A 144,179-nucleotide genomic window follows, 5' to 3' on the forward strand; every position below is an offset into this window, starting at 1 on the left:
ACTCAAGACCAGCAGCTTTGGGAAGTTCAGCGAGGGCTTGAGATTTCTGTTTGTTAGAATGTTGAAGAAAACAACAACACATCAACAAAGTGCTTTACTACTTACATGTTCCTTTCATGCCCCAGACTTGTGATTATTATTGTATTGCATTGCATTACTTTGAAAGGTAGGCTGCGCAGTGGCTAAAGTTCTGAGCCTGCAGTCAAGAAGAATCATCTTTATGAGTTCAAATCTGGCTCAGACATTCACAAGCTGTGTGACGTAAGTCAAGTCAGTTAATACTGTTTGCCTCAATTTTCTCATCTGTAAAATGAGCTGGAGAAGGAAATGGCAAACCACTCCAGTATTTTTGCAAAGAAAACCCCAGATGGTGTCATGAAGAGTCAAGCATGACTAAAAAAATGACTAAATTACAACATTGGATTATACTACTGTCCTACTTTTACAGGTGAAGAGACTATCAGAAATGTGAAAGGACTTGTCAGTAGTGACAAACGTAGTTACCACGAACACTAGGACTTGAACTCAACTTCTGACTTGAAGTCCATCATTGACTTGTCTTTTACATATTTATGGTTAGAGATATATAGATATAGATATATGTGTATATATATAAATATATGTGTGTATGTGTATATACATATTGTGTATATATGTGTGTGTGTACGTGCACATGTGCGTGTGTCTGGGTGTGGGGGGGTGTATAAACACTTTCTTTCTGCTAAGGGAATAATTCTGATTTCTGATGAAATCTTTAAAATTCTTCCCATAGATACTGAAAGTCTTGTCCAGGACAAAAGAAATGTTTCATGAATTTCTGAGATTTTCTAAGTTGAGGGAGGGGAGGGAGGGTAGAGTAGAAGTAGGGTGGGGAGAGAGAAAAACTTAATGGAGTATCTTAAAATGTTACATTTTCAGACTTGGCTGTTTCTGACAATGCTGACTCTTTGAACATTTATAATCATTCAAAATTTAAAAAGATAGGTGTTTAATATCTGATTAATCTGGCACAAGTGAGAGAGTTTCTAAATACATCCATGCATGAATGCTTTTCACTCTCATTTCTGGCAGTAGCCTGTGAATTGAGACACTGGGTACTTCAAAACAGAGAAAGCCTTAAAAAACAAAATTCAACTAGTTTAGACCTTAATCTTAAAGACTGAGCTATTCCACTCTTCTTCTTTTCTGACACAGAGCTATACTCACAGACCACCCTCATTCAGGGTTCTCTTACCATTAAACAATTTAATTCAACAAACACTCAGCAAGGGCCTGATATATGCAAAGCACTGATATTACAATCATGTAATATGATTGAGCATGGGGATCAAAGGTTCAAGTTCACTATTAAGTCCTTATTATTTTTATTTCCTTGAATACTGACACTTCTCTGAAGTTCATGAGGCATTTGTAAGAAATAGATTGGCAAACTTAGAGAGAAATATGAACTTTGACATACTGACAAAAGCCAGAAAATCATGCATTTAAAATGACACGCTATTTTTCCCCAGGTCCCAGCTTTGTTTTGCTCAGTGATATGACTGGCAGCCTGAATGGCCTGGCATTTGTCAGTTTATGTCACAACCTTAATATTTAAACATGGGCCTTTTTTGTAGTCGCTTTCTCTCTCATCTAAAGTCTTTTTGAAAACCTGCCAGCCCCACATTGACTCAAATAAATACAACTGGTCAAAAATTTCTTTAAAGCAAAAGCTGTTTTTCTCCATTTCAAGTGTTGGGTTTTTTAAAAAGCCCCTCACTTTAAATGCATTCTTTTTTTTCTTTTTTTGTTACTTATCATCACAGCAGAGGTAATATTATATTATTGAATAATGTGTTTTTATTTGTTCGGAATCTGTCCCAAGGCCCAATTTCTAATGGCTTTGTCTATAACCTTTTCATTTCTCCTATTATTCTTTTGTACCTTAAAGAACAAAACAGCAGTGAATGTGTTTTTTTTTCTCTTTTTATAATGGGAAAAATCCACATTTATGCTTGGAGGATTTTAAATTTTTTTCTTACATGTCTAATGTGTCTATTTGGAGGAGGGAAGCAAATATGGCAAGAAGAGAGGATTACTAATTTTAAGATAGTATATCAAATGCAACATAAAAATAATTGAAATAAGTTTCCCTAAAAGGAGAACATTATTATAATAAAAAAAAAATTTAGCCATAAGATCTTATGAGCTGTGAGGGTCTTTAGAAGCCATTGAGTTCAACCTCCTTATTTTACAGATAAGAAAACTAAAGCCCAGAGAGTTAAGTGACTTGACCAGATCCTACAGAGAGTAAATGTCTGAAGTGGAATTTGAATTTAGATTTGAAATACTGAATTTAAATCTGGTGCTCTATCCACTATAGCTCCTAAGCAGATTCATTAAAATGTTATACATTTTATACATTAAAATGTTATACATTATACATGTATAGTCAGATTCATGTTCATGTATAGTCAACTTCAAAAAATGGTATCAAAATTAGTAAATACCTAAAGAAAATATTATATTAATATTGCCTACTAATTCTTTTGTCTTAGAAGTCAGAATTTTTTTTCAGGGAAGGAACATTGTGTTCTTGACCCACCATAGAATATAGTTGCTATGGGCTCTTGACTAGAGGTAGAGTACATGTAATAAGAATTGGCAAAAATCTATTTTCCTGGAGTTTTGAAAATCTAATCAAAGGTGTTTAAAACGGAATAGAAAAAGAGAGCAAGAAAACTGTCTATGCAACCCTACCAAGCTTCCATAGAGAATAGCTACAATATAGAAAAGTGAATAAAGCAAGATACTCAGAAATAAACAGTAGAATCTGCGGGTGGGGGAGGGGAGGGGAAAGGCCAGTAATAAAACTCATGAGCATAGAAGTCTGAACACAAATATACAAAGCATTGATAATGAACAAAATGAACTAGAGATTTGAACACAAGGAAATAAATTGGACCTCATGGGTGTCTCTGAGATTTAGTGGCCTGGGCCCTGTGGCTGGTACATATATCTATCTGGAAGGGTATACTAAAGTCAGAAGGAAAATGATAGGTCAGAAGAACTTAGATCCTGGCTGTAAGGGATATCAGAAGCCATCTAGCCCAACCTCCATATTTTTTATAGCTGAGGAAACAGCCCCAGAGAAATGAAGTGACTTACCCAAGGTTACACAGGTAGCAAGTATCAGAGGCAGGATTGGAACTCAGGCCCTCCTGGCCAATTGGTTTTTTTCCACTATGCTGTGGTGAAGAAAATGGGGGTGGGGTGGAAATATGGGATGAGGAATTGGAGAAAGAAGCATTATATATTGCAGTATATACTTATACAAGGAATACAGAAACCAGAACCAGAAAGGGAAAACATTCAACTTTACAAAAATTTACTAAGCACTTACTGTGTGTAAGGCACTAGGAATACAAAGACAAAATTTTTTAGTTCCTGTTTTCAAAGATCTTACCTTCTGCTGGGGGATAAGTAACACTCACACAGTTAAGTAAATACTAAGTGATTTGCAGAGGAAACAAGTGTTAGCACCTGAAGGGATTGGGGACACTTCATGGAAGAGAAAATATCTGAGCTGAGCCATGAAGGAAGACAGAATTCTGAGTGATGAAGAGGAAGAAGGAGTGTTTTCCAGGAAGAGGAGCCACTATAGCTAGACAGACAGACATAAAGACAGATGAAAGAAAAAAACAAAAAAAGCACTAACCTCACAGATTCCCTGTACTCACCCACCATGTGCTTTTTTATGCCATGTAAAATGACACTCGTCTGCTCCCTAAGTGTGTCTCTAAAATGCCTTGATGCATCCTTAAGAAAGTAGACACCACTACAGAAAGAGGTGATAATCAATTTATAAAGTAATAATTCATAATGAAGATTATGACTGCACTCCAGATATTGGAAAACGAGCTATAGGCAATGGGCTTTATTTTCCCTTGAAACTAGGGCACAAATATTTCTTAAATGAAAATAAGTGAGATGCCTACAATTTCTGCACCTGGGGCAACTTAGTGGAGTAGACTTACCTAGACTATGGTGCCCAAAGACATTACAAAGTACATATGGGGGAAGGGAACAGAAGAGAAAGTATCCCAGGCTGCTGCTGTTGCTGCTTATCTTGTGGGGCAGAGCAGGAAGAAGAGGAATTTCCCCCTAGAAGAAGGTCACAGCTACTGCCCTTCAGGGTAGAGGTAAAAGGTAAAGGCAGGGAAGAAGAATGGAAGAAGAGAAAGAGTTGGGGCAGATCAAGGAGATAGGCTTGTGCTTCTTGGACATTCAGGGTAGTGCTGACACCGCTTTCAAATTTCTTGTCTTGTGGCAAAGCAATGATTGCCTCAGCCTAGTTATAGTTTTGTCCTTAGCCTCCTTCTCACTTTTTCCTTTTCACTAAGGAAAAGGAGACATTTACTGATAGCTGTATTCCTAGCTACACACTATGGGCCAGTAGTAGGCCTTCCCTGATTTGTTGAACAAGGAAAAATTTATATATGGGTAGGGAATAGGCAGGTGCACATTGTGTTCCCACAGGTACACAGGGAGACAAAGTATGAATAGATACTCAATTCATTAGGAATTGTTTTTATTCTGAGAAGAAGAAATTTAATGAAAAAGTGGAAGTGTGAGTTCAAATCCCACATTTGTCATTTAATAGTTACAATCAATAGAAAGTCATCTAATGTCTCTAAGGTTTTTCATCTATAAAATGGGTAAAATAACACTTGTAATAACTACTTCTCATTATTATTGTAAGAACTGCATGAGATAATGTATAGTTAGAGCTTTCAAAACAACAAAGTCCTAATTAAATAACTACTATGTGCTAGGAGGAAGTATTACATAGATAGATGATAGATAGATAGATAGATAGACAGATGATAGATAGATAGATAGATAGATAGATAGATAGATGGATGGATGGATGATAGATAGATACATAGATAGACAGATGGATTGACAGATAGACAAACAGATACACAAAGCATTTGTTAAGCACTTTCTCTGGGCAGCTAAGCGGTTCAGTGGATAGAGTTCCAGGCCTGGAATAAGCAAAATAAGGACTGTTCTGGCAGAAATACCACCTTTAGACATTGGTAGAACTAATGCCATGTAAGAACAAAGCTAAGTTTTGAGCCTACTCTCCCAAAGACTGAGGTTGTGTAAGGTGAACAAGACAGCTGGTCTAGAAATGGAGCAACCCAGAGAGTGAGCTAGAAGTAAAGATAATGGGGAGGGAGTAAGCCTTGAAAACAAGAAGACTTGGGTTCAGGTCCTGCCATTACACAATCTAGCTATGTAGCCCTGGGCAAATCACTTAACCTCTTAGTCTAGGCAACTCTAAAATTTTATGATTCAGAGAAGTTTCCAAACTTCATTAGTAGAAAGTTTCTTCACCAAGGAGTTCCTTATACCAATGAATCATTACCTGAACAAGATATTCCATCTCCCAAATCCAGACATTTTCACTGGCTGTCTCCCATGACTGGAATTCTCTCCCTCCTCATCTCTGTCTCCCTTCTTCCTTGATTTCTTTCTAGTCCTAGATAAAATCCCATATTCCATAAGAAGCCATTCCCAATCTTTCTTAAAGTGAGCACTTTTCTCTATTGATCATCTCTGATTTATCTTGGTTATATCTTATATGTACATAGTGGTTTGCATGTTATCTCCCCCCCCATTAAACTGAGAGCTTCTGGAGAGGAAAGACTGCCCTTTGCCCTTATGTGTATCCCCAGGGTTTAACATGGTGCCTAGCACATAGTAAGTACATAATAAGTGCTTACTAACTGATTAACTGAGGAGTTGGAAGGGATCTCAGAGATTATCCCATCCATTTCTTCCTGAAAATATGCTCTACATTACCTTCCACCATTGGTCATCTACCCTCTGCTTAAAACTCACACTATTAAGAAGCTTCCTTCTACCTCTCAAATCCCATGTCCAATCTAGGCAGTTAATCTGTGTTTCCTTTTAGCTAATGCTTACCTCTTGACCAAATCACTGCTCATTAGAGCCTCTAGAGGTTAAAAAATTAAAACAAGTCAGTATAATTTTTATCATTGTACAATTCTCCAAAGGAGATGTTAGATCAAGGGCTTTTATGGCACTTTAGAGATCATTTGCCCCTCATTTTATGGATGAGGAAACCAAGACCCACTCAGAGAGATAAAATCAATTGTTGATGCATACCCAGGAATGGAAGAAAAGCTGGGATTTGAACCAAGGTTCTGTACTTCATTGTTTCCAAGTTGTCTCTCAAATTAGAATGTGAGCTCCTTGAAGTAACTGGTTTTTGTCTTTCTTGTATCCCATGTATGTAATACAGTACCTAACAGAGAGTAAGGACTTAATAATTCTTTGCCGAATTTTGGGCTCCAGATCCTAGCTCACTAGGGGTGAAATGGCTTACCTAAAGTGAAACTTAAACTGCATCCATATGAATAGGTAGAATTCACAGGTGAAAGATGGCAAATGGTATCCCAACTAAAAGAAATAGCATCAGCAACCTTTTTGAATCATGTAGGAGCATAACAGATTAGGGGCATTATATTTATCCAGAGACTGACCTGGATGGAACAGTGATCATGTCTGGAGGGAAATAATAGGAGATAAGTTTGAATAGGTAAAGTAAAATCAGCTCATTAAGGAGTTTGAATATGAGGCAAATAGCTTTAATTTCATTCTGTAAGAAGGAGGAGCCTTTACAACACATTTAAAGTGATATTTTAGGAAGATTAGTCTAACATTTCTAAAGATGGTCTAGCAATGTACGAGCAAATAGGTATGTCTTCACATACTAAGATGGAGAAATTTTGATTGCAGGCCCAATAATGGCAAATATGTCTGATGTGAGGACCAATCTCTCAAAGCATGATAGTCTTCCCATGCACTCATCACATTGGAAGAATAAAATCGCAGAGAATGAAGAAACCTGGGCAGTTTTGAGCCAAACCAACCACCAAATTAAGGAATCCCACCTAAGACTTCCCTGACAGGTGGTCTTACAGCCCCTGTTTGCAAACCTTAAGCAATGGGGAACTAATGCTTTGATGAAAAGGAGCTTAAGATTTTAATTGCTTTTTAAAGTAACCACATCCCACTATTGGTGGTTATTAAGCATATAGTCTATGATATACCCCAGATCTTTCTTGCTTTTACCACTGCCAGGTCAGCTCTTTCCTCCAATTATACTTGTGCAATTGATTTTTTTTAATATAAATGCAAGATTTTACATTTATACCTATTAAATTTCTTCTTGTCAGTTTGACTCAGTTTTGTCAACCTTATTGTGAATCATAGTTCTGTTCACATTGTACTACCCAACTCTATAAAGCGTAACTGAATGCAGCAGAGAGTTAGAAAAAAGTAAGAGTGGAAAAGACTGCAGGAGTTAGTAGATAGCCTTGAAGCATGTGATTTCAGTGGGTAGTCAAGGGAAAATATAGACCTCTAGGTAGGAAACAAGGGATATATAACGGATAAATGGAAACAACTGGCATAAATCACTCATTTAAGGACTTCAGTTTTGAATAGGTAGGGAGAAATAGGATAGAAACAAGTTCAGCACAATGGAGTGTGGACAGCAACAGGCTGTGACTACAGATGATGGCTGTATAGATACAACTATCTAAAAGTTTTAAAAAAGTGGTCAGAGACCTCAAGAAGTGCCTGGAGTAGCAGTAGGAGGGACAGAAGCTTTGTAAGCATAATAACAAACAGCACACACCATTGACCCTGCTGCTGTCCGTAGGTTTGGAGTGCCTTCCAGCTGACCTGGTCTCAGCAGGCAGCACCTGGCTGAGAAACAAGGATAGCTACATTTGTAGACTACTCAGAAGTTCACAAAGTACTAATTGCGTGCATTGTTTCGTTTAAGCTTTATAACACTTTCTGAGCCAGGTACTCCAGATCTCATCCTCATTATATAGATAAGGAAAAGGAGCTATAGTTACTTGCCTATGGAGACATAGATAATAAAACACAAACAAAATTTGAACTCCAGTCTTCCTGAGTCCCTGGCTTCCTAACATAACATGATACAATGGAAAGAACATTGAATTTGGAATCAAAGGATATGAGCTCAAATCTTGTCTCTGATACTTATCATCTGTGTGACTTTGGACAAGTCACTTAACGTCTCTGGGACTCATTTTCCACCTTTATAAAATGAGGCGGTTAAACTAGATTGGCCTCTAGGTTTTTTTTTAAGGATGGAGGATATGTTTATAGAAAAGACAGATGGAGATAAGGACAAATTAAAGATGAAAGAGTGGTCATAACCAAAAGAGTAAGTCCACAAAGGAAAAAAGAAAAAATGGGCTAACAAACACATAGACAAGTTGAACATAGCAAATTGAACTTCTGAACTACCTTATTTATGTCAAGGTCACCACCATTCACCTAGCAGGTTTGCAACCTTTGTGTCATCCTAAAATTTTCACTATCACTCACCTTGTATCTAATCAATTCTCAAGTCTTTTTCATTAAATTTCTATGGCTTTTCTATTTATACATATGTGAAGACTGGTAGACAGGCAGACAAACAGACGGACAGATACATAGATAGGTAGGTAGATAGATATAGATAAACATCCTGCACTGTTTCCAACTACACCACAAAAGCCTGGTACCATCTCTGCTCTAGGTCTCTACTCTTACCGCTATAAGTCTCTAGGATCAATCCCAACTTGTCATAAGTACCTATTATGTACAAGGAACTAGAAGTAACAAAGATGTATTAAGACTCAATACCTGCTCCCCAAGGGAGATGGACATGGGTGGAAGTAAGGCAGCCCAGTGGATAGAGTTCTGGGACATGAATTAGGAAGACCTGAGTTCAAATCTGGCCTCAGACACTTATTAGCTTTGTGGTCCTGGGCAAGTCACATAACTTCTGCTTGCCTTAATCTATTGGAGAAGGAAATGGCAAACCACTTCAGTATCTTTGACAAGAAAACCACATGGACAGTATGGTCCACAAGGTCACAAAGAGTCAGATGAATGAATAACTGAACAACAACAACAACAACAATAACAACAACAACCTGCTCCCAAAGAGTCTTTTAATCTCATGGACAGATAGACATGGATGTGAATAAGCAAAATACGAATTAAAATATAATAAGCATGTAGAAGTACAAAGTGCTGGCTATATATGATATTAAAAGCATGTGAGGAATGAAGTAGAGACAGAAAGTGGTTCACTTCCATCCTACCAGTCACCCAGACTCACAATTTAGGTTTCACACTCTACTTCTCTCTCTCTCTCTCTCTCTCTCTCTCTCTCTCTCTCTCTCTCTCTCACCTCCCCCCATATCCAACTAGTTGCCAAATCCTGACAATTTTACCTTCCCAACATCTTTTATATGCACCCCTTTCTCTTCTCTTACTCTGTCACCCTAGTACAGACTCTCATCACCTAATGCCTAGGCTATTGCAATAGCCTGCTGATTTGGTCTCCCTGCCTCACTCCAATCCACCCTCCACTCAGCTATCAAATTCCTAGGCTTCCTAAAGCTCAGGTGTGACCATGTCTACACACACACATACACACACACACACACACACACACACACACACACACACACACACACTACTCAATAAACTCCAGTGTTTCCTATTATCTCCAGATTAAATATGAAATCTTCTGATCTTCCATCTTTTAAATCTCTTTATAACTTGGCTTCTTTTCATTTTTTCCAATCTTCTTAAATTTTGTTCCCTACCATATACTCTACGATCTGGGGACACTGGCCCCCTTGTTCTTCTTTGCACAAGACAACCCATCTCCTAATTCTCTGGGTTTTGCTGGCTATTTCTCAAGCCTGGAGCTCTCTAACTGCTCATCTCTTTTGCTGGCTTCTTTTCTCTTCTGCAAGAAGGCTTTCCTAGTCCTCCTTAATCTTAGTGACTTTCCTCTAAGGTTACTTTCAATTTATCCTACATATATCTTGCTTGTGCATAGGTTAGTATTGTCTTTTCCTCCCACCGCTATTAGATTGTGAGCTCCTTGAGAGCAAGAGATGGCTGGTTTGAAGAGGGGGAGGGGTTGGTCTTTCTTTGTATCCAGAAGTGTTGTGAGCCTCAAGTCACTTTGTACTCCATTAGAGCAGGAATTCTTTTTCCCCATTCTTTGTATCCCCCAGTGATTAACACAGTATCTGACACATATTTTGTTGACTTAACTTGATTTCCTGCTAAGAGTATATCATGAATCAGGGAAAACTTCATGGAGAAGATGGTGCCTGGAACATCTTGAAGGAAGAGAAAGATTTCCACAACTGGTAAAAGGGAATCTATTCCAGATCTGGGGGATGGCAGAAATGAGATTGGAATTGGTACAGTCTACCAGGAAGTGGTATGATTAGTCAGAAAAAGTGTGTTAGAGTCTTATATGCTAAGCAAAGAAGTTTCTGGGCTTAATTAAGGCAATGGAGAGCCATTGAAAGTTTTAGATTTGGGGAATTGTGTGATTAGAATTATGTCCTGACAAATGTATGTTATTTATGAAGCTTTCCTAATCCTCCCAATTGCTAGTTCCTTCCTTCCCAAATAACTTGTTTTCAAATACTTTATGTACATTCATACCTGTTAGCTTTGTATTTATTCTGTATATACTTTTATGTTTGCTCTCTTTCCTATTGAAACATAAGTCTTGTGAGTAGGGATAGTTTCATTCATTGTATTCAGTTACCTATTCCAATATCTAGTAGTGTCTAACATTGAGTAGGCATTTGATTGATCGGTTCTGGCATCAACATAAATATCCATAGAAAACTTTGAAGTAGGAAAAAAACAAGCAGAGAGATGATGTCTTACTTGTGTAGAAAGGTGTCAAAGAAAAAGCAGGTTTGCTGAAGATACTGACTTTGAAGTAAATACTAATTGTTCTTTTTTGTTTGTTGTTGTGAAACTCTTTATGACCCCATTTGGGATTTTCTTGGCAAAGATAATGGAGTAGCTTGCCATTTCCTTCTCCAGCTCATTTTACAGATGAGGAAACTGAGGCAAACAGGGTTAAGTGACTTGCCCAGGATAACACAGCTAGTAAGTGTCTGAGACCAGATTTTGAACTCAGGTCTTCCTGATTCCAGGTCCCGCACTCTATCCACGGCGCCACCTAGCTGCCCACTTTTGTAGTACTACTTACCATCAGATCATGTGGAAGCCCAGTTTCGAAACAAAATAGTGGACTTTGGCACTTTAAAAATCTCAAGTTGTGTTTCCACTATCTTTAGCATTTTCCTGAACATTTTTTAAAACTTGCTTTAATCCTACAGCTCTAAAATGTGCTCACCATTCCCCTTACAGAATGGGAAGAGTTCCCAAATGGAATTATCTTGTCTCCTCTAAATTCTTCAGCCCCACAGTTTTAATGTGCTCAAATGAGATAAGGATTTACAGTACATCCTGACTTACAATTTAATCACATTTGCACACATTTTAACATGTCTTCTGAGTATATTCAAGACTCAGTTTATGAAGCTAATTAGACATCCATGATTTATGACACATTTGGAGCCTCAAATTCCTACTGATCTTTATTTGAAACTTTAGTATCTAAGATATCTACATTTCTGTTGAACAGACAGTTAACAAAGCACAAGATTCCAGCCTCCAAGTCCCCTTTCAGGGTGAACAGCTGGGCTCCTGCATTATATCTACTGTTAGAAATTGTGGAGATTAAAAATGCATGCACTCACTTGCAGTGCAGATTGGTTTGAAGTACTTTGGGTTTGGCTCAGAGCTAAAAGATTTCTTGAGCATAATTCTGTGATATATGTTTCTTTAAAATTGCCAGTTCTAGAAAAAAAAATTGAAAGGTAGAGGAGTTAGAATGATGTATAAGTTTTATTTTGAAATGTATAGACTTTTTAAAATATATGTATAAATTTAACAAGCAATAAACCAGGATTTGTTTGTTGGTTTTAAACAAAAGTGCACTCAATCTCCAAGGTGAGGAGAAACTATCCCTAAGCAAGATTTAGCATATGGAAAATCAATCTGGATGTCTTCCTATGGGTTTGTGTCAGCAACATCTCTTCCATGCTGGTCAAAAGCTCCAGCTAAGAATTTTGGTGCCCAGGGCAAATTCACTTTAGGGGGTGGGTGGGAGGACACAGAGAATACTCTATCTTGGTCAGGTACAGTCGTGCCAGGAAACTCCCATGAAATGTAAATGGTGAGGGAAGGGGTGGGTGGGAAGTGATCTTTGTGAAATTTCCCATGGCATAGGGCCAACAGGAGGTTGGCACCCTGGAGCAAAACCTAAGTCACTCTACCCCAAAGTCCATTTCTGGACCTCATGGTTCTCTCTGATGGCAAGCATCTCTGACTATAGCTTTTTTTTTTCCCTCTCTCTACCTCCACATGCTTTTCCCAGGCAGTTCTCTATAATGTGGATCTTACCCTGCCCTTCCTCCCCTTCAAAATTAGCTTTTTTTCCTTTCATTTTGTCAGCAAATATGTCCCTATACATCACTGTGTAAGGTGGCAATACAAAAAAGAGTCCCCTCTATGGGGGGGGGGAGGTGCTGCTGGGAGAGCAATGGAAATCACCGGACTTACAGGGGACCAGAGCCTGATCCCTAACACTGATTCTTATTAACTGTATAACCATGGATTAGTCACTTTATCTCTCTGAGCCTCAGACTTCTCATCCATGAAAAGGGATATTAGTGATATCTGCACTAGATATAGTAACTCATCGAATTGTGAGGAAAGTCCTTTAAAAAACACAAAGCTCAGCATAAACATGAAATATTATTATTGTAACAGGTGTTCACAATGCCTCCTGGAAGTCAGATTTGGGAGAAACTATCAGCAAGACAATGGAAAAGTGGGAAATCTGAGATTATGTTTTCCAACATCCTCAATTTTCATCTTCTCTTTCCCTTGTCTGGTCTTCAAATTCCAGGCTATCCTTTCCATGCTGCCAACAGGAAAGACTCCTTCTCAACCACATCCTTCTAGCTACTTGTGGTTTGCTGTAATTATCAAGAACAGACTAAGACAAGTCCTGGAAAACTACAATGGTAAAATAGAGACCTGAAACAGATAAGAATCAGTAACATGGGACTAGGCATTGCAAAACAGAGCAATGTCATTGCCATCAATAAGACTGGGCCATGGGACCAATCCCCCAGAGCTTCCTCAGTTGTTTATGGAATCATCCCATTGGGCTCCAAAAATGCAGTTTTCTCACTTATTTTTTCCCTCACCTTCCAGCTAGGAAGTAGTTTAGGAGAATTAAGAAGACTCATAGGATCATAGAGCTAGAAGGTATATCACACACCATTCAACCCAACTTTCTCAGGAGGTTAATTGACTTGTCCATAGTAGTCAATTGGTCAGAGTTGGGATCTGAACCTAGCTGCTCTTATTCAAGAGTTAGGACTTTTTCCACTGTGTAATACTATCCTTTTGCAGTTATTTATTTTACTTTGTTTTAACAAACCATGTGCACTGAAAAGAAAATCATCTAAGTCTTATGGATAACATTGGTTGACTGAGAGAAAGAGCCTCCCAAAATTGGGTAGTGGGGAGAGAGAAGGGAACCAAGATCCAAATCAAGATATCTATAATTCTTATATTTCAGAGTGATGTTCATTTACTTATTTCCACATCTCTAGATCAATTTTGAATGTGGCCAGCACTATGCCATAAGCCCAGTGAGTTCATAATGATGGAAAGGAAAGTAGTCTAAGAGTTCATAGCCTGAGCACTCTCTGTTGACCAGTGATGATACTGTGGCTTTTGGGGAAGTCAGCTCATGTACACTTCAGTCCTTCCTGACAAAGCCACTTGGCTGTGGTTTGAAGGTAGTGTCACCTGGTGGCCAAATTTTATATTACACTTTCTTGCTAGTTAATTATTTAAGAGAGTAAGTGTAGGCTGCTTTTCTATAGATTACAGTATGGGAACAATAGGGACATCAATTAAATGTGTATATAGCCCAAACCACTTGTCACATAATCACAAAGTATACCGAGTTCCTTTCCCTCAAGTAAGTTGTGATATAATTAGGGGAGCTGAAAATATGAAATGCTAATACATGTAAAGTTAAATTACAAGACGAGATCAGGATAATTCCACAGGTGTTCAGAGATGGGAAAGGTTGCTATGCACCAGAGTGTCTAAGAGGCCCTTATGGAAAAGATGAGACTTGAGCTAGACATGGAGTCCTGGATGGGACTTGAGCAAAGTCTCATTAGTGAGGGTGAACAAATCTTATTTCAGAGAAGAAAGAAGTCAAGTCTGGCTAGAGCTGCTTGTTTTCAGGACAAAGAAAAATAAGATTAAGAAACTGAGTCATGCTAAATTATGAAAAGCTTTGAATGTTAGTCTCAGTAATGATTTTATCTTAAAAGCCTTGGGTGAGCTCTTCCCTTTCTCTCAAGATGACAGAGAAAAAAACCCAAAAAGGAAAGCAATGTCAGGGGTGGAAGGGTAGAAAGAACATAAAAGAAGATGTGGATGAAAATGTGGTGAAAAAATCTTAAAAGCATTGCAGCTAGAACCCTGTCCAGTCCCAAGGGATCAGTAGATACTTGTGGTCTGTAATGTACTCCTGGTGAGTCATGCACAAGCAGGGGCAAACAAGTGGTTTTCCTGAAGTAGCCAGCTAGTGGCTTCCTACTGGCAACTGGACCTTTGACCATCAACTACTTTCCTCTGAGAAGAACTCATCAGAAATCTGTTATTACCACCTCCAACACCTTCAGGTGTAAAAACTCCAAATCATCTTGCTGAAGAAAATTCCTCAGCTCTGTGGCTACCTGTGTTCTATATTCTCTCTTTCCAATGGATTTTTATCCTCACAAACTGATGTTTTAAATGCCTTGCAAAGAACTCTTATTAAAATATTTGGGAAAATTAAAAAAAAAAAGCTGGGGCAGCTAGGTGGTGCAGTGGACAGAGCACCGGCCCTGAATTCAGGAGTACCTGAGTTCAAATCCAGTCTCAGACACATAACACTTACTAGCTGTGTGACCCTGGGCAAGTCATTTAACCCCATTGCCTAGCCAAAAAAAAAAAGCCATGGGTAGGCAATCATCTAAAGTTTGGGATTGTGGATTGGTTTTATTTTTATTTTATTTCTTTCTTTGTTTTTTACCTAGGCTTGGTGTGTGGGGTAGAGCATGTTCTTAGAATATGACTTTTTGGAGAGACACCAATGCCTTGCCCCAAAGAAATTATATAATGTAATACATAACATATAACTATATCACATAATTATAAATTAAATATCTTTGTACTAACTAATCATATAAATATATAATAATATGCAAATAGAAATATAATTTTTTGGTATAAAATATTACTGTCTCTTCAAAAAGTATATATGTGCATGCATACACACATATATATATAGATGTTTGTATGTGTGCATACACCCATAAATATATATATGTATATATACATACACATGTACGTATATTTTTTTATATGCACATACACACTGTCCTCCTCTCTAAGAGCTAGGTTGCTACATCTGCCTATCAGGATTCAAGGAAACTGTGAGGGGCTGATGGAGTATCTTTTTCTCTATCACCGTTGGCTTCAGTCCCCATTAGCTGTGTTTTCCATATTGTTGTGACTGGCACTTCAGTTGCATTTAACCACTTATGTTTAGTTATTACAAAGAATTATTTTCTTCAAAGATATAACAAAAACAAAGTACAAGTATTTATCCCCAATACTCTGAGGGACATCCTTTCACTCATACCACCTCAATCTTAGCTTAGTTCCTAGATGGCTTTGGGCCTATCAAGTTCAAGTCCAAAGGTACTATCTCCACCAGAAAAGTCCTTGTCTAGGCTGGCACCCAAACTGGGCTCTTAAAGGTCATTTACAAAGGTCATTCCTTGCTTCTTTTGGTGTGTCAATGCTACGTGGACTCTGGACTCTGAAACTCCAGGATGCACCTTTTGGACTTTTTAAACTCATGAGGTCACGAAGGCTCCATTCCCTTTACCTAGAACAGAAAAGAACAAATACATAAGACAAGAACCAAGGCCTATTTCTTGTAGGCTATATGGTATGAGAGGATTAAAGCATAGGTTCTCTCTTCACTGCATAGTCTCTCACCATACACCGTGGTTGAAAGAATCATATCACCAAGAACAGAGAAGAGCAGAGATAGCAAAAGTAGTCTGGGCCTTTTGAATACATCCTTAATCATTCAGTGAGCCACCATATAGTTAGCCAACCAGAACCAGTTAAAGAACATCTGTATGCATTCCCCAATCCTTCCAAGGTACTTCCTTTACAAGTCATCACTGCTCTCCCAGAAGCAGACTCCCGGCCTCACCAAATGGAAGAGTTGTATCAGCCAAGCAAACTGATGGGATCTGTGCATTCACCCAACCCCAGTTAAATATATTTATTTGGTTGTTTTTGTTTATTTATTACTAGTGATATTTTACTCTGATCTCATCTGTATTGGCACATACATTATTATTTTATTCTGTTTATCTAAGTAAATATAATATATTAGAAAGACTAAATTGTAATTATTTTCTCCAGAAGCCATTGTGATAATGTACATTTGTGACAGAAACTACAAGAACCATGTGAAATTCCTTTTTCCAAACAAATCATCTATTTGTTCTTCTTTGGACACATTATTCCTTTTACTACCTCTGTGCCTTGGTATAAACTCTCTCCTTCCTCACCTCTGCCTCTTGAAATGCCTTAAATGTTCAGCTCAAGTGATTCCTTGGATATAACTGATTTCCTCAGTCATTAGTGCCTTCTACAAGCAATTGCTTTGTATTTACTTTTGTGGTTCTTCCATACTTACTCATCCGTGTATACCCTTTCCTCTCAATAGAAGAAATGGTGCAATAGAAAGCATGATGAACTTAACAAGATCATAATTTGAATCATTGTTTTACCATATACTACCTGTGTGACCCTGGGAGAGTCATTAAACAAACTATGAGCCTCTATTTTCCCATCTCTAAAATGAGAGATAAAGGTTAGATAACCTCTACAATCCATTATAGGACTGGTTCCTTAATCCTATGAATATAAGCCCTTTGAAGTCAGAAACTATTTTTTTCCTTTCTATCTCTAATACCTGAGAAGTCATAGGATTATAGATTTAGATATGAAAGGGACTTTAGATATCATCTAATTCAACTGCATCTTTTTTAAAGATAAGACATCTGAGATGCAGACATCCCCAAAGTTATGCAGGTAACATGTGGAGAGGCAAGATTTGAACTTATGTCTTATGACTCCAAATCCAAAGACTCTTCCCACTGTAGCACAACTGATAGCAGATGTTTAACAAATGTTCATTGAGTTGAAGTAAAGCCAGAGGAACTTGGAGAGTGATGATACCAAGGACAGAAGCAAGAAAGTACATGGGGGTAGAAATATGCAAGTGGAAATTTACATCAAGCAACTGAAGATAAAGCATGGGAAAAGGTCAGTTTTGTAAGTATAGATTTAGGAATTATTCACAAAGAACTTTTAGTTCAATCTGTGGTAACAAATTAGTTCTTGAGCTTATACACAAGAGAGGTCTAGCAAACTAGATACCTAATCTTCAACATTAGCAAATGATCTTTTTGTAACAGCAAACATTTGGAAAGGAAAATTAGAGAATGGATGGAGAAATTATGGCAAATGAATGCAATGAGATTCTATTGTGCCATAATAAATGATGAACAAAATGGGTTCAGAGAAATCTTAGTAAACTTGTATGAACTGATGCACGGGGAAGTAGAAGTGAGCAGAACCAGGAGAGCAATCTATACAATAACAACATTTTAAAGAAAATTGTTTTGAAAGACTTAACAATTCTAGTAAATGTGATAATCAACCACAATTCCAGAGGGCCAATCATCAATGTCACCCATTTTCTGAGAGAGATGGTGGACTCGAGATACAGAATGATACACATTCTTTGGATATGGCCAATATGGGAATGTGTTTTGTTTGGCTATGTATATTTGTTACAAGGGTTTTGTTTTTCTTTATCCCTCCTTTTTCCCCTAGGGAATGGAAGAAGTGAAAGGGAGAGGAGATAAATACTTATTTTTTTAAATAAAAGAAAAAAAAGAGACAATTGGGGTATTGGAATAGAAAGAGGAGCCAGCAAAGCAGACAATGATGGAATGATCATAGAGGTAGCAGGAGAATAGGATAGTTTCATGGAGACAAAGAAAATGAGAAGCTAGCCAAATGCTACAGAGGGGTTAAAAAATGGATAGTGCCAAAGATATCATTGACTTTGATGGTTAAGAGGTTATTGAAGACCTTCAAAGTTGCAGTAGTGGAGATGTAGACAAATTATAGGAAGGTAAAGATTGAATGGATTTTAAGAAAAAGATATGAAAGATATAGATTATCTGTTGTAGGAATTTGGCAGCAAAAGGGCAGGTGGATAAGGCACAGTAGCTTAAAGAAGCAAGCTGGCCCAAGGGAAAAACATTTTCCTTTTCGTAATAGTTAGAACCTATACATATTTAAAAGTAGAGAAGAAGCCCAAGCCCCATTCACTCAGGCTTCAAGCCCCCTCCTCTGCTTTTTAAACAGATATCTTAGCTAATTTAATGATTAAAAATAATCATTAAGTATGGAGTAGGTGTTAATGACTTCATTTGTTACCTTCCTTAGGCAACACGTTTGCATTTTAACAAGGGCTTTCTGGACATATAAAATGTTAGTACAGTGGTTTCCAATTTTTTGAGAATGAGAACCTTTTATTTAACATTAAAACAATTCCTGGACTTTATCCCTATCCCCACCATTTATTAAAGTTGTATTTCATTGAAAAACTAAATGTTTATTCACTGAAAAACTAAATGATGATTAAAGACTGCAATGACATCAGGGATATTTTCCATTGAATTTTTATTCATCACTATGTCATCTCCATGCTAAGTAGTGTGTAGTGTATAGATCACTGGACTTGGAATCAGGAAGACCCACGTATAAATCCTGCTCCAGCTACTGAAGTAGTTATGTGACCTGAGGCAAGTTATTTAGCCTTTCTTATCCTGAGTTTCATCACCTTTAAAATCTGGGTATTAATAATAATATCAACTTCACAGGGCTATTGCAGGATCAAATGAGATAATACGTATTAAGTGCTTTGTAAACCTTTAAGTGGTTAGGTAGATGGATAGATAGATTAGATAGATAGATAGATAGATAGATAGATAGATAGATAGATAGATAGATAGATAGAGGTGGATGGATGGATGGATGGATAGATAGACAGACAGATAGATGCTAGACATTATCTTTATTATTATTATTATTATAAAAATAATAATACATGTATGTGTTCAGTCCATAGAAGGTATTCTTGCTAATGAAATCTACTGAATTATGCAGCTTTTTGGAAGGGAGAAAGAGTTTCCAGGATATTTTATAATAACTATTGTATAGCTATGAGCATCCTCTTCCCAAGTGGTCCTCAGTCCATGGCTTGCCTTCCAAAATCTTAACTCAAAGGAATCATTGCAATAATGGGAAATTAAGCTTTTGTGACATTCTGGTAATTATGGGGAATACTATTTGGAAAGAAGCTTGATACTCGGTACTTTTCAATTCATACCAAACAAGATCCTGCCAAAGGTTCCCAGACCAAGGACCTGTCGTGGGTTTAAGTTATTTTAAAATAACTGAGACTCTGTTACATGGCAGATGTTTTAAAGTAACAAGGAAAATCCATAATAATAAAGTATCTCTCTGCTATATGTAAAGTTATACTGCAGATCAGAACACCTCCTTTATGTACATGGTATATAACAGTGCATGTCTTTCATATAGAAACCTCTTAGTATTATGATTATTATCTTTTGATATCAGTTCTACTGGGGGGAGGGGGACAGAAATTAGACTTGTGATTTCATTAATATGAGGGACTCTATCACCTGATATGCAACTTACAGTCTTAGAAAATTGACTGTAGCACTGAGATGAGGTGACTTTTATGATGACATACCCAATATATTCTGGAGACAGATTTTGAATTGAGGTGTTTCTGACATCAAGACTGGCTCTCTATTCATATCATATTTCCTCTCAATTTTATAATAGGGGTCTGTTGCAATCTACAGAACCAACTTTGAGTCTCCAAAGGGAGAACTGAAATCAAGCATATAGATGTTTTCCATTTTGAGCTATATATATATATATATATATATATATATATATATATATATATATATATTTACCTTTTCACCATATTTTATCATACTATAGGCAAACCTCTAAAACTATAACAGGCATTGTCATGAAATAAAGACAGAATACCCAATAAAAATGGATAACAGGAGTTCAGATACTTTAGAAATCCAGATGTTTTACTGTGCATTTTTTTCAGTTTATCTAGATATCAGACATCATGGTGACAGAGCCAGAGCATGAGTATCTTTGTGTAGTTTTTCCAGTGTAACCTATTTTTGTGATATTATTTTTGGCCAGAAACTTGGAACAGTTGGTTCTGTTGCCATTGGTAACAAAAAGGAGACATGGTTCGTGCAACACCAGCAGAAGAAATCACTAATAAAACGATAGATCATGTCTGTGTGATGACCAAGTTCAAATTCAGGCAACCCTTAAATTTCAGGGTACCTCATGATTGAGGCTCTAAATTTTACAGTATTTAACTACAGCAAGCTCCACCTAAAATCATCAATTAGTTCTATGAAAACACAACTTTAGATACAACAATTAATTATACAAGGGGCAGTTAGTTTCATAGGATCATTGATCTAGAGCTGGAAAAGACCTTTTAAACCCTTCAGTTTATAGGTAAGGAGACAGAGTCCCAGAGATTGTGATTTGCCACATAAGTTCTATAGAACCAATGGTGTTACTATAATTCTTGAAATTTACATAACTTTAAGCATTATAACACATTTTCCTCACATACTTTGTGAGGTAGGAAGTATAAGCATTACCATTTCCATTTTACCAGTGAGGAAACTAAGGGTCAGAACATTAAAATGACTTGCCTAGTGTCGCCCAACTGGTAAATGTTGTAATGTATGAAAAGTCAGAGATACATAATTTCTAGATAATTAATAATCACCTTTATTAATTATGGCTAACAGATAATTAATAAAATGATGGTCATTTGGCTTTTGCTCATAAACCAAAGATGAATCATGGAGGTCACTCAATCTTTATATGCCCTTGAAAAAATGGGTGTGGAAACCAACTCTGATTGGTTAACAATTAATGAGAGAATGAATATTATAATGAGAGGTTTACCTATTTTAATGAGGGCTGAGTAGGTGATTGATATGTCACTCATGGACAAAGAAAGACTCATCTCAAGCTAGACTACTCCCACCTCTGGCAATCTATACAAAAGGGTCTATCCTCCACTCAGCCAATAAACAATGAGCAATGTTGTAGGGTAAGAATTCCACCTAGATAAGATGGTCTGGGTATGGTGAATTTTTTGGGTAGGGTCAGAAATGCCCTTGAGAGGCTGGACTTTAAAAGAGGAAATTGAAAGGGAAAAAAAAAACCTTTGATTACCTGCCCCACCAATATTAATTGGTTATTCATATGAGAGAAATAATTGCTTCTCTCAATGTAAAGATTGAATCTAAACACAACCTGATAACAAAATGATTTTGGTTAGAGCAACATTGTTCAATGTTCATTTGTGAATTTTTTTTTAATTAGGTTGAGAATAGGATAGCATCATGGACCAAGGGCCAACTTCATAGTCAAGAAGACCTGGGTTCAAATACTGTCTCTGACTTACTAGCTCTGTAACCCTGGTCAGGTTAACTTCTATGAGTTAATAATACTTAATATTAATTTATTAATACTTAATATTAATTCTTAATACTCGAAGGCTATAATGAGCTGCATAGGTGCAGGTAATTTCCATAATGGGAGCTCCATATATCAATGAAATGAAAAGTCTGGAACTTCCCCTAACCCCAAAGGAAAAAAAATTGCATTAAAAAAAATTTAAATGTCAATATTCTTTTAGTCATACTATATAACTGAGAATAATAAAATACCACAATCTCTGAGCAATGAGAAGTGACCCAGAGAATAATGGGAATATGCATGGTGGATGTAAGCAGATATAGCCTGGAATGGTCTCCCTCCTCATATTCACCTATTAAAAATTTTGGTTTCCTTCAAGTCTCCTCTCTAGGGCCACTTAAACAAACAAAAAGGCTGGATCTCCTTATCTTGCCCAAGCTGGAAGTGCAGGTGCCCTATCCCAATGCTGTTCAGCAGAAGAACTTCCTCAGTTTCCAGCTTGCACCATTTTATCAGGCAACCTGATGGTCCCCCCTCCCAGGGGCTAACCATTTTGATGCTGGATTTAGTGTGGCCACCTGATCAGCTTAGCCCACTGCAGCTCAGAACTCCCAAAAGATCCATCTGCTTCAGCTTTTGCAGTAGCCAGTAGGCAGGATTACAGCAGTATGCCACTGCTCCTGGCTTTAAGTGTCATCTTCTGCAGAAGGCTTTCCCAGCCCCTTCCCACCCCACTCCAGCTGTTAGTTCTTCTCTAAATTACCTTGTATGTGCTTTTTTAAAAAACATATTTTGTATAAATACTTGATATGTATTTATACCTACTCACCTACTCATTTGAATGTAAGCTACTTAAGGGAAATGATTATTATTTTTCTCTTTCTATTCCCAGCACTTTGCACATAGTAAGCTCTTAACACATGCTTCTTGTTTGGTTGATTAAAAATCCATCCCCTTGCTTCGGGTAAGACACACTTTGCTTTGACGTTCCTTAAACATACACACACACACACACACACACACACACACACACACACACACGCACGCACATCTGAGATATTGTTTTGAATTCTATATTATTACCTTCTTCCTCAACCAAGGAAATGTAACCAGGTATGTGTATGTTAAACATTGCTTTGAAAGCCACCCAAAATTTGACACATGTAGAAGGACAGGCAACTCCCAGATAAGAAAATTCTCTCAGTCAGTTCAAGGTAGCAGCTCCTCTATAATATATATTCTTAGAGAATAGCACTGAAAAGGGTTACATCTCTGAAGCAGCATTTGAGGGGAGGTCTTCTTGGTTTCAAGGCCTGCTCCCTATCCACTAGGATAGGGAGCCTCTCAGAGGTATACATAATAAGAATACAGCACTTTTTAAGCAGGATATATTGAAATCAATAGAAAATACTGTTCAAAGAGGCTCAGACAATAGTATGAGCATTAATCATCCTATAATGCAAACTTACTGTAAGAATTATATTTTATTTTTTTCCAAATAACCTATAAGAGAAGATCTAGCAGTAACATATATTCTCTTCTGCACCCTCAGCCTCAACACCCTGTTAGGTTGCTTTGACCTTACTGACATTGTGACTTGAATGTATCTTTTCAGCAGGATGATGCCACTACTCTCCTGAAAGTTTTTTGTTTGTTTGCTTGTTTGTTTTCATTTGGAAACATCCATCAACACAATCTTTTTAGAAAACAAAAAAAATCATTCTGTGAATTAAAGGAAGCTACTTAGAAACACTGAGGGATAAGTAAAAATAATTGAAACAAGAAAGAGGTTAAGTACTCAGTGGATTAATCATAAGAAAATGATATCTTTTCAAAGAAAAACAATTTTCATAAAATGTCAGATGGAAGCCTGTTAGAGATCATCTTATGTAGTAGCTAGCTCTAATAAAGTACCTCAAGGTTTTAAAAGCACTTTATAAGAATCTCATTTGATCTTCGCAACAAGCCTATAATGTAGATGCTATTATTATCCCCATTTTACAGAAGAGGAAACTGAGTCTAGGAGCGATTAAGTGACTTGCTCAAGGTCACATACCTAGTAAATGTCTGAGGCTGGATTTGAACTCAGGTCTTCCTGACTCCAAGTCCATCCCTTTATCTGCTATACCATCTAAATATAGGGCTCCTTGAGGGCAGGGAATGTTTCATTTTTGTCTTTATACCTCCAGTGTCTAACACATTACCTAAGGGTACTTAGTAAAGGCTTGTGGAATGAATGAATGAATGTTCTAATGCAAGCCTTTCATTCTGTGCACTTTTGTTACAACTTCATTGTGAAGTGCCAGAATGAAAGCTTTCTAGTGGTGAATTATGACATCAATAGTCAGAGGAATGGAATTATTTACAGGTCCTGGACACGTCTGAAAGAACAAATAGCTTAAAAATCAACTTCAGAAGCATTTTTCCCTTTGGCAATAAATGTTAGATATATGGAATAAAATAATTTCATGATCTATACAAACTATTTAACATTTTAAATTGGTGCTTTATTTTCAACTATGGTTTGCAAAGCATAATGGATTTTCATCTCCTGGATAGGGAAAAAATGAGAAACTGGCTATTGTTCTGACTTCCATAGTAACAAAACTGGCCTTATTGAGATTCAGTCTCAATAGCCTATTGCCATTCATGGGGCTAAATAATTGCTGATAGCAAAAGAAATATTTTTAAACTACTCTCTTCTTTTTATTCACATCTGTTCTGCATTTGAATGGATTTTCATTTTGTTTTAGAAAATGTGCTTAACAATATATTAAGTAGCTAGGCTCTAGGCATGTGTGTGTGTGTGTGTGTGTGTGTGTGTGTGTGTAACACAGAGAGAGAGAGAGAGAGAGAGAGAGAGAGAGAGAGAGAGAGAGAGAGAGATGGAAACAGCTGGCATAGGACTTATGCACTGTAATACAATATGACCACAGTCACCCATCCTGGCCTTTCTCTCGGGGTTAAAATGAAATGGAACCCTTTATTAGTTTGCAGAATGTAAACAGTACACACACTTACGTGCCCAATGATTTTAGAATCATGATTTGCTATTCTTAGAAATATATGCAGGCATTAAAAATAGGCACTTAATTTCAAAGGCTCTTCCAAGAACTTGATTGTATTATAGCACAAAGTGCCTTTTGATTTTAATATTTATAAGAACCATATTTCCTAGGTAGAAAGAATGTAGCAATTGAGAAATAATCTGTTTCATCCCATTGTTATCTTCATAAAGCCAGCAGATAATCCATGTTCACAAACCCTAAATAAAAGTTACCATAAAGCAGAAAATTCTGTAAAGAGGAAGAGTCCCAGCATAATTATTAAGCTTCACACAGGTCTTTCTCTGAAAACCACTTCCATTGTTAGGTAATTCAGACTTAAGGTTGAGACTGATTCTCCCCCAAAGTGATGGTTTTTTCTGCTGCTTACTTTAGTGCATCTCATGTGGTAGCAAAAATATCTTGTCTTTAACTGGGATCCTTTCTAACAATTGATTCATTCATTGTTTCATTCATTTAATAAGCATTTATTAAACACCTACTATGTGCCAGGTACTATGCTAACACCTGGGGATACAATGACAAAAATTGCATAGGCTGAGCTCCCAAGGATCATTGGATCATATTTCTAGAGCTAAAAGGGACCTCAGAAGCTATTTAGTCTAACTTCTCAGTCATATAGGTAATAAGTGCTAAAGGTAACATTTGAACTGAGGTCCTCTGACTCCCTGGGCAGCTAGGTGGTGCAATGGATTGAGTTGCCAGGCCTGGAGTCAAGAAGACATCTCCCTGAGTTCAAATCTGGCCTCAGACACTTAGCAGCATAATCATTTACCTCTGTTTGCCTCAGTTTCTTCATCTGTAAAAATGATCTGGAGAAGGAAATGGCAAACCAGTCCAGTACCTTTGCCAAGAAAACCCCAAGTGGATTGGACATAACTGAACAACAACTTCTGATTCCAGAGGGGGCTCTTTCTTCACTGTATTCTACTGGGTTTTATATAATCTTATCATGTGGCCAGGTCAGTAAAGCTACATGGAGAGAGCTGTGCTTGCCTCTAGAGACTAAAGCATGGTGAAGTCAGAGAGCCTGCCTGTCATTTACTACCCGTATAACATCGGACAGCAATTTTACTTCTGAGGGTCTCAGTTTTCTCATCTGTAAAATGTGAGGATTTGACTAAATGGCCTAGAAAGTTCCTTCCAGCTCTAAGCCTATGATTCAGTGAGTAGTAGTTCTCATTTCTTAGGGGCAGTTCTCTCTTTTGGGTACTTGGCCTTAAGCAGCTTGAGTATGGGTGGGACTGAAGGTTGGAGAGGGGCCAGTATTTACACACAAACCACAATTCACTCAGCTCTGAAACAGTTGCTACCACTGGACATTGCCAGCTCAGCTGGCTTTTGAAGCAGTGTTGCCAACATCATGAGACATTGTCTTACTTGAGCACACTCTAGATTGAAGAGAGAATTCAAGGAAACAGCATGGAGTAGAAAAGCACTGGACTGGAAATGAGGAGAGCTAAGTTTGAGTTTTGCTTCAGGTCCTGACTGTGTGGCCTTAGGCAACTCACTAAAGCTCTCTGTCCCTCAGTTTTCTTCCTATGTAAAAGAAGAGAGTAGGACAAGATGACCTCAAAATCCCTTTGTGCTCTCTAATATTCTACGACAAGGGTTGTCGTTTATGTTCCCCCTCCCCTTAGGTCCCTTTCCTAAGAGGTAAAGGGAGGAAATTAGGTTAATTATAAGCAGCAACAGAAGCAGCCATTTTTAACTCCCTGAGGAAAGAGATTCGTTTTTGTATCTGTATCTCTACCGCTTAGCATAGTGCCAGCCACATGCTGTTCAGTTGTTTCGGTCATGTCCAACTCTTTGTGATTCCATTTGGGGTTTTCTTGGCAAAGATACTAGAATGGTTTCCCATTTCCTTCTCCAGCTCATTTTTATAGATGGGGAAACTAAGACAAACAAGATTAAACAGGGTTAAGTGATTTGCCCAAGGTCACACAACAAGTAAGTGTCTGAGGCCAGATTTGAACTCAGAAAGATCAGTCTTTTTGACTCCAGGGTCCATACTTTATCCACTGTGCCATCTGCAGCCCCTGATATGAAATAAGTGCTTAATAAATGTGTGTTCATTTATATATCATTCTTTAATAAAAAACACTTTAAGGTTTGGAAAAAAATGTATACATTACCTCATTTTAGCCACACAATAACCCTGGGTGGTAGGTACTAAAAAGATTATTATTATCTCCATTTTGCAGATAAGGAAACTGAAGCTCATAAAGATCTTCCCTTGGGTCATACATACAACTTGTAAGTGTCAGAGGCAATATTTGAAACCAGGCCTTTCTGGTGCAAACTCCAGGGTTCCATCCACTACATTATACAGCTTGTTGGTCTTCAGTTTTTTAACTGTGTCCAATTCTTTGTGATCCTGTGGACCAAATTGTCCATAGGGTTTTCTTGGCAAAGATATTGGGATGGTTTGCCATTTCCTTCTCAAGTGTATTAAAGCAAACAGAGGTTAAGTGACTTGTTCAAGGTCACATAGCTAGTAAATGTCTGAGGCTGGATTTGAACTAGATCCTCCCAACTCCAAGGCCAGATCTCTATCTACTGTACCACCTAGTTGCCTCATTTTTTGCTCTTTTTGTATCCCCAGGGCTTGGCACAGTACCTGGAATGTAGTAGGTACTTAATAAATGTTTATTAATTGATTGGAAGATCAGAATAATTATAGAGTGATAGAATTTTAAACCATGGTAATTGTCAAGAACCAACCCCTATGATATACAGGAGTTGCAATCTTCAACTTTGGAGGAAGTAACTATATTTATGAAATCACATATCCTTAAAGTATTGAAGCATGTAAAGAAGACCATTACTAATGAATTACTGTACTGTTGCAACCTTGGTGCCTTGGGGCAGATTTAATTATTTGCAGAATGAGGATTAGTCCAGGTAAGTCTCCTAGACTCCATAAGCTTATTATTATTATTATTATTATTAATATTATATTATTATTATTATTATTATTATTAGTCCAATGTAAGTTTGGAATTTAGCACAGTAGTAGGCATTAACTTAGCACAGTAGGCATTTAACAAATAAATTCTGATTGGGGCCACCTCCACTTTCTGGAGGAGAGGTTTGAGATGGTAGGGACTTCCTGTAGTACTGGTTGATTGGCTCCCACTGTTATTAGGCAGGTCACTGGAAATCACCATCTTTTGTGCTACCTGGTTAAAGGGAGTTTTCATCAAGAATTCTGCCTTTTCTCCTTTCCACCTTCTCCCATTAGAGGTCTTCCTGACTTGGATCGGACATAACTGAACAACAACTTCTGATTCCAGCTTCAGATACTTATAAGCTATGTGATCCTGGCCAAGTTACTTCTTCTTTGTATGCCTCAATTTCATCTATAAAATGGGGATAATAATATCACATACCTCCCAGGGTTGTTTCAAAGATAACATAATATAACTGTAAAGTACTTTGCAATCTTAAAGCACTACATAACTTCTCCTCCCACCCTCCTGTCCTGGCAGAAGGGTGGAATGGAGAGGAAGGTCATTATTCCCAAAGAGCCATTTTGTGACAGAGGCACATGACAGAGACACCAAGCGATGGCTAAGGTGGCCCAGGAACCTGAGCAATGCCATTGTGGAGCCTAGATGGATTCCAAAATAGAGGAAAGTGGCATGTCTTGGGCAGTATTGTCTCATGGTTTACTTTAAGTAGTTTGGGGTTTGAGACTTGAGAGATCGACTCTTCTCTTGGTGAGAGAAAAAAGATTATGCAAATGGCTACCAGTATTGAAGATGCAGCGGAAAGGGACTAAAGCCATGACATGAAGGAGCAAGAAACCCGAACTTCATATTCCAGTCTTGCCAGGAGTTGTTTCAGGTGGTAAGGATTTGATGCTTAAAAGTTCCAAGTATGTTTTCCTTCTGGAAGCATGCAGGTCCTCAGAGTAACACCACAACCAATCAACTGATCGAGCAACAAATACATCAGGAGTAGAAGAACTAACATTATTGTTCATGGATTATTGGGCCACCCCAACCTTGGTGCCTTTGGGGCCCATTTATCTATGAAGAAAAAGAGAGAGAGAGAGAGAGAGAGAGAGAGAGAGAGAGAGAGAGGAGGGAGGGAGAGGAGGAGGGAGGGAGGGAGGAAGGAGGAAGGAAGGATAGAAAAAAAGAAAAGAAAAGAAAAGAAAAGAAAAGAAAAGAAAAGAAAAGAAAAGAAAAGAAAAGAAAAGAAAAGAAAAGAAAAGAAAAGAAAAGAAAAGAAAAGAAAAGAAAAGAAAAGAAAAGAAAGAGAAAGAAAAAGAATGGAATGTTGGGATGTTATGCCTGGCAGCCTCAAGTGAATTTCCCTTTCAGGGTAGTACAAGCCCTCAGAGTAGTGTCATCTAGCTAAGTAGCACAGAGTATGAATCCTACATGGGCAGGCACTGTTTAATTTTAGCTTTGTATCCCCAGTACCTAGTACAATGCCTGACACATAGTAGACACTTAATGCTTACTGATTGATTGATCAGGATGAAGGAGACTCATTGGATATTTGGAAAACTTACCATTCCATAGCCCCAAAGGATATATTCATGCCCAAGGAAGTATAAAACATACAATCCTATAGGTCTGGGAGATGAATTTTATGCATACCTATGTGGAAAGTGGGATGAAGAAGGAGAAGAAGAAGAAAAAGAAGAAGGAGGATGAGGAGGAGGAAAAAGAGGAGGAGGAGAGGAAGGTGGGAGGAGAAGTTATGTAGTGCTTTAAGATTGTGAAGTACCTTAAAATTATATTATTTTATCTTTGAAACAACCTTGGGAGGTATGTGATATTATTATCCCCATTTTATAGATGAAATTGAGGCATACAAAGAAGAAGTAACTTGGCCAGGATCACATAGGTTATAAGTGTCTGAAGCTGGATTTGAATTCAGGTCTTCCTGACTCCATGTCCAAGAGTTGGAATAAATAGCTGGAAATACTTTGCTACTCTGTCTTAATTTAAAATTTCCTTTTTTGATTTATGACTCTTGCATGATAAATGAATAGAATATGTCCTAAGTTGGATACTTGATTCATACTTACAGGATTAGTATTGCAAAAACAACCCCACTGAACCTAGGGTTCCTAGAATTACTAAATAAGATTCAAAAACACTTTATTAAGTGCTTACTTTGTACAGAGTATTATGCTAGGCATGGGGAAGATAAAGAACTGAGATAAGATGTCCTCTATTCTTAGGGGGGTTTGCAATCCAGTAGAGGAATAAGAAACATATAGCTGTAATCTACAATATTGCATGAGAAACCCATTCAAAAGTTACAAAACAAAGTGTGTTGTGAGGTACAAAAAGAATATTCATTTCTTATCAGGAGGATCAGAGGTTTCCTGAGGGACGTCTCTTTTGAGTCACATTTTCAAGAATGGAGAGGAATTCAACAAAAAAAGAAAAGAAATTCTAGGTCTGAAGAAAGGCAAGGAGGCTGAATTTTTAAGCCAACAGATTTGTCAAGTTTGGTTCAGACATAGAGAACATCAACTAGATTAAACATAGGATAAACCTACCTTTTTGTAGGACAAGTCCAGGTCATGGATGGCCTTGAATGTCAGGCAGTGGAGTCCAAGTTTAACTCAGGAGATAATATGCAATCTTAGACAGATTTTGAGCACAGGACTAACACGTCCAAATTTCTGTGTAAATTATCTCCAGTTCATTCTCTGAAAGTATTGCAGTAGGGATGTTATGGTAGAGACAAAATTTACAAGTAAACTAATGCAGGCAGGCAATAATAAGGACCTACACTAGGGCTTTTATAGATGGAGTAGAGAGGAAGGGATGGCTACAAACTTAGTTTTAGAGATGGAATTCAGAGGCTATGGTTGGTCTGGCAAGTCTAAGGCTTGTTCCCTGCTCAGTGGTAACTGATCAGATGTGAGAGAGGTATGGAAGAAGGAAGGGCAATTGATAAGCAGGATTCAAACTGATTTCTTCTGACTCCAAATTGAGAGCTCTAGCCCTATACCATATAGCCATCTCTTTTGATAATGATAGAATGATCACTGAGCAGTGTTGAGGGCCAATTTGGATTTAGAGTGGCTAGTCCCATTGATTCCATAAAAACTTAGGGGAAACTTTCTTTATTCCTCAGGTAAAAGCAAGTCATTTTTGCAAAAGGTAAAGATTTTTGAAAATAGAGTCATCAAAACACTACATGTCAAAGTCTATGGATTGCTAGTCTGTCTCATGTTATACTCCCCAAATTCATTTTTAATTTGTTTATTTTTCTTTTAGTGCTAGCATATGATTTCATCAATATAATAAACTTCCAGTATGGAAATTCATTTTGCTGATGCAAATTAGCAAGTAATATGTACTTTGCAGACTGGGGGGGGGTTGTTTGTTTTTTTTTCTTTTAGATTGGTTCTCTCTTTTCCATGATGATTGGAACAATTGGAAGGATTACTTGGGGGCACTAAAGGGTTAAATGGCTTCCTATGGTCACACTATCATTATGTGTCAGATTTGAACTCTGGTCTTCCTGATTCCAAGGGTGGCTTTCTAGACACTGTACTGTACAATGTTTCTTGTCTATTATTAGGGCAGAGGTAATAGAAATGTCAACTGCTATCATACTCCTAGGAATCTTTTAGTGATGTTCATATTTTTAATATTATTTTGGATCTTGGGATTTGTGTGTCTGAGAAACAATTTCCTGCACTCTGCTTAATGCCAAGATTTGAAATTTCACATGGCTCCAGTGCAGATACTTGTGAAAGTTTTAGGCCTCTTGCCAATTATCTTCTAACTGAAAAGTAACAGTAATTTTTGTTTTGGCAACTCTAACCCACCCCCTTCCCACAGTGGATAAAACTATAAACAGCCAACGTTATGCTTTTATGAATTATATTGTGACAGAAAAGGAAATGCATCCAGGAATTAAAGTGTTTATATCATATAAGAAATACAACAGATTTAATACTTTTGAGAGCTGAGACCTGTCTTCATTGTGAGTTTAGTATTAAATTTGGGGTGTAAGATCCTGAATGGTGATGTAACCAGGATCTATTACAAAACATCTGGCAAAGCAGACAAAGTGTCATTGATTTGTTTGTGGAACTGATCCCATTAAAGTGGCCAGCAGATTGAAGAAGACTAAAGCAGTGTATCTGCTAGTGTCCCTGCCATTAAGCTTGTTTACAATCATTTCAAAACATCCATGCAGATCAGCATAGTCCTTTGAGGACAGGACATGGAAAAAGTCTGAAGACCTTAAAATAAAAGTTATAATAAAACTCAGCAATTAAACACAGAGAGAAAAATCCTGTACAGAACAAAATATTTATAGCAGATTTTTAGGTAGCAAATAACTACAAGGTGGGTGCCTATTATTTGGGAGATGGGTGAACAAATGACAATATATAAATGTCTTGGAATATTGCTGTGCTCTAATAAAGTACAAATATGAAAAATTTAGAGAAATATAGGAAGATTCATTCAAACAGATGCAGAAAACAGAAATGGGAGAACAATATACAGTGTAACTATTTTAAAAAGTAAATGAAAACAACACTAAAAGGCAACTGAAATGAAACTAAAGGTGATGACCAATATTTGTTTCCAAAGGACAGATGATGAAACATGCCTCCATTTTTTCAGAAGAGAGGTAGAGAACTCTGGGTGAGAAATGCCACATTCACGATCAGACAAAATCTCTGTTTTAGTTTTGCTGTGTTGTTTTTCTTTGTTGTAAGCTAGTATTCTAAGAGGAAGGAGACATAAGAAATGACTGTGGATAAAATCCAAAATAAATTTTGTAAAAAAAAATAGTTCTTAGTACATTCATGTAGCATATTCCTTGGACTTGCCTACTTCCAAGTCTCATTCTGCCTGACACATAGTAAGCACTTAATTAATGCTTGTTGAATGATACACCAACAACAAAGTCATGTAGTATTGTGTAGCACTCCAGAACCATGTAGTACCATAAGCTGATATTAATAAGACTTAGGAATGAGACATTCATTGAAACATTCAATGAGAATGACTTAGAGAAACAAAGAGTTTTCTGGAAAAATTGTAGACTGCCAGTGGCAGGCTTAGGGTTATATAGGATTTTGCTCTGGAAAGAACTTTAACAATAATCTAATCCAGCACACTAATTTTAAAGACAAGGAAACTGAGGCCCATAGAGGTGAATTGATTTTGCAAAGTTCGTGACAATACTAAAGAGTACCTCCATGGGACTTGTACCCAAGTCTTCTGGTACCATATATGGTATTCTTTCCACTATATCACTCTTTCTCTAGTAAATACAGACTAAAGACTATCAGAGTATCTTGGTTAAGAATTAAGTCAAAGACTAATGTTCATCAATGGAGGCAGGAAGGCTAGGAACCTTAAGGGGAAGTAACCTCTTCATTATATAGTTTATGATAGAAAACAGGAAAATCAGGCATGGTCTGACATACACCTTACATTTGGAGGGACTCTATGTCCTTTTCTAATGGCAGAGATGCATATATAATGGAGGGAGTGGGGGGAGGAGGAGGGACTAGCATGAGTGGACATTATCTGCCTGTTGCCAATCTAACATGTGAAACTTCATAAGCCAGTTTAGGTCATGACTCAGGTTCACCTTCTAATTGACTTCAGAGTAGGAAGGATTAATAACTCAGGTGGCCTAGAACCAGAACTTAGTTTGTACTTCTTCACCCCACTGGCATTTTCCTTCCGGTAAATGTGAGAGGTAAGAAATACAATGAGTGGCTAGATAAAAAAAAAGAATATTGGGTTCCCTTTCTCCCGGCCAGCCGCCATATGTCCATAAGTGTATGGTACCTCTGTTTCTCTTGGGTATAATCTCATCTGACCTTAGATGAGTGAGCATTTTGAGACGGGAATGCCCAGTCAAGTGGTAAAACTGGAAGATCCATCAAAGATGTGTGCCTGGACACCAGATCCCATAGCAGCAGCATCTGAATCTGGTGATCAGCCGGAGCAACAGCTGCAAAACCTGCTTAACCCTACCTAGGAAGGGATTGACTCATCAACCAAGACAAGATGAGAAGCCAGCCAATCAAGCAAGGAAGCAATACATCCATTGCTGGTGTATAATCCTAATGCAAACTCAGTGACCTCCTCAAAGGGAGAAAAGGTTTCCAGAATCAAGTCATCCCTCAGCCCCACATGCTCTCTACATGTCTGCCTCACTATCTTTATGATTTAAGTTTGCCTACTTCTCCAGAAATTATGTATGTGCAGAGGGGAGAGGTTACCCTGGTTTGGGGGATGTTTTGTAACTTCGGTCTTTGCTCTACCTTCTCAGTATATACTCTCTTGTAAAAGCTAATTGAAATCAACTGGTTGATCAATATTGTTGGTGGTTTATCCTTCGTTTTCAAAGAGGACCACTGGCATCATGGGATGAGGTTTTGACTTGCTTGTGAATTGGATTTAAGCAAGGAAGAGTTACACGAAATCATCAGCCTCATGCTCTCTTCCAGAGCCATTGAAGTCTAGTAGCAAGACAAAAGTCAGGACCACTAGCTATGGGCCAGGATGCATTGGATGACCTTGGTGTCTTCAATATCTGACCATACTCTAAGCTGGCTTCAGCCACCTTCATGGCTGCTGAAACAAATTGTTCTCAGCACCCTGGATGGTAGCTTATAAGCAAGAGTACTGCAAAACCCAGCTTCTCTTGGTTACCTCTAGAATCTTGAGGGGTGAAATAATTATTGACCTCTGAGAACCTAACTTGGCAGTACAGTGTGGGTTGGGACCGTGATCCCATAGAGGGTACTTGCACATAGCTTCATCATCAGGCATAAGATTCCTCCCTTTGTCCAGGGGAGGTCAGATGTTGGAAGATGAAGCTTATATAGCAAAATTCTTACATTAATGACTCTTGATAAGTTTGGAGATTTATTTATGTCTTCAGGAAAAATGGTTGTTCAGGATTTCTACTTTGTTTGCCTCCTTGTAATAAGGCTTTCTTTTGTAATGTTATGTATTGCATGTGCTTTCAAATGGGGAGTTACTTTTAATATACTGGGGAACAGCATGCCTATAATTTCCCTAGTTTCTTGGGCAGGGGCTTTGAGCCAATGGAAATTGACTCAAAGTATCCTCAAGTCTTTTGTATCATTAAAGTCTTTGACACAATTATATTCAGTCATCCATTAAATAATATTCCTTCTGCTTTTATAGTCACTGAGCACAAGCAGTATCCCTTACTAGCACTAAGGCAGGCGTAGGCCTAGTAATCATTCTACTGATAGGCTTTGTGGTGGGAGGGGGGGTCTGGAAGTTGATGTTCTTCCTAATTGGGACATGCCTCTGAATCTTATGTCCAGATTTGGAGGGAAATTTTGATTACTGGTTTTTTTTTCTTAACTTGCCCTCAGCTTAGTTGGATCTCTCCAGGCCTTTTTCAAGCTTGTACTCTCTCTAGTTACCAGCATTCCAGGCTTTTCAGGGTTCCTCTTACCTCCAGGACCTCTCAAATACCACTTTAATCTTAAATTTCTCCTGTTCCTGTTGGTCCCTTCATTGAAGAATGTTGCTCCAACTCCCTTCAACTTAACAACCAATTCAACTACAATTCAATTCATTTAACTACAGTGTGTTAGAAATCTACTATATTCAAGGCCCTGTGCTAGGTGTCCAAGATACAAAAACAAAAATAAAAGTCTCTGTCTTCAAGAAGCTTCTATTTGTAGATTTATAGCCCTGCTTTGCAGATTCCCTTACAAAAAGTTTAAGGTACAAAGAGGAGGAGTTTCAAGTTGTACAATTGAGTCAGATTTTAGAAACAAAAAAGGAAAAGATTTTAACATTTCATCACAGGCAGCAAAGAAAAGAATGTGAGAGGAAAAAAAACATGAGCTAGAAGAGTACAAAGGAAGAAGAGAGCAAATGGAAAATGGTCTGAGAAAGAGAGATCAAAGTGGAAACAAGCAGTCAGAAAATCTTTCATCAAAAGAATGAGAGATTTTTAATTGAGAGAGATCAGAACAAGAGTAAAGAGGTTACTTAAGGGGATAATTCATTTTGCCCTCTGTGATGAAACTTCAGTATATTTTCAGCTGGGAAAAATACTGGAAAAAAATTACTACTATGGTATCTTGAGAAGATAGACTCTTAAAATAAGATGAAACAATTCTTTAGAAGAAAAGTCATGGGAATTAGAGCAAGTAAAGGCCTTAATGCACTACCTAGTCTAGTCATTTATTTTTATAGAGGAGGAAAATAAGATACGAGAGGGTGAGTGATTTGCCCAATGTTACATAGATAATAAATAGCCAACCAGGATTCCAACCTAGGTTTTTTAATCCAAATTCAGCACTTTCAACACTGTACTATTTTACTTTCTCTCTGTGCCTCAGTTTCCTTATCAGCAAGGGAGTTGAATTGAGTGACCTCTAAGGATTTAAATATCCTATGATTTTCTGTGTTCCTCATATCACAATTTCCTAATACATAGAAGCTGCACTATATCTTCCAAGGGTGTTACTCCAGTGCTCTAACCAAGTTTATTCAACTATGCATAATACATTTAATGTTGACTATTTCCTGATGATAAACTAAAAAACATAATCTTTCCAACCTTGATCCAGCAGTGTATCTAGGTGGTGTAGTGGGTAAACACAGGGTCGGGAGTCAGGAAGACCTGAATTCAAATCTAGCCTCAGACCCTTGCTAGCTTTGACCATGGACAAATCATTTAACTTCTTTCCACCTCAGTTTCCTGAATTGTAAAATGAAGATATGAACAGTACTTACCTCCCAAGGTTGGTATGAGGATCAAATGAGTTAATATTTGTAAAGTACATGGCACACAGTAGACTAAGTTTAATAATAATTCGTGTTTCTTTCTTTCTTTCCTTAGTGGATGCAGTGATCTCAAAGTCTATACTATACTGAAAATATTATAAAGTTCCTAGGACTCCTTAAATTCTTAAAATTTGCTAAAGCTTGTAAATTGATATTCCTTTCCCTGGAAAAAAAATTCCTGGTGTTAATAATAAGCATTGCACTACACTTTTATTACTACCTACTGAGATTTTTTAACACTTCTTTTCATCTGAGTAGGTCTTGTTAGAACATTATACTATCAAACTACTCTTCTCTACCATTCCATTAATGAGTAGTTTTGAACTTCTGTATCATTGATAATTGATTTACATAATGTCTTCTCTGAGTTACTGCAACATCTCAAAGTACCTTCTGAATCAATTCTTCAATAAATCATTGAATCTGTGATCAATGTGGGCATAAGGATTCTAAAATCATAGGGGAATGTGGAAGGGACTTTAGAGGTTACCCAATTCAACACCTTTATGTTTTGCAGATGAGAAAACTCAGATATAGAGATGTGAAATGCTCTTTGTAACATCATGGAGGTAGTAACTGACAGAGCTAGACTAGAACCCAAATTCTCTGGCTCTAGATTTAGGGTTCTTTCCACTGTACCAATTGGCTTTCCAAAGATAAAACCAAATTTGTCTACATCTTTTCATCCTATGTGATTCTTGTCCATTCCCTTCCAGTAATTCTAATTAGGAGATTGACATAACATTCCAGAGGCCTTCCACTAGGGATTTTGATATTATGTGGACCAGTTTTTTCTTGCTCTTTCTACCTAACCAATCCTTTTCCTCAATGTATATGTCCTGGATTTAGCACAGAATTATAAAATCTGAGCATTAAATGGGACCTCTGCTACACACTAGTCCAATCTACACACAAAAGGGATTCCTACTATAACATGCCTAAAAAGTGGTTATGTATCTTGAAGACCATCATGAAGGAAATATCCACCACCTCTCTGGGAAGCCCATTTGACATAACAGCAATAATTCTTATGAAGCTTTTTTCCCCCTGAAATCAGTCCTAAATCTCCCTCTTTGTAACATCCACTCATAAGTCCTGGTTCTGCCACATGAGGACAAACAAAATAAATCAAATCTCTCCTCTACCTGACAGCCCTTCAAAAGATAGTTTTTCCTCTCTGAGTCTTCATCAGGCTAAATATTCCCAGTTCCATTGGCCAATTCTCTGGTTCCTAGATTCCTCACCATCAGTATCCTTTCCTGATATGTAATACTATTCCCTTCCTCCTTGTACCATTTTTTTGTATAAAGTATTCCAATCTAGAACCATAGTCTTTTCATGGGCTATATCCCATCAAGTCTCAGTGACACCAATGAGGCAAAATTCACCTCCATCTTAGAATGAAATACAGAATAGATTTCCACCTTCAAAAGGATAAAATTTTCACCGAGGCAAGTAAGTCTAAAAGTTGTTAGCTGCTCTATTTTAATCAGAGAAGGATTGAAAGAGATAGAGTGAGGTAGAATGGGAGAAAGAGAGACAGAGAGAGACAGAGAGAAGCAGAGACAGAGAGACAGAGAATGAATGGAAAGGAAGAGAAGGAGAGAGATGGGGAGAAGAGGAAAAGAGAGAGACAGAGAGACAGAAACAGTCTGGATAACACAATCCTACCCAACCCCCTGTCATTATGTCCTACCTCTGTACCAGGTTTATGATCTATTTCCCAAATTCCTCTTAATTATTCTCTTTCTGTCCAAGTTGTCTATAATATACTCCAATGACAAAAACATTTTTGTTTCTCCTCCCATTGACCTTCTCCCAAATATTTTGTCATTAATATACTTCCCTAATATGTAATGCTATTCCCACTATCCTTTTATCTATTTTTTGTATGAAGTATTCTCATTTCAAATCATAGTCCTTTCATGGGTTCTGTTGATGTTCAGCTGTTTTTAATCACAAACAACTCTTCATGACCTATCTGAGGTTTTCTTGGCTTGGTTTGGAGTGGTTTTGGTGTGGGTTTTGGGGTGGTTTGCCATTTCCTTCTCCAGATCATTTTATAGATGAGGAAATTGAGGCAAACAGGGTTAAGTGACTTGCCCAGGATCACATGGCTAGTAAATGTCTGAGGCTGGATTTGAACTCAAGCTGAGTCTTCCTGACTCCAGGCCCATTGTGCCACCTAGCTACCCAATGGGGTAAATCATAGGTTAACCCCTTCCCCCTCAATGACACCTATGAGGTCAAATTTACCATGTATTCCATGTGTCAGGAACTCTATTTTCTCTTATTTATTGACTTGTTTTGGAAATTTGTATGTTGACATTTGAGGCCATGGATTTTGTTGTTGTCTCCTTTCTTAAACGTTTACCTATCTGATCTCCTAGTCTTCCTTCATTTAAATTCCTCTCTAAACTGTCTAGGATAGTTGATATAAATAGGACCTCCCTCTCCCTTCTTTTTAGCGTAAAGCCAATTTGATAGATTTTCAAAATACCCAAAAAAAAAACATTCTTGCAAGCCTTTGTTAGGTGTATTCTATCATGGGCCCAAAAATCTGTCATCCCTATATTTTAAGCTATGGTCCAGAAAGTAAGAATCTTGTTCTTAAACATCACCATCTTAGCCAGTTGTTAACTTCCCAAATTTGTATTCCTCTTTTGAATCTCTTGCCTTCAATGACCAACTGAGGGAAATACAACATGTAACAATATTCAGTTGCTATTCAGTTTCTCACCCAAAACTTCACAGTCATTGACAATATGTTCTAGGTTCCTTCTGCCAATGTTATTGGTGCAGACATTGAAGTGGGGGGTTGTTATTCTTTTTTGTGCATCTTGGGAGATTCTCTCTTTTATGTCTTCAAGATACATGACCTGCGAAAACAGGAGACCTGTCCTTTGCTCTTATTGAGATAACAAATTGCTGCTTCAGTTTGGTCTGAGCAGGGAAATCACCATCTAGTACTTCTCTTTATTTCTTCCTCTGACCTTTACAGGATGACCTCTTGCCTGATCCCTTATGTGGCTCTACCACATCATTCTTTGGCAAATAAGTAATTTCTTCCTCCTCAGAGGATTCAGCTCTCTCTCTTCTTCAGAAAGAGCCTGAAGGCTATTTTTAAGCTCTAATTGTACAGCTGTCCTTTTGCTTTCCTTTCTCCTCTCAGCAAAACTCTTCCACTTTCTAAAGTTCTCACAAAGGTCAATTGTCCCCTCCTCCACCTCAGCTCCTACTTTTATTTCCTTTATAGTAACAGCTAACATTTATGTAGTGCTTGCTATGTGCCAGGCACAGGGCTAAGTACTTGACAATTACTATCTCATTTGATCCTTGCAACAACCCTGGGAGATGGGTGCTATTATTATCCTCATTTTACAGATGGGGAAACTAAGATAAATTAAGGCTAAGTGACTTGCCTAGGATCTCACAGCTAGGAAGTGTCTGAGGCCAGCCTTTCTGACTCCAGACCAAACACACTATCCACTGTGCCATCTACCTGTCCTTTAGAAACACTTCATTGTCCCTGACAATCAGGTGAAGTATTCTTCAAGACTCTTAACCTTCTCCTCCAGGAGACAAATTAGCCCTGAAACACAGACGACATTCAGCTGTGACAGAAATGTAAACATTGCACATGACATTTTCCTTACTCCTCCTTCTGGTGGCCATTTTTAACTTTGTGGGGCTTACTATGCTACTTGTTTTATGTAGATCTTCACTGGTAGTATGTGGCAGCAGATTTAATCTTACTATGCACCTCTTCATTGCCCTCTGTGTCACCCGCAACTTGGATTCATAGCTTAAGATTTTCCGTGTTTCCAGCCATATATTAATGCTTTTTGTATCATTAAAAAATAAATTATGTTAAGAACATTGTCATGTTATGATCTTATATTTTAATTATTTGAAAACTGATAATCCATGCATGGTGCATATAGCAGTAAGATCAAAATATTTAATTAACCAGAACACCTCATTCTCTGATCACGCTAGATAACAGAGAATTTGAATTATGATCTCCAGTGGGAGATTTCAAATTTGCATGAACATTTCTTTAAGTTGACTTTCAGTAACTTTGTTTTATGGGATATACAGACTTATATAGCTTCCCATAAAATATGCAGTGACTCTGCCTTAACACAGGCCACTGGATTTGGAGTCGGAAGCCTTAGGTGGTGGAAGTCTTAGATTTGTCACTCAGTAGCAGTGTGGCCATGGATAAATTACCTACTTTCTCTCATGTCTGAGCCTCAGTGTCCCATGAGGTGTTCACACCACATTCTGATGTAAGGGTTTGCTAAGCCCTTGCCAGGGCTGCTCATACACCTTTAGTGCCCACCTGTCACCTAACTCTCACCTGTGGCTCCAAGAAGCTGTCTCACATGCAGTGGCCACCCCCCAGTAAAACTGTTCTGGAAGATAGGCTAAACCAGCTTGAAGGTAACCAATAGGCCTCAAATCTGTCAGTGAGTTAAAGGGATGACTACCCCAAGTGTGGGAAGATTTCCCCTGGTGGAATGGGTGGATAAGAACAACTTGTTCCAATGGTCATGAAGGCATCTGAAGCAGGCAAAGTGGGATGCTCAGAGCTTGGTCAGTCACTGAAGATGACAAGGTCACCCACTGCATTCTGGGCCATTAGCAGTCATCCTGACTTTTGTCCTGCCATTGGACTTCAGTGACTCTAGAAAAGAGAATGAGACTGATGATTTTGTGAAACTCTGCCTCACTTAAATGCAATTTAAGCACAAGTGAAGGCATCAGCCCATGATGTCATTGATTCTCTTTGAAAATGAAGGACAAAGAATAGTACTTACCTCACAATCTTATGAATATCATAAAATGGAAAAAGGGATAATTTGTGAATCAAAAAACCCAGGTTTGAATTTTGGCTCTGTCACTTACTATCATTTTCTGAGTCATGTGCAATATTAAGGAGTGAGTGGAATTTTGAATAGCCCAATCTATATGGCAACAAGTATTTCAAGTAATTTTGCCTCCCTGGACCCCAATTTCCTCATCTATAAAATGAGGGGTCTGGGCTAAATGACTTCCAGTGTCTCTTCCAGCTCTAGAACTTTGATCTCATGAACTTATTTAAAGTGTTTTGAAAACTATGATCCACAGTAAACTAGTTCTGTAGACTAAAACCACAGTTATTTTTATAAGAATTTTATAGGAATGTGAAAACATCTCACAGGGCAGCTGAATGGCAGAGTACATAGAGTGCTAGGCCTGGAGTCAGGAAGACTCATCTTCCTGAGTTCAAATCTGACCTCAAGCACTTACTAGGTATGTGGTTCTGGGCAAGTCACTTAACCCCACTTGCCTCAGTTTCCTCATCATAAAATGAGCTGGAAAAAGAAATGGCAAACCACTCCAGTCTCTTTGCCAAGAAAACTCCAAATGGGGTCACAAAGAGTTGGACATAACTGAAACAACTGAACAACAGAGAAGTGAAATGATGTTCCCAAGGTCACACAGTTAATAATTGGTAATACTGGGCTTGAAACCCAGATCCTCTAACTCTCATTTATAAATTCAGTGACATAGCACAACATTGCTCCCTGAATAATCATTAAAAGGATGTAGGAAAAACTATCAAAGTTGTACGTGTAAAATATACTTAGCTGTAGGGAGGAAAAAGATAGAGGATGGGAAGAGGGAATCATAGATAACATACTGGGGAGTGAGGAGAAAATTAGGATCATTTGTTTCTATTCTTCTCTGAAACATGAAATATTGTGCCTGTTTTTTCCACATACTGAAGAGGAAAAACCCTTGGCATTCCTTCAAAGAAGTTGTATGCCCATTTTAAAGAAAGAACTACTCCCCCATGGCAGTGGCTCTTAGCTTCCAGACTTTCTAATCCCACTTTTATAATAGCATAAAAAAGGAACCAATCATTCCCAACCTAGAAAATGTCCTGTTACATATATATGTGTGGTGTGTGTGTGTGTGTGTGTGTGTGTGTGGTGCGTGTGTGTATATATATATACAAATATATATATGTATATATGTATGTATTATATATATACAGAGAGACCAGTATATGTATACACACATATATATGCATATACATATATCCCATGATATGTGTTTATATGGCTGTGTATATATGTAATATTTATATAGAACATATATAATAGGCTTATGTGTATGTACATATGTGTGTATATAAATGTGTGCATGTGTGTGTATATGTACGTGTGTATATGTATGTGTATATATATATATACATACATATGTATATATATATATATATGTGTGTGTATATATATATATATATATATATATATATATATATATATATAATATATATATATCTCCTGCCCCAAGGCATTCTCCCAGTTCCATCAAGCTCTCCCTCTACCAAGTACTGTATATAATGTCTTACAGATATGGTAAATGTTGAATTGTGGGTGGGAAGGAGCAGGGAATTCTGGATAGGAGGACGGGAACTACATCTATTGCTACCTCTTTGTACTCTGGAGCTTCCTTTCCCAGATCTGCAGGCATGGAGATCAGATAGCCAGTTTAGCCAAGAGTGACCCAGGGAAAAGTTACCTGATACAACTCAACTGACAGGAAGCTTATATGTAACAGAATGCCAACTCAGTCATTTATAGTGAGAAAACTATTGCCAAACAAGCTAATAGATGCTCAATGCATTCCCAGTAGAGAAACCTACTTGGAAAACCAAATTAAGAACAGAAAGCCACTTTGTGAACATAAGGAAAAAGAACAAGGAATGGTGCCTATGCTGCCAAATACATTTAAGGAAAATCCTAATGCTCCCCTTTCCTCCTTTCTTTTCTTCTTCCTCCTCTCATCCTTCTCCTTTGCCTTTCACCTGCTCCCTACCCTTTATTCCCCATCCTTTCTCCCTCTCCTTCCTCCCACTACCCCTCTTTTTTCTCCATCCTCCCTCTCTTCTCCTCCCTTTCTCTTCCTCTTCTTCTTCTTCCTCCCATTCCCCTCACCTTCCTCCTCTCCCCACTTCTCTATGCTTCTTCTCCCTTCTCCTCCCTTTCCTGCCTCTCCTCAGCTTCCCTCTGTAGCCCTCCCCTCCCCTCCCCTCTTTTCCTCCCCCCTCTTCTCCCTTTTCCACTGCATCTTCTATATGTATTCTTTTTCTTGGAGTCAGTTTTCATTAACTCCTCTCCAATACTGGTTAAACCTATTATACTCTCTGACTTACTGGTCCTGGTGAGGGAGCTAGAATATTCCTTATTCCCCATTACCAATTCGTTCAAGACTCAGTTCAAGTGCCATTTAATGGAAGAGTCCTTTCCCAATCCCCTCACCTACTGGTCCCTTTGCCTTGAATATCCACTTTGCATGCGTCTTGTTGCTGTTGTACAGTTACTTCTGATTTTTCATGGTCACATAGCTATTAAGTGTATGAGAACAGATTTAAACTTAAGAAGATGAGTCTTCCTGACTTCAAGTTCAGTATTTTATATGTACTTTATTGTGGACCTCTCTCTCTCTCTCTCTCTCTCTCTCTCTCTCTCTCTCTCTCTCTCTCTCTCTCTCTCTCTCTCTCTCTCTCTCTCTCTCTCTCCTTCCCTCCCTCTCTCCCCCAGCTCCAGTATGGCATTTCCAACTGCCCCTCCTACATGTTTCAACTCTGAGATGTTCACCATATCTCAAACTCTACTGGTCTAAACCTGAATTCATCTGCTTCCCTTTCAAACTTACATAGTATGTTTCTGAAGTACCCTGTAGTTTTCTTTCTTTTTTTTTTTTTTGAGACAATCAGGGTTAAGCAACTTGCTGAGGGTCACACAGCTAGTGTCAAGTGTCTGAGGCAGAATTTGAACTCAGATCCTCCTGACTCCAGGGCCCATTCTCTATCCACTGGACCACCTAACTGCCCCTACTCTATAGTTTTCAGAGTACAAATCAGTTCCTCTAAGCTTCCTGGCTTCTATTAGTTCTCTTAGTTTCCCAGATTCAAAACAATAGCCACTTTTAATTCTTCCTTCTCCTTGCCCCCACATCCAATTAGATTCATAAGTCTAAGGCTGGAAGGGACCTCAAAAAACATATAGTCCAACCTTTTCATTTTACAGATGAGACAATTTCAGCTCAGAAAGGTTGACTTGGTCACTTTCCTTCATGTTTGGAGGAGGTGGAATTTGAAGCCAAGTCTTTCTGACTCCAGATCTAGCACTCTAAACACTATACAATGCCACCTTATCTCTTCCTTTCCAATCCCATAGGCACAATTAACTAATTACAGTCTTTTCTCAACATTTATGTGTTTAACTTTTGAGACTTCAAGTATTCATAGGATTTTGTTAGTAACCTTATTTCCACTTTCACGCTGGCAACCACGCATATTCATGGCTATGCACAGTAAAGAAAAAAGTGAGAGGCCTGATGTGCATGCACTTGCTGCTGGGCTCCCAAGCACCCCTGCCACTCAGGCCTGGATTGGAGAAGCAGCACTGATTAGTAGGGTAAGCCTTTGCCTTGCCTGCCAGCAGAAAGCCATGCAGGGCTGGGCCAAACTGCCCCCCTGGGGAGTTCCAAGCTCAGAGTAGAGGCCAAGGATTTACCCTGAGGCATCTGCTTTTCACTGAGGAATAGTTCAACCACAAAGTGTACAGGGAAATTAGAAATGGCAGGTATTGCCCCTTTCCCTTTTTTACCTTAGGTTCTGACATCACCACCCCTGTCCCTTCCCATCTAGCCCAGTGTTGCTTCTCCTTTCCCCTGCATTTTGTGTGTTATTTGGTTAGGACAAGTGAATTGTTTTTCAGTTACGTCTGATGCTTTGTGACCCCATTTGGGATTTTCTTGGCAAAGATACTGGAGTGGTTTGCCATTTCCCTCTCTACCTCATTTTACAGATGAGGAAGCTGAGGGAAACAGGGTCAAATGACTTGCTCTGGGTCATACTGCTAGTAAATGTATGAGGACAAATTTGAATTCCCATCTTCCTGACTCTAGGGTTGGCCCTGCACGACCTAGGTGCCCAGGAAAAGTGTATATTATCAGGTTAATGTTTTGTTATAAAGAGTTGTGTGCAGAAAGATGTATTTTCAGCAATCTCTAGTGAAAGATCATTGCTTTTGGTGTTCATAGGAATCTAACCCACTATTTCCTATAAATTCAATGTATCAACATTTCCATTTTTTTTTACTTCCGTGCAGTTTTCTAGGAATGTTATCCTCGGGAAAATTGAGGATTGATTCGCCTCCCACCTGGACAAAGGTCTAGCCTTTCTAGTCTCCTTCCTTTCTCTATCTTCTTCAATGCAATCTATACTATATTTTAATGCCAGATTATTTTCCCATAAAGCATTTCTTTGAATCTGTCACTGCCCTACTTGGAAATCTCCCAAAACAACATGTTCAAAACTGAGAATATCATGTTTCCCCCAAATCTTGCTCTCCTTCCAAGACCCATGATGAAAATTTTGAGGTTATATTTGACTGTCTTTTCTCCCACATCTCATATCTGATGAAATACCAAGTCCTATCAGTTCCAATAATCCAAAATGTCTCATACTCATACCTTTCTCTCTCTTCCTGTTGCTACATGAAAGGCAGCATAATATCATGGAAACAACACTGGATTTGGAGCCAAAGGATTGAATAATTCAATTTAGCTAATATTTGTAAAGTTCCTGCTACATACAAACTCCAGGAGTTGGAATCTATGTTTGCATCCTTCCCTGTTGTTTACTAGCTCTATGAACTCAGTAAAAGCCCTTCACTTTTCTGAGCCTTAGAGCCCTTAGGGAATTGAAGTTGATCATCTCCCAGGTCCTTTCCATTTCCAAATCCTACAAGCTTATGAAATATCTTAATATAGTCCTTCATTACTACCGCTTGTAAAATCAAACCAATATCTCCCCCAATTCATGTTCCAAACTGCTGCTGCTAGAACAATATTCCTTATGTCAGGTCATGTCATCCCTCTGCTCAAAAAACTTCAGTAGCCTAACAAATGAAGTTCCAACTTCTTAGCAGAACATTCAATACTGTCTTTAATATGCATTCCCCTTTCTTTCCATTCTATCTATCTATATCTATCTATATATAGATATGTATGTATGTATGTATATCTGTCAATCTGCAAGTTGAGGGTAACTGAAATGCCTCAAACTGTCAATGAGTTAGAAGGATGTCTACACGGAGAATGTGAAGACTTCCCCTGGCAGAATAGGTGGATGAGAATAATTTGTTCCAACAGCCATGAATGTGGCTGAAGCCCAGGCACTGTGGAACACTCAGAGCTTGGGCAGACATTGGAGATGCCAAGGTTATCCTGTGTATCCACTGTCTTGCCACTGGACTTCAATGACCGTGGAAGAGAGAGTGACTTGGTGCAACTCTGCCTCACTTAAATCCAATTCACTCACAAATCAAGACATCACCCTGTGATGTCATTCATCCCTCTTTGAAAAGGAAGGATGAACAACGACAATAACAATCTAGTCTTTTGATATCTTTTGCACATGAGATACCTATATTGCTGTGTATTTGAATTTTAAAAATTATTATGCAAGTAATTATGGGAGACATAGCTAGAGAACAGTTCATAAGGGATAAAAAATAATCTAAGGATTTTAGCAGACTCTGAGTTCAATAGTGTTTAGTGAGGATGCTGAGAGTGTCACTATCTTCTGCCACAGTCAGATAACATCCAGACGCTTGTGTAGAGTTCTAGGTGTCACATGGACTTGCTGGAGGATATACAAAACAAGACAACTAAGATGGATAGGAGACTAGATACTATGCCATATAAAGAGTTGTTGAAGGAATTAAGGATGTTTATCTTAAGAATAGAGAAGACTCAGGAAGGGCATAATAACAGTTTTAAATTATCTGAAAGGTCATCATATAGAAGAGATTGTAGATTTATACTGCTTTTTACCCCAAGGGCAAGAAGGAGAAGCTAAAGGTGGATTTACATGGAGGACAGAACTAGAACCAACAGGCTGAAGTTTTAAAGAGATATGTTTTAGTTCCACAGAAAATACTGCTTTCCTAAGGATTACAGTTGCTATAATAATGAAAATTAAGATAATAGAGAAGCATGAGAAGACTATATGAACTGATGAAAAGTTAAATAAGCAAGACCAGGAATGAAATATACAAAGTGACTACAACAATGTTAATGAAAAGAAAAATAACTACAAAAAAAGATGAAATTGAAATCTATAATTAAAATGATTGAGCTTAGCTCCAAGGAGGAGCAGAGAAAATAGAGGTTATGCCTTTGCAGAATTGGAAAGCTATTCACGTGAAACATGATATATATTGCCAGACAGGGTTAATGTATTGCTTACTTTTAGAGAATTTCTTTTTCCCCTCTTTTTTATTCATTGTTATAAGAGGCAGCTCTCTAGGAAGGAAGGAGAAGGGAAGATGATTATATTTGGAAATGAAGATGATGTAAAACCAAAAGATAATTATACAAACATATGTATGCATGTATACATGTATCCTCTGTGTGTGTGTGTGTGTGTGTGTGTGTGTATGTGTCTTGTCCAGCCTGGAAGTACAATGGCTACTCACAGGCAGACCCTACTACCCTTAAAATTAATCCACATGAGAGCTATGACCTGCTTCATTTCCTGCCTGAAGGGAAAAAAAAGGAAGGAAAGAAAGAAGGAAGGAAGGAAGGAAATAAGCATTTATTATTCATTATATGCCAGGATCTGTGCTAAGCATTGGAGACAAAGATATAAGTAAAAAAGAAAAGATGGCCCCTCAAGGAGTTTGAATTCTAATTAAGGAAAACCATTCACAAAAGGGAGCTTAAATGTGGGAGGTGGGGTCTGAATGTATCCAGCCTGAAGTCCAGAGAAAGTCAGGAATATGCTGGGAGGGGAATGAAAGCATGAAGGAATCTTGGTCCCTCTCACAAAATGGAAGTTCCAAGATGAACTTGCCAAAGGGAGAAAAGAGATGGTTCTTGCTAAAGGATAACTCAAAGGTAATCAGGTTATAGGTATAGTTGGATATTCCATGAATAGGAGACCCAGGAGGACCCTGGCAAACTGCTATCTTTTCTTTGCCAAGAAAAACCCAAATGGAGTCATGAAGACTCAGACATCACTGAAATGACTAAACAACAGCAACAACATGTCATTACATAGATCTTGAATCATCACTTGTTGGAGATATTATAGATAAAGGATTCATGATTTGAGAAAGGGATAGACTAGATAACTACTAAGTCATGGCATATTATAGAATAACTTATAGATAACTTCTAAGTCAATGCATATTATAGAATGAAAGGCATAAAAGAAAATTGGAATCAGTCACTACATTAAAATACTCTAAGTAAGTCATTTTCTGAACCCATTCTAAAAATAGTAAAAGCCTGGACTTTCCATCAGAAGTCCTGGGTTCCAGTCTCAGTTACCATTAACTAGCTATGTGACCTTGGACAAGTCACAAATCTATCTAAGCTTCATTTTACCTCATCTTTAATGTGAAAGAGTTGGATTAGAGCCAAGGTTCTTAACCTGAGGGTTTGTGAATAGATGTCAAAGGGTCTATGAGCAATCATAACAAACAAAAAATTATTTATTTTCATTAAGCTCTAACTAAAATTTATTTCCTTAAATATTTAAAAACATGTGTCTGAAAAGGGATCCATAGTCTTCATCAGATTACCCAAGGGATTCAAGACACAAAAAATAGATAAAGAACATCTGGATATCATGGAAAGGCCTCCAAACCAGGATGGTTAGCCTGGAGAAGAGAAATATTTAAAGGACTATCATAGGAAAGAGTATCTGAGGAATCAGTCTTGTTTTGTTTAACCTCTCTCTAGGGTTCCTTCTTGTTTCTACTTCTATAATTCTCTGACTATAAATAGGCATAGGAGGTGGAGATACAAAAGGGTCTTGAATGTGACATAGTCTTTAAGGAGTTTACAATCATGGTGAGTGAAATGTTATGAGTTAAGGTAAGCACCTCCAAATTAGGGAGTGTTCCTGGTAGAGGTGGGAGGAAAAAGAAAGCTGTATAAGACAGTCTAGGAGGTCATAATTTTGCTGAGTGAGGTGCTATGGGATAAGGGAAAGCACTTCTAAAATAGACAATTGGCTATGTGTTGCTTTTCATGGATCAGACCCACAATTTCATGAATATGAGAAACCCCAGATAAAGGGTGACTTGCTGCATTGAGTTTTTGAGTTTAGCCTGGGCTTCTGAGAGGTTAAGGAACTTGATTTGGCCTTAGTTAGAATAGCCAATATATATCTTTTTTTTTAAGGCAATTGGGGTTAAGTGACTTGCCCAGGGTCACACAGCTAGTAAGTGTCAAGTGTTTGATCTGAGATGGATTTGAACTCAGGTCCTCCTGACTTCAAGGCCAGTGCTCTTTCCACTGCGCCACCTAGCTACCCCACAAAATAGCCAATATATATCAAAGGCTAAAATTGAACCTAGAGCTTCCTAACCTTAAGGGAACTCCCTAATCACTATGCATACCCTGCACACTCCCTCTCCCTCTTCCTACAAATGGTTTTAAATACATAACAATGTTTTTTTTTTTGAGGTAATCATAATTAAATGACTAGTCCCAGGGTCACATAGCTAGGAAGTATCTGAGGTCAGATTTTAATCCAGGCCCTGGGTACCTTATCCACTGTGCTACCCTCTGTTTTAATTTTTTTTTTGTATTTCCCAATAACTTTCCAAACCACTGTAAGTGCTCCAAATAAATCTCCATCTCATAAATACTGCCTCCAATTAACTTCATATTCTCCTGTTTCCCTTTTTCCATTTAGATTAATTCTCCATCCCAAAATTAAATGGGATAGCTTTTATCTGCAAAATGGAAATTAGTAAATACAGGTCCTCTTTCCCTTATCACACTCTTACTTGAGGTACAGGGAGATGGGATAGCAGTAGAACAAGAAGAATCATTGGACACTGATGCCCTGTTGTTGTTTTTTGTTTGTTTGTTTGTTTTGAGGAGGTACTAGTGGAGTGCAGAGTTACCTTTTGTTTCTATATCATCTAAATTTCTTCTTGTATACCTTCCTGTGCCCCCACCCAGGCACTTATCCCATTCTACAAGTGATTTTTAAATAGAGTGAGGATGGGGGAAGAAAGCTCTGTTTGAGTGTTTGGGTTGTTTTGGGTTTTTTTCTCAGTGCTCTTTACTGTCCTCTTCTGGGAAAAGAATCACAAAACTCAATCTAATTTGCCTCTGGCTTTTCTGGTATCAGTGGGTGTGTGGTTTGAAGGTGGAAGGACTCCTGGGAGCATTTAATGCAGTTCTCATTCTGCCATCCTAATGCTTTTATAATCAATAGATTTAGATCATTGGATGTTTTCTGTCACTGAAAAAGAAAAGTATATTGGAGGGAGACAGCTCTGTTCAGGTCTAATAACTTGGGCTCTTATTTCAGCATGCTTCATTGCCCAGGACAAAATTGGTCAGTAGATTGTGATGCTCTTAAAGGGACATACAGATGAGTTTCAATATACTTTTAGATTTGTTGATTGAGGTGTATGGTGGGGAGGACTTAGCTTTCCCAAGTAAAATACTTAAAGCAAGACCTACAAGAAATCCTAATCTTCCCCCTGTCCCCAGTGCTATCTTCATGGGATTATAGGCTTAGACACCATTTAGTCTAAGCTCCTAATTTTACAGATGAGGAAACTGAGGCTCAGAGACTCAGCTATGACACCTAATATTATTCAGCTAATAAGCATGACAGACAGTTTTTGAACCCAGGTCTTTCTGATTTCCATTAGAGCACATTTAAAGTTCTTAAATACTTGCTTTCAGTTTTGTTTTGTTATCACCAGGGCTCAAATAAAAAATAGGAGATAATGTAAATGTCAGAGGGAAAATGGGGCAATAGGATGGAGGGGGATGTTGGAGGTTCTTGGCCTTTCAGCATGAGTTTAATTTTATTGGTAGCCATCATGCTCTAGTATATAGCATTGAGAGAGCATCTCAATGGGAAAGTAGAAAATATAAAGCTAATGCCAAGAATTTGCTGAACTGGCCCCTTGTACCTGTTCAAGTTGTATAGCATTTGAACAAGCATATCACCTTCTAAATTGATTTTTTTTTCCCTAATGAGACTTCTAGGCTGCTTAATAAACATTTCCTGTTCACCCTGGCTCAATTCAGGCTCTGTAGAAACTTAAGCAGGCCAAGGCAATGAGAGAGAAGTACAGAGTTTTCTTTTTCACTTAGCAAATCAAATGCAGCCCAGGTGGGCCAGAGTCTGGGAAGTTAGCTAATAAAAAGGGATTTGAGAAGGTATGTTTATTACTATTGCAGCAAAGGAAGAAATCTGAGGTCTAGCAATCTTATTACTCAGTTCATGCTCATCATGTCTGAGTGGTATTGTGAAGCCTAAATGTGATAACATGAATAACTTTTGAAAACTTTCAAGCACTATACAAATGTTAGTTACCATTATTATCCCCCTCCATCCATCAGCTTTCTGATCTGGAGTCACCAATGGATTGGATAACAAAGGTAGATTCACTATACCCCAGAGGATGTTCAAAAACAGTATCTCCTGGATTCTCTTGCTCTCACAGTACATTAGTACTTAACTGATGGCATGAGATACAAGACTCAAATATTCAAATAGATCTGTGATTTCAGCAGTTCCTCCAGCAATGTAGTTTATTCATCCACATCTTCCCATTTTCCATGATTCTTGTCCATGCCCTTCCAAAAGTTTACTATAGGGAGTACACTCAGTGTCCTTAAGGCCTTCTTTGCTTAACATTTGGGGCATACCAATGAAACACTGTGGCTGTCCACCTGTCTTCCCTCATCCTTGATATATGGCCAGCCCATCTTCTCTTCCTTTCCTACAATCCCTTGATAATGTCTTCTACTTCTATTTTCTTCAAAGTTCCTCTTAGTTGTGTCTCACAGACTTCTCACACCCACCATGTGCCTCTCCATTTCCCTCTAGATAATATTAATTTTGAATTCTTCACAGACTGTTGGATTCCATATCTTGCTGATAAGCAGAAGCACCAATAGACTGTTGGCATTAAAAGCATGGACCTTTACTTTCATGGGAGGCTTGGGGACCATAAAGGAACTTTGCAATTTCCAAAAGCAATGCTGTTCATTCTCATCTTCCTCTTCATCTCTGGATCTGAGTCACTGTCCATCTGTCCTTCCTGACCCTGTTATACAAGAAAGGTTTCTTTAAATGAGCTGGGACCTAATAGCAATATTACTGGAAATATATGAAGCCTTTCATCTTTTAAAAACACTTTTGCATATATTATCCCACTGTTTTTCTTTTTTAAAATAACATTTAATTAATATCTTTTCTTGTTATATCTATATTAACACAGGAACACTGTGATATTCCTCTGATCACCTACCCTATTGATTTTTTACCAACCCCAGCAATTCAGTTGTTGTTGTTTCAGTCAAGCCCAACTCTTAGTAATATCATTTGGGGTTTTCTTGTCAAAGATACTGGAATGGCTTGCCATTTCCTTCTCTGGCTCATTTTACAGATAAGGTAACTAAGACAAACAGTGACTTGCCCAAAGTAATATAGCTAATAAGGGTCAGAGGCTGGATTTGAACTCAGGTCTTTTTGACTCCAGGCCTGGCACTCTATCCACTGTACCACCTAGCTGCCCTAGCATGTTGGTAGGAAAAGGATTATTATCTTCATTTTGCCAATTAAGAAACTATGACACAGGAAAATTAAGTTACTTACCTATGACCACCCTGTAAGTCAGCATCTGCCTACCAGAACAGAGCTGGGCAAGAGCTATGGCAAAGTCAGTGACTTAGCAATTAAAAGTTTCACATCTAAAGCAAAGTTGTCAGCAAAGAGGGTAACAGAGATTGAAGCACAGGTGGATCACGAAATAAACATAGATGCCAAGCACAATCAAGAAAAAAAGTAAGAAATGGGCATCACACAGTGGTACAAAAGGAAGACAGAGCAGAGCAGAGCTGATCCCCAAGCAGTAATGGATGAAGCAAAAGCATACAGGGATGAGGAGACAGTTTGACTTGCTCAATGCTTATCCCATGATGCTATCTTTTGTGCTGGGAGTGTCTGCTTTTTAGTATTGTTCAGATTTTCCATAACTTTCCTTTCCAGGAGCAAGCATCTTTTAATTTCATGGCTATATTCACCATCTGTAGTGACCTTTGAAACCAAGAACATAAAATCTGACACTGCTTCCACTTCTTCTTCCTCTTTTTGCTGGGGGACCAGTTGCCAGATCTTAGTTTTTGGTTGTTAAACTTCAAGCTGGCCTTTACACTCTCCTCTTTCACCCTCCTCAAGGGGCTTCTTAATTTTTCTTCACTTTCTACCATCAGAGTGGCATCATCTGCATAACTGAGATTGTTGCTCTTTCTCCCAGCAACCTTAATTTTGGTTTTTGATTCATCCAGCCTGGCATTTTGCAAGATGTACTCTGCATATAAGTTAAATAAATAAGGTGACAATATATAGCCTTGTCATACTCATTTTTCAATCTTCAATCAGTTGTTCGGTGTTTGGTTTTACCTGTTGCTTCTTGGCCTGCATACAGGTTCCTCTGGACACAAGTAAAATGATCAGATACTCCCATATCTTCGAGGACTTGCCCCATTTTGTTGTGATCCACACAGTCAAAGATTTCAGTGTGGCCAATGAAGCAAAAGCTTTCTTTTTTCTGTAACTCCCTTGTTTTCTCCATAATCTAGACAATTTTGGCAATTTGGTGTCTAGTTCCTCTGCCTCTTCAAAAACCAGCCTGTTCTTCTGGTAATTCTTGGTTCACATGTTGCTGAAACCTAGCTTGCAGAATCTTAAGCATAACCCTGCTGGCCTGTGAAATGAGTGCAGCTGTTAGATAATTTCAACATTCATTGCCTTTCTTTAGGATTGGGACATAAATTAATCTTTCCCAAACCAGTAGCCACTGTTGAGTTTTCCAAATTTGCTGGCATATTGAGTGCAGCACTTAAACAGCATCATCTTTTAGAGTTTTAAATAGCTCAGCTGGAATTTCATCACCTCCACCAGCCTTATTATTAGCAATGCTTCCTAAAGACCAAGTGAATTCATTCTCAACGATTTCTGGCTCTAGATCAGTAACCATGCCATCCTGGCTATCAGTGGTGTTAAGATCTTTCCTGTATAATTCTTTTGTCTATTTTTGACACCTCTTTTTAATTTCTTCTGCTTCTGTTAAATCCCAACCATTTTTGTCTTTTATCATGCTCATTTTTGCATTAAACTTCCCACTTATATTTCTAATCTTGAAGAGATCTTTTTTTCTTTCCCACTCTATTGTTTTCTTCTATTTCTTTGCATTGCTCCTTTAAGAAAACGTTATCTCTCCATGCTATTACCTGGAATTCTGCATCCAATTTGATATATATTTCCCTATCTCCTTCATTTTTCACTTTCTTTCTTTCCTCAGCTATTTGTAAACCTCAACGGAGAGACATTTGTTTTTGTTCTCTTTTTCTTTAGGATGTTTTTTAGTTGCTGCCTCCCGTGCAATATTGCAAACCTCTGTCCAAAGTTCTTCAGGCAGGGGCAGCTAGGTGGTGTAGTGGATAGAGCACCGGGCCTGGATTCAGGAGGACCTGAGTTCAAAGCCAGCCTCAGACACATAACACTTACCAGCTGTGTGACCCTGGGCAAGTCACTTAACCCCATTGCCTAGCCAAAAAAAAAAAAAAACCCAAACAAAGATCTTCAGGCACTGTATCTACCAGATCTAATTCCTTAAACCTATTCATCACCTCCACTTGACTTTCATAAGGGATGTTATTCAGGTGATACCTATATGACTTGATAGTTTTCCCTACTTTCTTCAATGTAAGTCTGAATTTTGTAATAAGAAGCTCATGATCAGATCACATTCTGCTCCAGGGCTTGTTTTAAATGACTGTAGAACTTCTCCACCTTTGGCTGCAAAGTCTATAATAAATCTCATTTCTATATTGACCATCTGCTGATGTCTATGTGTACAGTCATCTTTTGGGTTGTTGAAAAAGTGTATGTTATGACCAACAAGTTATTTTGACAAAACTCTATTAGTCTCTGACCAGCTTTATTTTGTAGTCCAAGGCTGAACTTGCCTGTTATTCTAATTATCTTTTGATTTCCTACATTAGCATTCCAATCCCCTATGATGAATGTGACATCCTTTTTTGGTGTTATTTCTAGATTTTGTAAGTCTTCATAGAACTGATCAACTTTGGCACATCAGTGGCTGGAGCATAGACTTGTATTACTGTGATGTTGAGTAGTTTGCCTTGGAATAGAATATCATTCTGTCATTTTTGAGATCATGCCCCAGGACTGTTTTTCTCACCCTTGTCTATGAGGGCTACTCCATTTCTTCTAAAGGATTCTTGCCCATAGTAGCATATGTACTGATCATCTGAATTAAATTCACACATTCCCATCCATTTAAGTTCACTAATACCCAAGATGTCAGTGTTTAATCTTTCCATCTCTTGCTTGACCACCTCCAGCTTACCTTGGTTCATATATTTTACATTCTAGGCTCCTATGCAATATTAATCTTTACAGCATTGGACTATCCCTCTGTCATCAGACATATCTGCAGCTGAGCTTCCTTGCAGCTTTGGCACAACCTCTTCATTAATATCAATACTTGTAGTTGCCCTCCACTAGCACATTGGACATCATCTGACCTGAGGAGCTCACCCTCCAATGTCATTTCTTTTATCATTTTAATACCGTCCATGGTGTTTTCTTGGCAAAGATACTGGAGTGGATTGCTATTTCCTTCTCTGGTGAATCACACTTTGTCAGAATTCTTTACTATGACCTGGGCATTTTGAGCAACTCTGCGTGGCATGGCTCATAGTTTCATTGAGTTATACAAATCCCTCTGCCACAACAAGGCAGTGATGGGGGGAGGGGAGAGACAATGAGGGAATGGGGTACTAACTAAAAAGTGGGAAGAGTTCAATGGAGTAAAATGTAGCCTAAGATGTGATTGGTAAGGGAAGTGTCCAATCAGGATGTAAAAGAAACAAGATGGGTAGAGGTTTTTTTGTTTGTTTTTAGCTAAATTTAAAAGAAAGCAAGAGATATTTAAGGAAGTTAGAAGAGGAAATGAGTAGAAAGTTAAAGAAAATTGTGTGGTCTAAGTACAGGATTTTGGAGACATGGAAAGAGAGAAGTAAGACAGGGTTTTGATTTCATACAGAAAATGATATGGGAAACTTTATTTTTATGATATGCAGCTTGGAATTCCTAAACCTGGGAATGAGAATGAGAAGCTGCTGCTTATCCTAATTTGGAAAGCCTAAGGACAATGGAAAGGGGGAGGCTGGGATAGATAGCTGGAGACTAAGAACTAATCTAGCTCTTGGAGGAAATAGGGGAAAATGTTATAGGGAGCTGGGAATTGCTACCACATGTCTTTAATGATGTTTAAAATAAGTTTATTGATAATTATGGGCTCACTTTTTTGATGTGCCAACAGTAAATAGGCCTTAGATAAATAGAGATTTAAATGTTACCATTAGTGATTATAAATCTGGATTTGATTTGATTTGGTCAAAATCTGTCCTGAAAGTAAATCAAAATGTGGTCTAAATGTGCTCCCCTGTTAGAATAATTGTGGTAAATCAAAACTCAAGGCAGAAATATATTTGCTATTTGGCATTAAAGCATGAAACTTCTGGGAAATGCATGGATCAGGGAAACTGGAGTTAAAAAATTTAGTCTGAGAAATTTATTAACTGTGTGACTTCACTTCTGTTTAAAGAGGAAAACTGAAATAATAGCACCCACCTCCCAGTGTTGTTGTGAGTATCATATGACCATAAAGTGTCTAAAACACAGTGCCTGCCTGGCATATGGCAAGTGCTATATAAATATTAACTGTTATTATTATTTTTTCTTTAATTAGATATAATTGCTTCATACCAGATGACTTTATATGAGGCTTTTGATGTAATCAGTATACTATGCCAATGGTGATAAGATGAATGATTCTCTGTGTAAGGTAATTTGGAAATGCATTCAACTGATCTGAGGTATCTGACTCTTAAAGGGTTTTGTTTCATGTTTCAAATCCATGATATCATTTACGATATTGTGAAATTTGTATCAGATTATGCTATAGTATCAGATATGCTGTTAGAAAAGCAACTTCTCTTATAATATAGATGGTGTTAGATTATGAACTGAGCTGTTAAAAGAAGGTAAAAGAAAACTTGAAAACTATTGTTATTTTATCAGCCCTTCTAACCATGTGTTATAATATTCTGAAGTACTGTAATTTAAGAAACTAGAAACTTCAAAATTTGCTTAGAGTACAGAAGAAGTTTCAGCTAAAACTATTTGGCTATTGTTTATAAAAATTTGTTGTTCAGTTGTTTTTCAGTTACATCTGACTCTGTGACCCATTTGGGGTTTTCTTGGCAAAGATACAGGAATGATTTGCCATTCCTTCTCCAGCTCACTTTACAGAGGAGGAAACAGAGGTAAACCAGGTAGAAAGACTTGCCCAGGGCCATATAACTAAGCTAGCAAGTGTCTGAGACCAGATTTGAATGCATGAAGATGAGGCTTCCTGACTCCAAGCTTGGCACGCTATCCACTGTGCTACCTAACTGCCCTATGAAAATTATGAGATTGTTAATTAAGTTATTAGGGGTTATTGTCATAATGTTAAAACCTATTAAGTATTTACATGGGTATATTTTAAAAGGAAAAAGTTGATAATTGATTACTGTGGAAAAGGTACAAAGAAAAGACCTTGTCAAATCCATTTCATGGGACCATCTGGTTATAAACTCTTATCAATCCTGTGCAAGTGCTTGCTGTGTTGTGGAATTCCTACTGAGTAAATGGGATGCAAATGTTCCTTGCACAAAAGGAGGGCAGAATTTTCAAGCCAGCTTATAATGTAGAATGAATTTCATCTAAGGTTATTTGCCTGTCACTTATGGAGCTTATGAAGTTATACCTGGAATAGTATGTTGAAATTATGTCTTGAACCAATTTAGTCTTAATGAACTCCAGTCTTAAAGACTTATTTTTCTTTTAAGGAGCAAATATACAGTATTTTAAGTGATGGATATATCTGTTAGTCTGGAGATTTACACATTTGGCCAGGTTTCTAGGTTTTTGAGTAAACTATCATATATTCACTACCCATGTGGGATTCCAGAATGTAATTATTTTCTTGATTTCTAATGGTAAATGTTTAAACCAGGATGAGTTTAGACTCTAGGAAAAGGAAAAGAAGAAAAGGATGAGTAAATTTTTAAAGGACTGGTAAACTTTTATTATTACAACACCATAAAAGTAATAATAATAATTTAGCCCTAACTGTGTTTAGTGAAACTTGCTATTTAAGGTAAAATCCAATGGGATTGTAATCTGATAATATTATGAGTTTTGATTTCAAGCATGATTGTCTGCATTGTCATGAGACCAATAGTTCACCATTTAAGGTGGATGTTATGTGCTGCCAGAGGGAGTGCATTCTGAGAACTATTGCAGATGGGATGTTTATGTCTGGGAAAATTGAGAGAACTACTTTGACATGGCTGAAGGTAAGATCTTCTTGATTCAGTTTTCCCCACTGTTACTTCTTTTTAATTTAAATAGTGTTTTATTTTTTCCAATTATATGTAAAGACAGTTTTCAATATTCTTTTTTTATAAAATTTTGAGTTCCAAACTTTCTCCCTCCCTTCTTCTCCTCTCCCCTCCCCAAGACAGCAAGCAATCTGATATAGGTTATACATGTGCAATTATGTTAAACATATTGTGTTACTTCCTTTTGAATAGAAATGTTTCCCACTTGAGTATATCCTGAGTCTGGCTTTGGCACCCTGTAAATGAAGTGGAACTTTGCCAGAAACTTAACTATGTCTCTTACCTGAACTCAAACAGAGCTAAGGATGCTTTGTCCTTCTATCCCCATGTTGAGTCATTCTGTGCCCTTGGGCTTAGGCCTAGAGGACCAGTTTTAATGCTGTTATAACCATGTCTATGTTTCTTCCTCTTATAGCAAATTTCTATTACCAAGGCAGGCAAACATTGGAAGTTTGTCATTGAAGCAAGAGGTAAATTAGTGTTTGTATTTGTCGTACATATAAAATTAAGGCCCCGAAATAGTTCATTCTTTCAATATGATATGGTAATAATTATACAAAAGCAAAAGAGATTTTGAAACAAAGATATGTCTATTAATTTGTGAGGTTAAAATCAGGAACTTCTATTTTTCTTTTAAGGATTAGAAGTTCATTGGGGTGGGGGAGGGGAGAGCTTGGGATGGGAGGAGAGGAGAGATGCGGAGAAAATTTGGAACTCAAAATCTAATGGAAGTGAATGTTGAGAACTAAAAATAAAAAAATAAGTAAATAAAAGTTCAGCGCAGTCTGTTATCTTAGTGGAGAATAACTTTTGAGGTATCTTGTGTTACCTTAATAGTAAATCTGATTTAATTTAGGATTGTTATTTAATCTGGGATTAGAACCTGTGTGTAGAGCATGTCCTGAAATACATGCAAACTACTCAAGAGTTACTTTAAAGATGTTCCCATTGTTTAAAGGGCTTCTGAGAACAATAGTCTATGTTTGTGTTCATTTGAACATGGTTAATGACTGAACATGTTTTACTATAGATAACATTTCATATAAACCATTCTCTGTATACAAATTGGGATTATTATATTTACACATCCCATCCCAAGTCTTTTGTTGTTTGTTATTAAGCATCTTAAAGCAAATTACTTTGCATAATGTTGAATGTAGGGATGAAAAGCAACTACTTACCATGAGCACTGGTAACTATGTATTCATGCATGGGATTAGATCTTTAAAGTATATCCTACTTCTAAAGGGAAATTAGCAAAAGTGGAAAATGTTTAGAAAGCAACAAGATCAGATGATTATATATGTCAGCTGTAAGTGATTCTATATTTAGGCCTTGAGCATGTATGGCCTTAAGCATGTTATGATAAGAAATTCTAGAAATTGGGTTCAAGATTTTACATATAAAATTGCCTTGATAATTATAAAGGAGAGAGAGAAATAGCAAGTGGTATGTGGTAACTGGAATTTTATGAAGTTTCAAGTGAACAGTGGGTTCCTAAATTGACATTTTTCTTTTATTTCTGTTGTCAATCTCAAAAGATCCAGGTTGGAAATCACAATATAGGAACCTATGTTTAAAAGCATCGGTTTCTTCCTTACCATTTGTTTTAAGTCAAATAGACATGTCTTTATAAGCTAGGAAAAAAAGAAAAAAGAAAATTTCCCATTTCCTCCTCTGAGCTATATGTGCTTTTATTTAATTTCATGTCATACGTATATGCCTACACATGAGTAGCACTGGAGGGTGGGTGGAAATTTTGGTGCTTTTGTAGTAACTGTTATTCTTGGCATAAGGTTGAAAGCAAAAGAAGCTAAGTCAATATACTACAAATCAATAACTATTTTTTCCACACTACACTCTCTACCTGGTTTAAAACACTTTTAACCTAAACTTGAGAGTAAATATAACCCAGAAACATATATATATATATATATATATATATATATATATATATATATATATATATGTTATATATATATACATATATATATATATAAAATTAGGGTAATTGGTGCATTAAAATATAATGCCTTCTATTCTTCTATTCAGAATGTGAGAAGCACTGTGATTAACCCAATTTATTCATTAGATCCTTGGAGATGCTCTCTGTTATGATCTGAATGAGGCTTTCATTTTTTTTTTTTGTCATTGGCAGTTGGCTTTATGCTCTATTTAAAGATGGATAGTTGAACAGTGGAATGTATTTTTATGGAAATTCTAATATGCTACAGTTTTTTGACCACTTCTTAGTGGCATCTGCCAGTCTGTTTGGCAGTGCATGACAATAAATATCTTTCTTTCCTCATGCAAATGACAAATTTAGAGGTGACTTCATTTCAAAACACATCTGGAACCAAGAGAAATGCATTATCACAAAAACAATAATGCATAATAATTCAGTTATACCTCACACTCCTTAGAAAGATTTTTGGACTCCTTCAGGAGAAACTTAGAGGAAACAAAGACTTCTGAATACAAAATGGCATATGCAATATGTAATTGGCATTTTTAGACATGTATTTGTAAATATTATTTAACTAGAAAGTGGAATCATTTTGAGTGCAGAGAAAGGATAAAGTAGTTATAGAAAATTAATCTTACCCAAGTGGAGTAGTAGAAAGAACACTGCTTGAAATCAGAAAACCTGGAAGAATCAGGAGATCTAGCTGTGCCATTGGCTCACTTTGTGATCTGGGTGTGGTATGGTATTTTGGACACATTAAGTATTTAATAAATGGTGAAGGAATAAATCAATGAATGAAAAAATGAATGAATGAATGAATGAATGAATGAATGAATGAAAGTTAAGTAATTTAATCTCTTTAGTTTTGTTTCAGTACCTGTGGCCCTGATGCTATGGAGGGTATATCAATAAACAATGTCTCATTTGGAACATTTGTCTTTACTTTTACAATCCCATTGCCCATCTGACTGCTATGCACATACAGAGAAAGAGAGAAAGAGAGAGAGAGAGAACTATAGCTGATTTCAATACATGCCATGGGGAGAGGGCAGCTCTTTTTGTGGGTGGAGCAAAGGGAAGGAATACCTACTCCTACACAGAAGATTGGGAGTATTATAAATCAGTAGATGGATTCCATTTGTTGCTCATTTTTATCTACCTGTATCCAGCTGTTTCATTTCACTGAGATCACTCTATTTATTTGAGCACACAATCATATGGTTAGATCAGAGGACCTATAAAAGATTAGATTAGAGTGTACTCAACCATTTGTCCCTTGTTTTATACATTTCATACGTCTGATCTGGAATAAAGGTCTCTGGTCAATGACTCAAAATAGATTTTTAACATCATCTGTGTTCTTCAGAAGGCAGGGTCATGTTGTAGGGTCCTGGAAGAGCATGCTCATTTGTTGGGGTAGGGGTGGGAAACTAGTTTTGGGGCAATGATTTTATGTTGGCTGAACCAATGATCTGTAAGCAGTTTGAGTTTGTAGACTCTTCTCTGAGTGATTAGTTGTTGTTTAGCTGTTTCAGTCTTGTCCAATGCTTCATGACCCCATTGGAGGTTTTCTTGGCAAAGGTACTGAAGTGGTTTGCCATTTCCTTCTCCAGCTCATTTTACAGAGGAGGAAACTGAGGCAAACAGGATAAAGTGACTCACCTAAGGTCACACAGCTAATAAGCGTCTGAGGTCAGATTTGAACTCATGAAGATGAGTCTTCCTGATTCCAAGCCCAGTGTTCTATCCACTGTAACAACTAGCTGCCCCTTGAGTGATCAGAAATATCACTTGTTCTTGAAAATAGGCAGGAGTAGAGCAGGGAAATAAGCCAACCATTTACATGGTTTCTTATCTCTAAAATAAGAGTGTTAGACTGGATCACAGCTGTTTAATCTTTTAGTATTATGGACCCCTTTGGCAATCTGGTAATGTCTATGAAACTCCATTCTCAGAATAATGTTTTGAAACAATTTAAGGAAATGCTAAGTTTCAGTTATAGATTAATGAAATAATTTTTTCCTATTAAATTTCACAGTCCCACTGAACTTTATCCATGGGCCAATTAAGCAGCCCATGGACCCCAAGTTAGGGACCCTTGGACTAGATAAATAATCTTTAAGGTCCCTAAAACCAGAAAGCTTCCTGATTTTAGGATTCTATGTCTGGCTCCCATTACTCTCTGAATAAGTGAGAGTTTAAGCAAATCAGATAATCCAAGTGCATAATATTTAATTAACCCAAAACTTGTGCCTATTGACAGAGCTAAGCATAGAACATTTTAAAAAATTGTCCAAAGTTGTTTGTTTGTTTGCTTACTATTAATAAATTCCAGTTAATGTACTAGTGAACAAAAGGGGTATCAGTGGTGTAATAAGTTTCTTCTGATAAATACTCCTTCTTCTCCTTGTTTCCCCCAAAAATAAATATCTGGGTTAGGGATGAGAAGATAGGATATGGACTACCCACTCTTAAGACCAATACTGAGACTTGAGGAAGCCACTAAGGAAAGGCAATATTAGAAGCTGAAAGAAGAGCAGCCTTAAAGGTTTATCGTCCCTCTCCATCCTCGCCACCACTACTCTTTGTCAGTCAGTCACTAAACATTTATTAAACACCTACTATGTTTCAAGCACCGGGCAGAGTGTACACAGGACTAATTCTGAGTTAGGTGGAAAATCTCAGACTTGAAATTTGAATGAGAACAACTCCAGGTAGCTTCCAGATGAAAGGGAAGAGAAAGAAATAGAGCAGGGAAATCCTAATGACTTACTCCCTCTTGATACATTCCGGGAAAAATCAGTAGGAAATACATCATTCAGGGCTTATCTGTTTTATTTTGCTTAAAATAGAACTTGCTGTAATGAATTACACAATGTCCTTGAAATAGAAGTGAATTGGTAGAAACAGTAGTATAAGGCAGTCATGTCAAACTCGAAGAGAAACAAATTAGATCCCTGTGGACTACATACTGACTTAGAAAATAACAAATCAACATTATCTATGTTGCATTACATTTTATTTACTTCGTTAAGCATTTACCAATTTTATTCTAATCGGGATCTAGCCACACTAGGGAGTTTTGCTGGCAGCTTTAACTGGTTATGAGGTATAAGGGACAAAAGGGATGATTTCCAGGACAAGGATAGGGACAAAAGAGCCATGATTGAATAAGCAGTACCTACATTGGACTAAGGTAAGAATCTGGGACCCCACTCACAAAGTGGCAAAGGCAAAAGGCAAATCACAGCAGCTGCCAGAAAGTCTAAAAGGGGCCCAGAACTGAGGCTGATACCCCAGAGTTCCTTCTGCTTTTTGGTGTATGCGTTACAGATGTAAAAATATAATTAGACTGGTCATAATGCATTTTACCTATTGTACTGAAATTACAATTCCCATTATTCTCATTTCAGCTTCAGCATTGTGCAAGATTTTGAAGAGGGCCAAGTTTCTCTTCAGCTCTGCTCCATTTTCCTTTTCTGTATCTCTTTCCTCTCAACATTCAACTCTTTCACATGTTCAGGGAAAAAAAATTACTCTCTAATTAGTTGAGTCTTCCAGATAGAGTGTCCAATCTGGTTCTACAGTTCACCCTTCTCCACCCCCCCGACCCATATGCATAACCACTGAGCATTGATTTTTCTCCAGATTTTTCCCATCTTCTCTCCATGAAAATTTACTTCTCTTGTTTTTCACTCTCTCAGAACCCTGATAAATAACAGCCTAGATGATCTGATCAAGTAATTTGTGCTGGGGGCTAAGGTATGATAAAAATCTTGATGTATCATCTCCAAGAGGGAAAGGAAAGAAGGGATCTCTAGCACCCCTCATTCATATCACGTAGATCAGTGCTTCTTAAACTATGGTTCATGACCCTATACGGGGTCACATAACTGAATGTAGGGGTCAGAAAAAATTTGTCAACAATAAAAGGTTTCTGAAGGTACGACAAAACTTAATTCAAAATCAAATGCATAATGAATCCGTAGTGTTTCTGGCAGTGCTTGCCCATGTTGCATCATGCAACTCCACTGCAGCCACAACATGCACACTTTGCACTGTGCATGCCATCAGTCCACACAACACCAACGAACACTGCCAGAAACAGCTCAGCTCAGATTTGAGACTATTTTGTGTTATGAATTGCAGTGTTTTTACTGTACATACGAAATTGTTAAATGAATTGTGGCTTGGGATTAGGACAGAATTTCCAACAATTTATGAAAAGGCTCTAAACATAACTTTTGCCATTTTGTACTACGTATTTATGTGAAGCAGTGTTCTCAACGTTGAAGGTTAGAAAATGAAAATATCAGTAAATGCTGAAAAATGTTGAAGATGCTCTATGTCCTATGGTATCAAATACTCCACCAAGATTTAATTCTTTATGTAAAAACAAATAAGCATATCCATCTCATTATTATGCAAATTTGCTTTCATCTTTAATGGTAAGATTACATATATATCAAAGAATCGTTTTAAAATGAATTTCTTTATGATCTGTTATCAATAAATGTTAGATTTGTATATCTATTTTATATACCTATATACCCAAGGTTGCATAAAAATTTCTCGGGCAAAAAGGGGTCACAAATGGCTTTCTATTCTCTCTACTCCTATTGTCCATAATACTTGAGGATACATAGTGTAGAATGTCTGAGTTAGAAAGCACTGTAGAGGTTATAGGATTCAAGGATTCTAATGGGGAGAGAAAGGCCTAGTCCCCAGAAAACAATCATGAGACCAACATGGATGTTTGATGAGCCTGAAATTTCATGATGATGTGGAATAGAAAGTCACAACTCTCCATTTCAGAGCACACAGAAGTATTTTTGATCTGCTCTTCTGTTTACTATGTCATAAAAACAAGGGTTTTTGATTGGTTATTGAGCTGGAATTGAGAGTCCATACAAAGTTTCCCTGCAAAGAAATTTGTTTTCTTTTATATTCTACTGGCCATGAGGTAGAAGGATGACTTTTGGAATTACAGAGGGCCAGTGATGAGGGGAAGAGGGGAGAAGGTTCCCTTCCTCCACACCATGCCAGCCATGAACATATATCCTCTTAGATAAGTCCATGCATGGGACAGGGACAACACCTATTCATGTGTTTATTTTTCCCCTCCACTGGTGAATAAGACACTGAAAGATCAGAGAGACAGAAATGTAGTGACAATAGTCCATATCATGATTTGCCAACAACTTAGCCCAATAACACTTTGCAGCTTTGAGGAAGGATCTGTGTGAGCTAGCCCAATAGCTGAGATATCATACCCAGAAGCAAAGAAGCTACAGAAATGAATTTGGTTGAACACATGCTTTGTAGAAATCTTTAAGTTTGAGCCCATTCTGCCCAGGGACCAAGGGGAGATTATGTTTGGTTTGGGGAGATGTTTTATACTTTGGTTCTCGCTATATCTTATAGTGACCATCTCTTTGCAAAAGCTAATTGTTAACTGGTTAATACGTTTTAAGGAGACACTAACTGTAATTGGTACATGATACTAGATCAGTAATCATTGGTGACTGATATTGGGGAGAACACAATGGAATGAAAGCTTACACTATTAGCATTAGAAGAACAGAATTGTCCTTCAGGGGTTTCTGTAGAACCCTGCAGGGAGAGATTTAGCTGCCTTCTGGGGACTAGACTTTCCAGTGTTACAGGGACTTAAGATGAATACCCATAGACTCTATCCATTTCTACAAGATCTTTGGAGCACATATTGAGGGCTGGAAGAGAACCCAAAGGCCATCTAATTCAAGTTCCTCATTTTATAGTTGAAGAAACTAGGATGAATAAATGACTTTCCCAATGTCACCCAAAGAATGAGCATCAGAGTTGGAATTTGAATTTAGGTTTTCTGTTGCCAGACCCAGTGTTCTTTCCACTGTAAATGGGTCACTCAATCTAATCTCCTCTCTCGTGCAGGAATCTTTTAAACATCTTTTCTAGCTGGTGTTCTCATTGAAACCAGTCAGCACATTGGAGTGTGATATGCCCAGACGTCGTTGCACAACATTGCTACATAATCAAAATAGAGGATGTTTCAGGGCAATGTCTTGAGTGTGAGCAAGATGAGATGTTAATTAAAGGCAAATGCATATCTTTCTGAGTTGTTTTGATTATATTTTAAATGCCCTTTTTCATATATTGTATGTAGAAGATAAAAAGTAGATCTGAAATTAACATATGCATGTTTAAGTATACATAACATATAAAATTGTCTATCTTATGTATATACATATATGTGAATACATATATACACATGCATATGCATATATATGTATAACCATACACACACATGGATGAATTCATTTTGGGATGTCATTTGTTGATAATTGCATGCTTCCTTTCTGCAGAAATTTTAAATTGCTAAGCAAGCGTTAACAGCCCGAGATACGTAACTAAAGGTTGCCCCTAACTGTTACAGTTGCAGCAGTACTTACTCAGCATGAGACCTCACATGTTGAGAGTTTGCCAGACTGTACTTGTTTATGGATTGTTTTTTAATAACCCAGCAGCTCTGTTCTGAGTCAGGGGTACACAAACAAGTTAGAGAACTAAGAGGCAAAAAGTGAATTGTAGAAGCCCGGAGCTGGATGAGAACTTGTGAAGTTGTCTCGGCAGGCCTGCCCAGCGCCATCTCAGAACTGTGGTGCCACGGGGCTCACTCATTTATCTCTTCCCAAAAGCAGCAGGAATTAAATGGTTGGAGTTTCACGATGAGTAAGAGGTAGTTTATACAAGTGCTTTCCATTTAGATTAAAAATAGAAATATAAATACAAGCAAGGGGGGGAAAGGGCATCGAATACTGAGGAGCCACTCATGTATAAATAACTACCAGAGGGAGAATGGCTATATTTACAATAAAGGCCCATGACGACCCTAGCCATGCTTCAGGCTCCCTTCCTTTTCTTTTCTTTTTTCTTTCTTCTTTTTTTAATGAAAACAGAGACTCATTATATAAACTACCCACTGGAAGCCTGCAAGCACTAACCATTTTTATTTCTTATTGCAGTTGGAATTGGAAAGGAACACTCCATCCTAGAACACGGCAATCCATCTACTGTTTATTTGTCTTCATCAACAATTAAGAGAGAGTAGAGTTGCTGTTGCCAATCAGAAAGCAAGGATAGAGTGGTATCACTTTGTCATTTGCTTTCAGGCAGATCACAGGCTGCTTCCTGAGAATTACAGACATCCTGTTAGGGCTGGGAGGCTCCATCCAGGCATCTATGCCTAGAGCATTTCAGAAAAGTCAAGCAAGGCTGCGCCTTTTGTTCTGTGAACATGTCAGAGTTGAGTTGGGTTTTTTTTTAATATTCCCCACCCTTGTTTGTTCCCTGATGTAGTACCGAGATGTCATTTGTATTAGAGCCAAAAACTGGAGACATGCTGAATATGTGAATACCAAGGAAGTGGTTTCCTTAGCAATCATAGGCATGTGAAAATCACAACTTCCTTTCCCCTTCTTGTGACCTTTTTTTTTTCAAAGCAATTCAAATTGAGGACAATGGAAATGAATTCCAAGCACCCACAGTGGGCATGAATTGTTAAGCAGTTATTCATGCAGTAGACAAATTACTCTAAAGCAACATGAACATTTTATTAGTGAAATTGCTTAGTATTTAGGGATGTCCCTGTACTTTGCAGCTTCTTCCACCCACCAAAAAAAAACTTTTTCCATTCTCTTTGTAACTGAGAAAGCACAGATCTGTGGAGCTACATCCTAAGTGATAAATAAAAGTCAGACATTTGCTACATATGCTATTTAAAAGTATTTCCTCCCAAGGGAAATCACTTTCAAAGCAGTTCCGTTTCCATACCAAATATCTATTCTGGCAGCTATCACTATATGGCCTATCTAGGCAACTAATCAATAAGCATTTATTAAGCACCGATTATTTGCCAGTACTGTGCTAAGCACTGAGTCTAGACTACACTTATTGATTTAGAGCTGAATGAGACCACGGATGTCACATAATCTAAACTCTCTCATTTCAAAGATGAGAAAAATGAGGTGAGGAGAATTTAAAGGACTTTGTCAAGGATGCATAAGTAGTAAACAATAGATCTGGGATTTGGACCCAATTTTTTAATTCCCACTATACCATGCTATTTAATACTTTGAATGCTTTAAGTCTTCAGGGATGTTCAAAGTTGTATCTTAAATGACCCAAAGCTTCTGGTATCATGCATGCAGACTCCCAATATTTCAACTTGGCCTAAAAGCAGGTAGCACACTTAAATCCTAGAATCCTAGAATCACAAAAGCACTTAAGTCCAATCCACTCCTTTTACAAATGAGGAAACTGAGGCTCAGAGAAATTAAATGACTTATTTAGGGTTACAAAGTAAGGTAAGATTTGAACTCAGATTTTCCTGACTCCATATAGAACACTATAATAATAACAGCAACAATAACAACATCTATCATTTATACATGAGACAACTAGCTTGCACAGTGGATAGAGTACTGGACCTGGAGTCAGGAAGACTCATTTTTTCTGAATTCAAATCTGGCCTTGGGCACTTACTAGCTGCGTGATGCTAAATACACCATTTAACCCTATTTACCTCAGTTTTCCCTCTATAAAATGATCCAGAGAAGGAAATGGCAAACCACTCTGGTATCTTTGCCAAGAAAACCCCAAATGGGGTCATGAACAACAGCTAGCTGGCCTCACCAAGTTCTCAATTGATAAGCAATGTTTTTGTTTTTGTTTTTCTTCTTTGTCCTTTGTTTTTGAGGAGATTCAAAGAATATGTACTTTACAGAAGCTTTTCTCATATTCAAAGTAGATATAACTTGAAAAAGGAGCTATCCTCTTCCAGCTTTGTATAATATACAACACTCATGAAGAAAAGAGATAGAAGAACCATATAAAGTGCTTTTTTGGTAGCAATATGTGTCCCTTAATCTCAAATTTAACTCCATTCCTTTTTATCACAACTCTGTATAGTCAGCTCATTTTTATCCTTATTCTTCAGGTATGTTAACTTAGGTTAAAAGATCCTCCTGGGCCCTAGTATGAGTCTTCAATGGTACCTGGAATAGAAACACTCATTCTGAATTTCAGATGCAATCAAAGCACAACCCAATTTTTTGTTGGTAAACAAGGGAGTGAATGGCACTTGATGTCTCAGACCCAATGGCAAATTGCACAAAACAAAATCACAGAATCCTAGGATTCTAGATTTAGACTTTTTGGCAAACCTCAGAGGTCATCTTTTCCAACTCCCTCAATTTATAGCTGGAGAAACTGAGGCCCTGAGAATGAAATAACTTTTCTAAGATTATGTTAAGTAATAAAATGGTAGAACCAGAATTTGAACTTAGGTCCTCTGACTAGCTCAAGAAATTTCTCTTCTGTAAGATACTCTCAGAATGGTAAGTGATTTCTATGAGTCCAACATATTTCTGACCAAAAATCTCTAAATAAGTCAGGGCTTCTTTGGGAAGTTGTGGACACCTTTGAAAATCTAGTGAAACCTGTGGACCCCTTCTCAAAATAATATTTTCAAATGCACAAGATAAAATACAAATGAAACTAATTATGTTGAAATACAGTTAAACTATTTTAAAAAAATGTCCACAGATGCCCTGATTAAAAACTCATGCTGTACTTGAAAAACTCTAGTAAGGGATTTGTTCTTGTAGTTTAGTCATTTTTCAGTTGTGTCTAAGTCTTCCTGACCCCACTTGGGATTTTCTTGGCAAAGATATTTCACTGGTTAGCCATTTCCTTCTCCACCTCATTTTACAGATGAAGAAACTGAGGCAAACAGATTTAAATGACTTGCCTAGGGTCACACACCCAGTAAGTGTCTGAGGCCATATTTGAACTCAGGCAGATGAGTCTTCTTGACTCCAGGCCCAGTGCTGTATGTACTGTACCACCTAGCTGCCCCTAGTAAGGGATATTGACTCTCAATGAAACCCTTTACATTTTCCGGTGGCTTTCATTGCAGGAAGTTTTTCTTTGCACCAAATCTAAGTATGCCTCTCTGCAGCACTTACACCAGTATTACTATTCTGTCATTTGGGACCAAGAACAAATCTAACATGTTAAGATCTTTCCTCAAGAGGTCAGAATAAATAGAAATAAATCAACTGAGTTCTCCCACATTTACTCCAAAAAGCTTTAAAAAAAAAGTACTGGACCAAGAAATAATTGATAAATCAAAGGAGATTCTAATAAGTGCATCCCAGGTCCACACAGAGAGAAAGCCAGAAGACTGTGGGAACTAGAGAGGAGGTCCAGCCAGAAACCTTTCCAACACAAGACAAGGGTGAGCCAAGAAAGTCTAGAGCCTGAAATATTGAGCAAAGTAGACTAGATACTGAACCAGTGTCTAGGAAAGGAACTTTAAGTTTGGAGCTGTGTCACTTTGACTATAAAAAATGACTCAAAGGGCAATGATGAAGGCATATCCTGGATCAAAACCTACTTGCTCAATCTAACTCATAGTCATCAATCCTAGGGAGCACATGAAATTTGGTTCTGACTATCCCACCTATACCAGGCCCAATGCTGAATGCCACTGAATGCCAGAGAATATACACTAATGCCATTAGTGGCTATGACATTTGCCCCAGCAAAGTGAACAGGATAGCTACTGCTTTTTTAATATAATTAATTTATTTATTTTTAGTTTTTTACATTCTCTTCCATAAGATTTTTTTTAAGCAATTGCAGTGAAGTGACTTGCCCAGGGTCACACAGCTAGTAAGTGTCAAGTGTTTGGTCTGAGGCTGGATTTGAACTCAGGTCCTCCTGACTTCAGGGCCAGTGCTCTATCCACTGCACCACCTAGCTGCCCCTCAGAAGATTTTGAGTTTTAAATTTTATCCTTTCCCCAAGATGGCATATAATCTGATATAGGCTCTATTTATACATTCATATTAAACATATTTTACATTAGTCATGATGTAAAAGATTAGAACTAATGAGAGGAACCATGAAAAAAGAAATAGAACAAAACAATAAAAGAAAAAGAGAGCAAATAGTATGCTTCCATCTGCATTTAGACTCCTAAGTTCCTTTTTCTGGATGAGGATAGCATTTTCCATTGTGAGTCTTTTGAAGTTGTCTTAGATCCTTGCATTGCTGAGAAGGGCAAAGTCTATTAAAGTCAGTCATCATACAGTGTGTCTGTTACTGTGCACAATGTTCTCCTGGTTCTGCTCATTTCACTCTGCATCAATTCATCTTCCAGGTTTTTCTTAAGTCTACCTGTTCATCATTTCTTACAGCACAACGGTATTCCATTACATTCATATACCACAACTTGTTCAGCCATTCCCCAATTGATGAGCATCCCCTCAATTTCCAATTCTTTGCTACCACAAAAAAGGCTGCTAAAAATATTTTTGTATATATGCATCTTTTTCCCATTTTTATGATCTCTTTGGGATATAGACCTAGAAGTGGTATTGCTGGGCAAAGGTATACACATTTTATGCCCTTTGGGCATAGCTCCAAATTGCTCTCCAGAATGATTGGATCAGTTCACAACTGACCAACAATGCATTGATATTCCAATATTCCCATATCTTCTCCGACATTTATCATTTTCCTATTTTGTGGACAGCTACTCCTGAGATATTGGAAGAACATATCCTTTATTGCCCAGACCCAAAATACTACAGGAGTAGTAATAATTCCTTCCAGAAAGGCATAGAACCTGGTCTTGGCCTAAAGCAGCAATGTAGGAAATATGGCTAAAAAATTAATAAACACACAAAAAAACAATTATTAATAAATATCATGAAGACACAAACTCAGAACAAAGAGAATAATACCTCATAGTCTATAAGTAAAACCACAATCCTTTAATAACAATTTAATAGAACCTTTATCAAAATTCATAGAATAAAGTAAAAGTTTAAAAATATCAAAATATAAATGAAATTGGAGCCTTAAGGAAAGAATGGGAAAAGAAATGAGACTTTTCAAAGAAGGAATGGGAAAGGGTAAATAGCTTACAATGAGAGATACAAAACTTTACTGAAATAACAAAAAATTAGATTAGTACTACATGACATCTATGACATAATAGGAAATAACAGATCAAAACAAAAGACAAATCTATGTATAGATATATGTATATGTATACACATACATACATAATACACTGTGTGTATGAATATATATAAAACATCTATTTAAAAAAAAGCAGCCAGGGAGAGATAATCTAAAAATAATCAGACTATAGAAAACTTTAACCATAAAATTCCTAGATACAATATTTCAATAAACCATGAATGTGATGTATAACACTTAGAGGGTAAAGTAAAAATAGTAATAATCCACTGCTTGCCTCCTAAAAGAAGCTAAAATAAAAATTCACTAGCCCAAATCAAGATCTTTATGGTCAAAGAAAAAATATCACAAGCAACCGGACAGAGAATTCAAATTCTAAAGAACCAAGTTAGGTTCAAATAACATTCAGCATCTGTGAAAAAAAGGAAAGCTTATAATATGATCTATCAGAAAGCAAAAAAAAAAAGTGATTACAACTTAGAATCACTTAGCTGACAAAGCCGAGTGCCATCTCCCTGTTGTTGAATTATTTTTCAGTTAGATACAACTGTGACTCTTTGTGACCCCATTTGGGGTTTTCTTTGCAAACAGACTGTAGTGGTTCACCATTTCCTTTTCTAGATAATTTTACAGATAAGAAAACTGAGGCAAATAGGGTTTAGTGACTTACCCAGGGTCACACAGCTCATAAATGTCTGAGGCTGAATTTGAATCCAAGATGATGAGTCTTCCTAACTCCAGGCCTAGTACTCTATCTACTATGCCACCTAGCTGCTCTAAATATAATGTTAGAAGAATTTTTTAAAAGACTTTAACGACATAGAGGACCTCCAAGCAAAATGAAGAGATCAGAGCTGAGTTGACAATTTGAAATGTAAAAACAGGAGTCAAGAGACACATAGAAAGGTAAATGCATTTTAGTAATTTGGATGAATAGTTTATATTATAAGAGTGGGAAAAGAAAATTAAAAATTTTTCCTCAAAACCCTCAGGTCTTCAAGAGTAAAAGAGGGAGAATAAATAAGACAGAGGACCTGGAACACATTTTGCTATTTCTTAATGATCTTAAGAGAAAAAATAACAGGGAAGAAAAATGAATAGACTCAATAGCAATGAGGGAAGAAAGGAGTTAAACTTTCTATCACACATAATCAAGGTGTTTGAGAAAATTATAATAATGCACAGGAACTTTTGAGGGGAACTACCTGCACATCAACCTCACTCTCATCTGAATGAGACAAAGGAGGATTGTATACACACACTAATATTTGAGGGTAGACATTCTTTAAACTCAACTGGGCAAAGACAGAAAGAGGAGAGGTAAGAATTAAGAGATTAGTCACATACAAAACATAATAAGCAAAAATTAATCTTCAGAGGGTTTTGTTTGAAGAGAAAATTAAGGAAAGAAGAAAAAGGGTAAGAACCTATAATCAAAGTCTGGGTGAGGAGAAAAAGAGACAAGTATAGGGAAAGAGGCAGATTGCACCAAATACAGATTTTTAAACAATACACACACATACACATACATACATACATACATGCATGCATACATACATATATGTTGGTGTGTATATATATATACATATATATATATATATATATGTTGGTATATATATACATTACACAAACACACACACACACACACACACACACACACAAAACCTTCATGACTCCACTTGGGGTTTCCTTGACAAAGATGTTTGAGTGGTTCACTATTTCCTTCTCTAGCTCATTTTACAGATGAGAGAACTGAGACTAACAGGTTTAAGTGACTTGCCCAGGGCCACATACCCGAGTCTGATGCTGGATTTGAAGTCAAGTCTTCCTGACCTCAGACTCAGGTCTCTTTCCACTGTGCCACCTCACTGGCACATAACTCACAGCCATTCCCCTAAAAGAAAAATGAGCAAAGGATATGAACAATTCTCAAAAGAACTGCAAAATATTCACAACTGCATTTTAAAATGCTTCCAAATCACTAACAAGAGAAATCTAAGTCAAAGTAATCCTGAGGCTTCACTTCAAATCCTGCAAATTGGTAAAAAAAAAAAATGTATATGTGTGTGTGTGTGTGTGTGTGTGTGTGTGTGTGTGTATCCCAAAAGTGTCAACAGTCAGTGTTGGAGAAACTGTGGAAGGATAGGCACATTAATACATTGTTGAAGGAGGTATGAAATTATACAGTCAATTTGGAAAGCAATCTGGAGTTATACAAACCAAATAACTGAAATGTCCATATCATTTAAACCAGATATTCCATTATTGGGTTTATAGTACAAGGAAGCCATCAGTTAGGAAAAAAAGTGCCCATCAATATTTACAGCAACACTTTTTGTGATAGTTAAGAATTGGAAACAAAGCAGATGCCAATCAAATTGAGAGAAAGACTTAATAAATTATGGTACATGAATATAATAAAATATAAGTGTGCTCATTGTAGCATGCAATGAATACAGAGAAACATGGAAAGATTTATATAAACTGTTTCAGAATGAAGCAAGCAAAGTTAAGAAAAAAATATACATAGTAACTACAATGTAAATGTGAAGAACAAACTAAACAACAAATAATTAAATGTAACAAAATAATAGAGATCAAGCAGGATTTGAATGAAGAGATGTGAAAAAAACATTCCCATTGTAACCCTCCTTGAAGTGGGAGGTCCATGAGTATTACCTACTGTACATGTTTTTGGATTTTTTTCCATGCATCAATCAGCTATGCTGATTTTTTTTCTTTCTAAAAATAGTATTTGTCATATGGGACAGTTTTCTCAGAGGGGTGGGGGGAAGGATATCTAGGATAACTATGGTAAAATAAAAAATAGGAAATATCAATGAAAACTTAGGTTTTAAAAAATATAGATTAATAAGATGAAGAATATTGTGTTTTTTTCCTCAATGCTTTTATATTTTTTAAATAAGAGTATGGGGAAAAGAGAGGGAAAATGATAGGGTTCAAGAAAATATGTAATTGGAGCAGCTAGGTGGTGCAGTGGATAGAGCACCAGCCCTGGATTCAGGAGGACCTGAGTTCAAGTCTGGTCTCAGACCAGACATTTGACACTTTCTGGTTGTGTGACCATAGGCAAGTCACTTAACCCCAACTGCCTCGCAAAACAATAAATAAATAAACAAACAAATTAATAAATAAATGATTTTTTCTTCTTTTCTTCTTGACTTTCCTTAATTTCCCAATCAGATTCTAATCTCTTGTTTCTTTGATGAGACTTGCCACTGTGGATTCAAGTTTTTTTGTTCTGCCAACTATTTCTGCTAGACAGGTCATAAATTCTGCTTTCGCAATTCTTCTTTCTTTTCTAAACTCTTCAAGAATATCCTGTTATGGTTTCATGCTCTCTTGGAAATCCACAGATTCATTTGCCTCATCAGTCATTGATTCATTTTCCTTTGTTTAGAATATTTGATCATAAATATCTTGACTATTTTGCCTAATCTGGAAGGCACATTCCCTTCTATTATTAATATATTCCCTGTTGGTTTATATGATTATACTCAAGGTCTTTAGCTAAGAATAATTTCAGTCTTCCCCCCCCCCCCTTATTATCACTATCCCCTGGAGGCTTAGACCTCAGTTGTCTTAGCCTCCTTCCACAGTAGACAATTCATTTTTCACTAGCCTCAGTATTTATTCCAAGTAACTTCCTGATGGATAGAATTGGTCCTGGCTAGAGGCAGGGTTCTTTATTTCAGGCTTAGTTAAGTGCCATGTAAGCACCCCGTATCCTAATCCAGTTCCCTCTATTCCTCAGTTCTCCGGTTATGCTCTCTTTCAGTACAGTACATTACCATGCTACTGCCCAGCCAGGAAAACCTTTTACCTTTTTGGTTTCCCACAATACTGGGAGGAGGGAGGGGTAGAGTTGGGCTCTGTAGCTAGTCCATGGATTGACTTGGGTGGCTTTTGCCCTATGGTAGGTGAAGTAGGAAGTGGTGATTAATGAGGATGTTATGGGTTAGGTATTTGCCTTCTCTGCTATTAGTTTATTAGTTTATTCAGAATACATACTTAATAACCATAACTATGAACTGAATAAAATAAACTCATTCATAAAAGAGTAAGGTGCTGAATGTATTAGAAACAATATGTTCATTACAGGAAATGTTCTTGAAACATAAAGATTTACACAAAATTAAAATAAAGAGCTGGAGCAATGTCTATTACTATTCAGGTGAACTCAAAAAGCAGGGGTAGTCATCATGACCTTGGATAACGCAACAATAAAAATAAACTTGATCGAAAGTGACAAATAAGGAAAATACATTATGGTTAAAGGCAGTGGTGTATTGATAAATGTTTAACAATTGTATCTCCAAAAATGTACAACATGCTTTTAAATTTAATCTGTATTATTAAAATTGTCTCCATCAATTTAAGTCTAGAAATCAGAAAAACTATAAATCAAACCTTGTTTTGTAACATTTGGCAATTTCTGAAGTGAAAATATTTACTTTAAAAATTTAACAATTGGCTCTTGTGAGCCAATATGATCAGGTGCTGGCACATGCCTAGTTAAAAGCATCATATACAATGAGTTAATACAAATACTATCTATCTAGCTGTCAATCTACATATACCAAATGACATAAAATCTAACATCTTAAAGGAAAGTTAACCAAATTAAAAGGAAAGTAAACTATAATAGATACAGATTTCATTGCACCTGACTCAGATGGAGATAAATCTAAACAAAATTTTATTATGAATTATAAGAATAATGAGAGCTAGCATTTAAATAGTGTTTTAAGGTTCAAAAAGTACTTAAAATATTATCTGATAATTTAAAAAATTATATATAAGGAAGTTAGAAACCTGAATAGAATTTTTTAGAATTAGATATGAATGGTCTCTAGAGATCAATTCATCAGAAAAAAAGGAGTATATGCATTTGCAATTTGTGCATATCCCTCTATGAAAAGTGGCTATGTATTAAAGTATTACAGATCACAAGCAAATACATTATGGATAGAAAAATGATAAAAATATAGTAAATAAGTACAATTAATTGGAGAACAAATAATTTAATCCTAAAGAATTCATGGGTCAAAGAAAAAAAAATTGTAGAAAAAAAATTAAAAATAATGAAAAAACATACCAAAACTTCTGGGATGTAGCTGAAGCAATATAGAGTTAAAATTTTATATCTCTAAACACTTTCATGAACAAAAAGGAGAAAAAATGATGCCAAATGAATTGAGCTTAAAACTAAGAATTTTGGAAAACCAATAAATTTTAAAATCCTGACTAATGAACAAAATAGAAAGTATACAAATCAGAGAATAGCAAAACTGAAAACAACATAAAGTCATTGAATGAATAAATTAAAGAAAAAATTCATTTATAAAGAAAAAATAAGGAAATAAATCATTAGCTAATCTCATTTTTTAAAAAGAAATTCAAATTGCCAATCAAAACAAATGAAGAAGAAATAAATGAAACTATTTAAAACTATTTTGCCTAATTATGTGCCAAACAGATGATAATGTACAAAAATATGAAAACAACCAAATTTGCACAAGAAAAAATACAGAATATATGTAAACCAACCTCACAAAAGTAAATTGAATAAGCCATAAATTAACTCCTGAAGAGAAAAAGAGAAATCGAACTAGATAGATTTACAAATGAATTCCACCAAATACCTAGAAAAACAATTATTATTTTTACATAATCACATAATTGTTTGCAAAAATAAGAATGAAGTAATCTTACCAAATTCCTTCTGTGAACCAAAAATGATCTTCATGCCTAAACCAGGGAAACATAAGTCAGATAAATAAAACTATTGGCCAATATCCCCTAATGAATATTGACACAACTTTAATTAAATATCAGCAAAGAACTTACAACAATACTTCAGATTATAATAGTTGGCCTTGATATAACTCTTTAAGGCTTAAAGCACTTTACAAATATCTCATTTCATCTTCACAACACCTGTGGCATATAGGTGGTATTATCTCCATTTTACAAAGGAGGAAACAAAACAGACAATTTAGGTGATCTGTCAATGATCACATAATTAATGTCTGAGGATGTATTTGAACTCAAGTTTTCTGACCAGCATCTGTCACTCACCGGCCACTATATTTGCATCAGGACTAGATAGGACTTATACCAGGAATGCAAAGTTGATTCAATATCAGAAAAACTATAAATATAATAGACAATATGAATTTAAAAAAATTAAAATCAACTGATTATATAAATAGATGCAGAAAATGCAACAACCATTTCTGCTAAAATAAATAAATAATATTCTAGGAATAAAAAGCTCTTCTGTTACATGACGTATAATATCTACCTCAAAAGAAAAGTTAGCATTATGTGTAATAAATATAAACTAAAGACCTTTCCAATAAGATAGTAGTAAAGCAAGGATGTCTATAATCACTCCTATTAGTCAACATAAAGATAAAATGCTAATGATAAAGACAAGACAAGAAAAAATTGAGAGAATAAGCATAAGAAAATAGAAAATAATTTATTTTGCAGATGATATTATGGTCTATATATAGAACCTTAGAGAGTCAACAAATATTAATTAAAACAGTAATGTCAATGAAGTATAAAATATAAAATAAATAAATACAAAATAATCTTTCTATAGGCTACAAAAACCCATCTAGCAACAAGAGATAAAAAGAAATTCTATTCTGAATAACTGCAGAATGTATATTTCAAAGTCTTATGGAAGGTGCTCACAGAAATTTAATGCATATAACTACAGAACAGTGCAGAAAAGCTTTAAAAATAGTTATAATCCTAGTGCACAAATATCTGATATTTCCTTTTAGAAATTATTATACTATGAACAAGAAGGTAACATAAATTTCATTCAATTAAACACAATAGCTACAAGATCTGAAATGCACTTTTAAGTATTTATGGCATTATTAAATTCTGACTATACCAAGTCAAAAACAAAGTAAAAAACAAAAGAAAAGGAAAAAAAGAATTTCTTTTCAGAGGGCTATTTTAAAGATGATCTCATCATATCATATACACAGTTAAGTGCTTTGGGGGATGTTTTTCATTGCTTTTTATTTTGTTTTAACAAAGAACAACTTAAATAAGTGGACATATACTGATTCATTGTGGTTGAGCTATGACAATAAAAGAAAAATAACAACATTGCTTAAATTAATTTACTCATTCTGTGCTATGCTAATCCATCAAAGGAGTGCTCAAGAAAGCTAGAAAAATAATTACAAAATTCATCTAGAAGAACAAAATCTCAAGATTCTCAAATGAAGTAAAGAGAGAAAAAAAGGGAATTTAGCAATGCTATATCTCAAACAATGTTACTAATAATCAAAAGTGTTTGTTATTTCTTAATTAATATAAAGGTCAACCAATGGAATAGATTAGGTAAATATAAAATTCCCAACTACTGTGTAAGAACTCACAATTTGACAAAATTGCTAGGAAAGCTACAAATCAACCTGGCATAAATTTGGTTTAAGCAAGTATCTCACACCATTTATGACAATAAGTCCCAAACAGATTTATGACATACATATAAAAGATAACTGCATAAAAGTTAGAGAATCAAAGAAAATAGGTTTTGCAGTTAAGAACAGAGGAAAAGTTCATGGCCAGATAAGCAGTAGAGAAGATCATAGAAGACAAAATGGATCATTTTGTACTGTATAACATTGAAATGTTTTTGCATTAACAAAATTAATGTAGTTGAAATTCAAAAGGAAACAGGTAACTGAGGGGAAATCTTTGCAGTATGCTTCTCAGATAAAGGTCTGATATCCAAATTATATAAACAGCTGATTTAAATCTATAAGAATGATAGTCATTTCCCCAACTAATAAAAGGTCAAATGATACAAAATGGCAGTTTTCAAAGGAAGAAATCCAAGGTATCAGTAGACATTTTAAAAATGCTCCAAATCACTAATAATTTTAGATATACAAATTAAGGCTCTACTTCATACCTGTGATATTGGCAAATTTTATTTTAAAAATTAAAATTATTGGAAGGACTTTAGAAAGATAGGTGCAGTGATGATGACAGAACTGTGAACTGGTCCTGCTATTTCAGAAAACAATTTGTAACTGTGTCCTAAAAGTCATTCCACTATTTAATCCACATAGAAGATACCACTATACCTATACCTCTACAAAAATCAAATAAAAAAGGAAAAATAACTATATTTACAAAAATATTTATAGTAGTGGTTTTTGTTATAGCAAAGAATCAGAAATAAAGGGAATTCCTATAAATTGGAGAATAACTGGATAAATTATCCATGAAGGCAATGGGATATTATTATATCATAAGAAATGGTGAAAGGATGTTTTAGAGATATATAAGAAGATATATGAGAAGACTTGTATGAAGTGACACAGAGTGAAGTGAGTAGAACTCAGAGAACAATTTCTATGGTAAAATTTTTAAAAAATAAAGGCAGATTTAATTATGGAAATATGTACCCCTGCAATGCACACACACACACACACACACACACACACACACACACACTGGTAGGTTTTGTTTACATCAAAGGTTAAACAACCAAGGGACATTTCCCATATTACTGCTAAAAGACTCATATTTGATTTTAAGTGAGAGTCAAGGGACTATTTTCTTTTTATTGGTGGTGGTGGCTTTTTTAGAGAAAGAATCAAGAAACACTGATAAGATCTTCTCAGATTTGGCCCCTTTCTTTACGAGAAGACTAAGGGAACAATTGATGGAAACATCCAAAGTGACTAATAAACTTATAAGGCATAACCACTAGGAAATGAACAAAAATATGTGCCAAACCAGTTGCATATCTTTATTTGTTATTTTGGTAGTATCATAGGAACATGTTTTGGTTTTTTTTTGACTTAATTTTTATTCTGGACTTAACAAACGTCAAATAAAATGGGCATTTAAATAGAAAGTGTGTCCCAAAAATCTTAGTGCACCTATAAGTTCATACATAGGAAAAAAGGAAACTGAAATTCTCTATTATACACAGCCACTTTTTAAGAATATACATTCAAACTATAGCTTTCAAAGTTGAGTTGTTTGATTATACTATCTTTCCTTCTGTTTTCTGCATTAAAAAGTCTTAACAAATCTCTTTTGTTTCTTTTCTTGTTCTTCATTTCTTTGTTTTTGTTACTCTATCCCTACCTTTCTTTGTCTTTCCAACTCTACTCCAACATTTTGACTTAAAAAAGTTTTAGTATCAGCTATGCATAGTTAAGCAAAACAAATTTCTGTAATGATTATGTCTGAAAATGCATGTCTGATTCTTCTGTTGATCATTACATTAATCAATATTCTTAAATCTTACAAAGTTGTTTTTCTTTAGAACACCATTATATTTTGAAAGACTTTAGAACTCTAACAAATGCAACAACCAACCATAACTCTAGAGGATTAATGAAGAAGACTGCTACCAACATCTTGTCAGAGGGATGATAGACTTTACATGCAGAATGAGATATACGTGTATGGATATGGCAAATATATGGGCTTGGTTTGTTTGACTATGCTTATTTGTTACAAGGGTTTGATTTTAATTTTGTATTTAGGGAAGGGAGATTTTCATGAAGGAGTAATAAGATTAGATATAGGGTAGACCAGGGGTGGGGAACCTGTGGCCTCCTAGGTCCTCAGGTATGGCTTTTTGACTAAGTCCAAGTTATAGAATGAATCTTTTTATTAAGGGGATTTGTATTATGACATTTGAATTCAGTCAAAGGGCCACACTTGAGGACCTCGAGGGCCACATGAGGCCTCGAGGCTGCAGGTTCCCCATCCTTGGGGTAGACAAAAGAAAAAAGATTACTGAATGTACAGAAAAGAAGCGAAGGATATTCAAAAGGAAACACACACAAGTAAGACAGTATTGAAAGTACCATGTTGAATTTACTAAACATTTTATACATAGATAGACATATATAGAGAGATATATCTACATATGTATGTATATACATATATGCATATGTATATACATTTTATATGTAAATGTACATTTTAATATATATCAAAAGATAGCCATATGAAATAGAGATTAGTGTTTTCATATACAATTCTCTTTTTCCTTTCTAATTTATATATGGAAAGCTCTTTTTTAGTGTTCTTTAAATTCAGGATAAAAATAAATTTTATAAAGTAAAATGTTTGTGTATATTACATACCTAAAAACATATTTTTAAAAGGCAAATCTTTGGAAGAAGCTAGGTGATGCAGTGGATAGAGCACCAGTCCTGAAGTTAGGAGGACTTGAGTTCAAATCCAGCCTCAGACCAAACACTTGACACTTGCTAGCTGTGTGACCCTGGGCAAGTCACTTAACCCCAATTACCTAAAAAAAGGTGAATCTTTCTTCCATTCAACAGCTTTTCAAATACCTGAATACTGCTATCTCCAGTATAGGCTTTCTATTTCCTCAAATCAGACTTCCTGTGACATAAACACTATACCAAGCTGAGCACCTTTCCAATGATATCTTGAAATTAATAATTATCATAGAAAAGGAGGAGAAATCAACAAAAGGAAACACACTTCTTCATCCCATTCTCACTTATATAGAGAAATAGGTTAATGTAGTAGAAATGATAGGAATCTTGGAATAAAGTGACCACTCACTGATTCCTAAAGTCTGTAACAGAGAAGGAAAAAAGCCAGGCTTAGTCTGACATGTACCCTAGATGTCAGGAGAGGAGATTTCAAAGAGTTTAGGTGTGGGATGGATAGAAACCTATTAACTAACATTTTCCAAAGAAAGTCAGGCCAGGATGGGAAACTGAAGAAAGTATTGAATTCTCAAGAAAGAATTATATTTATGAGGAGAGAACTAGGAGTGGAGCCAAGATGGTGGTGAGAAGCAAGGAAATTGCCTGAGCTCTCAAAAATAATGTTAAATCAAGCCTCTAAAAGAATTCTGGAGTGACAGAATCCACAGAAAGGTGGAATGAAACAATTTTTCATCCCAAGATAACTTAGAAGGACTTTGGCAAAGGTCTGTCTCAATTGGGCTAAAGGGGAGCACAGCCCCCATGCAAGTAGTATCTGGGCACACCAGCAGGGGGTTCTTAGTCACAGTACAGATTAGCAACTGAGGTCCCATGGTCCTGTCTCATTAAGCCAGTGGCACAGCAGGTCAGCTGTGAGGCCTACAGCTCCAGCACAGCAGGTAAACTTCCAGCCCTGGAACCCAGGGCACAACAGGCATGAGTAGGCTGGGCTACCTTAGTGCAGTGGGCAAGCCATCAGCGTCAGAGGCCCCAGGACAGAAAGCCAGTGACCAGGTCTCTGGCTCCCAATGCAAGAAGCACTGTATTCCAGGAGCACAGCTCAACTTTTAAAAATGAGCAAAAAACAAAAGAGAACCCTGACCATAAAAAGCTACTATGGCAACAGGGAAGATCAAAACACAAACTTAGAGGGCAGCTAGGTGGCACAGTGGATATAGCTCAGAAGGACCTGAGTTCAAATCCAGCCTCAGACACTTGACACTTACTAGCTGTATGATCCTGGGCAAGTCACAACCCTAATTGCCTCACCAAAAAGAAAATAGAAAAAAAAAGAAAAAAATACAAACTCAGAAGAGGACAATGATGTCAAAATGCCTACATGTGAAGCCTCAAAGGGAATATGAATTGATCTAAAACCCAAAAAGTCCTCTTGGAAGAACTCAAAGAGGATATTGAAAACCATGTAAGAGAGGTAGAAGAAAAATTGGGAAAGGAAATGAGAGTTATGCAAGAAAATTATAAAAAAGAGTCAATAGCTTGGAAGAGGAAGCCCAAAAATTGACTAAAGAAAACAATTCCTTAAAAAATAGAGTTGGCCATGTCTTGGGGAGGGATGTGGGGAGGAAAGGGGAGAAAAATTTAAAACTCAAAAGCTTGTGGAAGTGATTGTTGATGAATCAAAATAAATTAATTTTAAAAAATAGAATTGGCAAATAGAAGAAAAAAAAACACTGAAGAAAAAAACTTTTTAAAAAGTACAATTGGCCAAATGGAAAAAGAGGTACAAAAACTACCTGAAGAAAATAATTCCTTAAAAATTAAAAGTGGGCAAGTGGAAGCTAATACTCTATGAGACATCAAGAATCAGTCAAACAAAATCAAAAGCATGAAAAATAGAAGAAAATGTAAAATACCTCATTGGAAAAATAACTGACCTAGAAAATAGATCCAGGGGAGATAATTTAAGAATTATTGGACTACCATTACAAAAGAGAGAGAGAGAGAGAGAGAGAGAGAGAGAGAGAGAGAGAGAGAGAGAGAACCTGGACAGCATCTTTCAAGAAATTATCAAGGAAGACTGCCCTGATATCCTAGAACCAGAGTATAAAATAGCCATTGAAAAAATCCACCAACCATCTCCTGAAAGAGATCCCAAAATGAAAAACCCAAGAAATATTGTAGCCAAATTCCAGAACTATCGGGTCAAGGAGAAAACACTGTAAGCAGTGAGAAAGAACCATTCAAACATCAAGGAACCACAGTTGGGATTAAAAAGGATTTAGCAGCTCCTACACTGAAGGACTGGAGGGCTTGGAATATGATATTCCAAAAGGCAAAAGAGCTTGGATTACAACCAAGAACCAACTACCCAGCAAAAATGAGCATAATCTTTCAAGGGAAAAGATAGAAATTCAATGAAATAGGGGACTTTCAAACTTTGCTGTTGAAAAGATCAAAGCTGAACAGAAAATCTGATCTTCAAATATAAAACTCAAGAGAAGCATAAAAAGGTAAACAGGGAAAAACTGATATTAAATAAGGTTAAAATGTTTATATCCCTACATGGGAAGATAATATGTGTAACTCTTAAGAACCATATCTCTATTAGAGAATTTAAAAAGAGTATACAGATAGAGGGTATGTGTATAAGTTGATTTTGGTGTGGTGATAAAAATTAATTAAGGAATGAAAAAAGGATTATACTGGGAGAAGAAGAAATGGGGAGGCAGAATGGGATAAATTTTATCACATGAAGAGGCATGAAATACCTGTTACAGTAGAAGGAAAGAAGGGAAGGGAATGAATATTGTTTGGATCTTATTCTCACCAGATTTGGCTCAAAGAGGGAATAACATTCACAGTCAGTTGTGTAGAGAAATCTCTTTTACCCTATTAGGAAGCAGGTAGGGGAAAGGTAAAGAAAAGGGAAGGGGAGCTGATAGAAGGGTGGGCAGATTGGGGGAGACAATGGTCAGAAGCAAAACACTGATGAGGAGAGACAGGAGGAAAGGAGAGATAAAAGTATAAAAAGGGGGGAAATGATATGGAGGGAAATACACAATTAGTAATCATAACTGTGAATGTGAATGGGATAAAATCTCCCAGAAAACAGAAGTGGATAGCAGAATGGATTAAAAACCAGAATCCTACAATATATTGTTTACAAGAAACACATTTGAAGCAGAGAGATACACACAGAGTAAAAGGTAAAAGCAAAGTGAGCAGAATATATTGTTTCATTTGAGTTAAAAAAAAAAAATCAGAGGTAGCAATCCTGATCTCAGGACAAAGCAAAAATAGATCCAATTAAAAGAGACAAGGAAGGAAACTACATCTTGCTAAAAGGTACCACAGAAAAACAGCACTTCTTAAACGGCAGGTTGTGAGATGGATTTGCAAAAATTTTGGCAACAGTAAAAGGTTTCTGGATACACAATGAACAAAAATTAATTAAAAATCAAATGCATAAAAAATCTGAGGTATTTCTGGCAGCATTTGCCCATGTTGCATTCCACAACTTCACTGAAGCCTTGGTTCTGAACACAAAGCATGCACATTTTGCACTGTGCATGCCCTCAGGCCACACAACACTAACAAATGCTGTGGAAAAGCTAAAAGGGATCCCAAGTGGAAAAAGTTTAAGAAGTCCTACCATAGACAATGAAGGAATAGTAACACTAAAAATATGTTCACCAAGTGTTATAGCATCTAGATTCTTACAGGAGAAGTCAAGTGAGTTGCAGGAAGAAATAGACAGTAAAACTATGCTAGTAAAGGACCTCAACCTCTCCCTCTCAGAACTAGATAAATCTAACTATAAAATAAACAAGAAAGAAGTTAAGAAGGCGAATAGAATTTTAGAAAAGTTAGATATGATAAACCTCTGGAGAAAATTGAATGGGAATAGAAAGGAATATACCTTTTTTTCCAGTGGTACATGCCACCTACACAAAAATTGATCATGTATTACAGCATAAAAACCTTACAATCAAATGCAGAAAGTCAGAAATATTAAATTAATTCTTTTAGATTATGATGCAATAAAAGTTACATGGAATAAAGGACCATGGAAAGAGACTAAATATTAATTGAAATTAAATAACCTAGTGATAAAGAATGAGTGGATCAAATAACAAATCGTAGAAATAATCAATAATTTCCTCAAAAAAGGACAACAATGAGACTACATATGAAAATTTATGGGAGGCAGCCAAAGCAGTACTTAGGAGAATTTTATATCTCTAAATAGTTGCATGAATAAAAGAGAAAGCACCCATCAATGCAATGGGCATGCAATTTAAAAAGCTAGAAAAAGGACAAATTTTAAATCCCTAATTAAGTACTAAATTAGAAATTCTTAAAATCAAAAGAGAGATGAACAAAAGTGAACAAATAAAAACATAAATAAAATAAAGAGCTGGTTTTATGAAAAACAATTAAATATATGAGCCTTTGTTTTATTTGATTAAAAAAAGAAGAAAACCAAAATACCAGTATCAAAAATGAAAAGAGTAGATTCACCACCAATGAAGATGAAATTAAAGCAATAATTAGGAGGTATTTTTTCTAACTATATGCCAATAAGTCAGACTAAGTGAAATGGATGAATAGTTACAAAAATATAAATTGCCCAGATTAACAAAAGTGGAAATAAAATATTTAAATAATCCCATTTTAGAAAAAGAAATTGAACAAGCCATTAATGAACTTCCTAAGAAATAAGCTCCAGGACTAAATGGATTTACAAGTAAATTCTACCAAACATTTAAAGAACAACTAATTCCAATGCTATATAAATTATTTGAAAAATAGGCAATGAAGGAGTTCTAACAAATTCCTTTTTTGATACAAATATGGTGCTGACACCTAAACCAGGAAGAGCCAAAATAGAGAAAGAAAATTATACAAATTCCTTAATGAATATCGATGCAAATATTTTAAATAAAATATTAGCAAAAAGATTACAGCAATTTATCATGAGAATAATACACTATGACCAGAGTGGGGGTGGGGATTTAAATCAGTAATGCAGAGCTGGTTCAATATTAGGAAAACAACTAGCATAATTGATCATATCAATAATAAAACCAACAGAAATCATATGATTATCCCAATAGTTACAGAAAAAAGCTTTTGGCAAAGTACAATGCCCATTCTAATTAAAAACTCTAGACAGCATAAGAATAAATGGAGTTTTCCTTAAAATGATAGGAAGTATCTATCAACAAGCATTATCCATAATGGGGGTAAGCTAGAAGCATTCCCAATAAAATCAGGGGTTAAACAAGGATGCCCTTATCACTTCTATAATTCAATATTGTACTCTAAATGTCAGCTTTAGCAATAAGAGAATAAAAAGAAATTTAAGGAATTAGAATAGGCAATGAGGAAACAAGACTTAGAGATTCCAAGAAAAACTAAAAAACTACTAGAAAAAATTAACAACTTCAGCAAAGTTGGAGGATATAAAATCAACCTACATAAATCATCAACATTTCTATATATTACCAACAAAGTGCAGCAGCAAAAGATAGAAAGAGAAATTCTATTTAAAATAACTGTAAACAATATAAAATATTTGGAACTCTACCTGCCAAGACAAACCCAGGAACTATATGAACATAGCTATAAAATACTTTTCACATAAATAGTCAGATCTAAACAATTGGAACAATATTAATTGCTCATGGGTAGGCTGAGCCAATACAATAAAAATGACAATTCTACCTAAATTAATTTACTTATTTAGTTCCATACTAATCAAACATTCAAAAATTATTTTATAAAGCTAGAAAAAATAATAACAAAAGTCATCTGGAAAAACAACAGTTCAAGAATATCAAGGGAATTAATGGGAAAAAAATGCAAAGGAAGGTGGCCTAGCCATACCAGATCTTATAATAGAGATCAAAGCCACATCCTGGCCCTATTCCCTCCCAATTCCTTTGAGATTCAAATTCCATATGACAAAATCCTACCCAGCTGCAATAGCACCAGCATGGCAACACTATGTACTACTGGACCAAAGAATTGAGAAACCATATGTGTTGATGGGAGGAAATGGATGACACTTTAATAAGCCTGAGGGGGAAAGCTCAGAATCCAGTGAAAGCCTGTTCTGTTCTACTCAGTAGTCACTTGGGGCAGAAACCTAGGCTGATAAACTATGAATTGCCCCCAGGGATCCAGCTCCCAGGGAAACCAGAGGGGAAGTAGTGAGAAAGTGAGCAATATAGGCAATAAGAAGAAAGGGAGAGAAATTACCAAAGATCTCAGGAAAAAGAAAACTCAAAAATCATGAGTACAAATATAAAGCAATGGGCAAAAATATTAACAACAGGAAAGATGGGCTCCAGGTAAACAATTTTAGTCATCTATGAATAAATACTTCAAAACAAAGGGAAATTATTCAACACCTCATAACACAGAGGGCCCTGTGGATTTTGAGGGAAACATGGAATCGTAGCATGCTATTCCTCAGTGTTTAAAAGAGACCTGAGAATTGTGAGAGTAGAATTTATGGCCTGGACAGCAGAAGTAATTCAAAGAATTAAAAAACTGGAATCTGTGCTAGCAAGTCTCACCAAAGAAACAGAGGACAATTGATTGAGAATGCAAATATACAGAAGTGAAGGCCAACCTAGAAGAATAGAAGCAATAAACAATAACATTAAAAGAACATATGCTCTCTATCCAAGCAAAACATACTGATGTCAAAGACAAGATTAGCAGAGAAAACCTAAGAATCATAGTCTTCCATAAGAACATGACAAGAAAAAAAAAAAACTTTAACATCATAATTTGGGAAAATACACAAGAGACCTGCTCAGAACTTCTTAATATGGAAAAAAAGTGGGAGGAGTGATTAAGATGAGAAGAAGAAAGCAAGTGAGAATAGGGCCACCTTAAAAAGATTAAGCTAAAGTAACTGAAGAGACATATTACTGTGTTTAGAAAATAAGAGGGGGAAATCACAGCATGGAAAAAAATTAGAGACAATTAGAGGAAAATATAAAACTGACTCATAACTTTAAGTGAGTGGGTTAAATAATCCAATAAAATGAAAAGGAGAGACAGACTAGATAAGAAAACCAAATTATGCAATCTATTGCTTACAAGAAATACATTTAAAAGACAAAAGCACATGCCAAATAAAACTGAGAGGATGAGGGGGAAAATGTTTTACCATGAATCAAGTGAATCCAAAAAAGCAAGAGTAGCAATCATGCTAATAAAGCAAAACTAAATATTCAAAAATTTAAAAAGAATAGACAAGGAAAGTATATTATGCTGAAAGGAGCCATACAAAACAAAACTATATCAGTATTAAATGTATATGCTCCAAATGTGTTAGCATTCAAATTCATAAAGGGAACTTACAGAGCAACAAAAATACATAGACAAAATAGTGACATGGAACTTCAATGTTACTCTACCAATTTTGGATAAGTCTAACAGAAAGATCAACAAAAGCAAAAATATAGAACTGAAAAAAAATGCTGGAGAAAATAGAGCTGAAAGAATTATGACATCTTCTAAATGAGACTCCAAGAGAATGCATGTATTTCTCAGCACCACATGGAACTTTTACAAAAAATAACTATATATTAGGACACAGAGATATTGCAAACAAATGTAAAAAGACACAAATAGCAAATACATATTTTATTGAAGATAACACAATAAAATACTCAGTAGTTCAGGAACCACAAAAGACACAGAGCCAAATGGAGATTTAAAAATGAAAGCCTAAATAATGAGTAGATCAAAGAACATATTATAGAAACAATTAGTAATTACACCAAAAAAATGGGTATGATTAAACAACACAGCAAAATTTTTTGAGAAGTAACTAAAGTAGTCCTCAGGAGCAAAGTCATAACCCTGTAGACATACATTAACAATTTTTTTAAAAAAAGAGAGAAGATTAATGAACTGAATATACTTTTTAAAAACTAGAAACCCAACAAATAAATATATATAAAAGAGGATTTTTTTTTAAAATATAGGACATATAGATGAACTGGAGACAAAAAAATGATGAATAAAACTTCAAAAAAACTAATAAAATTGCTAAGTATTTAGCTAATCTGATTAAAACAAAGGGGAGAAAATAAAATCAATAAAATAGCAAATGAGCAAGGTAAAATCATAAATAATCAGAAGACATAAAAGAATTACGTGAGAAAAAAAAGAAATACTTTCAGAAATATAAAATCCCCAAACTGTCAGAAGACTTGTAGAAAGCTCAAATAACTCAATTTCAGAGCAGGAAATAGAACTACCTGTGAAGGAATTACTCCCTCCCCCCAAAAAAAATTCCTAGTCTTGATTAATTCACTGGAGAATTCTATCAAACTTTGAAAGAAAAATTAGTACCCATACTTTGCAAATTATTCTCCAAAACTGAGAAATAAAGCACTCTACCATGATCCTCTTATGAGATAAATATAATCCTAATTCCTAAACCATGGAAGAGTAAAACACAAAAAGAAAACTATAGGCCAAATTCCTTAATGAATATCAATTTCAAAATGTTAAACAAAATCTTATCAAACAGGCTATAGCAATTCATCCAAAAAGGCATTCATAATTACCAGGTTGGATTTGTGCCAGGGATAGAAATGTTATTTAACATTAGGAAAACAAGGAACATAATTAACCAAATTAAAAAACCAGAATATCTAAAATCATATAATTATTTCAATAGATACAGACGCCTTTGACAAAGTACAACATTCTTTTATGCTCAAACCTCTACAAAAGATAGGAATACAGGGATCTTTTTAATATCATTAAAAAAGTCTATCTAAAATCAAAAGCAAGCATCATATGCAATGGGATTATAATAGAACCTTTTCCAATACATCTGGGAGCAAAGTAAGGATATTCACTACTTCCATTACTATTTGACCTAATTTGGTAAATGCTAGCCATAGAAGTAAGACAAGAGAAGGAAATTAAAGAAATCCAAGACAAACCCAGGAACTATATATGAACACAGTTACAAAACACTTTTAACACAAATAAATTCAGATGTAAATAACAATTCTACGTAAATTAATATACTTATTCAATTCCATACCAATTAAACTTCCAGAAATTATTTTATAGAGATCGAAAAAATAATAACAAAATTTATCTGGAAGAACAAAAGATCCAGAATATCAAGGGAATTCATGAAAAGAAATCCAAGGGAAGGTGGTTTAGCTATACCAGATCTTAAAGTGTATTATAAAGCAGCAATCATCAAAACTACTTGGTACTAGCTAAGAAATAGAGTGGTGAATCAGTGGAATAGATTAGGTGCACAAGACACAATAGTCAATGACTATAGTAATCTACTGTTTGATAGACCCAAAGACTTCACCTTCTGGGATAAGAACTCACTATTTCACAAAAATTGCTGGGGAAACCTGGAAAAGAGTATGGTAGAAACTAGGTATAGACCAATATCTTACACTATATACCAAGATAAAGTCAAAATGGGTACACAACTTCGATATAAAGGCTCTTACTATTAGCAAACTAGGAGAATGAGGAATAGTTTATCTGTCAGAGTTATGAAGAAGGGAAGAACTTTTGACCAAACAACAGATAGAGAACATTATGAAATGCAAAGTGGATGATTGTGATTACATTAAATTGAAAAGTTTTTGCACAAAGTCAATGCAACCAAGATTAGAAGGGTAACAGAAAGATGGGAAACAATTTTTATAGCCAGTGTTTCTGATAAAGGCCTCATTTCTAAAATATAGAGAGAACTGAGTCAAATTTATAAGGATACAAGTCATTCCCCAACTGATAAATGGTCAAAGAATATGAACAGGCAGTTTTCAGATGAAGAAATTAAAGTGATCTATAGTAATATGAAAAAATGCTATAAATCACTATTGATTAGAGAAGTGAAAATTAAAATAACTCTGAGGTACCAGATCACAACTACCAGATTGGCTTACATGACAAAACAGAAAAATGATAAATGTTGGAGAAGACTTGGGAAAATTGGAACACTAATGCATTGTTGGTAGAATTGTGAACTGATCCAATCATTCTGAAGAGCAATTTGGAACTATGCCCAAAGGATTGTAAAACTGTGCATACCCTTTGACCCAGCAATACCACTTCTAGATCTATATCCCAAAAACATCATAAAAATGAGAAAAGGACCCACATGTACAAAAATATTTATAGCAGCTCTGGTAGTAAAGAAGAATTAGAACCAATGGGAAGAACTACAAGAAAGAAAAAACAAACAAACAAAAGAATCCCTCCCTTATCCTCTTCCCTAGTCTTTCTCTTTCTTAATTTGCATACCTTTCTAAGAGTTCCTCCCTTATGTTAATTCCTTTCTCTTCTATTTCTTAATCTGCATAGTTTTCTAAGAGACCCTTCTTAATCCAATCCCTTCAAGCTCCCATTTCTCTCTAAATTATGGAGACTTCTAGATGTATATGTTATTTCCTCTTTAATCCAGTTCTGATGAGAATAAGGTTCTAACACTACCAACCCTCCACCACTTCCTATCCTCCATTGTAACAGTTCTTCCATTTATGCCTTGTTTGTATGAGAAAGTTGCTCCATTTTACTTCTCCCTAACCAATTTTATTTTTTTAGTCTCATCCCATAACAACTCAATCCCAAGCCTTCTATCTATGTATGCTCTTTCAAACTACCATAGTAATGATAACATTCTTAAGGGTTACAGATAATGTTTTTGCCGTATAAGAAATAAATACTTTGACCTTATTAAATCCTTTATAATTGGTTTCTGATGTTTAAATCCTTATGTTTCTTCTGATTCTTGTAGATAAAATTTTCTGCTCAGTTCTGGTCTTTTCCTCAAGAATATCTGAAAGTCCTTTAATTCATTTTTTGTTTGCAGGGTTACACTTTGCTGGATATTTCTTGGTGGCAAATATAGTTCCTTTGCTCTTTGAAATATTATAGTCCATGCCCTTCTGTCTTTTAATGTAGAAGCTGCTAAATCTTGTGTTATCCTGACTGCAGCTCCACGATATTTAATTTTTTTTCTTTATAGTTGCTTGTAGTATTTTCTCCTTGACCTAGGAGTTTGAAACATAACTATAATGTTCCTGTAAGTTTGCATATTGAAATCTCTTTCAGGTGATGATCAAGGGACTTTTTCAATTTCAGTTTTACCCTCTAGTTCTAAAACTTCAGAGCAGTTTTCCATAATAATTTCTTGAAGTATAGGACCTAGAATCTTTTTAAAATCATAACTTTCGGGTAATCAAACAATTCCTATATTGTCTCTCCTCAATCTGTTTTCCAGGTCAGTTGTATTTGTAATGTGATAGTTCACATTCTTTTTTTTGTTGTTGTTCTCTTAGTTTTGTTTTATTATTTCTTGATGTCTTGTGAAGTCATTAGCTTCCTCTTGCCCGATTCTAATTTTTAAGGAGTATGTTCTTTCATAACTATTTTGTATTTTTTTTCTACTTGGTTGACTTTCTTTTCATAATTTTCTTGACTTTCTTGCATTACTATTATTTTGCCCCAATTTTTCCTCAACTTTCTCTTATTTTTTTAAATCCTTTTTAGGCTCTTACAATAATTCTTTTGGGATTTGTAACCATTTCATATTTTTCTTTGAAGCTTTCAAAGTAGCCGTTTTGACTTCATTGTCTTCTGAGTTTGAACCTCTGATCTTCTCTATCACCATGGTAGCTATCTATGGTAAGCATCTTTCTCTTTTGCTTACTCATTATTTCTTTTTTAGCAGCCTATTTCTTGACTCTTAACTTTATGTTAAAGTCAATCTCTCATCCAACGTGTGGGAAATAATGTCTCAGGCTTCAGGTTGTTCATGCTGTTGTTTTCTGAGCTCCATTTGGGGACCTTTAATCCTGTGGTTCTTCCAATGTTCTATAATCCAAGGCCAGTACTGCTCCTTCAGCTCACACCTTGGTCTATATATAACCTCAGGTACACCTCTCCACCCCTAAACTGCCATCAACATTGTCACCACAAATGCTCTTACTGTAACTTTGTGTGTGTCTGTGTGCGTGTGCGTGTGCATGCCTGCATGTGTGTGTGAAAAGCCCATTATAATTTTATAAACTACATCACACTCTTTTTATGGAAGATTTGGAGAGAGAACAGCTAAATAACAGCATAATTAGATGATTTAGAAATATTTGAATTATGGGACTCAAAAATAGTTCTCAATAGCTCAATGTCAACTTTGAAGAATATCTCTAATTTGATGCCACAGGGATCTAGGCTTGGCCCTGTGCTGTTTAACATTGTTATAATTGATTTAAAGGTATAGATGATATGGTTATCATTTTGGGGGATAATATGAAACTGGGAGAATTAGCTCGGTTGTGAGCCTATAAGATCTAGACAGGCTAGAATATTGAGCCTAATCTAAGAAGAAACTTATTATCAGCAAATATAAAGTCTTTTGCTTGAGTTCAAAGTGTTGACCTCAAAAGTACAGAATAGGAAAGAGAAGATTAGATAGCAATTTTTATTTTAAAAAACTGAGGAATTTAATAGACTTCTAGTTCAATATGATACAGTAGCCAAATATTAACGTGATGTTAGGCTTCATTGATAGGTATAGCATCTGGGAATAAGAATCTGATGGTATCATTATACTATGCACTAATCATACCACATCTAGTTTATTATGTACAGTTTTGAGCATGACAATTTAGGAAAAGCTGGAAAGTATTCAGAGGAGAACAACTAGTAGGGCAAAGAGTTGAGTTTTTGCCATGTAAGAATCAGATGAATGAATTGAGGAAGTCTACTTTAAAGAAGAAAAGGCTCAGAAGAACAATGTAGCTATCTTCATGTATTTGAAGGGTTGCCATACAAGGAGGGATTAGATTCATTTTTTTATTATCTAGAGGGCAAAATTAGAATCAGTGGATGGAAAATTCAAAGAGGCAAATTTAGGTTTTATAAGGCAGAAAAACTCACAAATAGTTGGAACAGTTCAAATGTGGAATGAGCAACTTTTTTAAATAAACAGCATTTTATTTTTTCAACTACAGGTAAAGAAAATTTCTAACATTCATTTTTTTTTTAATTTTTAGTTTTAAATTTTCTTCACTCCCTAAAATGGCAAGTAATTTGATATGTTACATACATGCAATCATGTAAAACATATTTCCATATTAGTCATGTTGTGAAAGAAGACACAGACCAAATGGGAAAAAAAAGATGCAAAAAAAGTTGAAAATAATATGCCTTCAGTCTGCATTCAGACTCCATCAATTCTTTCTCTGGATGTGGGTAGCATTTTCCATCATGATTCCTTTGAAATTGTCTTGAATCATCATACTGCTGAGAAGAGCTAAGTCATTCATAGTTGATCACTGCACAATGTTGCTGTACTGTGTATAATGTTCTTCTGGTTCTACTTATTTCACTTCGCACCAGTTTCTGAAATTTGCCTGCTAATCATTTCTTTTGGGGTGGGCAATTGGGGTTAAGTGACTTGCCCTGGGTCACACAGCTAGTAAGTGTCAAGTGTTTGAATGGAGGCTGGATTTGAACTAAGGTCCTCCTGACTTTAGGGCTGGTGTTCTACCCACTGCGCTACCTGGTTGCCCCTGCTAATCATTTCTTATAGCATGACAGTATTACATTACATCAGACCTGTACAACTTGGCAGTAGGTAGGGGCCAAAATTAAAATAGGTTAAACTTCTTTGGGTTGCAGATAGGTTTTTAGCAGCTTACTTTCCAAGTAAAGGTATAATTAATCATTAAACTATTTTGCAAATAAAATGTATTTTAAAAAAGGAAATTTTGATTAATATCAATTGGTTACAGTTACTTCTTAAGATTTTTATTTATCATGAAACCATATCAATGTTTTTAAAAAATCACTTCGCTAAGTGGTACAAGTTTTAAAACATTTTTTAGGTTTTCTTACTGTTTACATTTAGTTAATGAGACATATTACACTTCATATCAGCAGTTTTTCATGCACTGGAATCATGTCTGAAATCAATTTCTTTAGAAATCTGAAAACTAACCTTAGTAGCTGCCTCATTTTCTGAGTTTACTTTCTTGAAAAACCATTCCTCCCCACTGAGATTTTTCAACAATTTGGATGTTTTAATTTGTTTTTCATTGGTGTCCAATTTGCTTAAGTCAGGATGTTTGGATTCGAAATGGCAATGAAGATTGCATTCCTTCAGAATAGCTATTACTTCTCAGGAAACAAGGCATAATATTTTGTCTCTTGTGTAAGTAAACAAGTATTTATTTGTCCACTCTGGATTAAACACTCTATATTCTGATTCGATCTTCCATTTCTTTTTATCACTCATTTTACAAAGTCACCCCAAAAACTTGAATGTTAGAACCAAAAAAGAAATCTCCACAGCAACTGCTAACATACAAAGAAATACTGAACTGAGTGTCTGACCTTGGAGAAAGCACCAGACAGTCATGTTACTTGGAGGGCAGCCACCCAGTGAGGGAGGGGAAGAAGCCTTCACATTGTTGCCACTCATCACATAGTAGGCATCAGCTGCATTTGTGCATGGCTGCACTCACTTTGTCCCTGTTCAACACCAGTACCAACTGAAAACACAGCAAAAAGGTGCGACTCTTGCTCCTCTCATACTAAAGACAGACTGAAGATGGTTGGTTGCTGTGGTTTACGTGACAAAGAGGAGAGAGTGCATAGTGGTAACCCAGCTGCTAAGTTAGATCATGGGCACAATAGTGACTAGTGGAAGGTGGATTAAGCAGGGCATGGACAAAGCATTTGTTACATCTTTACTTTCTTTTATGTCCTCTACATTTTTCGAGGGCCACCCAAAATCCTTTGGTGGGCTGCAAGCAGTCCATGGACCATATGTTGTGCAGGCCTGCATTATATTCATCTACCACAACTTATTCAGCCATTCCCCAATCGATGGATATCCACTCAATTTCCAAATTTTTGTCAGCACAAAAAGAGCTTACATAGGCAACTTATACAAGCAGTAGATGCCCACAATGGAAGTCATCAAGCAGAAGCTTGATGAGTGCTTATCAGGTATGTTGTAATAGAAACTGGGAATTCTTTTTCAAGTGAAATTTGAATTAAATGGAACAAAAAAAAATTCCTTACAACTGTAAAATTTTGTGACCCTTGGATTCTGAGGTCCTCTGGATATTCCACAAATTATTGCTGCATTTCCTAAAACGTGGTAACCAGAATTGAACATAACATGCCAGATGTGCTCTGAGCAGGGCCAGAACACAGGAACACCATCCCCTTGTTCTAGATACTATACTTTCAGCCAAATATTGCATTACTTGGTTTGTTTGGGTTTGGCTTTTTCTTTTGTTTGTATGTTTTGGCTGCCATACCACACTGTTGTCTCATATTGAGTATGTTGTCTACTAAAACTTTCAGATCATGTGAAGTTGATTTATTGAATGCAAGATTTTCTACTTATAAATTTTAAAAAATTTTTCTCATATTGGATTTGGTCCAGGATTTTGGCCTACCAAAATAACATCTTTTTGGCTCTTGTTTCTGCATTCTAATAAATTAGCAATCCCTCTCAATTTTATGTTATCCACAAATTTTCTAAGTATCCTATGTCTCTATCCAAGAAATTAACAAGAATGTTAGTTAGCTCCACTGGTTAGCTATTGAAGGCACAGAAGCTATGGATTTAGTTCCTGTAAGGGCTAGTTAGTGTCTCTGTTCCAAGACCAAAGGCTATATCCCAAACACTAGCCATCATTTCACAGCTATTGGTGGATGATCAATTACAAGAAGTATCAGACAAGGTAGAGATGGCTCAATTTAACGCTGGCACCTATACTTGCTGGGATGAGGGCACAAAAGACAATTTTTCACATGCATGCTTCTGACAATAGGGCAATAGTAGCACCTATTCAGATCAGAGACCTCAAGGAAAATAAAATGCCATAATCTTAGTACTATATTATTTTCTACCATAAGTTTCCTCCCTCTCCAACCCATCCTCCAGTGCCAAGGTGATTTTTTTTAAAATCATAGGGATGATTATTCTCTCCCTCCCTGCCATATTCAATAAACTTCAGCAGCTCCATCTTATCTTAAGGATCATATATAAAGTCCTTGGTTTGATATTCAATGCTCTTCGCAACTTGGCCGCTTCCTACACTTCCAGGCTTCTTACACCTTACTCCCCTTCCTGTACTGATCTCTTTCTTATACTGATCTACTTGCTATTTCTCCCATACTATAATCCATCTCTATCTTGATGCCTTTGCATTAGCTATCTATCCCCCATGCCTGGAATGTACTCCAACCTCATTTCTATCTCCTGGCTTTCCTGTACTCTAAAAATTTATCTCAAAGCCTATATTTTGCATAAGTCCTTTCCCCATCTCCCTTGCTGCTAGTGTCTTTCACTTGCAAGACTGTCTCTGTGTATATTTTACATGTAGCTAGTTATTTAGCTCCATTGTGGGCTCCTTGAGGGCAGTTTTTTACTTTTCTTTGTATTCTCAGTGTTTAATGCAGTTTAGTGCCTCAAACACAGCAAGTACTTAATAAAGGACTGGTGAATGACTATACCCTTCTACTTTTTACACTGAGGAAGTGTGGTATAGTAAATTGAGGGTCAGTCTTGGAGTCAGGAAGACCTGGGTTCAAACCCTACCTTCGACATATTCTAGCTGTGTGTCCATAGATACATTACTCAATCTCTCTGGGTTTCTGTTCCCTCATTAGTAAAATGAAAGGTTGGATTCAATGGCCTCTGAGGTCCTCTCCAGCCCTAAATTTATGATCCTATGAACCTCTTGGTTCCTCCAGCCAATGCTGTAAGACTCAGAGTTGTAGAAGAGTTACACATTATTTATGCTGATGAAATCACAAGTCCAGATCAAAAGAAAACCACCTTTATGCCTCTCACTGTTTTTTGATGACCTTTTAAAATATCAAATAGCTGAGTAGGTAGCTATAAGGAAGGTCTTTAAATTCAGTTAATTGTTCTGTTCACATCGTCTGAAAACTTCAGCTAGGAATATACCTTCAATGGCACAAGGTATCTCCTCTGTCTAGCTAGCCAGTGGTTCCACCAGTGTTACAGTATGGATTTCTTTGAGTATACAATTGATTGAAAAGGATGAGAGTTTGAGGGGACCTGTATTCTATCTTCTAGGATCTTTAGATCTGGGTGGAAGCCTAAGAGCCAGTCTTTCTGGCAGGGTTTCTGTCCTATTAAAAATGCTATTGTTGAAGTGCTCAAAATTGGGATGCTTTGATTGTTAACATGTACAGCAGGCTGTGATTACAGTAATTACAGACCTGTGAAGGTCAAATTGACAAAACTGAATATAAACTGGGGCCAAATATAAGCACCAGTTCTTTTTGCACCCCTTTTATGTGTGTGCTTGGGAAGAGGGAGGTTGCTTGGGTTTGCTAAATAGTAAGTCTGCTATAAAAATAAAAGTCACTGACTTTAGAATTTGGCTCTGTAAAAACCTCTTCAGATATCGAGGAAGATACCATGTTGAATTGGCAAGTACTGGTGTGCTCATCTTCCTACCTTCACTGCTCTTATCCCTTGACAAAACTTTGAATTTATGTGGGTTCACAAAGAAGCAACATGATAGAGTAGATAGAAAGACAGCTTTAAAATAAAAAAGACCTAGGTTCAGATCTCACATAGACCTCTAAGGCAGGGCTGCTTTTTTGTATCATGTACCATTTAGGGTGTCTGGTGAGGCCTATGGACCCCTTCTCAAAAAAAAAAATTAATTCATAATTGAATTAAATGCTAATTTCCAAAGATTAATTAAAATATATATGAATTTTTCCCTCTTCAACTTCATAGACTTCCTGTATTCTTTCTATAGATCCCTTGGAGTTCCATAAACTTTGGTTTAAAAACCTAAGCTCTAAAGAGATAAGTTGCAGAGATGTCTACTTTTATTGGAAAAGTGAGTTTTCTCACCTCAAAGTTCCCTATGAGAATGAAATCACAAGTCTAGTCTCTATCCTTCTGGAGAGGTTTTGTGCCCATTTTCAAACTATTTTCTCCCCCAAGATGCTTGATCTTTCATATAGGATGAGGGATGGGCAGATAGATAGCTTGATTTGTGTCATTGATTGTTATTTTTAAAGTTGAACTTGGAGTCAGGTAGACAAATGCCACCTCTGACAGTCAACAAGTGACAACAGTCAACAACAGTAAACAATTCATTTAACCCTTCTGAGTCTCAATTCCTTCATTTCTAAAGTGAGAAGCTATAGCACCTAGTTTGAAAAGCTTGTTGTGAGACTCAAATGAGTAATGAAAAATGTACTTTGCAAACCTAAAAACACTATGCAAATGCTAACCTTAAAAGCTGTTCTCCAACCGAGTACCTCCTGTGTGTATGTCTACATTATGCAAGAATCTCCAAAAATTGTAACAACAGAAATAACCTTGTTTAGCCACATTCATTTAACTATGTTGATAAGACCAAATGAATCATAAAACAGAGCAAGAGAGGGGTGACAATGCACACTTTCCCAACCTGTTCACTACTGTTATTCTGGAGTCAAAGTCAAAGGAGAATTCCCTATAAAAGATGAGGAGCTGCAGATGGTCTCATTTGCAAATGACATTGTGCATACTCCATTCAGCTAGGTGGTACAATGAATGGAGCACTGGACCTGGAGTTAGGAGGATCTGAGTTCAAATATTGCCATAGACACTCACTAGCTCAGTGATTGTAAGCAAGACTTTAATCTCTCTCTCAAGTTCTCCATTGGTAAAATGGGAATAATAATAGCACCTACCTCACAGGATTATTGTGAGCATCACATATGTGGAAAATAGGTTTTATTGTTCTTTAAAAAGGTTCAAAGTTTGTTTGGAATCAGGCTGCACACCTCTCAATCAGTCCAACATCTCTCTTACCATTCAAACTGGCTTCAGCTAGTATTCAAAAGAAAAACTTTAATTTCACAAAAAAATCCAGTTCTGAAAATAGTTAACATTGGTCTATGAACATCAAATGTGGTTTGAAAAGTGGTGTGCTAACTTTAAAGCTTTATTTAACAACAAATTATTAGTCCCTGGAACATTATCTAAATAACATTCAGATCTTCAAAAGAGTAATGTCTAATTATCCACATAAAGCAAAAACACCTCCCATCCCAGAAAACAGTCAGTCATATGGATAAAGAATGCTGTTATCTAAGTTACAAGAGACAATTTATAACGCATATCCACCAATATCTATAGAAGGTAGAAAGATAGATGCTTTGTATATGTGCTCATTTATGTGTATACATACATGTATATATGCATATTTGTGTACATACATACACCCTGCAACATGATCGATGAGTTGGGCCTTGAATTGGAAAGAAGAAAAAGTGGTCTGGGATGCCTTTGGAGTAAAACATATTTAATAATCTCAAGCTTCCTCATGAAACAAAGGCCCATCTCATCAATATCAGTCAGCCAGCAAGCATTTATTATGTATTGGGCACTATACTGTGCTAAATGTTCTAGCAATGAGAGTGCATGACATACTTTAGTTACTGAAAAACTGAAATAGAGCAGCACCCAAAAGACAGCTGAGAGGCACATTTTGGGCATAAACAGGCTGCAACACATGAAGCAAAAATTTAGACAACAGAAGCTGTATACAGGATGTAATCACCAAAATATGTGATCAAGCTATAACTGATAGATAACATATATCAGTAGGGTGCCTATTCCTCTCCAAACCACTTTAAAATAACACCTCACATCAAATTCTGGAGTGGCAGAGCCAACAGAAGGTTGGGCTGAGACATTTTTCCAGCCCAAGATCATTTGGGGGGTTGGTAGAAGAGGTCTGTGACAATGCGGTAGGGGCCAGCCTGGAGTGCAGCTCATGCCCAGGCCAAACCAACATTAGGCCTGAGAGGCAGCTGCAAGAGCAGCTGCTGCAACTTCGGGAGCTGTCAGCCCAGAGATGGTAAAGAGACTGGACAATAGTTCAGAAAGAGATTACAGGGGTTTGGGGTTAGGTATAGGACCTGTTGCATTGCCTATATGCAGTTCTGGATCACAGTTCCAGGGTGAAGAGGAGCACTAGCACTTTTGACCACCGGGTAGCATGGATCCTGGTCACAATTCTGGGATAGAGAAGAGTGCTTGTGGTCACTCTCAAAAGAACAAGGACCCTGGTCTCAGTTCCAATGCAGAAAGGAACATTAGCACTTGCAGCTACATTGATAGAACAGGGGACCTAGGTACAGTTCCAGGGCCAAGAGGAGAGTTAGCACTTGTGATTGCAGGGGAGCAAGATCCCTTTCTGGAAAAAGACAAGAGCACAGGCCAGAGAGCAGTGTTCACATTTCTCCTGGGATTATGCCACGTTGGAAGCCCTTGAAAGAATCAAAAGTATAAAAAGGTAAACATGAAAGAGAAATCATAAAAGACTTAATAAGGTTAAACTGTTTACATTCCTATGCAGGAAGATAATACTTGTAACGCCTAAGAACTTTATCATTATTAGGACAGTTAAGAACATACATAGACAAGGGTCAGTTGGCTACCATGGCATGATCTCAAAAAAAAAATTAAGGGGTGAGAAAGAGGAATGCACTGGGAGAAGGGAGAGGAAGAAAGGGGGAAATTACTTCACATAAAAGAGGTGCACAAGAAAGAGCTTTCACAGTGGAGGAGAAAATGGATGGGAGGGAGCAATGCTTAAACTTCACTCTTATGAAGAGTAAATAACATACACACTCATCTGGACATAGAAATCTATCTGAACCAATCAGGAAGTTGGAGCAGAAGGGGAAAAGGGAAAGGGAATTGATAAAAAGGAGAGCAGGTAAAAGAAAGCAGTGGTCAGAAACAAAGTAGACTTTAGAGGAGGGACAAAATAAGAATAGAGAAGGATAAACAAAAGAAAATAGAATGGAGGGAAATGCACACTTGGTAATTATAACTGTGAATGTGAATGGGACAAACTCAGCTATAAAACAGAAGAGGATAGCAGAATGGTTTAAAAACCAGAATCCGACAACACATTCTTTACAAGAAACACATTTGAAATAGGGAGACACATACAAAGAGAGTTAAAATAAGAAACAGGAGCACAATCTATTATGCTTCAGCGGAAGTTAAAAAGGCAGGCTACCAATCTTGATCTCAGACAAAGCAAAAGTAAAAATAGACCTAATTAAAAGAGATAAGTAATTGATAACACATTTCTTGCCTTCTTTGTGGGTGATGGTGAGAGAGAAGGAGATAATTTGGAAAAAATAAATTTTTTAAGATGAATGTTTTAAATAAATAAATATTTTTTTAATTAAAAGAAGAGATGGAGGCCCCCAGCATGTTAGATAAACTCCAATGGTGACCTCATGGGATGAGGTGAATAAGAGGCACATAAAACAGTCAGGCATGCATAGTCTGTATTATCTTTCATGGTAGTGAATACTCTGTGATACAATGTGATACAGTGAAATCAGTGATTCATTGTAGTATTGAAATATAAATGTCAGGGGCAGCTAGGTGGTGCAGTGGATAGAGCACTGGCCCTGAAGTCAGGAGTACCTGAGTTCAAATCCGGCCTCAGATCAAACACTTGACACTTACTAGCTGTTTGACCCTGGGCAAGTCACTTAACCCTAATTGCCTGGGAAAAAAAAAGAAATATAAATGTCAGTTATTTTATTATTATTTATATTATTATTGTTATGTTCTCAGATGTTTTATGAATTCAGAAGCATTCCTTAGGAAAAGTAATTATCCTGATATCATTATTCATTGATTTTTTTTCTTTATATTCTTGACCTTTTGTTCTTTCAGGTGAATTTTGTTAGTATTTTTCTACCTCTATTTTTAAAATATTTAATGCATAAGTAGATAAAAGAACTGCTTTTTGTGGCTAAATAAATGTATTAGGATATAATCTCATCCTCTGTAAGCTTATCAAAAACATCCTCAGTATGACTGCCACAACAGGCCAAATGATGGTGATATGTGCTTCAATATCTATCTATATGGCTTTAATTTTTCTGCTATGTCTTTATATTTGAAAGTTTCTTATACCATGTAGTTTGGAGATTGTATTTGGGATGGTGATATCTGTTTAAAATGTTCTTAAGTTTTTATGGACTATCTGGATGACTTTGGCAATAGTTTGATCTATGATAATATTCCAACTTAAGTACAATTTATTGGTTGAGTCCTCAAGGATATTTTGCAATCTACATAGTATGAGGACTTGTCATTTGTTAATCAATGAAAGATAATGAGCTTCTCATGTACAGTTCTAGACATTAAGTTACCTGTAACTAGGAACTCAGTACCAAAATTTTGCAACCAATAGAAATGTTTTGCTGTTGCTAATATTTTCCGTTCCAATATTACCTTGTGCCTACTTGATATGTGGATTGTATATGCTGATACATGTGTCAGTTATATACCTATATAGGTGCATATTGTTTCCTCTGTGAAAAATGTAAGTTCTTTTGGAGTAAGGACTAGTTCACTTTTGCTTTTGTTAATCTCGGACCTAGTATAGTTCCTGAAGCAAAGTTTGCTTGATTGTGCCTAACATAGCATTTAAAATTTTTCAAAGTATTTTTTAATACAAAATTTATAAGATGGTACCAGTGTTAGCATTACCCATGTTAGGAAGTGCCTTGCATAAAATACATACCTAAATGTGTTGCTTAATTTGATTTTACACATAGGGAAAATGAGTCTCAGAATAGTTGTTGTTGTTGTTGTTGTTGTTTTGTCCATGATCTAACAGTTAGTAAGTGTTGAAGTTGGTACTTGAGTTAATGTCCCCTTGACCCAGATCCATTACCTCAAGAATGATTTGTACTATCAATTCAAGGTCCATTGAAAATAGTTATTAAAAAAAAATGCAACAGACATGCTTTTATGAAACCTGATATTTTCTTCTACTTAAATAACAATATTGTTATATGGTATTTTTGAGGCAATATAGGGTCTGGAAAAGTTTTGTAGCCATATAATGACCAGTGAGAAGATGAGAACTGAAAAAATCATTCAGAAATCCAGATATTTTATTTACCCAAGGACAGACAGCTCTGACTTTTGTTACAATGGGGTATCTAGCAGAAATTTTCATCCACATGTTTGGCATCAGGTAGATCCAGCTTTATTTCCATGAGCCTGATTTGAGTATTATTTTTTTACATTATACAAACCTGTAGTGGCTTTAAGCAATGATGCCTTATCATTAGGGCAAGGATAGTATATGTTTTCTGAGCTTTTCCTCATATATTATTTTATTTTCGAGTTTTAATCACACTTTTCTTTTATATCATAGCATATTAACCTTGTCTTTATCCCAATATTTGAACCATTAATTATAACAATGTGTTTTGTATATACTGATATGTATGTTGTTTATATACATATATAGGTATACGTCATCTCCCCTATTTAAATGTAAATTTTAATTAAAGCCAAATGATGGCAACTATATCTGACTATATTCCACATCTGTATTTCCTAGCTTTATATTTAGAGGGGGAAAGTGCACAGCAAGGAGTTCAGTGTAGTTGTATGGCAGAGTATGAAGAGAGTTGTTATATATAAATAAAGGTTGGAAAAGTTGTGAAGAATTGTAAAAGCCAAACATAAAAAGTTTTATTTGATTCTAAAGGTGAGGGGGAGCCATGAGAAGTTTTACTGCTATTATCATTTACATTGTCATTGGGCGTATTGTTATCTTGGAACACTTCAAGCAAGATTTTCCATGTTTCCTTGAACTCTTCATATTTGTTTTATTTTGTTAGAAAAATATTCCATCATGGGGGGAAGGGGGCGCAGAGCCAACATGGTGGAGTAAATGCGGTGACTTGCTTGAGCTCTCCCCCAAGCCCTCCAAATACCTGTAAAAAATGGCTCTAAACAATTTCTAAAGCATAAGAACCCACAAAAAGACAGAGTGAAACAAATTTCCAGCCCAAGAAAACCTGGATGGTTGATCAGAAAGGTATATTGCACTGGGCTGGAAGAGGAGTGCAATTTGGCATAGGCATGCAGGCCTCAGCAAACCTGGAGCAGGTCTCAGAAGACTGAATCACGGGCAGCTGTAGTGGTTTCCAGACTTCTCAACCCATGAACACCAAAGACAACTTAGAAGGTCAGTAGGAAAAGTCTATGTCTGCGGTGAGAGAGAAGAGCATGGTCCCAGTCCCAGCCCCCGAGCATGATTCTGGGGTGGCAGCTGCCTCCTGAGCTTCCAGCCCACAGAGTGAGGGTGAATCAAGTGGCTGATCTGAGGGGGATTGCAGGGATCTCTTTGCTGGTGCAGGACTCTCTTGCTTTGCCCGTGCTTGAATCTGGGTCACAGTTCTGGATGGCAGTCCTGGGGCAAGGAGAAGCACTGGCATGGTTGAGCTTGTACTGGCTGTGGACAGAGAATCCTCCTCACAGTTCCAAGACAGAAAAGAGACATACATCAGAGCAAAGGCCAGGAAAGGAGTAAACACCTTGCCCTTGATCATACCAACTTGGAAGAAATGAAAATTTACAGGTCCCTAGAACTATCTCTGAAAACAGCTATACAAACCCCTGAAGCTTGGGACAGTACATTCTCTATATTGGAAGCAGACCTCTATCTTAATAAAGAGTTTATAACTCAAGTAATTGGCTGGGATCAGACCATAGAATTTTACTTTGGTGACAAAGAAGATCAAAACATACAACCAGAAGAAGACAACAAATTCAAAGCTCCTACATCCAAAGCCTCCAAGAAAAATATGAATTGGTCCCAGGCCATGGAAGAGCTCAAAAAGGATTTTAACAAGCAAGTAAGAGAAGTAGAGGAAAAACTGAGAGTGATGCAAGAAAATCATGAAAAGCAAGTCAACACCTTGCTAAAGGAGAGCCAAAAAAAAATACTGATGAAAATAACACTTTAAAAAATAGCCTAACCCAAATGGCAAACGAGCTCCAAAAAGTCAATGAGGAGAAATATGTCCTAAAAAGCAAAATTGGGCAAATGAAAAAGGGAGTCCAAAAATTTACTGAAGAAAATACTTCCTTAAAAATTAGAATGGAGCAATTGGAAGCTAGTGATTTTGTGAGAAATCAAGATACTGTAAAACAAACTCAAAGGAATGAAAAAAAGTAGAAAGTGATGTGAAATATCTCATTGGAAAAAAACTGACCTGGAAAATAGATCCAGGAGAGATCACTTAAAAATTATTGGACTAACTGAAAGCCATGATCAAAAAAAGAGCCTAGACATAATCTTTCAAGAAATTAGCAAGGAAAACTGCCCTGATAATATAGAACCAGAGGGTAAAATAGAAATTGAAAGCATCCACCAATCACCTTCCTGAAAGAGATCCCCAAAGGAAAACTCCTAGGAATATTGTAGCCAAATTCCAGAGTTCCCAGGTCAAGGAGAAAATACTGCAAGCATCCAGAAAGAAACAATTCAAGTATTGTGGAAGCACAATCAGGATAACACAAGATTTACCAGCTTCTACATTAAGGGACTGGAAGGCTTAAAATACAATATTCCAGAGAGCAAAGGAGATAGGATTACAACCAAGAATCACCTACCCAGCAAAACCGAGCATAATGCTTCAGGGGAAAAAATGGACATTCAGTGAAATAGAAGACTTTCAAGCATTCTTGATGAAAAGACCAGAGCTGAATAGAAAATTTGAAACGTGAAGAGGTAAACCAGAAAAAGAAATCATAAGAGTCTTATTAAGGTTGAACTGTTTATATTCTGCATGGAAAGATGATATTTGTAACTCATGAGTCCTTTGTCAGTATTAGAGTAGTTGGAAGGAAAGAAATTATATGTATATATATATATATAGATATATTGATAAATAGAGGGCACAGGGTGAGTAGAAGATGAAGGGGTAATATCTGGAGAATAAAATTAAGGAGTAAGAGAGGATTATATTGGGAGAAGGAGAAAGGGAGAGGCCAAATGAGATAAATTATCTCACATGAAACAGAGAAGAAAAGGCTTTTACAGTGGAGGGGAAATGGGGGAAGGTACGAGGGAATGAGTGAATCTTATTCTCATAGGATTTGCCTTAAGGAGAGAATAACATACACATTCAATTGGGTATGGAAATCTATCTTACCCTACAAGAAAACAGGGGGATGGAGGGAACAAGAGAATAGGAGGATGATAGAGGGTAGGGCAGATTGGGGAGGGGGTAATCAGAAGTAAATACTTCTAAGGAGGGACAGGGTCAAAAGAGAATAGAATAAATGGGGAGGCAGATGAGATTGAGGGAAATATACTTAGTTTTTCACAACATGACTACTATGGAAGTGTTTTGCATGACTATACAAGTATAACCTGTTTTCAATCACTTGCCCCCTCAATGAGGGTGGGTGGGGAAGGAAAAAGGGAGAAAATTTGGAGCCCAAAGTTTTAAGAACAAAAGTTAAAAAAAAATTGTTTTCTCATGCAATTGGGAAATAAGATACATGGGAAATGGGATATAGAAATCTATCCTACCCTACAGGAAAATTGAATGAGATGGGGATAAGAGAAGGGGAGGAGAGATAGAAGGGAGGGTAGATCAGGAGAAGGGGTGCATTCAGAATACATGCCATCTTGGGGTGGGGGGAGGGATGAGATGGGGAGAAAATTTAGTGCTCAAAATCTTGTGGAAGTGAATGTTGAAAACTAAAAATAGTTAATTAATTAAAAAAAATTCCATCACTTTCATATACTGTAATTTGTTCAGCCATTCCTCAATTTGCAGGCACCTTTTTTCCTGCAGCTTATTGGTACAAGTACTGCTACGATCATTTTAAGATATGTAGAACTTTCCTTTCTGTCAGTATTCTCCTTGAGATATAGAAGAATCAGTGAGTCAAAAAGATATGAACAAATGGTGCAGTAGATACAGCAACCAGCTCTGGAGTCAGGAGGACCTGAGTTCAAATCTGGTCTCATACACTTGCTGCTAAAAACTTTGCTGTGTTGTCTCGTTGTCATTCTCTTTAATGAAAGTATTGATTGTTTCCATAATTTGTTCTTTGACCCAATCGTTCTTTAGATTAGATTATTTAGTTTCCAATTAATTTTTAATCTATCTCCTCATGGCCCCTTATTAAATTAATTTTATTACCTTATGATCTAAAAGGGATGCATTTAGTATTTGTGCTTTTCTGCAGTTGGTTGTAAGGTTTTTATGCCCTAATATATGGTCGGTTTTTGTGTAGGTGCCATGTACTGCTGAGAAAAGGGTATATTCCTTTCTATTCTCATTCAATTTTCTTCAGAGGTCTATTATATCTAACTTTTTAAAAATTTATTCATCTCCTTGACTAATTTCTATTTATCTTATGTGTAAATTTATCTAATTCTGAAAGGAGAAAGCTGAAGTTCCTCACTAGCATAGTTTTACTATTTCTTCCTGTAACTCATTTAACTTTTCCTTAAAGAATTTGGATGCTATACCATTTGGCATATAACTAATTGGTATTGATATTACTTCATTTTCTATGGTACCTTTTAGTAAGATACAGTTTTCTTCCCTATCTCTTTTAAATAGGCCTATTTTTGCTTTTGATTTTTCTGAGATCATGATTGCTACCTGTGCTTTTTTTCTTTCACTTCAGCTGAAGCATAATAGATTCTGATCCAGCCCATCACCTTTAGTCTTTGTGTGTCTCTCTCTGCTTCAGGTGTGTTTCTTTTAAATAACATATTATAAAATTCTGGTTTTTAATCCATTCTGCAATCTACTTCCATTTTATAAGTGAGTTCATCCCATTCATATTCACAGTTACAATTACTGTGTATTTCCCTCCATCTTATTCTGTCTCTCTGCCCCCCCTCTTTCTCCCTTTTTCTCTCCTTAAAAGTGTTTTGCTTCTGACCACTGCCTCCCCCAATACTCCTCCCCTTCTATCAGCTCCCTCCCCCTTCTCTTACACCATCCCCTCCTACTTCTCTATGAGGTAAGATAGATTTCTACACCCAACTGATTGTTTGTCATTCTCACTTTCAGACAACTCTGATGAAAGAAAGGTTCAAGTATTGCCTTTCATCTTCCCTTCCACTGTAAAAGCTCTTTCATGCCTCTCTTTTTGTGAAATAATTTACCCCATTTCCTCTTTTCCCAGTGAATCCTTCTTTCCCATCCCTTAATTTTGTTTTTTATATATAATACCATCAAAGTCAACTCACACCTGTGCCCTCAGTGTATATATACTACTTCTAATGGTCTTGTCTTAAGAATGATAAATTATTGGGGTAGCTAGGTGTCGCAGTGGATAGAGCACCGGCCCTGGATTCAGGAGGACCTGAGTTCAAATCCAAGTCTCACACACAAAACACTAACTAGCTGTGTGATTTTGGCCAAGTCACTTAACCCCATTGCCTAGCCAAAAACAAAGCAAAACAAATTAAAGAATGATAAAGTACTTAAGCGTTACAAGTATCATCTTCCCAAGTAGGAATGTATCAGTATAACCTTATTAAATTCCTTATGATTTCTCTTTCCGGTTTACTTTTTTATGTTTCTCTTGAGTCTTGTATTTGAAAACCAAATTTTCTATTCAGTTTTGGTCTTTTCATCACAAATGCTTGAAAGTTCTCTATTTCATTGACTGTCCATTCTTTCCTCTGAAGGATTATACTTAGTTTTGCTGAATAGTTAATTCTTGGTTGTAATCCTGACTCTTTCACCCTCTAAAATATTTTATTCCAAGCCCTCTGGTCCTTTAATGTAGGAACTGATAAATCTTGCATTATCCTAACTGTGGCTGCATGATATTTGAATTACTTCTTTCTGAGTGATTGCAATATTTTCTCCTTGACCTGGAAGTTCTAGAATTTAGCTATAATATTCCTGGGAGTTTTCATTTTAGGATCTCTTTCAGGAGCTGATTAATGGATTTTTTTTCAATTTCTATTTCACCTTTGGGTTATAGAATATCAGGGCACTTTTCTATGAAAACTTCTTGAAAGATGATGTCTAAGTTCTTTTTTTTTTATTGTGGCTTTCAGGTAGTCCAATAATTCTGAAATTATCTCTCCTAGATCTATTTTCCAGGTCAGTTATTTTTTCAATAAGAGGGTCCACATTTTCTTCTAAATTTTTATTTAAAAAAAACAACTTGTTTCATTGTTTCTTGATGCCTCACAGAGTTATTAGCTTCCACTTACCAATTCTAATTTTTAAGGAATTATTTTCTTCATTGAGCTTTTGGTCTTCCTTTTCCATTTGGTCAATTCTATATTTTTAAGGAATTGTTTTCTACAATTGATTTATATACATCTTCTTTCCATTTTTTGCATGTGTTTTCTTTACCAAGCTATTGACCTTTTTTCATGATTCTTTTGCATCACTCTCATTTCTTTTCCCAATTTTTCTTCTACCTTTCTTATTTGATTTTTAAAATCATTTTTGAGCTCTTCTAATAAATCTTTCATGGCCTGAGACCAATTCACTTTTTTCTTTGAGGCTCTGCATGTAGCTGTTTTAACATTATTGTCTTCATCTGAGTTTTTGTTTTGATCTTCCCTGTCACCATAGTAACTTTCTATGGTCCAGTTCTTTTTTGTTGTTGCTTGCTCATTTTATAGCCTATTTCTTGACCTCCAACTTTATGTTAAAGTTGGGCTCTGCTCTGCTCTTGAGATGGAGGGGGCACTGTTCCAAGCTTCAGGTTTTTTGTGGTGTTGTTTTCAGAGCTAGTTCTGGGAATCTAGTCTGGGAGTTTTCAGTCCTTCCAAGTTGGTATGATCTAAGAAGAGGTACAGTCATTGCTATCCTGGCCTGTTCTATGGTTTGTAAGCAACCTTAAGCACTTTTTTCCACCCTGGAACTGTGACCCTGGTCACAGCAAAATGTAAGGTCCTTAGGGAAAGGTATTGTTTCTGGAAAATGGTAAAAATAATTACTTCAATAATTACTTCCCTGTGGCTGTTAGCTCTAGTGTGCTAGTACTCCTCCTCACCTTGGGACTGTGACCCAAGCCTGCATCCCAGATCCTCATATGGGCAGTGCAACATGGCCCTGCTTCTGGTGTCACCAAAGGGTCCTCTATAATCTCTTTCTGACTGGAAGGAGACATTGTCTATGGGCTGAAAACTCTGAAAGTCACTGCTGTCAATTCAGTCACCCCCAAGGCCTGTTTTTAGTTTACCTGGGTGTGTCCTATTGCTAGCTTGCCAGAACACTTTTGGATTACCATAGGCACCCTGCTGCTGGCTTGCCTGACCCAGTCTTTGCTGGATTCCACTCCACTTTTGTCCCATTGAGATAAAACTTTCCTGTCTAACTTCTCAGTTGTCTTGGACTGGAAAATTGTTTCATCCCATCCTTTTGTTGGTTTGGCCACTTCAGAATTCATTTTGAGGTGTTATTTTAAAGTTGTTTGGCAAGGAATTTGACAAAGGTCAGGTGACCTGACTTTAAGCTGCCTTCTTGGCTCTCTAATCAATATCTGTTGGGGGGGGGGTTAAATAATATATGATAAATTTTGATTTGATAAAAAAAAAGGGGGGCCATTGAGATACAAGAAGGGACAGGGTAAATGTCATTTTTACAGTGAATTATTCTAATCGAAAGTGATCTCTTCCTCTTCTGAACTATTATGTAATGTCTGCACAACTTCCAGGACCCTTATATACTACCTTATATTCAGATAGATAGATATATGGATAGGTGGATACAGATATAGTTATCTTCAGAGGCAGTGCATCATAGTGAATAAAAAGCTAGTCTCAGAGCTGCAAAGACTGGGGTTAAAATGTCACCTTATAAGATGGCTGAGTAAAAGCAATGACTTGCTTGAGCTCTCCCCCCAAACCCTCCAAATATCTGTAAAAAATGGCTCTAAACAAATTCTAGAGCAACAGAACACACAAAAACACAGAATGAAACAAATTTTTAGCCCAAGACAACCTGGGTAGTTGATTGGAAAGGTCTGTTGTGCCAGGCTGGGAGAGGAAAATAGTTCAGTTTGGGCCACACAGCCAAGATCTGACTTCAGTGAATCTGGAGCAGGCCTCAGGGGATTAAATCAGGGAGAGTTGTGGCAATTTCCAGACTTCTCAACCTACAAATGCCAAAGACAACTTAGAAGGTCAGGAGGAAAGATCTGCTGGATCTGAGTGAGAGAAGAGCTTGGTCTGGCCCATTTCTGACACAGCCCCAGGGCAGTGGCTGCTTCTGGAGCCCTGAGCCCACAGACTAAAGGGAGACGGAGTGGCTGATCAGAGGGGGATTGCAGGGATCTCTTTCCTGGTGCTGAAGCAGGATTCTCTTGCTTTCCTTGTACTTGGATCTGAGTTGCAGTCCTGGGTGGCAGTCCTGGTGGGAGGAAGAGCATAGGTATAGTGGAGCTTGTGGCAGCAGTAAAGAGAAAATCCTCCTGACAGTTCCAAGGCCTAAAAGAGTGCTTGTGGTCACTCATAGACCAGAGCACAGGCCAGGAAAAGAGTAAACACCTCGTCTTTTGTCACACCATCTTGGAAGAACTGAAAATTTATAGGTTCCTAAAAGTATCTCTGAAAATAGCTGCATGAAATCCCTGAAGCATGGGACAGTACACTATCCATGCTGGCAGCAGACCATTACCTTAACAAAGAATTTAATAGTCAAGTAATTGTCTGGGAACATGAGCAAAGAGCTCAAAAAACTCAGACCATAGAATCTTTCTTTGGTCACAAAGAAGATCAAAAATACAACCAGAAGAAGACAACAAAGTCAAAGCTCTTAGATCCAAAACCACCAAGAAAAATATGAATTGGTCCCAGGCCATGGAAAAGCTCAAAAAGGATTTTGAGAAGCAAGTAAGAGAAGTAGAGGAAAATTTGGGAAGGGAAATGAGAATGATGCAAGAAAATCATGAAAAACAAGTCAACAGTTTGATAAGGAAACCCAAAAAATACTGAAGAAAATAACACCTGAAAAAATAGACTAACCCAAATGGCAAAAGAGGTCCAAAAAGTCAATGAAGAGAAGAATGCCTTAAAAAGCAGATTTGGCCAAATGGAAAAGGAAGTCCAAAAGCTCACCAAAGAAAATAAGTCCTTAAAAATTAGAATGGAGCAAATGGAAGGTAATGACTTTATGAGAAATCAAAACATTGTAAAACAAAAGCAAAAGAATGAAGACAATGTGAAATATCTCATTGGAAAAAAACTGACCTAGAAAGTAGATCCAGGAGAGATCACTTAAAAATTATTGGACTACCTGAAAGCCACGATAAAAAAAAAAGAGCTTTAGACATCATTTTTCAAGAAATTATCAAGGAAAACTTCCCTGATAATCTAGAACCAGAGGGTGAAATAAAAATTAAAAGAATCCACCAATCACCTCCTGAAGAAGATCCCCAAAGAAAAACTCCTAGGAATATTATATCCAAATTCCAGAGTTCCCAGGTCAAGGAGAAAATATTGCAAGCATCTAAGAAGAAACAATTCAAGTGTTGTGGAAACACACTCAGGAAAACAGAAGATTTAGCAGCTTCTACATTAAGAGATCAGAGGGCTTGGAATATGATATTCTAGAAGTCAAAGGAACTAGCTTTGCAACCAAGGATCACGCACCCAACAAAACTGAGTATAATCCTTCAGGGGGAAAAATGGAAATTCAGTGAAATAGAGGACTTTCAAGCATTCTTGATGAAAAGACTAGAGCTGAATGGAAAATTTGACTTCAAATACAAGACTCAAGAGAAGCATGAAGAGGCAAACAGAAAAGAGAATCATAAGGGACTTATTAAAATTGAACTGTTTACATTCCTACATGGAAAGATGATATTTGTAATGCATGAGACCTTTCTCAGTATTATGGTAGTAGGAGGAAATATATATAGACAGAGGGCACAGGGTGAGTTGAACATGAAGGGATGATATTTAAAAAAATTAAATTCAGGGGTGAGAGAGGATTGTACAGGGAGAGGTAGAATGGGGTAAATTATCTCACATAAAAGAGGGAAGAAAAAGTTTTTACCATGGAGGGGAAGAGGGAAGAGGTGAGAGGGACTGAATGAATCTTACTCTCATTCAATTTGGCTTAAAGAGAGAATAACATATACACACAATTGAATATAGAAATCTATTTTACCCTACAGGAAAATATGGGAGAAGGGGATAAGAGAGGGGAGATTAGGGAAGGGAGTAATCAGAAGCAAAGACTTTTGAGGAGGGATAGGATCAAAGGAGAAAATAGAATAAATGGGGGTGGGATAGGATGAAAGGAAATATAGTTAGTTCTTTCACAACATGGCTATTATGGAAGTCTTTTGCATGATTACACATGTATAACCTGTGTCAAGTTGCTTGCCTCCTCAATGAGGGTGAGTGGGCAGGGAGGGAGAGAATTTGCAACCCAAATTTTACAAGCAAATGTTAAAAATTATTTTTACGTGCAACTGGGAAGTAAGATACACAGGCAATGGGGTATAGAAATTTATCCTGTCCTTCAGGAAAATAGAAGGGAGACAGGATAAGAGAAGGGTTGGGTGATAAAAGAAATGGCAGATCAGTGGAACAGGTATTCAGAACACACACCATCTTGGGGTGGGGAAGTGGAGAGATGGAGAGAAAATTTGGAACTCAAGGTCTTGTGGAAGTGAATGTTGAAAACTAAAAATAAATTTTTAAAAAATTTAAAAAAAAATAAAATGTCACTTTAGACACCTACTGGCTTTTTCCCTGGGTGAGTCACTTAGTGTTATTCTAGTTAACTTATTAAGACTAGGTCATGAAGACCCAAATTGGCAGAGGGAGTTTCCTCATCTGAAAGTACCTTAAAACACTGAAATCACAAGTCTAGCCCTTTCCTATCTATCTATCTATATTTATCTATCTGTCTGTCTATCCATATCTCATCTGTTGCAATGGACTTTAATCGCATTGAGGCCCTGAACCTTCTGTTACTCACTTTTGTGGCTGTACAAGTTGGTACCATGGCGTCTAGCTTAAAATAAGTGTTTGTGAAATATCCAGAATGGATAAAGACTAATGATAGGTAACCTAATAATAAAGTCCTATGTTTTCATGGCCTATCAAATCACCTTTAACATGATATGCTGCAATGATATTTCAATATGAGTTAACATTGTGAATTGTTCATCTCAACATGAACTTAAATTGAAATAATATATAATATTGAGAATTTATTCATTAATTTGTTCAATAAATACATATTCAGTGCCCACTGCATGCAAGGCACTTTGCTAGGGACTGAGAGCCAAACAAAAATATAGTTCCTGACTCCAAGATTAATGTTCTCATGATTATAATAGCTATAAGTGATAAAAGAAAAATATAAAACATCATCACAGTACTCCCAGGAACTATTATCTAGTTTGTGAGACAAAACATCCATAAGAGAATCGTGCATAAGAAAAATATAATCAAATGCTAAAACATGGAATGAAGCATTAATATTGGAAATGAAACAACAATAATATTGGAAGGTGTTATTTGTTTAAGACTCAGCTCAAGTGCTACTTGCTAGAAGAAACTTCCCAATTCTTCTAGTTGGTATCTTATTCCCTTAAATTACTTTGCATTTATTTTCTGTATTTTAAAATTTTACTTATTTATATACATGTTGTAACTTCCCAACAAAGTATAAGCTCTTTAAGGGCAGTGAACATTTCTATTTTTGTATCTGTATTCCCAGTTCCTAGTATGGCACCTGATATATGACAGGAGCTCAATAAGTGCTTATTGATTGATGGATTGATTGATGAGCTCTAAGTACCCTTTCAAGCTACATTTCACTTTGTCCTCTCTCACGCACTCCATGTTCCAGCCAAATTGGGATTTTAGCTAGTCTTCCCTTAGCTCAATACGCAATCTACTGTCGCCATGAATTCCCACATGTCATTCTTCATTCCTGGAATGATAGTACTCATCATCTCTACCTCTTAAAATCTCCTTTCAAGGTCTAGCTCAGGAGCTACTTTCTCTCTTTTTTTTTCTTCAGGAGCTACTTTCTCCATAAACACTTTCTTGATCTCTCACAGATAATAGTCTCTTCTTTTCCCCTTAAATTTTCCTAAAGCATTTTGCATGGATCACTCCTTACTCTCCAACATACCCTACTTAGGATTAAACTTGGCTGTGAATCACCTTTCCTACACACACACACACACACACACACACACACACACACACACGCCCAATAGCAAACTGTAAGGTCCTTAGGGGAAGGGATTATTTCTACAAAATGGGAAAAAATAATGACTTCAAGTATTTGCTACTGTTCACTGAGTGGTAATAAGAATCAAATGAGATAATTTATGTAAAGCACTTTGCAAACCTAAAAACCTTGAATAAATACTTCATACACCCAGTACAGTACATTAGTTGTAATAGATGCTTAAGAAATGTTATTTGAATTGAAAAGGTTAATTTGAATAGAATTTTGAAGTAGTTGCATCAGTTGCATAATTGCTATATCTACAATTCCTAGTGCAATACTTTTTTTTCCCCACTACTCTTCTATCTTCCTTCTATCACTTCATTCAAAATAAGTAGCTTACAATGAATATAAATAGAAATTATTTCTGTTCTGGCCAGAAACTCTGAGTGTATTCATCTTCCATACTGATATTTTTTGTGATGGAAATCAGAGCTTCTTTTGTCTCAATTCTTACCTAGCCCTTAGTCATTGAATGGGCATTGCCTCAGATAAATCAAGACAGGAGAAAGACCTTAATTTAGAGAGGCCATTGCATCCTGGGCCATTGCAGTCCTCTTGGCTTTTGTCTTGCCATTGAACTTCAGTGAAGGAGGAGGAGGAGGATGACCCAGTAAGGCTGATGACTGCACAGCTCTGCATCACTTAAACCCAATTCACACACATTCAAAATATCACTCTTGCGGTGTCATTGGTCCTCTTCAAGAATGAAAGACAAACAACAATAACAATAACCAACTAGACTTAGTGGCATGTTGTTAAATGTTAACAAGTGGTTCTGCATAAAACCTAGAACATACTTCTAAATTTAAACTATATTATTGCCATTTTCTCCATCTCTTTCTTAAGTCTAGACCATCAACAAAACAATTGAGTTAAACCTTGGGGGCAGCTAGGTGGTGCACCAGTGGATAGAGCACTGGCCTTGGAGTCAAGAGAACCTGAGTTTAAATCCTGCACCAGACACTTGACACTTACTAGCTGTATGACCCTGGGCAAGTCACTTAATCCTGAGTGCCTCTAAAAGAAATTAAAGCTTGATTTTCAGCATTTGCTGATTTCTAATCAATTTATACAATTTCCAGTAGAATAAATGCTCACATTTTAATTTTAACAATTATCTTTCAGCATATGAGCTGGTTCCAGCATAACCCAGCCAAGCCTGACCATTTAAGAAAATATAGAATCAGGTTGCATGCATACAGTAGGGAAAACATTGTCCTCTTTCTGTTGTAAATTGAAATAATTATGATAACCCACTCTCTACCTATTGAATGGAGAATTAGACTCTAGTGTTTGCATTTGAATAAATTAGCTAAGGGGAAACCAAGTGGAGCTAAGGTAAGGAATCCACCTTGAAGTCAAGATCTTTGCTTAATCCTGCCTCTAACACCTTCCGGTTTTGTGTCTGTGGGAAAGTGACTCAATTTCTCTTTGCCCCAGGCAACACCTTAAGATTTTAAACAGCAGAAAAGTTGTTGTCTTTGCTTGGTGGAGGAACTTCTTTACTGTGATTTCTATACCATTTAAATCATGGATCATCTTGAGTATGTGCATGCAGGCACATGTGTATGTGCACACACACCTATTTAAGATCTCTGTATTTCTTCATAAACTTTATTAATGCAGTACAAACACAAAATTTCAAGCTATACAATATGAAACAGAAATGAAAAGGTCCATTAATATAAAATATAAAATTTCCTTTCTATTCCCTTAGTCACAAATTAAATCAGTATCTGTCTCAACTTCTGAGATCAGCCAATTATTCTAAATTGTGTGTTCTGGCAGAGTCTATAATTCTGTTCATTTGTATCCTTACTGAACAAATGCAAATTTAGCACAGAGATTATGAAAATATTCTCATTTCCTATCACCTTGGTCATCACTGTAATTCTTTTATGATGAGCACTTAAAGATTTAGTCTAACAAAGAACTGGTACATGAAAATAAAAAAAAAAAACCTAAGCCTTCCATCTGTGCACAAGTTCGTCATTCAGAACCCTACAGCTGATCATGTTTGCTTTTTCCTAACAAGGTGTTAGCCAGTTACCTTGTTGTAGAAATATTAATAACTGTGTGGGAAAAGAGTATCACCAATGAAGATAAAGATATATAGATGCATGTAGATATAAAGATGTATATACATCTTTAGTCCAAAATGTTGTCAGCCATTTCCATAGATGTCATTGGCAAGTCTAAAGAGGAAGAAGAAGAAGAAGAAGAAGAAGAAGAAGAAGAAGAAGAGAAGAAGAAGAAAGAAGAAAGAAGAGGAAGAGAAAGAAGAATAGAAGAAGTCAAAGAGAAAGAAGAAAAAGAAATGGAAGAGGAAGAATAGAAGAGGATAAAGAGAGGAGTGAGGATAGGAGGAGGAAGAGAGGAGAGGACAGAAAAGGAGAGGAGAGAAGGGAGAGGAGAAGAGAGGAGAGAAGAGGGAGAGGAGAGGAGAGGAGAAAAGAGGACGTATCTCTTCTGGGACTTTAAATAGCAAGTAAATGTCAACAGTTTAGCCAATCCAGTAATAGAGTATTTCATTTCAAGAGTTGAGAGTTCCAGTTTAAGAATCAGAGTTCCTGAGAAGGAATCATTCATGGGAGCTGCCTGATATGGTGAGCATACAGAAGGAAGGAGATTTATGCTTCTCTCTTTCCTTTCAATCTCATCATTTAACACGTCATTAGTGTTACTTGACCAATAGCAGATTGTGTTGGGAAGAATGGACTCATCAGTCCTTGGGCTAGAAAGTCTGCTTGGAGTTGAAGTTTGAAGACCTGGATTCAATTCTTTGCTCTGTCACTTGCAAGTCAATTGATTCTAGACATAGAGTCCTGTTCTATTTCCTTGTCTATAAAATAAAGGGGTTGATTCAGATGATCTTTAAATTCCCTTCTAGTTCTAACATTTCAGTGAATGCATGCAAATGGAATCAGAGAAACTGAACCAGTGAAGAAAATGCCTCCAACTAGAAGCAGAGATACACTGAAGAAAATGGAGGCAAAGAGGTAGTCTGTCAAAGGGAGCTGCTCAAACATTCTAGAAAGAGAGAAAGCACTTCCAACACATTGTGAGAAAAGGAAGTTTGAGAAAAGTACCCACTATTGACTCTAGAAAGGCATGGAAACTCAGATTCCAGCAGAGAGCTACATTCAGAGAATTTCATGAGAACTCATTAAGGTGGAAGGGAGTTATGAATTACTCTATTGCTTCATGCGTCCCCACATATATACCTTACTACCTTTGTATTCTAAGTTTTAGCTCTCTTGTCCCATACACATCGTGGGTAGTATACCTGAGATTTTTGCTGAGAATATTTTTGTGAAAGCTGTTCCTGCCAAACCTTCTTAGAAAATATCTTTTCTTAAAGCTGATTGAGTTAACTGACCAATAATTAATGGGAAGTGTACTTGGGGAGGGGTGTCTTCAGACATAATAGTGTTGGATGTACAGCTGCATAAGATTATACCTAGAACCTTATGGGTAGTCAGTCACCCTCTGGGTACCCAATTCTGTGAATGCAAATGCAAGTTGGGGGTATAGGCCTAGAGGAGGTGCTACACAACTGACAGATTTCCAGGATCCGAGCTCACTAAGTCTTAATAACAGAGGGAAAATATGTACTTTAATAATTTGGTGCCAAGATTGTCCATGACATTTGGTATGAATTTTGTTTTATTTTCCTATTGTCTTTATTTATATGTTGTAGCCATTGTGTGTGTTACTTATTTGGTACTGCTTTCTTCAGTCTGTATTAATTCATAATAGCCTCCCACATTTATCTGAATTATTCATATTCAATATGGCTTATGGAATCAAATCACCATCCACCACATCAATATGCCTTTGATTCAGCTATTTAGCAATAATTGGGCATTTATTTTATTTTGGGGTTTTTATTAGTAAAAAACATTGCTATGAATGTTTTTATACATATTGATCCTTTCTCGTTTTCATTACCCTTCTTGGGGTATAAACCCCCAAAAAATAACCAATAGATTAAAGGATGTAAGCAATATGGTAATTTTCCTTGCATAATTTAAAATTGTTTTTTAACAAGTTGAAATTTGAAATTCCAGATGTTGGCCCAAAACAGACCAATTTGCTATCTTATCAGCAGTGAATCAATGGCTATCTTCTCACAGCTTTTTGTACTTGAGTTTTTCCATCCTTTATTCTCTTTGACAATTTGATGAGCATTAGTTGAGGCCATAGAATTGTTATAATTTTCATTTCTCTGATTACTGGTGATTTTGGACATTTTTCAAGTTGTTGCTAGTTTTTATTTTTTCCTTTTAAAAAGTATTTGATCATAAGATTTTACCCTTTGACTAATGGGTAATGACTCAATCTTAACTAATTAATTACCTATAGATATTGGATGTCAACTTTTTATCAGAGATGTTTCATAGAATGATTCTTTTTCAATATATATCTTTATTTCTAATTGTAACTGCATTTTTCTACAAAGACTTTTGAATTTTGCAGGATTGAAATTGTCTGTTTTTTCTTTTATAATGTCTCTATCCATGTCAGAATAGGAATTCTTCCACAATCTACAATTGTGAAAGATACAATCTTCTGTTTTCCTTTGTGACATTTTTACATTTAACTTGTGATTGGTTATCTATTTGGAATTTATTTTCACATATGATGTAAGATTTCTACTTTCCAACAAGCAGCTTTCTAGTCTTCTTTTCAGTTATGGTGGAATAAAAGGTCCATTCCCTACCTGCTTGCATTCTTGGACTTAGCAAATGTTGGGTTTTCAAGTACTTATGCTTCAAGGTCTAATTTATCTAATCTATTCTACTGGCTTCCTTTTTTATATCCAGCACCAGGCAGCTAATGTAATTATTGCTTTGTCATATAAATTGAAACTATGCCTAAATCAATCATTTTTTTTCTGAGATTGGGTGACGATTTAGTCCATATTTCCTATCTTGTTATTTTGGATATTTTATATTTTTATAAATATCTATTCATTATAGTTATGTAATCAGCTATAGTGATTTTTAAATTATTTTCTTCATTTCTTCCCCATTTCTTGTGAGTTTCTATCTCATTTTGGAACTTGGAAAATTTGGTTTTTTCTCTGTTTTGTTTTAATCATGTTAGTTAATAGTTTGTAATGTTTGTTGGCCTTACAGTTCTTTGTTTATCAGCTCAATAGTCTTGCTTTTTTTTTTGAAACCTCCTATTTAAAAAGGGCTTGAAGTCCAGCCATTTCCCAACAACTGCACTTCTTGAATTCTACTTCACCATCATCATCCCTTGGTAAAAGATTGTCACTAGGAAACTCATCCCAAAGATTTCATTAGCTTTAGAACTGACAACTCACTAGTAAGCTCAGTAGCCTCTGCCCCTTGAATTGGAGAGCTAAAGAACAGATGAAAAAAAGACAAGAAAAGAAAGAAAGAAAAAGAAAAACTAACAACAAAAAACTCCCCCCAAAGCTTCCATTTAAGAGGTCTTGCAGCCCAGTCATTTCCCAACAAACAACACTCCTTGGATTCAATTCTACCATCATCATGCCCTACTGCCCCCCACTAATTACTCTCTCCTCCTTTTCAGTTTCTTTTGTGTGTTGTCTTAGTTTATTAGACTGTAAGCTCTTTGAGGTCAGGGAATGTCTTTCTTTTTCTTATTTGTATCCACAGTGCTTAGCACAGTGCCTGGCACATAGTGGTGCTTAACAGATGTTTGTTATATTGTATTCAATTTTATTACCTTTCTTTGACTTTCAAAATGGTGACTTTTTGTGGTTTTTCAAGATCGTTAATTTGTTCATCTTCTAGTTTTTTATCTACATATTTAATTCATCAATCCTCTATTTTTCTCTTCTGTTAATGTGAGTATTCAAACCTATAATTTTTCCTCTCAAGTTGGGATGCTCAATAAAATTAAATTAGTCAATTAAGATCATTCTCTTTAATATAATCATTTGTTGCTTCTATGATATTTCTTTGAATCTAGGATATTATTACTTAGTTTCCATATAGGTTTACTTTTTTTTCATATCTGTCTGAAATAGTACCATTTTGATTGGGGTATGTACATAGTCATGTGAGAGGAAGTATAACATACTTGTTAGAAACATGATGTTGAAGTCAGAAAGACCTTGTTAAAGTCCTGTTTCTGATGAATACTAGCTGTCTATCCATAGGCAAATTATTTAACCTTTCAGTGCCTTAATCCTCTAATACTATACCTCATAGATTATTTACTATTCTATATTAATGGAGAAAATTATCACACTGGTAATTACAGGAACTGATGAAATCACAAGTTGGGACAAAAAGAAAATAGCAGTAATGAAATGTTTTTGCTTTTCTGCATTTATTTTTATATTCTTTATGCCCTAACTTTTGACCAGTTTTTGCAACTATACCCTATCATTTAGCTGCAAAACAATTATATTCTTTTATAATCTCATCCAATACTTATCATATGTCTTTGAGAGTATCATATTGAGGGTAACTTACAGGCCTCAAGTCTGTTGGTATGGTAGGGGAGCATGTGAAGACTTCCTCCAACTGAATAGGTAGATAAGACTAATTTGTTCTAACAGCAATGAAGGCAGCTGAAGCAGACACTATGGAGTGTTTAGAGCTCAATCAGACATCAAAGACACCAAGATCATCCACTGAAACCCAGGTCATTGCCAGTCATCTTGACTTTTGTGTTACCACTGGACTTTATTGACTCTGGAATACAGACTCAGGCTAATGGCTTTCTGTAACTCAGCCTGATATAAATCCAATTCAAACAAAAATTAAGACATCACTCCACAATGTCACTGGTACTCTTTGAAAATGAAGGATAAATAACAACATCATATGTCTATTATATCTAGTTTTTCCAGAACTGTGATCAAATTCATCATTTAACACTATGACTGACACGAAGTGGATGTTTAATAAATGTTTATTGACTGAGACTCATAATTTCTATTTTTATTTAGTTTTCTGTTAGATTTTTCAAGGTCTCCTTGAGGCTCATTAATGTCACCTAAAATTATCATTTCTGGGTTTTTTTAAGTATTTAAATGCTATGTCTTGCATAGTAGGTTGGTAGAATCATGAAGGCCAACATTCAAATTTTGTCTCTATTACTTGGATGTATGATCATGGGCATGTCATCCAAGCTTCAGGAAACTCCTTAAGACTCCAAATTATGAGAGTATTACTATCTGCGTAAGTGAGCTCCCACATGGAAAAAAAAACCACAGGCTTTTGACATCTTATTTTATTGTCTCTGATGTTCCTTGACAATATTTATTTTTACTTTGGCTTTTCTGAAATAATGATTGCAACTCCTTTTGGATTCAGTTGAAAGACAATGAATTTTATTCCAGCCTTTCTTTTATGTTTGTTTAAACTCTGTATGTTTATTCACTCTATAGTTTTGTTTACTGCATGAAATAATTTGTTAGTTTCTGTTTTCTAATGTATTCTACACATCTTTTCTTTTTGTCAGTGAATTTAACCCATTAATATTCAAGGTTATAATTATTAAGCATTTATTATTATAATTATTAACATAATAAGTATTTGTTTTATTTTCCTTGAAATTATTATATTTGCTTTTTATAAATCAGTGCTAGGTAGTTGGTACTTATTTTGTTTGAAGTAATCTAGTTCCAGATTCCTCCCTCATTAAAAAATAAACCCCTTTTCCACTACTTAGAACCACTCTACTTAGAACTAAGTTTTACTTAAAACCGAGTATTACCAGCAATGTATTCATCAAGATCCAGAATTTGGTGTCAAAGGAAAAGGTTTGCAAGTAACAAGGAAAAGGCAATCATATATACATCTACATGCACATATGGAGAGAGAGAGAGAGAGAGAGAGAGAGAGAGAGAAAGAGAGAGAGAGAGAGAGAGAGAGAGAGAGAGAGAGAGAGAGAGAGAGAGAGAGAGAGAGAGAACAAGAGAGCACTAATTTGAATCATGCAGGATTACATTTTTCACTGCATATTTCTCAATAAGAAATGAAATAAAATATTGGAATATAATTTACTGAAAATCAAAGTAAACACACTTCAAAGTTGAGCATAGTCATGCATGAAAAGAGGTGGAATTTCAACAAGATGGCGGGTTTTAAGTTATCTCTAATAAGAAACCAGAAGTGAAAAGGGCCTTTGAAATGTAAACATGATAAACAAAAGAAATTAATAAATTTAAGCAAGTCTTTATACCATGGAAAGTTCTTATTTAATGGGGAAAAAAAGACTTTTGCCTATGGAGAAATTTAATTTTTTTGTAAGCGTCATTGAGAAAAGTGAGGACAACATGAGTTAATTCCATAAAGTGTGATTCAACAGATGTATCATAGAGGAAGGAAAGAGAGAGAAAAGGGAAAAAATGATTTAACATTTCTTGAACATCATTCAAATGACATGCCCTTTTCTCTCTTTTACCAAAGCTTCTGAATTATTTTCCTTTGTGATTTCCTAAAATATGATATGCAGATTCTCTATTTCATTATGTTTTTTCTAGGTGAACAATCCTCAGATTATTTTGCCAAGCTCTAATTTCCCTCCTTATCTTCTGTTAATTCTTTTATCGAGCATCTCAGCCCATCTAGGGGGGTTGTTGCAGTAGTTCCATTCTCATTTCCGAGTTTCTAGTTGTTATTTCTCTATTGTTCCTTTCTTCAATAGATCTCTTTTATTTACTCAGTATACTAGAGACATATATAACTGATAACTTTATGCAACACTGATTCACTTAAATCCAACTCACGCATAACTCAAGACATTACCCCAGGATGTCACTGCTTCTCTTCAAAACCAAACAACAACAACAATTACAGACAGCTATCAACCTATCAATAAACATCTATTAAGCACCTACTATGTGCCAGACTGTGCTCTAAACACTGGGGATACAAAAAGAGGCAAAAGGTCTTCAAGGAGTTCACAATCTACATAGAGCAGTGGATAGAATGCAGGGCCTGGAGTCAGGAACACCTGAGTTCAAATCCAGCCTCAGAACCTTACCGAGCCTAATAACCCTTGGCAAGTCATTTAACCTCTGTTTGCCTAAGTTTCCTCAATAGTGAAATGAAGATAATAATGGCACCTCCTCCTAGGCATTTTGTGAAAATCAAATGAATTGATATTTGTAAAGCACTTAGCACAATGCCTCTCACATAGTAGGTATTTAAGGAATGTGTGTTGCCTTCTTTCCCTTTTTTTGTTTACTATTTTCCTTAGTCTCTGCTTGCTTTTCTGTGGTTTTCCTTATGAAGATTTTTTTTTCTTTTCCCCTTATTTGTTGTTTTTGCTTTTACTACATTTGACACATTTCTCCCTGTTTTATAGAAATAAAGGAAACCAGGTCAAGACATGATCATTCATAGCTATTTTGCTAGAATTCACTCCACACCACCCTACTCTCAATTCCTTTTTTTTAAGAAACCTTCATCTACTTTTCAAGTTCATTCTCTTATACTTCCTCAGTCTGTGGGATTTCATAGATGGTAGGGTTTTCCCCCCTGTCTTTTACATAAGCTCAGTCATTTAAGATAAGAAGATGCATAAACTATGACACTTTCTGAGAATATTTAGGGGGAAAAAAGATAAGAAGAAAATAGTGAGAGTCACAAGACCACACAGCTGATGCCCCTGCCAGGAGCAGCTTCTGCCAAAAATTGCTCCAGAGCTCTTCCAGGCAAATTATCCTAATGCTGAATAACCATGAAGCAAGCCCTGCAGTATTCAAAGTCCAAACAAAACAAGCCCCAAGGTGTCATGAGATTTCAAAAATACCCATCTCTCTATTCTTCTAGCCCTATGTCTGCCCTCTCTACACGCACCCTATTTTCAATGTTTCTTTTCTTCATTCAGTTCCTTTGAAATAATGGATTATTATGATTTTTCTTTCTTTGAAAATTGCTTCTGGTTAGTGGATTTCAAAAGTTCAGTTGCTTTAAACTTTTTCCTTTTATAAATTAATACCATATTCCAAGTTTCTTTTTTTTCCATTTTGAGGGCCACCACCATGCTGTTTTGTAGGGCATTTCCATTTCAGGGTTACTTGAAAATGGAACACATGTTGTGCATGTAAATATTGTGCCTCCTATGAGCTGATTTAATCGGCATGGACACCATTATTCATGCAAAGGCATGAATAATTTATTTCACTGTTGTAAAAGTTTAATAAAAGTTTTCTTGTCTTTATAAAATCCCATGTTTCTCTTTGTTCATTCTATGGCAGCAGTATAACCAGAATATAAAACAGGCTATATTAAAAAGCAATGAATGACATGGACCTCATTGAGATTCTTGCATTATTCTTCATTGCAGTTTTAGCTGCGATGAAAGATTTGGGACAAGGAGAATATGCAGTTCTTCTAGAGCTCCATGTGTGACCAGCCCTGACCAATCCGTGTTACTTATTTATCTTCCAATATAACTACAAAAATGCAAAGAATCACTATTTTACGACTGAGATTATAGACTCAGATGTTCATAAGCATTATCTAAGAGTATATTTTTCATGTCCTTTCAGGGTTTTGTTCTGGTGGTATGATTCTATTCACTGTGTATTACTATGCTAATTATGGGTTACTGATTAAAGGGTAATTGTTAATATATGCCTCCACTGAAGTCCTGCTCTAACGGCTCATGGCCTAGAGGTGACCCTGGGTGCTCAAAAGCTATGCCAGTAAAGCACAAAGCTCTGGCAAGTCATACCAAGGATTGGAAGGTTATAGATTATGTACCTATACTCCAAATTTAGCCTAGTTAAGTTCACAGAGGGGTCACAGGATCATAGGAATGAAAGTTAGAAGGGACCTCAGAAATCCTCATGTCCACAGGGTAAGCAGTCTAGCTCAACTGAAACAGCAAGGCACCCTGAGGAAGATCATGGGCCAGGCAAGTCAAACCACCACCACAAATGCAACCACCATTTCCCTTTGCATCCTGATGGGGACAGCCTGGGACCTTGATTCCAGGAGTTTGCAAAGAGCTTTGCCCTATCCACACCCCCCAAACCACCATCCCAGTTGCCATGACTAACAGTGAAGAGAAAGGTCATTGTGGGAAGGAGACCCATCTTCCTCATCACCACCAGCAATTGTTGACCAACTGCTACCAATTGTCATGGAGCACTCGGAGTGGCAGCACCTCCCAGACCATCAGTCCTGCTTCCAGACTAGGCTGGAAGTCATCACATGAGGAAGCTCCTATGGATGAAGTACCAGCTATTCCCACCAAATTCCAACCAACCATCAAATACAGGAACAGTAAGGCAGTGTAGCTGAAGCATTAGGGGACCCTGAGGGAGGGATGGGGCAAAGGGGGCATCATGTCCCTAAATCAAATGGAGTATTGCAATCCAACTTTATACCATGTTACACATCACAAATGGTTAAGAAATTTATGTAAGAGATGGAAACAAACATGTTTCAATGGCTATGGTAGGAACTTCACCAGTTTAAACCTCATTGAAAACCCATGGGCTACAATCAAGGCTAGACTTCCAAACAAAGGACAGTTCTTTAAATGTACACTTAATATGCAATGTGATATGTGGTTTCATGAACAGTTATTAAAGAATACATGTCAAATCTTGGGAATTTAATATCAGCTTGTGTAAAAATAAGTGATTACAGAAGATAAAGGGTATTTTGCATATTAAAAAGTTCTTTAAAGATGTAAAAAGTTGTAAGATTTATTGTATAAACATTGCCCCAGGTAAGTCAGGAACCACTGTATAAACAACTGATATAAAATGCACACAAGGTGCCTTATTTATGGGAAAGGGTGGAGGAGACCAGCACCAGCTGGGATCAGTAAAAGTTTCTGGTACAAGATAACACTTTAGTTTAATCTCAGTGTTAACTAGGGATTACAAGAGTCTAAGGTGAAGCAGAGAATATTCCAAGTACAGGAGTTGGTCACTGCAAAGACCTAAAGATGGGACAAGAGGGTCACATCTAAGGAACAGTAAGAAAGACAGATTAATCGGACCACAGAAGTTGTGAAAGGAAATAATATGTATTAAATCTGGAAAGATTGGTTGGGTCAGGTTGTGATGGGCTCTTAAAGCCAAACAGGAGAGATTATACAGTTATCCCTTCTGTATTGTGGGGATTAGGAGTATGGTGCCCCCTTTGATCTCAAAAATCCACGTAAATTTTTGTCGCTCCTTTTGTACCAGAGAAGAAGTCTGAATTATTGTGGTATTAAAAGATAAAGTATGTTGATATTATACAATACTGTTGATATGTTTTATACATTTCTGAATTTCTAAACTTTTTCTGTGTCATTTGCTTCACGTGGTCTGAGGCTTCCGTAAAACTCCCAAAAAATTCACATTTAATTTCTTATGCCAACCCGTGATATATCAAAACCATAAAAGGGAAAGCCACAATGTGGAAGGGATAACTATATGTAATCTAGAGTTAGCAGGAAGTCACTGAAGTTTATTGAGTAACATAGTAACTCAATCAGCATGGCTCCATAAGAAAATCACTTTGTCAGCTATGTGATAAAATAGCATGGGGTGAAACTTGAGGCAGGGATACTAATTAGAAGGATATTTCAATAATCGAGGAAAAAGGTGATGAGGCCCTGAACTAGGGCTTTGGATAGTGGGTGTGTGGGTGAAGAGAAAATAGCACATGCCAGAGATATTGTGGAAATAAAATGATAGCAATTGGCCATAGATTGGTTATATGAAGTGAGAGAGGATTCCAGGAGCAAGTTTGTGAACCTGGGTGACTGGAAGGATGTGGCACCTTCAACAATAACAAAGAAATGGGTCTTATAAACATGAAAGGAGGAATATCTGAATTATATCTAAACTCAAGTAAAGTGTTTTATTTTACCCCTCTATTACATTTTAAATAATAATCTAAGAAGAAACAATTAGTCTTAAGGGAAATATAGGGAGAATGGGAGTTAGGGGTATTGCTGAGCACAGTGTGGAACAAGGGAAAATGGAGCTTTCCACAATGGGCAGCCTGATCTTCAATCAGACATGAATGATTCAAGTGGCTTATATGGGAGTTGGGGCAAGAGAAAGAGTAGTGAAACAACTTTTATTCTCAGAATGATCGCTGCTTACATAACAAGTTTGAATTACTACAAAGTGAATCATGTGTTATGTCAGCAGGTCACTGAGCAACTATGGTCTCATTATTTAAATACATAATTGGGAGCTAGATGTAATGTTTGACTAATCAGAAACATGTCTCTTATTCTGTAGCCAAAGTCATTGAAAAACAAAAATGCATTACGTGTATATAAGATAAAGAATTATTGGCTATTTGGCACAAAAATTCACAAATGATGACTTAAAATCATGATAGATTATAGATCATTGTAATCTACATTACATTGTAGTTCAATGTAGGAAAAAAAGGAAAAAAGTGTTATTACTTGCTATATATCACACTATCATTAATTATTAATTAATATTATTACCTATTACAAGTATATGCCAGGCATGGTGCTAAGCACTTTGCAGATATTATCTCATTTGATCTATACAGCCTCTCTGGGAGGTAGATGTTATTATCTTCATTTTACAGTTGAGGAAACTGAGGCAGACAGAGCTTAGGTGACTTGCTCAGAGTTATGCAGCTAGTAAGTGTTTAAGGCCATATTTGAACTCAGGTCTTCTGGACTCCAGGCCCAGTGTGGGCCTGCATCACAGAGTTGCCTCTATGGTGATCATACTTCATAAAGCTACAATGACCCTAAGATTTAGGAAAAAGTATAAATACATGAAACAGCCAGGAAGCAACTGTCTTACTATTAGTTCCTTTGGGGCCAGAGCTTTGATTTTATAGATATAGGGAAACTCACTAGTGTGGAAAATTGCTTCTCCAATGCAAATCAGCAAAGAGTCTGAAATAACCTTAAAGAGTTGAGAAATTAAATGATTTGCCCATGTTCACACAGCTGCTTTGTGTCAAAGGCAAGATTGGAACGCAAGTCTTCCTCACACTGAGGCTGACCACTATGCCATGCAGTAGCTTACTTTGTTTGATCTTCATAAGCTCAGAAGAAGGCAGAGGCAGGGCTCAATGGGATTGATACATAAGCTGAGGAGCTTTGTTCCTAAAGTTTGGACCCATGTTCTTCAAAATGAAGAAATCCCTTCTGCCAATACATATCAGCACCTTCTCTGTAACTTTTATCCTTAGAGAATTTCCTAAGGTTACAAGGTTAAGTGCCCAGGGTCAGACAGTCAGTACATGTCACAAATGATTAACAGAAAGGAGTATGAAAGAAAATGAAAAGGTCGAAATTATTAACTCTGAAGGGGGAAGAACTAAGTCTGTATCCAGTCGTTCATAAATAGGACATGTACCAGAAGTTTGTCATTTCCCACCCCACCCCCAAAATGGAACCAGGAAAAAGGTTGTTAAATTGAAGGGAAAACCTTAGAATCCTATAAAAAGCATTACCAAGACGCATAACTATTCAGTTTAGTTATTTCCTAGAAAAAATTATTTCAACAATTCAAGTCAAGAATTCATTAAGAGACTAGTATTACTAGGTACTGTGTTGGATGCTGGAAATACAAAGACAAAAATGAAATCACCCCTGCCCTCAAGGAGCTTACATTTTCTTCTTCTTGTTTTTAAACATTATTTGGAATCCAGCATGGTATAATACATAGCATTTATTTGTTTTTCAGTCATGTCCATCTCTTTGTGACCCCATTTGGGGTTTTCTTGGCAAAGATACTTCAGTGGTTTGCCGTTTCCTTCTCCAGCTCATTTTACAGATGAGGAAACTGAGGTAAATAGAGTTACTTGACTTGCCCATAGTCACACAGCTAGTAAGTATCTGAGGCTGCATTTGAACTCAGGTCTTTCTGATTCAGGTCCACCACTCTATCCATTGCATGATCTAGCTGTCCTTATTAGATAGCATAATGGCCTTAAAATCAGGAAGACCTAACTTCAAATCTTACCTCTGATAGTTGCTAGTTATGTGATTTTGAGTAAGTCACTTACCCTCTTAATCTCAGTGTTCTAAACTGTAAAATGAGGGGGAAGAACCAGATGTTTTCTAAGGACCCTTCCACATCTAATTCTATGATCATATGACCCAATGAATATTTCTATGCTTTATGATATTAATTTCTATTAAGTAAGAGTTATTTACATTATCTCTATTAACATATAACAGAAAAGTGTTTTATCTTTTTTGAGAAGCATAAATGCTCCCACTTGGGATCTTTACATCAGAAAGAATAAAAAGAGGGAATCAATAACAATAGCTATAATTTATATACTACTTAAGATTTGCAAAGTGCTTTACATATTTTATCTCATTTTACCCAGAAAAATCCTGCAAGGTAGGCACTATTATTATTTATAGCCATTTTACAGATGAGGGTTTATTGTGTGGCAAGACAGAATATATAGAATAACTGAATCAAATTGAAAAGTAATTCAGCAACCAGCTAGATCAATTCATACAGAACAAGAATCCCTCTTCTAATAATAATCATTATCATGAATAATTTTTCTTGTTATTAATTACTAAAAGCTAGAGTCTATATAGTGATTTAAGGTTTGCAAAGCACTTTACTAATATTTCATTTTACACTGTATCATATGTGTCAAGTGATCTGCCAGCCTCTGACTGGAGACCACCAAAAATGTAGAATCCACTACCTTTCAAGGTAACCCAATCCATTTTTGAATAGCTCTAATTTTTAGGAAGTTTTTTTTTCCTTCTAAGCCTAAAATTAAATTCTTTCACAACTTCCATAAATCTTTGAAGCCATTTTTGCTTCTCTTTATTCTAAAATCTTTTGTTCCCTCCATAAAATTAGTAGAGTCATTGAACTTTATTCCCTCTGTCTCACAAATGCAGGTAGTTGGTTACAAAGAAGCCAACCATTTAATATCTCTTGGCTTTTGGCCTGTTTTAAATGGACCACTTAAAATATTAGATTAAAAGCTGATCTTTGATACAATAATATAATTTAACTTTTCACCTTGAATATGAGAATATGGGAGATATTCAGAATATGAAAAATATGAAAATATAAATATATTGTGCATGCATATACACGAATATATAAATATAAGAAATCAAATTTCATTTAGCATATTGAATGATATACAAAATAATCACTGGTGATCATATCTATTTCTCCATTTGGTAGGGTTCATTATTATGCTGGCCTTGGAGTCCATTCTATAAAACCCTCTTATAAATTATCCCAATATATAACAAAGATCTTCTCAGTCTTTCTGTAACTAAACCCTTTGGCTAGGGTTCAAATGAAAGGTCTCCATGCCTCCAGCCCCTCCCTTCTCTCATTCCTCCTCTATTTAACCACCAAATTAATATTGCTAAGACACAGATCTGACCATGTCACTCACCTGCTGAAGAAGAATAAATGTCTTCCCAGCTGTTTCTAGCATAAAATATAAACACCTTTATAAAGTTCTTCACAATCTCACTCCAACTTACCTTTCCAAAGTTATTGTTCATGTCTCCCTTTCATGAACTTTATGTTCCAGCAAAATTAGACTATTTGCTATTTTCTATAAATGGCATACCATTTCCCTTCTCCATGTCTTTACACAGCTATCCTCCATACCTAGAATTCGTTCTACCTCTTAAAATCAATGAATTCTTTAAATTTTGCTTTCAATTAACAAATTTTCTCTCTCTCCAACCTACACTGAAAAAAGAAAAACACTCTTGGAACAAATATACATAGTCAAGGAAAACAAATTCCTAGATTAGTCATGTTCCCTTTATTATTTCTTACAGCATAATAATATTCCACATTCATATGCCCTCAAACCTCCTTTAAAACCTAGTCCAAGCTCTATTTTTTGCAAAAGGCCTTTCCTTATCCACCAAAATATTAGGGTCTTCTCCTTTACCTTCTGATGTGACTTGTATATATTTTGTATTTCATTTTCTGTGTATTCTTCTCATAACCCCTTGACTAGCCCATATCATAATTTCATCCTTCAAAAGATGGAGGAAGCAATCAAGGGCATTGCTATTCTGGTCCTGATTCTGACCAAAAAGGAGTAACTGGTCACTGAAGTAGAAATGATAGAAACCAATAATTGCTTTATCTTGGAATCCATACCAGAAAAAGAAAGGAAAGCTGGGCACTCCTAGATTTTTGGAAAGCAGACTTCAGCAAAATGGTAGGTAGGATGCCATGGCACAAAATGTTATGTAATGAATCAACTCAAGAATAATACAAAGCTCTCAAGAGAACAAAAAGTTTAATGGCACAAAGTAAAGAAATTCCCATGAAAAAGGCAAGGAAATAGAGACAAGGCTGTCATATGAGTGCATACTCATCAAACAGCTTAGATTTCAAAAAAGACACATGCCAAAGATGAACAGTATAGTGTCTTTCACATGTCATTCATTTATAATGTTTTCTGAATGAATAAAAAAAACAAGCAAAAAATTGTGACTGATTCAGTAGTATAAAGAAGTTTGATATAGCATGATGCATGTAACATTGGACATTCTTCTAAAACTCTTTCTGGTTTCATTAGGGAACATCTTGTTTAATGTTCCAAGATTGGTGAACAATTACTCATGTCACCAATAGCCTTCATAATTATATAGCCTTTTATCATATCCTCTTTCAGCTTTCCACACCAAAGAGTCCTAATTGTTTTAGTCTTAGTAATTAAATAAACTACCATTCTATGAAAACAAGTCATTAAGATAATCACCTTAAAAAGGTATGCTCCTTAATCCCATGTTAATAGAGAATAAGAATAGAATCCTATTACCTAAATATATCTGGTATGCAGTTTAAAAGCCTCATGACTCGACTATTTAAAAATAACTTTCTTGAAAATGAGGGAAAATTTTTCTCTTCCCTCTGGCATGCTTAGTCTCAAGCTCCATTCAAAACATCTCTAAATGCTGAAAAATCCTATTTTTTATCTTTGGTTAATTCAAAGTAACTCCAAAAATGGAAAATAATTCTTTAAGGCAATAAAAATATAAAAAGGGGAAAAAAGGCCATATCCCCTCATAGTCAACCTATTTAAAAAATAATAATGAGGATTTAGACTAAAAAGCCTCCTTTCATCATTGTAAAAATCTGTAAAGTTTTCCCTTGTTTTCTGTGTTTTCAACTGTCCTCCACCTCTCTAGCTCTTCCCTCTGCCTACCATTGCCTCGTTTTGCTTCAGATATAAACCAAGCACTCTGTTTATCCCAATTCAGTTATGTGCTTTCCCAATACAATACGCCTGCTAAAGGCTTTTGTAAGCTTCTTCCACTAGATTGGGGGCTCATTAAGGACGGGAACTGTCTTTTCCCTCTTTTTGCAAGCCCAAAGCTTGGCATCATGTGTGGCACACAGTAGTTGTTTAATAAATGTTTATTGCCAAGACTGCAAAAATAAGGTCAAAGTAGTGAGAGTGGCAGCAAGAAAGAGAATTTTTTAAATGTCTGGTTCATAACCATACTCTTCACTCTATCACATGTCATTAACCTCAATACTCTCATTTTACCTAAGATCTTAGACTCACAGTTCCCCAACTTCCTCAACTCTAATAACCCTCATTTCCACTCCACTTCAGCCACCATTTGACATAGCCATACCTTGGATTTCTTATCATATCCAACTGATTGGATTCAAGAACCTCAAATGCCACCCTACCCTCCACCCCCCATCTCTGATTATCTTATTTTCCACCTTTTCCACTTTCTCACTAATACCGAGGATAGTTTTTGTCCTCATAATGACAACTGGTCCTCCACTAATATTTCAGTCCTATCTCTCCTGGATTAATTTTTTTCTCCCTACTCATCCAGAAATGAATCCTTGGCTATAGATTTTCTTGTGCCCTTGATCTCTAACTGTAAACAATTTACCAATTTCCAACCTTGGGTAATCTCCGCTATCTATCTTCTCTGCTCCTAAAAAGTACTGAACATTGTGGGAAGAAACCATAAGACTGCTATTGAGTTTGCTAAAAATATATGCTATCTAAATCTGTCTGGACCTTCAATGGGGCTCAGAAATTCTTTTAATCATCTCTGTATAATCCCTGAAATAGATTAGGTCTACCTTCAGAAGACCAGCCTAATAAAACAGCTGAGAGGCTCTTCACCAGTAGACTGGCCACTTAGAGCTGAATTCTTTGGCCTTGGAAACACACAAAACAATTTTTAAATAGTTATAAGTCCTCTACAATCCCCTTCCACTTCTGCAGTGATGATGATAGAAAAGGCAGCACATACAAAAAAAAAACCAGTACTTAAACCATTTATAAAATTTAATTTGGCTATTGATTCTTTAAATGTAAGATCATCTTTACAATGATTGAACACCTTATCAGAGGAATTGAATTATATCAATCCTTATATTCAGGAAATCAGAAGTCAGAAAGAATGGGACAGTTGAATGTCAAAAGGACTCACAAATTCTCCTTCAGGAAAAATACCATTTCATGGGATGTTTGGTCATATTATTTTGCAGGGATCATTCCAAGCACTTATAAAAAGTCCAGCATAAAAATAATTGTAACTCATGTACTTACATCTGTTGCCAAGAATGATGAAGCAGAGAAATTCTATGAAGAATTAGAAACCATTTTCCAAAGAAAGTCATCATACCCTTTAGTATTCAATGATTTCAATGCAAAGTTTGACTTAAAGGAGGATGGTGAGAAATATGTGGTAAATGTGTTCCAGAAGTAAAAAAACAAAACAGACCAAAGGAATATAGACTATATAAAAACCTCATGCCTATCTAGCATGGATACTTTCTTCAAGAATCAATCCCATCAATATGCATTTATTAAGCCCTTGCTATATGCCAGGAATAATGCTAAGCATGGAGGATACAAAGAAAAAGCTAAACCAATCCCTTCCCTCAAGGAGCTAACATTCTAATAGGGTAGACAACACGTTCGCAAATAGGAATATATGAAATACGTGTGGAATTAAATGAAGACATCCTTAGAGAGAAAGCTGTAACTGGGCAAACTAAGAAAGGCTCTCTGAAGATAGCAATTGAGCTGAATCTTGAGGGAAGTCAAGGCTTCTAAGAGATTAAAGTGAAAAGGAAGAAGACTCCAGGCATGGGGGGGAGAGCCAATACAAAGTCATAAGGATGAAATGAGAAATGTTGTTTGGGAGAAGCACCAAGTAGGCCAGTAGAGCTGGATTAATAGAGTGTGAGGAGTGAAGTAATATGTAAGAAGACTGAAAGGATAGGAAGTGACCAGATTATGAAAAGTTTAAATTTCAAACAGAAGAGCTTATATTTTATCCTAGAGCTGCTAGAGTTTTTTGAGTGACATAGTTCAGACATGTACCTTAGAATATTCACTCTGGTGACATTATGAAAAATAGAATGATATAGGGATAGATTTGAGGCAGAAAGATCAATCAGGTTAGTGTAATAGTCCAAGAGAGAGATAAAAAGGGCCTAAGCTAGAGCTATGGCAGTGTGAATAGAGAGAAGGGAACTTATCAGATACGTGTTGTTGAGAAGAAGAAAAAAATACCATATAATTTAGCAATTTATTGGATATGTGGGATGGAGGGGGGGAGTCAAAAATAACACTAAGGTTGTGAACCGAGATGTCTGCAAAGGAGAGTGATGATGTTGAGTGCAATAGGGAAGTTTGGAGGAAGGGGAACTTTGGGAAGAGGGTATATAATGACTTAATTTTTGGACATGTGTTTGTGATGCCTATGAGACAGTCATTTGGAAATATCCAACAGGTAGTTGGTGACATGGGACTGAAACTCAGAAGACAGACTAGGGACAAATGTATAGATCTGGAACCATCCATATAGAGATTAAACTGAACCCATGAGAACAGATATGATCTCCAAGTGAGAGAGTATATAGAGAAAGAGACCCAGGACAGAGACTTGGGAGATACTCACAGTTAGTAGGAATGACACAGGTGAAGATCTAGCAAAGGATACTTATAAATGATTAGACAGCTAAAAGGAGAACTAAGAGAAAGCAGAGTCATGAAAACTTAGAGAAAAGAAAGTTTCCAGAAGGAGACATGAGTCATAAGAAATGCAAGAGGGGAGTTGGAAGGTGTTAGACATGATAAGCATCAAATAATAACACAAAGAAATGTAAGTTATATTCTAACAGACTGGAAATAATTCCTCAATAAGGTAGTAGTCATTTCTGAGTTAGCTGTGTGCAGTCAGACCACTGACTTGTTAGAACAAAGATTGAAATGAATATTAAATTAGAAGAAAGATTTAAAGCAAGAAGATATGATGATGTGCAATTGAGGCAACTCCAACCTGGACTATTTAAACAAGGTACTAAGGGTAAATGGATAAGAGAGCAGATATTGGCAAAGACTATCACCATGTCTAAGAAAATTTAATCGGTTTACATCAACTTGTATCATGAAAAGCCATGAAAACTGCCTCAACCAACCAACACTTGATCTCCTTGCCAAATGAAAAAGAAAAATGGCAATCAAGGATGACACCACCTTATAATGTAAACTTGTTTGTAAAATCTTACGTTTTAATAAGAGAAGAGTAAAAAAAAAATATGAGCAGTATTGCTTTATAAAACGATGAAAATCAGTGAAGAGAAAAATATGTTTATTGAAAGCTTGGCAGAGACCCATCTAAACCAATCTTTCTGAGGGTATTTAAGGATGAAAACTTGGAAAGGACAACAAGCAGGCAAAAATTGCAAAAGCTTTGGCAAGATTTCCATAACAAATTCTTTGCCACTTCAGTGATGGTGGAGTCAGCACATGTGGGCTTTAACGTAACCATTCCTGCTGTGTGACATGAGGAAGTAGAAATGGCAATATAGGAATCAAAGATAGAGAAATACATCTGAACTAGACTAAATAATGCACATAGGAAACACGCTGAAGGTGAAATCATTTTGAGTGCTTTACAGGATTCATTTTCATGATATCAGAAAGGAGTGTACCAAACTCTTGGAAAAATCATAAACCTAATTAGTACCCCAAAACTGAGAATGAGTATCCTTTATTGAGAATGTCAATAACTATCAACATATATGCCTCTGGTTTCTTATTTCTATTAAACGTTTATTAAAATAACATACACACATATCAAGGATAACCTTGAAGAAGATCGTGTGTATGTGTGCATGCATATGTGTTTGTATGTTTTGGTGGGGAGGGGAGTAGGAAAGACATAGTGTAGGAGAGGGTGATTGAGCTTTATCTTGAAGAAAGGGATGGATTCTCTGAGGTGTATATGAAAAGGAAGCACGTTCCAAATAGCAGGGGGGCATGTTGTTTTCTCTCATAGAATTCAAGCTCCTTGAGAGTAGGAATTGTTTCATTTTGTGTCCCTGACATCTGGCATGGTACCTGGCACATAGTAGGTACTCAATAATGAATGGCTGAATTAATTTAAAAGGGTTTACAATATGCTTATTATATGTCGATAACTGCGCTAAGTATTGAGAATACAAATATGAAAAGTAAGAGGGTATCTTAAGTTAGAGAGTTGACACTCTAAGATGATAAATACAGATAAGTGGCAACCAGAAAGGCGTATTTTAGTCTGGGAAGTCACAGGTATGATTAGTGGAGTCATATGGCAATTGATTGGCATATTCTTTCCTGGAATGTTAGTGTTGATTTGATTTCTATTTCCTGAGTGGAGGTGGAAAATTGAAGGGAAAAGAAGTGGGAAATGTAGATGTAACTGTGTGGCATTAAGATTGAGTCTGTGTCAAACTAAGTATGATGAAGTCTAACAAATAATAAGCCCAGAGTTCCAGGCATTAATAAACATTTGTTGATTTGGTTGCCATTAAGCCTTTGCTTGAAGAACTTCAATGGTAGGGACTCTACTAATTTCAGACACATCCTATTCTACTTCGAGATAATTTTCTAATTGTTAGGAAGTGTTCTTTACATCAAGACTAAATTTAAATTCTCTGAACTTTCTGCACAGTGCTACTCATTCTACCTTCTAGGGCCAAATGGGACAAGTCTAATTCTCTTTCCATAAATCAGCCATTCATGTACATGAAGAAAGTCCTCATGTCATCCTCAAGTCTTCTCTTCTCTAGCCTGAACATCTCTAAGTTCTTCAGGAGATTTTCCTGTAGCAAAAATTTGAAGCTCTTGAACATCCTGGACTCCCTCCTCAGGACCCTTACCAGCTTTATCGTCCCAAAATGTGATGCCCATACTCAATACAATACTCAATATTTGACTCAAACAGGCCTTATTTCTGGAAGCCTCCTCTCTCTTAATGGAGTTCACTTCACATAGGTCTTTTTGGCTGCCATATCACAGTAGAGAACAAGTGAAAGTACTTTGTAAACCTTAAAGTGCTATATAAATGCTAGTTATTATTATTATGAGTTCTCCCTTATTGGAAATTTCTAAATACCATCAAGATGATCACTCATCAGGAATGTTACAGTGGGGTTTCTTTTCAAGCATGGGCTTGAAATCATGTTGAATCATGAGTTGAATCATGTTGGTGAAACATTTTAAGCTTTCTATCCACTAATACTTCTTTTTCAGACTAATACTAATACTTTTTCAGACAAAATTGCATCTAATCAATTCTTCTGCATTTTGTTCTTGTATAGTCTGTTTTTTTTAAATCCAAGTATATTATACTTAATTGTGTTAATTTGTAATTAATTACAATATAATTGTATTAATTTCAAACAAAAATTTATAGAATGAAATAATTTTGGCTCATGAAGAGACTTCAGTATCCATCTAGTATCTCATGCCTGGAAAGGAATCCTACAACAACATTCCTGTTACGTGGTCATCCTGATGCTGCTTGAAAATTTCCCATAAAGAGGAATTCATAGTAACATGGGGCATAATAATAATGGAGCAGCTAAGTGGCACAGTGCATAGGTGCCAAGACAGTGCCAAGTCTAAAGTCAGGAAAACTTATCTTCATGAGTTCAAATCTGGTCTCAGACAATTACTAGCTGTGTGACCCTGGGCAAGTCACTTAACTCTGTTTGCCTTAGTTTCCTCATCTGTAAAATTAGTAAGAAAAGGAATGGTAAACCACTCTAGTATCTCTAACAAGAAAACCCCACATGGGGTAACAAAAAGTCAAACACAACTGAAATGACTCAACAACAATTACATCATCATAATAATAATGACTGGCATTTATATAGCACTTTAAGATTTGCAAAGCACTTTACATGTTATCTCATTTGATCCTCACTACAATCCTGTGAATTGGGTGCTATTATCAGCCTTATTTCACAGATGAAGAAATTGAGGCTGGGAGAGATTAAGGGCCTTGTCCAAAGTCATAGGGTTGGTAGGTATCTGAGGCAGGATTTGGACTCAGGTCTTGGTGCTTCCAAGACTCATACTCTGTCTACTGCACCACCTAGCTACCTCACTACTGAGACATCCCATCCCATTTCCTGGCATCTCTAACTTATGAAATTTTTTAGAACATCAAGCCTGAATTTGCTTTTTTGTAACATTCATCCATTATTTCTGATCTCCCCCTCCCTGGCTATCAGGGCCAAACAAAACAAAACTAATTCTTCTACAAGTCAGTCCTCAAACACTAGAAAAATACTACCATATCTCCACCTGAGATTCTTCTCCTCTAAGCTAACAACCACTACTTATATGACATGAACTCACGGTCCATCACCATCCTGGTTGCCTTCCTCTGGAAAGTATAACTCTAATCTTGCCATCCTTCTACTTAGAATATGTACAAGGTCTGAAATTAAAAGTTCTCCATAGATGGTTCCAACCTTCCTTCTCCACTTTATTTCCCTTGTGTACATATCCTTGTAGTTTAAAGCCTAGCCAGATTAACCTCCTGAAAACAACCCATAATTTGATGTAGATGAGCTAGGTTGTACAGGTATTAGAGTGTTGGTCTTGGAGTCAAGAAGAACTGAGTTTTAATCCTACCTCAGACACTTACCAGCTGTGTAACCTTAGGCAGGTCATTTAAGTTCTCTCAGACTCAGTTTTATCATCTGTAAAATGGGGATAATAATCGACCTATATCCAAGAGTTTTTGTGAGGAACAAGTGAGATTAAATGTTTTATGAAACTTAAAGTGCTCTATAAACATGTTATCATTTTTTTATGATTTCCTCAATTTTATTCTCTATTCTGCATCACATCTAGGGCTACCAAAATCCTATCCATCATCTTCCAACTCCTGATTCAAAATGTCATTATGGCTACATCCTGACTATTACCAATAACGAATCCTCTGAAGCAGTTGCATTATTTGAATTTGTACTCCATAATTTCTGATTGATTAGCATTTATATAATAATAACTTCCAATAGTGCAAATCTGATTACATGTAACCACTTCAAGGTATTTATTATCCTCTCTAATCAGGCCCTAGCTGTGCTTCCATGAATTTAGCTGAAATAAATGCACACACACACACACACTTCTGTTAGATTTTTTTCCTTTTTTTTTTTTTAGTCAATTGGAGTTAAGTGACTTGCCCAGGGTCACACAGCTAGTAAGTGTCAAGTGGTTGGTCTGAGTCCAGATTTGAACTCAGGTCCTCCTGACTTCAGGGCCAGTGCTCTATCCACTGCTCTACCTAGCTGCCCCTAGATTATTATAGTACTTTCATTATACATGCTTAT

The sequence above is a fragment of the Phascolarctos cinereus genome, unplaced genomic scaffold (genome assembly GCF_003287225.1).
Source record: "Phascolarctos cinereus isolate Bilbo 61053 unplaced genomic scaffold, phaCin_HiC Scaffold_5;HRSCAF=322, whole genome shotgun sequence".
Lineage (NCBI taxonomy): Eukaryota > Metazoa > Chordata > Mammalia > Diprotodontia > Phascolarctidae > Phascolarctos > Phascolarctos cinereus.